This window comes from Jaculus jaculus, chromosome 1 (genome assembly GCF_020740685.1).
Source record: "Jaculus jaculus isolate mJacJac1 chromosome 1, mJacJac1.mat.Y.cur, whole genome shotgun sequence".
NCBI lineage: Eukaryota > Metazoa > Chordata > Mammalia > Rodentia > Dipodidae > Jaculus > Jaculus jaculus.
The window spans coordinates 136,770,826-136,915,004 of NC_059102.1; the positions used below are offsets into that span (position 1 = coordinate 136,770,826).

General features: G+C 37.2%; 1 pseudogene; it reads left to right on the forward strand.

Annotated features, from left to right (window-relative positions):
- The first annotated feature begins 47,947 nt into the window (after positions 1-47,947).
- LOC101603807 lies at positions 47,948-110,126 on the forward strand (annotated as a pseudogene).
- Positions 110,127-144,179: the final 34,053 nt, after the last annotated feature.

Genomic DNA, 144,179 nt, shown 5'->3' on the forward strand with positions numbered 1-144,179 from the left:
ACAATTGTCATGAATGATGGAAGCAAAGATGGCAAGAAAGTGAGTTAAAGAAAAAAATAATAAGAGAGGCATCTAAGACAACAAATCAAAACCATTTTAAGGTTGATTTTTTTTGTGTGTGCGTTTGTGTGTCTTGCATACTCCAATATGTGGGCACATGTGTGTGTAGATGTGAGTTCATGTATTTACATGTGCCTGTGGAGGCCAGAAGACAACCTTGAGTGTAATTCTCCACCCTTTTGGGATCATGGTTTTTATTGTTTTTTTTTCTTTTAATTAATTAATGTATTCATTTGATCAAAACAGAGAAAGAGGCAGAGAGGGGGAGAGAGAGAAAAAAATAGGCATGACAGGGCCTCCAGCTGCTACAAACAAACTTCAGATGCATGTACTTTGTGCATCTGGCACAAGAGGATCCTGAGAAATTAAACTTGCGTCCTTTGGATTTGCAGGCAAGTGCTATAACTGCTGAGCCATCTTTCCAGCCCAGGGTCCTGGCTTTTCATTAGCTGGAGGTAATATGATTAGACTAGGCTGGGTAGACTCCAGCACTAAGACTAAACAACCACACATGGCAATTATGTGAGCACTTGGTATCAAACTCAAGGTCTTCATGTTTGTGAGGTGGGAGGTTTTTTGACTGAGCTACTTCCTCAGCCCAAGGACAATGCCTTCTAAGAGAATAAACAGTGCATTAAATGGATTTTCTTCATCTTCAGTTTTTATGTGTGACTTTTACTAGGCAGATATAGACAAATATTTTTGTGTAGTCACTCCAGATAGATAGGGTGGAAACCAGGCAAAGATAAACTGCATCCACGTCAAGCTGGGTGAACCAATGGGCTTATTGGGGTTACTTACAGGAGGAGCATAGGTGACTTGTAGGCAGCTGTATCACCAAGAAATCCTCTAGGTAAACCTAGGGAGCTACATCACTGAAGAGTCCCAATACAACATAGACAATTCATGAAAACTTTACCACTGAAGAGTGCCCATTGGCAAATAGAGGCAGCAACTCTATCAAAGAGTACCACTCCCAGCTCCAGTCAATTACTGCTTATGGAACCACAGGGAGGAGAGTGGCCACATAGGAAATCCTGCAGGCTCTGAAACCTCTCGAGCTTCCCCAGTTTCACCACTCAGGGATGTTAATAGTCTTGATCTCCAGAGGGTCTCCTGAGGGTGATCACAGTTGCCCTGATTCAATACAGAGACAATCATGTCCAGTCCAAAGGAAACTGCTACATATCAGTACCAGAAGTTTCATAGTGACTAAAACAATGTGTTAAAACCACCTTTTTTTGAATGAAGAAAGAAAGGAAATTAAGAATATGTCACATTTTATACATTTACCTCAATTTTTTTTTTTTCCCTCAACACTCACACTCATTCAGGTGAGCTATGTTGTGAACTGTCTTTTTTATATGAATTAAAGTCACTATATCACATGCATAAAAACTGCATAACAGTGGTGCACCATGTGGTGTTTTGAAACACTGTATAATATTTACATCTTTGACATAGCTTGCTTCATTCTGATGTGCCTCATTTCAGACCTCAGTGAATCTCAGGTGCCTTGCAATTTCCTTGCACAATTACCACCTAACACAGCTCCTGTACTTCTCCCACTCCTTCAAGTCAACTTCCTTGTTGAATATCCCTCCATCAGATCCTACTTCACTTGTTTGTCTTCCCTATTTTTTTTGACAAGTATATTTTTATATATCTTGCCTTCATTTAAGGCTCTATATTGAGTAGAGAAGGTTGTAATTATTTTCCATCATCACATTATTTTAAACCCCCTTTACCTTGTGTACTCTTTTTGTATGTAGTGTAAAGTCAAATTGTCTTGAAAAAATAATGACTAAAGAATTTATGCTGTGCATGGTGGTGCATGCCTTTAATCCCAGAACTTAAGAGGCAGAGGTAGAAGGATCACTGTGATTTTGAGGCTACTCTGAGGCTACATAGTTAATTTCAGGTCAGCCTCGACTAGAGTAAGACCATAACTCAAAAAAACCCTCATAGTGAATTTCCTCCTAGAGCCTCTTCTCATCCCAGTTTCAAAATCCCAGAACTCCCATAGAATTTTTCTTCTGAACACCATTGTTACTTTGCAGCATGGCCATCATTATGTATGTATTTCAAACATTCAAATGAAAACATAATGGAATGATCCCACGTGCATGCTTTGATGCTTCTGTGTGTGTGATGCCCCTGTGCGTGCTCCTGCGTGTGAGCACAGGGACCTGCATCACAGCTCACATGCGGGGCTCCAAGGGTCACCTCTGCTGTCGCTCTTCGCCTTCCTCCACCTTTGTTCTCTGCTAACATAGCTAGCCCTTGAGCTTCAAGGTAGTATCAATACCCGGCCTTTCTTGTCTGAGGGTGGAAGGATTGGTACATGGGAGAAGTTTTACTGCTATGTTTGATACTGAGGGAGGCCAGGAGAATGATAGCACTTTTATGGGCCGTCAGCCAGGGACAAAGGCCCAGGCTAAACACAGATGACACCTTGCTGACCCTGGCAGGACTAGAACTATATCTAATATAGTTTTACCCCAAATGCCAGCAAGTAATACCTCATTTTTCCTCAGTTTAGTGCATCTGGGTACACTGGACCTTCCTGACTCAGCATCTTGTGAATACCAACCAATCAGGTCCCTCTGTTACCCACCTACATCTGATGAAGAGGCTCATCCTAATTGGTTGTTTAATCCATTTAGGCCTAGCAGGTGTGGGCAGTTCTCTTGACCTTTCATTCACCTGGGACCCGAATCCCTGAGTCCTCACTTTAGTGATCTCCCACTTCCTGGCCTGGCTGGGCAGGAGGCGGAATTTCCTTTCTGTTGGGTCATTTTCCTATTTGCTTTCTTCATGTATTTTATTTCTGGATATTTTCCTCTTTTACTACATTCCTGATCTTCCTGTAAGATCTGACCCCTTTACCAGCTAATCCTTTAGTTTGTTATCACCACCCATGTGAATGTGAAGTTGAAAGGATTTTGTGGCTGTCATGCTTTCCAACTCCCCCCCCCTCCCGGTGTGTGTGTGTGTGTGTGTGTGTGTGTGTGTTTGTGTGTGTGTGTGGGCATGTGTGCTTGTGTGTGCGTGTGCCTTCTCCAGAGGCTTTTCCCCAGGAGACTCTCCCCATTTCCCCCTATTCTTTTCCATCCAGGCAAGAGAGAGAATTTCCTTCTGGCTGAGTCGTTCAGCTAGCATTCCCTCTGGGCCCAATTCTCTCTAAAACAAACTTCATAATACATAATTTACCCTTCTTGGAGTATGTGTTTGCTAATTCTTTGATATTTCAGATTAAAATCCAAAAGTTGTCATCCACAAGATTGAGATTGCCTGCATCTTTATAGAATTTATTCCTTCCCTGGACCCAAAATCCTATGTCAGTACATAAAATTTCAAATGTCTTCTCTATGTTTCTCGACCTATTCCTTGCAGTCCTTTGGCATAATATGTCTACATTTATAGCTACTAATGAATATATACTTAATTAAACATAGCCAATTTTAGCAGCAATGGGTTAATATTTTTCCCTTTTCAAAATCAAATAGATTGTGCATACCAGCTTTTAGGGAAAAGTTGGCTATTTGGGGGTTTCTACACTAAAATACAAGTTATAAATGCAGAAAAAAGATTAAACACTGACTCTAGTAGATGACACAAAATTGATATGCTGCCTTAATTTTAAGCAGCTGACTTTCAAAATCAAAGATGTGGCCTAAAACCCTCCTGCAATGTCAGTGGCATCAAATATTAACAGTTTTCTGAGGTTCCAAGTCTGAATGTTTGGTCCTTAAGTCATATTCACACATTAGCTGCCTTTAGCAGCTGTTTCATATTATAAGTTATATGAAAGTGTGTTGATGGTTGAGAGCTGAAGAAAATTATCATGTGAAAAAATGAATTGGATAGTTGATTTGGGGTTCTTTGTAACTTTTAATGACAATGTCTCTTTTAAAACATTTTTATTTGCTCACAAACAAACTAATATTTATAATAAGAACAGAAATGTTTTCTGTTCTGGAAAAATAATTATTGGCTTACTGAAAATATGTATGATCATATGCATCTTTTAACATCATAGTGTAGTTAAAAAAAAAAAAAACACCTTTGCAGTATAGGATTAAAAACTTAGTATGGCACTAAATTATTTGAATCAGAATTTTGAATTTTGGGTCAAAATAGACCTGAATGTGAATGGTAGATCTTGGGACAGAAGTCAAGAATATAAATTTGGGGATGGAGAGATGGCTTCGAAGTTGAGGTCTTTGCCTGTGAAGCCAAAGGAGTCAGATTTGATACCCCAGTACTTTTATAAGCCAGATGTACAAGATGACACATGCGTCTGGATTTTGCTGTGGCTAGAAGTCCTGTCACACCCATTCTCCCTCCCTCTCTCTCTCTCTCTCTCTCTCTCTCTCTCTCTCTCTCTCTCTCTCTCTCTCTCTCTCCACACACACACACACACACACACACACACACACACCCCTTTCTCAAATAAATAAATAAAAATAAAACATTAAAAAAGGTAGTGGTCTTACCCAGCAAACCCAAGGGCCTGGTTTCCATCTCAGTGTTGGATCAATCCTGAGTACTGAAACCAAATAAAACAAAGTCTTCCTGTAAACCAGATGTCGGGGTGACATATTCTCCCAGCGCTGCAGAAGTAAATGCAGTAGGATCAGAATTTGAAGATCATTCTCAGCTACATAGCTAATTCCCTAACAGTGTGAGATACATGAAACCCTGTCTAAAACATAATAAAAGAAAATAAAATTTAAAATACAAATTGATGGCTGCGCACATGGCTCAACAGTTAAATGGGCTTTCATTAAAAGGCCTGGAGTCCAGGTTCATTATCTCCAATCATCCACTTGAAGCAAGAACCAAAAAGTGGTGCAAGCATCTGCCATTTTATTTGCAATGGCAAGGTCCTGGTGTACCTATACCAATCCCCCCGACACATACAGAGATAATAAATAACATTTTTAAGTTGAGTAAATAAAAGATAAGTAAGTAATTTCTTAGCAAAATTACCCAAGAAAACAGACTTTTACATTAGGCAGCATGTGCTCTTAACTATTAAGCTATCTCGATAGCCCTGAATATTTACATTAAGAATCCAGATTAGGGGTGGATAGGCTTAGCAGTTAAGACACTTACCTGCAAAGCCTAAGGACCAAGGTTTGATTCCCCATTACCTATGTAAGCCAGATGCATAAGGGAACACATATGTCTGAAGTTCTTTTGCAGTGGCTGGAGGCCCTAGGTGCACCCATTCTCTCTTTCCCTTTCCTAAATAAATAAATAATTTTTTTTTAAAGAACATTAGTTCTGACTTCTCAGAACATTACTGGTAAGTAACCTGCATTCAACAGAATTGCTGAAGAGCTAGTTGAGTTGTTCTAAGAATATAGATTCTCCTGCCATTTTTTTTTCAAGTGTATTATTTTATTTTAGCCTTTAGAGGTAGGGTCTCACTTTAGCCTAGGCTGACCTGGAAATCACTATGTAGTCTTAGGCTTCCCTAATTCACAGTGATCCTCCTACCTTTGCTTCCTGAGTGTGGATTAAAAGTGTGAACCACCAGGCCTTTTCAAATGCTTTACTTATTTCCACTTAAAATATATATATATATATATATATATATATATATATATATATATATATATATATATATATATATTTGTTTTTTCTATTTATACTTGAGAGAAAGAAAGAGGGAGAGACAGAGAGAGAGAGAGAGAGAGAGAGAATTGGCACTGCAGGGCCTCCAGCCACTGCAAACGAACTCCATACATATGGGACCCCTGTGCATCTGGCTTATCTGGGTCCTGGAGAATCAAACTGGGATCCTTTGGCTTTGCCGGCAAGCACCTTAGTGCTAAGCCATAGCTCCAGCCCCTTTTCCACTTTTTAATGTTTATTATTATTATTACTATTATTATTACTAAACAAGATATTTCGTATGGATACATCATGTCTTGGGACCCCATATTCCCTCCTCCCTGCCCCCATTCCATTGGGTATGCTCCTCAGTAGGGTTTCAGGTATTCCCCACTGGATTGTAGATTGTGCATTGTTGGAGCAGTAGTCAATTATTCTTGGGGAAAAGGAATGACTATCTCAACCTGTGCCTTTTACAATCTTTTTGCCCCCTCTTCTGCAAAATCCCCTAAGCTGAGGTGGATGTTTTAAATATACTTTAGTATGAGCTCTTAGGATCCTCTGGATATTTACTTTGGTAGGTATTGAGTATCCTCAGGGTCTGTCTCCCACATGCTGGTGCTGATTATCAGGAACAGAATGGAAACTGGAAGCAGTACTCTTGCTTCTCTCCCCATTCCTCTGTGAATTCAGTTGTGGCCTGGATGACGTGTGAGGGGTAGTTTACCTCCTCAGGTCTTACTACATTCTGAGAAAGAAGAACAGATTCGCCATCAGAGAGTGAAGGCTCCAGCCATTTTAACACCATCCTCGCCACCCTCTCCCAAAGAAAAGACTGGGAAAAATGTCCTGTGTCATTATTCATGTGTGCCATGGCCACAGAACTGGACAGCAATAGGTATATCATTGGAATATGTCAGATCCATAGAGGAGTCAAAGAAATTTGTGGCTATAAATTGGCCTTTTTTAAAAAAATGGCTCTTGTTATCATAGTTTTAATTTTGTAGATAAAATCCTAGGAAATCTGAAAAGACATTTGCATTGCTAAAAGTCATGCAGAAATTAAGTTTCCAAGTGATTTCTCGAAATCACATCAGTAGTCTTGCCTAAGCAGCATGCTTTCTGGTTAGGTCTACTTCTTTCCATTAGGAAGCTAAAGAAGAAGACACAGGTACTGACAGGTATAATTCATAGACTGGTTTACTATTGAGAGAAAAATGTATATAATTACATTCTGTGAAATATTGTCATTTGCATTTAAAAGGGTTATAGGGAAAAGAAAGTTTGTTTGGAAAGGGAAACTGTCAGCATAAAGCTATAGGATGACTCATCTAAAACCGATAAGTTTAACTAAGTGTAAATGTTTTGTACTTTGGATATCAAAATAAAATAAATTTAAGGTAGAATGATGAAAAATAGTAAACTTGATGAATGAGATCTGGTATTCTTAAGTAGAAGAAAGCTTCATTGTATAAGAAAAAAAATGTAATAACATTTTCAAGAACCTGAATATAACAAACCCAAATGGCACAATCCAAGGAAATGCTCTCAGTCTCAAAATAAAATAAAGCAATGCAATTTAAGTAAGAGATGTTACTATTTCCCCTTCAGAGGTTCAAAATATTCAATCATTGTCATACTCAACATTACCCTAGCTGTGGGAAAAGTGGAGTTATTAAAATGCTAGTATTGTATTGCATTGTGTTATTTGTTTTACATACTTGCTACCTCTATCTACCACCTACAACTCAACAGGGCTCTGGTTATGCTTTTCAAGGATGGAGATTTTTCTTTCCTGCATCTGTAGCCCCCATGTGACTTACTTCAGCCATTTGGATGTGCTCACAGTGACAGGTGCCTCAACAAAGCAACAGCATAAAAAGTTATCATAAACCTGTGCCTCTTCCCTTTCTCTTCCACAGAAGAATAGTACATCATTGCTGGCACTACTGTTTCATCCTGTATCCCCAGATGAAGGAAGCACGCAGACAGGATTCATAAATGACACAACATTGAAAAGAAAAAAAAAAGCGAAATTAAGAAATCAGCAACAGGACTGGAGAGATGGCTTAGCAGTTAAGTTGTTTGCACATGAAGCCTTAGGATACAGGTTCAATTCTCCAGTATCCACATAAGCCAAATGCCCAAGGTGGTGCATGTGTTTGGAGTTCATTTGCAGTGGTAGGATTACCTGGCGTACCCATTCTCTCTCTCAAATAAGTAAATAAAATAAATTTTAAAAAAGAAATAAGCAATGGTTATTGACCCATGGAGATATTGATCCTGTAGTTTTACTGGGACATAGCCCAGTGAATGTGGATGCAAAAACTAGGAGTATAATTTATACAATATTTCTTAAGAACTACTTGAGTCAATACATACCAAATGCCTTAAAAATTAGTTGAGGTTATTGACTAACAATTATTTTCTATGATTAGATGTTCCAAGAGGTTCACTGATATGTATCTCTTAATAGTGAAAATTGGAAGCATGCCAATGGTTCAAATTCAGAGTATGAATAAATAAATTACACTGAATCCATAGTATGTACTATTATGGAGCCATTAAAACGGTGTTTATAAGTTGTATAGCAAATTCCTGCAAACTAAAATATTCCTTCTTGAAGACAGGAGGGAGGTTCAGGAGATTCAGGAGGCCAAGTCTGGGAAAACTAACTTAAAAGGTCATACAACCACTCCCCAAGGTTATAGAAGCAAGAAATTACTGTTGAGGGGCAGACTTGGATCAATGTGGTAAAGCAATTGAAACATTCCCTCCTGCAGGGAGTAAAGAAGCTCAGGAGACTCAGGAAGTCCACATGACTAGGGTAAAGATTGCAAGACCTTTCCCTCAATACTAAAGAATACTCAGTGGCACATGAAAGTACTTACTATATAATGTGAGGAAAGCAATAGGCAAGTCTGAAAACGAGAAACATAGGTTTGCTTTTAAATGCATAAAATGGTAGAAGTCAGGCAGAAACTTACATTTTGTAAGTGAGAATGAAATTTTTTATCGATATGGTCCTGGAAAATTCATACTTTGTTTTATAATCATGGAAAATGTTAATAAAAATTAAAAAAAAAAGAAAATTCATACTTTGAATCTGGTTCTAGTTATAGTTTATTTATTTATTTAGGGTGGAAGAGAGAAGAGTGGAGGGGGATCTGTGCAACAGGGCCTCTTGTCATTGGAAACAAATCCTAGACACATGTGCCACCATATGCATCTGAATTTTGTGGGTTCTGAAGATGTGAACCTGGGTCCTTAGGCTTCACAGGCAAGTGCTTTAACTGCTAAGTCATCTCTCCAGCCTTGTAGCTATAGTTTTAATCAGTACACACATAGTGTTTTACTATTAGACCATTGTGAGTATTATATGTTGTAATAGTCAGTGTTGAGATACCTTTACCATTAAGATTAAATTTTAATAGCTAGTAATTTCCTTATCATCCTTCTACAAAATTAAATCAAATCCCAAAATGAAATGTAAGCCATCTTATTTCATAATTATGATATTTTTAAATGATTTATTTTATTTATTTTAGAGAGAGGGAGGCAGAGAGAGAATGGGTGTGCCAGGTCCTCCAGACACTGCAAATGAACCTCAGGCACAGGCATCACGTTGTACATCTGGCTTACATGAGCACTGGGCAATTAAACCTGGGCCCTAAGGCTTTGCAGGCAACCATGTTAACTGCTAAACCATCACTCCAGCCCCATAATTCTAATATTTTAAAATACTGTATTTATTTATGAAATTGATAAAAATAGGCAGATAGAGATAGAAATGAGAGAAAGAGTGAGAGAATAGGCACACTAAGGCCTCTAGTCACTGAAAACACCTCCAGATGCCTGTGCTACTTTATGCATCTGGCTTTATATGAGTACTTGGGAATCAAACTGGGGTCCTTAGGCTTTGAATGCAAGTGTCTTAACCACTGAGCCATCTCTCCAGCCCCATACTTGTGTTTTTTTTTAATTAATTCATACAAAAATACTTATTTACCATCTGCTTGATTCTAAGAAGTGTAATAGGCAACTTAGAATAAGTAAAGAATGAAGATCTTTCTCTTCCCTTCTTCCTCAGCTTCCTGCCAAGTATAGTTAAGCATTCTTCTCTATACTCCACCTTATTTCATCTGCAAAGCAGCACTCCAGTTATCAGAGTAATTTTTATATATTTGTATGCATGTTTATTTTGTTGATGTCTTTACTTGTTTTATTTATTTACTTTTATAAGTCAACTCTTAGGTGTCCTAGGCTGACCTTGAATTTCCTATGCTGTTAAGGGTGGCCAGGACCTTCCGACCCTCTTAACTCTACCACTGGAGTGAAATGATTACAGGTGTTATGTCCCTACACCTATCCTATGAAGAGCTGGGCAATCAAACCCAAGCTTTCATGCAAGCTACTAGCAGAAGAACATCACCAGGCTCTGTGGCAGACATTAAACAGTCATCTTCACCTGTGGCTTTTCTCTGGCATTGGACTCCATTCTTTGAAGATGAAACAGGAGCTAGCTGCACTGGACTTTTTCCTCATAATTATCGATGAATTCATCAATTTTCTAACTCTTCACAGTGATTGACTTATATTACCTGTCAGTTTTCCTTTGGAAGTAACATTGCAGGGATGGAAAAATGTCACAACATTTTTAATATTTATTTATTTAGAGAGAGAGAGAAAGAGAGAGACAATAGGCATGCCAGGGCATCCAGCCACTGCAAATGAGCTCCAGATGCATGTTCCCCCTGTGCATCTGGCTTATGTGGGTCCTGGAGAATCGAACCTGGATCCTTTGGACAGCAAACACCTTAACCACTAAACCGTCTTTCCAGCCCAACTTTTAAGAGCACTTTCTATTCAAGCATGAGTACCTGATGAGGCCTAAGAGAGGGCTGGAGTTCAATCAATCCCCAGGACCTATATAAACAATGTGTGTCATCATGTAATCCTAATCCAGTAAGGAAGCAGAGATCTCAGACTCACTGAAACACACACACGCACTCCACTCTAGGATTAGTAAGAGACTTTGGCTCAAATAAGAAACTGGTAACACACTAACACATCTGCAGAGGCCCAAGGACTGTTACTGAAGCGGGACTTAGAATATTATAAGAGTCACAAGGAGAGTAGAACCAACCTGAAGCACAGCTTCCCCCATACACAGAGGCCCTAATTAACCCACAGTTAGGCCAATAACCTTACTGAGGAGGGTCCTCCAGACAAGAGGAATGGGGGGGGGACTATTAAAACCTATATTAAAAATTAATAAATAAAAATAGTAATTATCTTATTAGAAAAGAAAGGACAGAACACGAATAGAGTGGGACACCAGAATTCCACTTTAGTCTTAACAAAATACCACAGGCTAAGTGGCTTAGAAAGCAGAAATTCATTTTCCCACATTTCTAGAAGCTACATGAATGTAGGACAAATAGGTGTCTGCTTGGTCTGTAGACCTGTAGACTACTATCTTCTCCCTGTGCTTCCTCACTTCCTTTCCATGCGTGGCTTTACTTTCATGTTTGTAGCCTAATCACCATCTCTGTAAGGACACCTTTAAACATGTTATCATAAGGAAGCAATTCTGGCTTGGGGCAGAGGTAGGGCAAGATGGAAGTCTCATTGAGTTGTTTGAAAACATGAAGAGAACAGCTTTTGCTGGAATCTCACCCAAGTACAAGGGTAAGTAGAATGAATATCACTATGGTGGCCCTGCAGAAAGGTCATCCCCTGCACTTAGAAACAGGTTCCTCATAGTTCACACTTAAATTTAAACTCAAAAACAATGGAACTCTATTTTATCTGATTACAGATTAAACAATTAACCCACAATCTGATTTCATCTGCAAATTTGCTCAGCAAATCCTTTCTCCATAAAGTGTAGAAAAGAAAATTTCTAACCAGCATCCATTTGAATGAGGACTTTGAAAGCTTACACTTAAATGACTCCTGAAATCCTAGCCCTGGATAATTTCAATTTGCTTTGTGACCTTGAGAACTCATTTCTCTTCAATGAATGCCAGCTTGTGCACCTGTGAAACATCAGGATTGGACAGTCCCTGTGGTTCCCTGATGTCCCTGGAACAAAGAACAGGGTCAGCCTCAGCAGGGAGCCTACAGGAGCCGCGGTCTTAGCCCCTCCTCTGGGCCTCTGCAGACTTGCTGCACCACAACATGCACTCTGGTGACATATGCAGCAAGCCCGGCTTTCACAAATCCTCCACTGGCCCTGTTGTTAAGGTTGAAGCATCACTGGACTGGAGGAGATGAAAAGCTTCTCATGCTCTGCCGTCTGTGAAGTGTTGACATCTTCTGGTCTTTCAATTAGAAAAAAAAAAAAAAACAGCAGAAAGCCATCCTGCATTATCGGTGACAAGAAAACATGGCTTGGATGAATTACTTGGAAATGAATTTGCTTTTGGGAGGAGAGTCACCTGGTATAAGTAATGACTACCTATCCCCTGGGGAGAAAATCCTAGGGAGTGTTTCCTTTACCACCTGCAAAGGATACTGTGACAATATGGGAGAATTCTCTAGGTGCTAAGGGTTGAGAAAAGGCAGACTGGCAATGTCTTCATTAGGGACAGCTTGGTATGCATCATGCATCAAGCATACAAACAGAAGTGGTGTGTGATTTGGCCTCAGGAACAGAGTTCCCAATGATGTGAGAACTCCCATAAGTCACTATCCCTATATATGTTATATTTTCCTTTTAAAGATTTCCCTAAGAAGATTGTTTTTCAGAAAGTGGTGAATCAAAGTAGGCCCAAAGAAAGAAAAACTTCACTAAACTCAGGAGGTATTGTCTGTTCCATACGGTCCAGAGGGACCTACAGTTCCCCAGCAAACACATTCCTTCCAACTGGGGTGTGGGGAGAGGTGGGAGTCTGGGCACAGGCAGAAGCAAATAAGGGTGGGAGCTGGAGAACTGTTAGGGAGGAGGTAGAGGCAGGAAGGAACGCTTGCGCCATCTAGTGTCTCAGAAGGAAAGGCTCTTGTCTCCAACTGTACAGCTGAGAATGGCTGGCAAAAAAAGCTGCTTTTTTTTTTTTTTTGCTCCCTAAGAAAGCCTTTAATACGGTTTAATTGCTATTCCACAAGGATTTAAACAAACCCCAAGCTCCCCACCATGCATGAACACAAAGTGACAGTCTCGTAGAAATGACAGAGATTAGTGGACAGGAGGCTGCTCTTGGACCAAAGAACCTTCAAAGTACTAATTCTTTTTCATTCAAATGAGCTCTACTATTTACACATCGAATAATTCATTTCACCCCTTGAATTAACTTATATCCCAGAATTGGAGAATCATTCTATAGATTATAAAATATGGCCAGAAAAATAAGATCCAAGGTCACCTAGAACAAAAGACAAGTGTCTCAAAGTTGCCCTGGGCTTAACACCAAACCTGTGTTCTCTACAAGTTTTAAATCACTTTCTGAGAAGTTCCTCCTATGAAAACCACGAGTTCTTTTCTTCACATAGGAGAGCACGAACTACCCTGATACTTTACTGCTTCCAAATGCCAGAAGTTACCCCTTCCTTGCTTTTCACTGTGAGTCGTAAAGAAGAATGTGTTCTTTCACTTGAAGAGTTAGCAAATTAATTGAGCCATCAGTTTACAAGCTTAGGGACCCATGAGGAAATACATGATATGAAATTCCCTACCAAGTTGATTGGTATATGAATTACTTTCCTTGTGACAAAATATGTGACAGGAAGCAACTTCAGAGAAAAATAGTCTATTTGTGCTTACAGTTCAAGGGCTTATGGCCCATCTTAGTGAAGGCATGTGACAGGAGCATGAAGCAGCTGGTCAAATTAAGTTGACAGTAAATGCTGGTGCTCAGCTTGTTTTTTCCCTTTTATTTAGCCCAAGAATCCAGCCCATGGACTGACTGGTCTTTACACCTCCATTCACCTCATCTAGAGATTCCCTCACAAGAACACCCGGAGGCTTGTTTAGTAGTTGATTCTAAATCTTATCAAGTTGACAATCAGCATTTGTTAAGGTTATAACACATGGAAATGACCAAATTAAATTTCTCACAGACAAGAAAAAAGCAAGGTTCTCCACTAGAAAGAAAACAAATCTCTCAGTTGGGAAGTGCAGGTGCTCAAGTCAGCTCAGCCTCTCCAAGTGTGGCCCAGCCAGCACGCCAGGAAGCACTGTTGCAGAACGCCCAGGGCTCTCACTTTGTTGGGCATCTTCACACGCAATCTGTTTTCAATACAATCATGTAAAGCAGATTGCAGACTGTTTTCTCTTGAAACTTTTCAATGACTTTCCATTGCACTCTCACTAGATAAAAGATCCTTAACAAGACCCTTGGAAAAAGTTAACCAAGGCAATCCTAGCCATGACTCTTGCCATATTTAGCATCATTACCACTGCCCGCCTACCTACTTTTCTGACATTCTCCAAGTGAGCCAAGACAAATGATGACTTTGTGAATGCTTGCTTATTTTTCTCATAACAGAAGAAACATGTCCTTGAAGTGGGAGAGTTTCCATCAGATATGTTTGAATGTTATCCTCTTACCTACTAATACAGATATCTTCCTGTTCCTCTTCCAATGATCTGTCACATTATTCTTTCCCTTGATTTTCTCCTTTTTAATTTATATTAAAAATATGCTAAAGCCTTCCCATTTGACAATTCACTTGTGTATTTCTTTATATCACAACTATAATGTGGCCTAAAATATGTAGAGAGAGCTCATGTCATAGTTCCATATAAAACTTAAAATAGAGTATATAACAAATATTTTTTTTTAATTTTATAACCATGACTCAGTACAGGAATAGATTAGAATAAGTGTTCAGTTCTTCAGTGGATAATGGATGAGTACATGTTTTCATTTTCAGTAAGAAAAATGTGGAACAGCCAGGTGTGGTATCACACCCATTCAATCCCAGCACTTGGAAAGTAGATGGAGGAGGATTGCTGAGAGTTGGAAACCACACTGAGATTACATAGTGAATTCCAGGTCAGCCTGGGCTAGAGTGAGACCCTACCTTGAAATTTAATTAAAATGCATTTCACATCCAATCATTGGAAGAATATTATATAACATTTTAAATCCATTATAAGAGAATGCATTTATGTTATCATGCAATAAAGTTCTTTATATAGGACACAATGTCCTCCAAAACTAAAGAAAATGAGTACATTTATGTTAAAATTAAGACTGCTGCTTAATCAAAAGACATTATTGAAAAAGGGTGAGTTAAATAAAATATTTTTTTAAATTTTTTTGTTACTTTTCTTTATTTATTTGAGAGCAACAGACAGAGAGAGAAAGAGGGAGAGAGAGAGAGAGAGAAAGAGAGAGAGAGAGTGAGGGGGAAAGAATGGGCTCGCCAGGGCCTCCAGCCACTGCAAACAAAACTCCAAACACATGCACCCCCTTGTGCATCTAGCTAATGTGGGTCCTGGGGAAGTGAGCCTTGAACTGGGATCCTTAGGCTTCACAGGCAAACAACAACTAAGCCATCTCTCCAGCCCTAAAGAAAATATTTTTAACAAGCAACATTTTAAATAATATTTATGTAATTATGTATATACTTATTTTAAAGCAAGTGAGAAAGAAGATGGAGAGATGGAGGAAGAGGAGTGGGGAGAGAGAGAATGGTACGCCAGGGTCACTAGCCACTGCAACAAACTCCATATGCATGCATCACCTTGTGTATCTAGCTTAAATGGGTCCTGAGGAATTGAATCTGGGTCCTTTGGCTTTGTGGGCAAACACCTCAACTGGTAAGCCCTCAAGGAAATAATTTTAATGGTATATCTAATATTAAATTTTAGGATATAGAAAGAATAAATTGGTACCAGAACAAGGGTGAAGGATATAGGTACAGAGAACACTCAACTCCTACTAAAGCAGATATCCAGAGATACAAATGGTCCCAAGACCTCAGCACTGAAGTAGACCTAAAACGAACCTAGCATGGCTCTGGGAACTTTGTGGAAGAGTGGGCAGAAAGACTGTTAAAGCCACATGTTGAGACATTATGCACGGAGACATTGCCTCCTCCCCATAACTGATGGTTAACTCCACAAAGTACAATTCATATTCCCCAACGAGGAGGGTCCTTTTTGGGGGGCAGACAGGGAGAAGGCTAATGATGATACCAATATGTCTGTATATAACTGTGCTCATAACTAATAAAAAGTAATAAATTTTGATTATCTATGTGTGGTTCTCATCAATATATACATACATATTCATAACTGTGTGGGTTATTATGCATGTCTGGCTATATGTGCATGTATGTGGAGGCCAAAGAACAGAATTGGATGTTACCCTTAGATATTCTATCCAAGTATTTGTGAGACAAGGTCTGCCATGGGCTTTAAGCTCACCAATTTGGCTAGATGCCTTGACATATGTCTGCCTTTACCTTCCCTGCACTGGGATTATAGATACACAAAACCATGCAAAGCATTGTTATATATTTGGGCATTAGGAATTAAACTAAGGTCCTCAGACATGCAACACAAATACTTCATTGGCTCCCAAAAGTTTCTTATAGGACTGTTTTAAAACTTGAAATGAAATAGAAAACTAGGCAAGAGAAGATTCAGAAGCATTTTGAAAAACTCATTTTTAAGCACACATATGAATGAAACCATCTCAACTTCATAAGTAAGTAAATAAAAGTAAAACTGTGACTTATGGATATATACGTGTATAAATGTGGAGAAAAAGTGGACAATAACTAAGTTAATTGATTCAATTGATAGTTGATAGATAAAAATATATTTTATAAATTATTTATTTGACAAATTATTAACAATATTACTTTAAAAAGCATTAATTTATGCATTTATTTACCATATATTACATTTCATTATGTAGATCCATTTTATTTTATTAAATATTTATATATAAATTAATTACACATAGTTTGTAATCATTTACCATTTTATTATATGTGTATTTAATTTTGTTAGTCAACATATGTAACAAGCCTTTTTTTATGCAAGAGTGAGAGAGAGACAGAGAGAGACAAAGAGAGAGAGAGAGAGAGAATTGGTTTACTAGAGCCTCAGCCACTGCAATCAAACTCCAGATACATGTGCCCTTTGTGTTCATGTGCAGCCTTGCACTTGCTTCACCTTTGTGCATCTGCCTTATGTGGGACCTGGAGAGTTGGACATGGGCCATTAGGCTTCACAAGCAAATGCCTTACTCTCTAAGCCATCTTTTGAGCTCATCTGCTACATGTTGCTACATGCACAACATAGGGTAATATTTCAGAAAGAAAAAGAGCTACTGGAACATCCAACACTCTATCATGTAGGACTCTCTTCCTTTATGTATTATTTTAAACTAGCTCATTTCTCATCATATATATAGAATCCATGACTAGAAAAGCATGCGTTTTCACCTTTAAGTAGTCCAAATAAACTGCCAAAATGTTAGCGGTGACATATATATATATATTCCAAGTCACCCAAGGAATTGTTCAAATTGGGGAAAAAAATTACTCTGTAAAGAAGAACCAAGTATATATATACTGGAAAGCCTGATCATTTAGTGTCTCTTTCTCTTCTACCACTAAATGACCTATCTCAGGAAATTTGTACAGCTCAGGTCTTCAGAAAATAAAATTGTATGCAGTGGATTATACAAGAATGCTCTGAATTCTCATTAGATTAGGCTATGATATCCCAAATTACTGGGTCCCAAATCTTACCGTTATCAGAATTGCCTAGGGAGCTTGTTAAAAATATGCTCTCCAAAGTTACTCCTAGGTATACTGATTCTGAGCCCCCAGGGAACTGATAATAATTAGCAAGTTTCCTAAGTCATGCAAGAAGCAGAACATGGGGCTAAAAGAACACTTTCTGAATTATAAGATTTTTGTTGAGTTTTAACACACCTTTGTTGTGCAGAATTATTTAACTTTTTAAGCCCCTCCTTTGTCATTAGTAACTTAGAAATTTATCTTTCTTTTTGTATGTGGATGCATGTATGTGTGTGATGAGCGCGCACTTCTGTACATGTTAATATAGAGGCCACACTTTGACAAAGGTTGTCTTACTTATAACTATCTGCCAGATTTTCTTTCTCTTTTCAAATATATATTTATCTGAGAGAGAGAGAAAGGGAGAGAGGGAGACAGAAAGAGAGAGAGAGAGAGAGAGAGAGAACAGGTGAGCCAGGGCCCCTAGAATGAACTCCAGATCATGTGCCACCTTGTGCATCTGGCTTTACTTCTTAGGTACTGGGGAATCAAACCTGGATACTTAGGCTTTTCACACAAGCATCTAAACCCCTAAACCATCTCTCCAGACCTCACCTTATTTTCATGAAAAAGGGTCTCTGTTTCACTGAACCAGAGCATTTCAATTTGCCTAGATAATGTCTCCAGCAAATTTCAAGGGTTCTTTGATCTATGCCTCACCAGCAATAGGATTGTAGGTGTATATAACCATGCCCAGTGGGCGACGGGCATCTAACTCAAGCCCTCACACTTGAATGGCAAGAAGCTTACTTTGGAACCATCTTCTCAACCCCCAAGGGTTATCTGTTTTGTTTGTTTTTTGTTTGCTTTGAGTTTTAAATAAAATACTGATCCTACCTTTGTGTTTGACATGAAGTATTTTGTAATGTGTTCAGCACAAACACAGATGAACAAACATACTCTTAGAAACTATTTTTTGAAAGCACTTCAGTTCCCTCATTTATATAGGGGATATTAGCACAAAGAATAACAACAGTCATATCATAGCATGTGTTTTAGACACATGTCACTACCACTTGGGAGTATTTTATAATAGAGTGATGAATATATTTTGTTGAAGATAAATTAGGGAAATGTTAAAAACTGATTATATTACTATGATTTCAGACATAGTTAGGCTTAGATCTAGCATGGTGCCTTGTACACAAGAAGTATGCAAAAAGTAATGTTGAATAATGAGCACATGCATGATAATTGGAGCATATTTAGTCATATAATACCAACTCTTACATTTATCTGAAGATATTTAAGAAACAACATGCGTTGGTTAGTTTTGTATATAAAACCTAGGGGATGTTCATTTAAATTTGGATTTCAAGTAAACAAAAAATACTTTTTAGTATATGCCCATAATATCTGAGATATAAAAAACCTATCATTTATAAATTCAATTAAAAAGATTGATCTTTTCTGTTTTCTGTAGTAACCATAAAGAACAAAATAGTCTAACTGTAGATTAGGAAACCATTTAATGTGTCAGGGGTTATTATTTAAGCAGTAAAATCAGTGTTGTGTTAAGAAGAGATTGACTGCTGTATTATGTGAAAGAAAGAGGGAGTAGGAATTTACAGGAGGAAAGGAGAGAAAGAGAAACATGCAGAGACAGACACAAAGAAGACTATCATTAAGAATTTGTATTCCAGGGCTGGAGAGATGGCTTAGCGGTTAAGCGCTTGCTTGTGAAGCCTAAGGACCCCAGTTTGAGGCTTGATTCCCCAGGATCCACGTTAGCCAGATGCACAAAGGGGGACACATGTCTGGAGTTGTTTTGCAGTGGCTGGAGGCCCTGGCACGCCCATTCTCCCTTTCTCTCTCTCTCTTTCTCTATCTGCCTCTTTCTCTTTCTGTCGCTCTCAAATAAATAAACAAAAAGTAACAAACAATTTTAAAAAAAGAATTTTGTATTCCAATTTTATGTGGTAATGTAACACTGTTGAATTTTAGCCATTCTGATAGTCTTGGGACTTTTCATATCACAGAGCTTTCCCAGTTCTCATCCAATGCTTTGCTTTGCTGGTGACACTAACTGAAAGAGGCCTGTGTTTTAGCTAACAAGTGATTAGCCTTCATAAGAGATGTGTAAACAAACCACAGACTCATGAACTTTCTAATTGTTCTCACCTATTATTTGATCTAGGCTCATAATACTGCATAAATGACTCAAATGGTGCCTGGGAGATTAAAGGGATTATTTTAAGGTCTTTCTAGCGAACATGCATTTGTGTAAAATCACATATGTTCAAACATATTCTTGAGGAATATAAATAACAGATTAATAAGTTATTACTATGGAAGTAGAGATCCCTTACATAAGAGACAATGTTTAGGTTCTAATAAACTACAATGACTTTATTTGACATTACTTTGCAATTTTCCCACTTCCTGCCTTCCTAACCCCTATTTGCCCAGCTCTATTTTCTTTGTTTTACAAGGATTATATACATATACATATGCATATACATATATATGTGTGTGCGTGTTATAATATATGTTATAATATATAATAATATATGAGAAATGCATATATATTTTTGTATATGCATATATATGTACTTTTCATATATTTTAAAATTTACTAATTTATCAAAAGATTTTTAATTATTTCCCCTAAGGAGACAAGTTGTTCTGAGTAGATAGCCAATTTAGGCATAAATGTTGTCTTGAATGGAGAGTAAAATAGTTCAGGGTAATTAAGAATATTTTATGAGTCCCATAACATACTGAATATTGTCTCTCTCACCTGTGTCAGAAGTAGATAAATTAACCTGGTCCTATAATCCTCTTAATGAAATACCCACCACTGTATTTCTGTTGCTTGATTCTCATGAATAACACAGTAGAGATTAGATAAAATGTGGTGAAAAGGTGAGTTTCAGAGTCTTATGCTTCAACTCTAGTTCTCACACTCAAGAGCTCTGCAATCTCCAGACACTCACCGCATGGGGCTCCTCTCTTCTTCTGTACAAGGAAGGGATTGTGCTAGTTGAACATGAAGATATCCTTTACCATGAAAACCACTCTGATTTATAGTTCCTTAGATTTACACCAATGTTACAGCTTCTGGGGAGAAAATGCTAAGTTAAAATTCTGAAAAGAGGACAAGCAATTGAAGTGATGATGTAACTGGGGACTACAGAAGGTGGGAACTATTCAAGATTGTATTGATTTTCCCTTTGAGGTATACCTATTCTTTGAATAGCTAGATCTTTAAGGAAAAATAGAATACTATTGTCCTTACCATTAGAAGAAGTAGGTATTGATTGAAATTTTCATACTTAACACACAATTTTCCAAGTCAATTATTCCATATTTTATAATCTAATGGCACCTTGTCTATAATAATGACCAAAGAAATTTTAGCTTTTAATGAAAACCAACTGCGTGCCACATACTAAACTAATCATTTTATAAGAGGCATCTAATTGGAAGCTCATAATAATCCCTTTGACATATGGAAGTTGATCCCCATTTCACAGTTGTAGAAACTGAGGATTTGGTGGTTAAATACAGTATCAGTGAGCACCTAGCTGGTAGAGCAGAGTGGAAGTTGAAGCCAGGCAGGTGTTGTCAGGGTCTAGTTACATAACCCATCATGAACTTCTCTCATTACACACTAGCAGTACTGATTCAATGCATAGATAACTTTATTGTATTCCCCTCCAAGGTCAGTATTGTCATAGCCTTGAGTACAAGCAAAGATCCCAACTTTCACACTTTCCCAAACTTAATCTTTGATACTATCTTCATATAGTCATACTAAATTAAGAATGTGTCTTTTGTAGTAATGATATTTATTTTTCTCTTTATTCCTGCTCCTTGATAGGCAGCAAGCAGAGTGAGGGAAACAAAATCATATTTTTTGGTGTCAAACATTAATTAAACTACAAATAAAAATCCAGTAAAGTGCATTAACTTATTTAAGTGATAAAGTTTCAGAGGAGGATCTGTAGTAATAAAACTTTAAATATTGACTTTGGTAATAAGTGCATAGAAAGGATTGAGATAATACTGAGAATATTTGATTAAGGCTACAATTTATTTTTAAAGCCATTAAGAGTAACTCTCTCTCTCTCTCTCTCTCTCTCTCTCTCTATTTTTGTGTGTCTGTGTGTGTGTATGTGTGTTTCAAGGTAGGGTCTCACTCTAGCCCAGGTGACCTGGAATTAGCTAGGTAATCTCAGGCTGGCCTTGAACTCATAGTGATACTCCTACCTCTGTCTCCTAAGTGCTAGGATTAAAGGGGTGCACCACCATGCCTAATAGACCCACCGATTTAATTTTTTTGTTCATTTATTTAGTTGGTTGAAAGTGACAGAGGGAGAAAGAGGCAGAGAGAGAGAGAGAAATGGTTTAGCCAGGGCCTCCAGCCACTGCAAAGGAACTCCAGATGTGTGCATCCCCTTGTGCATCTGGCTCACATGGGTCCTGGGAAATCGAGCCTTGAACTGGGGTCCTTATGCTTCATAGGCAAGTGCTTAATCATTAAGCCATCTCTCCAGCACCAGCCCCTCAGATTTTAATGGTCCATTCCTTCATAGGTGTACTCATCCATTCTAGAGATTGGCATTAAATGTTGGGGATTTTAACAGAAAGAGTCAAATTTTTCTAGATGTTGCCATACTTTATGTTGAATTTTATTATGTCAATTGGGAGGAGGTAGGGGAATCATACAAAGACTATCATTTATGAAGTGACATTAAGCCACTATTCTAAGAAAATGTCAAGGCCTATAGTCCCCAGAAGAAATGTGATTTGTGGCAGTGAGGAAAGACATCAAATGTAGCATATGTTAGCTATGACCACCACTCTTTGGTATTTGTCCAAAAGATAACAAGCCAACATATCACTGAGATAACTTGCATATCAATGTTCATTCTAGCCTATTCACAATATTCAAGTCATGGAACCGACTGAGGTGACCATCAACAGAGGAATGGATGAAAAAAAAATGTGTTCTATATACACATGATGTTTAAATTTTATAAATATATATATTTGTGTATATATATATATATATATGTAATGGAATGTTTTTAGCAATACAGAAGAATAAAATCTTGTCACTTTTTAGGAAAATAGATGAAACTGATGTTAGTTTTATTAAGCAAATTAAGTCAGTATCAGAAATGTAAATGTTGCATATTTTTTCTCATTTGCAAGTTCTTTCCTGTTTTTAGATAAATAAAATTATACAGGGGCAGATGACATGAGTAAGAAATAAAGCTGTCTTAGAGAATAAAGGCAATTAATATGAGGAAAAGGATGAGAAAAGAGGAAGGAGTATGGGAGAAATAACCCCAAATTACATTTTATATCTGCATGTCTAGTGCCATATATAACTCTATATAAAGATATTTTTAATAAAAGTAACTTTGAAGGACTTGAATGTAGAAAGAGATAAAGACAATGGGTCTAACAATTATAATTTGCCTATAAAATCCCACCTCCTTTATTGTTTTAATTCAAAGATTTTTTGTATTTCTGTTGAAGGGATCATATGGGTAGATTTACAAGAAGGGAATATGGAATCCTGCAAAAAGTCCTTTGATAAATACAAGAAAACTGTATTTCCTAAATATTATGAATACACTTTGTTGATTACACTGACTGTAGCTGTTTTGTAACCAAGGAGTACATCCTGACAGAATCAATATTCAAAAATGTTCTGAGCCTTTATGTTTCTCTTTTACTGAATCATAGCTTTTAAACAATTGTTTTCAAATGTATCTTTAAATGACAAATCTCTATTGGACCAATTTTTTTTTTTTTTTTTTTTTTTTTTTTTTTTTTTTACTTGTTGCTGAAAATATTCTTACACAAAAGTGGAGTTGGGTCCTACAGAATTGTGTGGGTAAAGGCTATAGGATAAAGAGTGTAGAATATTTTAGAATACAAAAGAAGTTTCCAAGTAGGGCAATTACCATAAGAAATGGAGAATAAATGACAAATAAAGAGATGTGCTATAAATTTGTCTTTGTTTCCACATACAATAACTAGGCAACTATTTAATGACTAGTTGTTCTGTGTTTAAGTACTGTTCTAGAAACTGGGGTTAAGGCCCTTGTAAAAATGACAACAACTCCTGTCTGGAATTTTGTAGCCTAAGGGTTTTGAAACTTCTGCACTTGGTTCATAAATTAAAATGTCAAGAAAGGCCTTACAGAAAAAATACTTTACACAAATAACTAAAGGTAGTAAGAGGACAAGATAGGTGAATACCCCAGTGAAAACATTATAGGCAGATGGAGCAGCAACAATGAAACACTCAGAAAAAGACCGGGCCTCATACAGTTTATGACAAATGATGCCTGTGCAACTGCAGAGGGATAAATATGGGAAGGATTCCTAGGAGATAAACTCAGAAAGGAAGTGGGCATGGACAGCATGCTGTGCAGGGTCCTACAAGTAAGCAAAAGGTTTGGCTTCTACTTTAAATGATCTATGCAAATGATCTATAGATATGTCGGGTGACACACACACACACACACACACACACACACACACACACACATCACATCACATTATTATGTCTGTTAAGTTGAAAGTAGACATTCGAGAACAAAGGCAGATATTGGCATCATTTAGGGACCTATGAAAGAAGGCAGACAAATGATAGTTGTAGTTTCACAAGGTTGTACATGGGAAATGTAATAAGAAGTGTTTAAATTGTCTCTACTTGAAGGTTGAATGCTCAGAGTTTATGTGATGGATTAAAAGTAAAATACAGGCGAGAGGACTCCTAGAACACTGAACAAATGTACTTCTGAATTATAAAGATAGAGACTACGGAGGGAAAAGAGTTTTGTATTATATTTCTCAATCTTTTGTTTAACTTATTGATGTATAATTTGCACATGACATTATGATCATTTAATGTACATATTAGAAATATTTGGAGATATGCCCTGAGAAAATCTTGAAATGCCATTAAAAAAAATACTCCATGTAGATATATCTATCTAAATGGGTCTCTGGATCTGACATTCAGAAGAAATTCTTCAGCTGATAGACTTTTTTCCCCCACAATTTTGCTGGAAGAATCACTAGAGGAGTGAGGAGAGAGAGAGAGAGAGAGAGAGAGAGAGAGAGAGAGAGATGACAATTGATAGCTCAGTCCATTCAGAACTGTGCTTCAGGAATGAAGAGCAATGAGCAAAAGAAACTGAGACAGAGAAAGTTTCTGGAAAGAGACAAGGATAACAGCAGACTTAAATGGGAAAGAATTGTACAAGGAAGTTAGCAGTGAGGTGATGTCACACTTTGATTTTGTTGAGATTGATAACAAATCTCAAACCTATTTATTCTAATTTCAACATGGGGGTGACATTTGAGAAAGGTCATCAACATTGGATTCCTTCAGTGAATTTGACAGGATGAAGAAAGGGGCAAAATTAGGGTCCACATTCTGAAAATGAGACATACACCATAGAACTGTCAGGGTTAATAGTAGCTCATGCCCTGGTGATTTTTCTTAAACACACACACACACACATACACACACACACACACACACACAACCTAATACAGCTGTTCTGCAATGTCAGAGGCTGTTTTTCCAAGCAGCTGACGAGTGAAGAATGCTCAAGAAGCATAACAGCAGAGTTAAAGCCCTAGTGAGTCTTTATCGCATAGCTTGTGTGTCAAATAAAGTGAGAAATTCCTAAGAAACAGAAGAAGGAAAAAAAATCCATAAAGATAGAGAGCAAAAAGTATAAGCTTCATGAATCATTAATGAACAAGAAGGAAAAGAGAAAACCATCTTTCCCCTGCATGGAGAAAGGATGAGTAAGAAAAGCTCCCTGTGCTTCATAAAATATGGGTAAATCTTGGCAACCAGTCAAAGGAAAATATGCACACCATCCCACACACACACATCTTAAGCATATAAAGGGTGAGATAGGATAAGCGAGAGCTTCAAGGCTGATTTGCAGAGGATGAGAAGGTAAGCAATTCCACATGCAGACATACATATAAAGTTCAGATGTCGGCAGCAAATGTCAAACACATTTTCCACACTGACTAGTTCGTTTTTTGCCTCATAGACTACTTTCTATTCCTCAGGAATGAAATTACTTTTATCAACTGCTTTTGTATCCAACATCCATGAATTTTAGGAGTAAGGCAACTTAAAAAGAATATTTACTAAACTTTCCTGAATTAAGAAAGTAGTTATAATTCTACAAAAATGCAGTAAATGCTACAAATATTTCAAAATTTCAAATAACTTCCTATTTGAAATATTTCAGGCAATATTATTAAAATAATCCAAGAACACAGGTGTTTGAAAAAATAATTTTGGGGGCATACCTTATATCATTGAAGAAGATCCCTTAAGGACTTCTATCCTAACATACCTTCTTAGATTTACTTAAATAAAAACCTATAAAAATTCAGATTGAGAAGGGCATATGCTCCTAACTTTTGTTTTTAAACATGAAAAATATAAAATCATTATACCTGTTAAAAGGAATTTTGTCTATACAATTTCCTACCTCTGTTATCATGTGAAAATTTCCTACCATGTCACTATCAAGGAAAAATATATATGATGGAATTTTCCAAAATTCTGGACAGTTTAAAGATGTTTGGTTCAAGTTGTAACTTATAGTATTATAATGTTGAAAGGATGTGTCTCATCTGTGACCTGCAATTCAACTAGCAATCAAAACTAATTTTAAAAATTTTCAACCTTTTTTACTGGGATAAAAACTTTAGAGAGCATATAATCCAACTGCTTTCTTGACTCAGTAGAAACACTGTATTTATACATCATGTGTTGGTACAATTTCACTTCCCCCTGTCTGCATTCCACTGAGGACCCTCCTCATTGGACTAGCTGGTATTCTCTATAGGATTGTAGGGTATGAGTTATGTGTGCAGAAGTCATTCATTGTCAGGGAGGGCCTATGCCTCCGGATATTTCCTCCTACCCTGTGGCTCTTACGCTTGCCCCTCCTCCTCTGTAAAATTCCCTGAGCCTTAGTGGGTATGGTTTAAGTCTACTTTTGTGTTGCGCTCTCAACGCCTTCTGGATTTCTGCTTTGGGACACTTCAGTATTCTCGGTGCCTGTCTCTAGCACTCTGATGTAGGTCTCAGGCTCACTATAGAAACAGCACTCTGGCTGATCTTGCCAACTCCTCTGTGGTTTCTCCTGGGCCTTAGCTGATGAATGAGAGGTGGTATATCTCCTGATGGGGACTCAGCTCTCTTTCTTGTCTTGTTGTTAGAGTTTGGTTGTGTAAAATGAAAACAGATTCTCCAATGGAAGGTGAGATCACCATAAGTTAGTGAATAAACACCGTTAATTAAGAGAGAATTTGATGGATGTAGCCTCTCTTTTGGCCAAAGACTAGTGGGAACTTCTTATTAGAGTCTATGATCCTGATCTCCATAGGCTTCTGACTGGGTTCCAAGTATCAGCTGTGGATTCTTTCCCACTGAATAGGTCTCTCAGCCTATCAGAAAGCCATTGGTTATCCACCTAGGCTGTGTGCCACTATTACAAAAGTCAGGCTGGATGCTTTCATATACCAGTGTCAGTTGTTTGGTCACAGTGTTGTTGGCCATTTTCCCCCAGCAGCTCATGTAGTGCTTTTTAGCACTATACAGGCTAAGCATCTGGTACCTGGCTTCCTTCCAGATTCTAGCTGGTTCTTTCTATGTTCTGTGTTAGCAGCATGAGGTGTCTTCAGGAATTGGGCCTTACTTTTTTCCTCAGGAAGATAATCAAGTGCTTTGACAGAGCCTGTCTTTTTTGGGGGAGTTTATAGCTCTCTTCAGCTGATATTTCAATATGGATTATAACCAATTTCTGGACTGGGAGTCACAAGCCAGATGAAGATGAAAATAAACGATGCAACTAAAGGCAAAAATTAAATTAGAATTGTCTCATGGAATTTTGACAGCTGAGATTGAGGGCTATGTCCTTAGGAAGCCGTGCTCTGTGTGTGACAATCTGAATGGGCATAACCTGCTTTTGTGTGGTATGGAAAAAAGTGAAGCTGGTGTCTTTGATGGTTCAACTCACTTGCATTGATGATAGCCACTCAAGTTCATACATAATGTTAGTTTTCATGTACAAAACTTTCTCATATCTATTTCTATCATGACTCCATACAGGACTATGAACAGATGGATCTCCTGAGTATAGGTAGTCAAATTGATACATCTGTTTCTAGTCTAGAGCCAGCTGTTGATGGGGAGGTAGCATGGTCAGTAAGAACAAGGTCCTGAGTTTGCATCCCTGGAACTTGCATTAAAAGGTGGGCATAGCAGATAATGCCTGTCATCTCAAAGATGGGGAGCCAGGGACAGGACAACTCCACAGAGCTTGATGGCCAATAAGTCTAGCCAAATCTGTGAGCTTCAGGTTCAGTGAAGAACCATGTCCAAATATAGAAAGTGAAGAGGTGGAAAGATGCCTTAGCAGTTAACAGTTAACCAACTGGCATGAAAACAGGATCTAGGTTCAATTTCCCAGTACCCAAATAAAGCTAGATGTACAAGGTGGCATATGCATCTGGAGTGTGTTTTCAGTGTCTACAGGCCCTGGCATGCCCTCTGTCTCTCTCTATTTCTCTCTCTCTCTCTCTTATCTGACACTTTTTCTCTCTCTTTCAAATAAATGAATAAACATTAAACAAAAGGATGGGGAAGAGTGAATGAAAAACACACCTGATGTCAACCTCTGGCTGCCTTATCCATGGGTGTCCATGTCCATAGACATATGTGCAAAGAAATGTGCTACAGCCAAAGTCTGAATTCAGGCTGACTGTGCTTAGAGAACTCAGGAGCAGTTGGTCTGAAATGAATTTCAAATCCAAGGTCGGTGATGCACAGACAAGCTAGACACGCTCTGCAAGCCCTGTAGTTTAAGGTTTTCCTAACCATGCATCCGTTCCCTAAGCATCCCAGACTGAAGGAAGTAGATGAAAAAGCATTTTCATTGTTCATATGTTTATAACACCCGGGCTTCATCCACGTTATGCAAGGAAAAGTTTATTTACCTTCCCCACACACAAAGCTTCCCTTCTTCAAAAGAGCTACTAAATTAGATGGTTTATTTTCCATGATTGATTGCTTGGACCCTGATGATATATCTAAGAGATGACATTTAAAATCTCATCTTCTTTTCCATTGAAGGGAATGAACTGATTATCATATCTTGATGTGATTGATTATTTGGAAGCAGAAGCCAAAAATCTATAAGAGTTCAACTTATAGCTCCTACCAGCTGATAGCATATTATCTAACCATACTAAAAATCATGCAAGACTTGAAACTGCCACTCTCTGTCTAATGGAAAGTAAATATAATGGCCTTCTGCCTTCACATTGCACTTTTGTATTAATGTGGTAGTTGATATATCTATTTAAAAATGGGTTATAGGAGGTGTAAATTTTAGCTGTACAAATAAATGGTGTTTCCTTTGTATTCAATCTCCATAAGAGATTGAAGAAATCTAAAATAATGATGAGGTGGAAAGTTTATCAGAGGTGGATCTATAAAGAGTCACTAATCGCAAGCTACTGGTCCCAGGATAATGCCTTTTCCTGATTTTGTAAGAGATGCCTCCTTTAATACAAGTGCTGAGCAATATCTCAGCTATAAAGATGAGTCATCAGGGGCTGAAATTTACACACCCTTGTGTAACTTGACTTATTGAAGAAGATTTCATTCATTTAAAGTTACACAGCAGGATATGGAACATAGAGACAAGCCACTGTTCTGAGGGTTGGCACCTTTATGGGAAAATCAATGCTTAAGTTATCATTTCCCTTGCTTTAATTATAATTCCAATTTTCTTTTTGGATGGTGAAGATCAAATAAAAATGGACCATGTCCCTTCATTGTAAGTACTGCCTCATAAATCTGGGAGCTGTCACTACTATACTCAACCACAGGAATTTTACCCAGCTCCCTTGTACCTAGAGTTAATTTTGGTTATAGGGTTTGCAATGTCAAGCAGCACATCTAGAGAACTAATGGGCACAAAAATCCATCCATTAGAAGGACACTCAGCCTACTCTAAAGGAAGCCAATAATTCAAAGAAAAAAAAATTAAGATTTAAATAAATATTTCTTTACTTTCCCATCCATGAGGAAGAAACTATGTTTTTTTTGCATTTTTTAGAGATTGACCATGGATTCTTACCTTGCAAAGATAATTCTAAGTGGCAGAGATGATGGTATGCAGGAGTGGTGTTTATGGTGTATCTGTAGCCATAATTCTAAGTGGCAGCAATGATGGTACACAGGAATGGTATATATGGTGCATCTGCACCTGAAAAGTTTTCTGTTGAAATGATAAAGACTAACAAAAACTGGAATAAACTTAATAAATAGGATAATACAGGACAGAAAATTTAGGATAAGAGTACAAGGCAGTGTCCCTTTAAAGACTCCCCAATGGAGGCCAGCCACATGTGCTGGTAGATAAGGAAAGGGCATGCAAGGGAATAGGCATTGGTGAAAAGTTAGTATGATGAGCTGGCACCAGAGAGCAACTGATTTTATATGCATGGCTCAGATCAGGAATGGTCCTACAAGTCATATTTTTTAAATCATCACTTTATGCTTAGGTTAATGGGAACCAATTAAGGTGCTTTAAACATAAAAGTTACATGACTGTTTTGTGTTTTAGAATGTGACAAATGTGGAGTACATGATATTGGAATAAGCCAATGAAATCATTATTACCTTTGTGGTCAGGAAGATGAATAATTTTGGTTGCTTCTAATTTTCCTTACTTTACCCTATCCAAATTTCTCTTGCCCTCCAAATGAAAATGACTTGGCTATTTTGCACATTTCAAAGATGAGGGAGGGAAAATGGAGGGTAAACCTGATACCATTACATGCAGTGAAGCTGATATCAGTCTGCCCCTGGAGTGCATTGAGCTACCCAGGGACAAATGAGGGAACTTACTTGTGTGTAACCTCATGCTAACCACTAGGAAACAAAGCTGCCTCAGTCAGTTCCAACCCCAAACCATTCAGTCTGATCAAACAGCAAGCAGTACAAAAGAATGATAGGAGTGAATAACCTACAGCCTTTGCTGTTTCTAATGGCTCAAGAAAGCACATGTTCTGTAGACAAGGATGCATTTTACATGCACTCAGACCACATCCACCCCAGTGGAGATAATACTTTATTTGTTAATCATATTTTAAAATATTTTATCTTTATTTATTTATTATTAGATAGAGGAAGATAGAGTGAAAGCAAGTGAGTGAGAGAGAGAGAGAGAGAGAGAGAAAATGGACATGCCAGGGCTTCTAGCCACTGCTAAGCACTCCAGATGCACTATCCAACATGTGCATCTGGCTTATGTGGGTACTGGGGAATTGAACCTACGTTCTTAGGATTTTCTGGCAAACACCTTAACCACTAAGATATCTCTCCAGCTCAACTTTTATTTTTTATTAAATATACAGTTTACTATATGAGCATATAGTGTGTTGCTTCTATCCCCTCATGTTAACCTCTCATATGCCCTCTTTCATGTCCCCATTTCCCTGAGAGTCCTCTTCAGTGAAGTTGTGAGTGTTCCCCATAAAATTATGAATACAACAACCAGCCAGTCTTTATGGGAGTGGGACAATGCTTCTGGATATTCCACTCCACTCTGTGGCTCTTATACTCCCTCTTCCAAAATGTTCCCTGAGCCTTGATTGGTGGATTATAAATCTACTAGTTGTTGCAACTCCACTATATACTACAGAGAGACTTGCTCAGCCATGTTTGTTGCTGCTCTATTCACAACAGCTAAAAACTGGACTAGGACTAGAGGACTAGTTGTCTATTAAGAGATGATTGGCAATGAAGATGTGATACACACACACACACACACACACACACACACACACACACACACGAAATTTGCAGTAAAATAGACTTGGAAAAACTCATAGTACATGAATTCATACAAGGAAGCTACATGATTTCCCTCTTATGTGGCTCCTAACTTGGAACAGCTAGGTTTGTATGTAAGTGGCAGTGAGCATCAGGAGTCCTGATAGGGAACTAGAATGAAGCTATGGAATAGAGATGGAAGAGAAGAGAGTAGAGGTTACTTGATAGACAAGTCAGGGACAGAATCAGAGTGAAGGAAAAGGATCATGGGGGGAGGGAGAGATAAAGGATGGGGAAAGATTTACACAAAACTAATCACAACCTCAACCAGTACCATATGAACCTTGCCCCTGTATAGCAAACTAAAAGTTATAACCCATAATAAAAGAAGGATCGTCAAGACAGATGGACCCCAGAGAGGGTGAAGGAAGACTAATTCTAAAACCCTGTGCTCCAGTCTTTAATTCCCAATGTATTGGATTACACTGGGTTATACTTCACACTGAGCTGTTGGTCAGAAAGACCTATGAGGTTTCACAAACAATGCAGGCCATTGATAAACAACTTGGTTACCTGTCATTGCCAAATCACGTGGTTACCTCCCAGAGAAAAATGGTAAGACCCTATTGCTGAAAACACTATAGTCTACAGACCTAGCACACTGAGAGACCACTCTGGAATTTAGAAAGAAAGGAGTTGCCTGCTGACTAGTGCTCATAGTGCTGGAAAGTACTATGAGAGCTGATAGGGACTAAAACCTACCAAACCTACCAAACTAGGTGAGCAGGCAGGGGACCTTGCAATTTATGAAAATAGCCTTTAAATATATTTTAATTTTTTTATCAGAGAGAGAAAAAGAGCAAAAGATAGACAGAGAGAAAGATAAAGAAAGAGAGAGAGAGAGAATTGGTGTGCCAGGTCCTGTAGCCACAGAAATCAAACTCCAAGCCCATGTGCCACCTTGTGTGCTTGTGTTGCTTTGCGTATCCAGCTTACATGGGACCTGGAGAGTTGGACATGAGTCCATAGGCTTCACAGGCAAGCACCTTAATCACTAAGCCTTCCCTTCAGGCTTTAAATATTTTTTTTTTTTAACATTTCTAGTATATCTGCCTGCATAACTCTTTGTTGGTGCTGTTATTAGTGTTGTGAATATTGCACTTTTTCTTGATTCATACTTCAGTTCTGTATATGGCTCACTGTTATTTGTTTTCATTACTACTACCTCTTAAATACTTTCTACACGGTTACAAGTTTGAGCTGGACATATTCAGTGCATTCTGTGAATACCTTACTGCTAACTACATTCTGATTATTTCTCCACACTTACTTCCACGCAAGTTTCAGCAATACATAACCTAAATTAAAAATAAAGAAATAAACTACACAGTCATCAAACATTTGCTAAGTAAACACAACTGTGGGTCATGAAGACCTCTTTGATACCCATGCTTAGAGCAGCAACAGAGAAAGAACTATAAAGAAAACATATGGTTAATGTATCTATTAAAAGTTGAAGTATATGTCAATTCCATACACATTAAGCCATGCATTGTTGACAAAATTATAGGAGTAATCAGAGATTTTGCACTTCTCAACACTGCAGTTTCCACCACATCTTCCTGATCTACTAGAATTTTCTGACCCTGTGAAACTACAGAGAAGCCAAGAAGCGTAGACCCTCACAGATTATGCTCTATCACAAAACACACTGCTCTCCATGAAAGATATATATAACAAGGAGACTGTACTAAAAATCCAGTTGGAAATACATCCAGCATTTTAGGAAAATCTAATGCCTCATGCCACTTTATAGAGAGAAGGTAGTTCACTAAAAATATCCTCATACAAAAATAGAAAAAGTATCAATTACAGCCAATTCACAAACTTCAGCAAAATAGTACAAGAAATCTGAAAAAGTAACATGGAAATGGCACTCCTTCAAAAGTTAAGAATTCTCTAGAAACTAAGTCCAAACATAAAAAAAAAAAGTTGATGAAAAAGCACATGATGCACTCAAAGAATATTTTCAAAAATATCCATGAAAAGACAGAAGAAAACAGATTAACAAAACAAAAGAAAAAGCTGGGCTAAGGCTGCACCTCAATAATAAGCAACTTACTTAACATGTATAAGGCCCTATACTGAGTTGCCAGCAGTGCAAAAATAAGTAAATGAAAAATGCTTAGTAAATAAAAATGTTGAGTTAAGCTACACTGTACAAATGGACTTAACAACCACCACAAAATATTGTATCTATCAAATGCAGACTATTATTTTCATGAGCTTATTGAACTTTTTCCAAAATAGACTAGTTTGTGCCAAAAAGGAAGTCTTAATTCATGCAAGAAATAAAACAATTCCATTCATATTATTCAATAATAACAGAAATTAATAGCAGGGAAAACCACAGAAATTATACAAACACATGGGGACTGAGAAATACATTTTGAATAATGATTTATTGAATAAGTCCAGGGGAACACATTGGAATCAAATTAAAAAAAAGAAACAAGACATGTCACAATAAGTGAGAAGAAGAGGCAGTTGTAAGCAAGAAGGTTAGGGACATCAGCAACTGTATTGAGTAGTCAGATCATTCTCAGATGAATACCACAGGATGTTTCCCAAGGTTATAGACAAACAGCAAACCAAACTCAAAGTCAGTAGGGGAGGGGGATAAACAAATATCAGAGAATAAATTAATTAGCCAGAGTCTAAAAGAACACTACAAAGGATCAATGAAACAAAACAGCTTTTTTTTTTAAAGATTAACTAGCTCTTAGGCAAACTAACCAAGACAAAATGAGAAAAGACTCAAATTAGTAGAGTTAAAGATAAAAAGGAGCCCTTAAAGCAGATTCTACTCAAAGAAAATGGTTCAGCAGAGATCATTTTGAAAAAAAAAAAAATCTTTGGATAAATTTAAACATATAGGAGAAATGAATAAATGTCTAAAAATGTAGGAACTCTCAAAACATACATATATGTGTGTATACCCTAGACATATCAATAACAAATGAAAACAGCAGTAAGAAAACTGTACCAATAAAGACATGCATAAGATAGATTCACTACTAATTTCATTTTTATTGAGCTTGTTTGAGTGTGTGTGTCAACATGTATGAGTGGGTTTATCTGTGTGGAAGTGCATGTGTGTGCACATCTGTACACAAACATATGTGCTCATATGTGAGGACAAGCTTGGGTTTCCATTTTACTTTTTTGAGAAAAAGACTCTCTTTGGCCTGAAATTTGATAAGTGAGTTAGACTGACTGGCCAGTGAGCCCTAGGGATCTTCTTATTTTCTGTCACCAGTTTTGGGACCATAGTCACATAATACCAATGTTTGAAATCATATGTGGCCACTAGGGGAAAACTCTGGACCCCACACTTGCAAGGGAAGCACTTTTGTGATTGAGTTTCCTCCCAAAGCCTCACTGATGAATTTTAGCAGATCATTAGAGAATCAGAAACAGAAGTTTTCTCAAACCATTCTATAACTTTGAAAGGGAAAGAGTAATAGGCTACTTGCAAATTCATTATATGAAGATGAAATTGCCCTGATAACATTATACCAAAATGGTAAGTACAAGACAAAAACTAATAAACAATAAAACAACCATAAAATTTAGACCAATATCTTCAAATGATATAGCCCAACCTCAAGAAAATATTTTCAAAATGAAGACAAAATCACATTGAAAGGGGCTGGAGTGATTCCTAAGCATTTAAGGTGCTTGTTAGCAAAGTCAAAGGATCTATGTTTGATTCCCCAGTACCAAGTTAAAGCCAGGGTCACAAGATGTCCGCACATCTGAAGTTCACTTGCAGTGGCTGAAGGTCTGGCACACCTATTCTCTTATATTCTCTGCCTCTATTTCCACCTCTGTCTCGAATAAATAAATAAATATTTTAAAAAATCAGGTAGAAAAGTTTATATACAATACTTAAATTAGTATCATTTCAGAGATAGATGAAGTTTCAACATATACAAATTAATAAACATAACACAACCCATAAGATAAAGAGAAAAATAATCATATGATCCTCTCAATGGAATCATAAAACATATTTGACAAAATTCTATGACTTAATGATAAAAGTCATAAGGAAACTAAGAATAAAATGGTCATAGGTGAACATAATAAAAACTATGCTGGAGATAAGGTAGTCTGTTTACAATGTTCCTGGAAGAATAGAATATATATATATATATATATATTCCATGGAAACTAGAATCTTCTGCCTCTGTATAAAACAAATTTCAAAATGGATCAAAGATCTCAATGTAAGATGTAAAATTGTGAAACTAATAAAAAAAAAGCATAGGGAAACACTTCAAGATGTAGGCCCAGGCAATGACTTCCTGAATAGGCGTCCAGTAGCTCAGGAAATAATAGCAAGAATCGACAAATGAAATTGTATAGAACTTAAAAGCTTCAGCACAGCAAAGGAAATAATCAGCCAAGTCCAATATCGACCTACAGAATGGGAGAAAATCCCTGATGGCTATTCATCTGTCAAAGAATTAACATCCCCAAATATAAAAATAGTTCAACAAAACAAATACCAAAAGAACAAGCAGCCCCATCAATTAGTGGATAATAGGACTGAAAAAATTTTCAAAGGAAACACAAATGATGAAATATTATATGAAGAAGTGGTCAAAGTATTTAACCATTAAGGAAATGTAAATCAAAACTACACTGCTAAGGTTGGGACAATGGTTCAGTGGATAAAGCCAATTGTGTGCAAAGCCTGCCAAACCTAGTTCAATTCCCAAGTCAACAGCATAAACTAGACACAAAAAGTGGAGCCAGCTTCTAGAATTCACTGGTACATGCTTGCACATACAAACACATATATGCAAATAAGTAAATATTTTTTTTCATAATGAAACTTTCATTTAGTTTAATTTCACCCTTATCAAAATGGCTATCATCAAGAAAACATGTTTGTAGTGGCTCAATTCGTAATAGCTAAGAGTTGGAATCAACTCAGATGTCCATCACTAGAAGAATGGATAAGTAAGATGTAGAATAGCTACACAATGGAATTCTATACAGCAGTAAGAAAAAAATGACACAAAGAAATTTGAGGAAAAATGGTTGAACCTGGAACAGATCATTCTCAGTGAACTTACCCAATCACAGAAAAAAAAAAAAAAAAAAGAAATCACCACATAGTCTCACTCATCTACAGCACTTACCCTGAATCTACCCAAGATAACTTACATACCCAGCAAGCATTTCATGGACTAGACACTAGGAGGGATGGGGAAGGAGTGGGGGGGGAGGGAATTGAAGGGGTGGGAAACACTAATCTAGACCCAAACAGCAAGGGTACCATAAAATTCTACTTCCTAAAAGGCAGACCAAATGGCTGAACCTTCATCAGGCCCTTACAGGAAACATCTGAACCAAAAGACACTGGAGGGTAGGATCAAGTCTAACCTAAATCCTCTACATCTTCCCTCCCTCCCTCTCCCTCTCCCTCTCTCTCACCTCTGTAACTCCTATATATTAGTTACCTTTTACCCTCATTTTCTTAGGGGGTACTGACCTGTAACTCCCAGTACCAGCATGGGGCTATGAGCTTTTGATCAGAGAAACCTACAAGTTTTTCTAAAAGAATGACAGATTTCTGTCAGAGTACTTGATGACCCATCAAAGGCCAGTGGTAAGACCCTATTGCTGAAGACTCCATGTGCAGCTGACACATAAGATGGAATGGCATGGCTGGAAGCCAGGAGAGAGTCAGTCCCCAGACAGTCAGTGTGTCTAGTGCCAGAAGGTGCTACATGGGACATGGGTGACTGGGGGAAATGACCAATATCTGTCCAAGCAACTCATGGTCTAACCTACTTAGCAGCAAATAACCTGGTGTGATGCCCACACAAGTGCAATAGTGGCACACAGCCATGGTGGGGAACCAACTGCTCTTGATTCAGCTAACTGATCCCCTCAGTGGTACAAGACCCATAGCTGGAGCTGGGAAACAAGTCAGAACCCTATCCAAACATAAGCCCACTCTCCAATATCAAATTACCATCAATCATGGGGTAAAAGTGGGCCTACACCTACTAAACTCTCTATTAAATAAGTAAGGGTTATCTCATTTGAACTGATGCTAACTTACTCTCCGTTGTAGAATCTGCTTCTCTTTTTCAGATAGATACAGATCCTAAGGAGAGAGCCACCCCATCATACCTCAAAAGGGCCCCAGCTGAAACTAAGGAAAATTGGCGAAACAAGCAAGGGTGCTGTTTTCCTGATGAACCAGATATCAGCACATGGGGTAAGGAGACCAACACAGAGAAAAATCAACACCTACCAAATCAGAGAGCAAGAGCTCCAGAGGCCCCCAACACCTCATCACTGAAGCAGACCAAAAATGGATCCAACATGGCTCAGGGAAATTTTGCCGAAGAGGGGGCAGAAAGAATGTCAGAGCCACATGTTGGGTCATGATATACAGAGACATGTATCATACCAATAACTGTGGACTAACCCCACAATGCATGACCCATATACCTCAACTAGGAAGGGCCAATGGGGAGTGGGTAATTCATGGATGAGCCTAACAATGGTACCAAACTGCCTGTACTTGCACAATAGAAAACTAATTAAAAAAAAAAATAGGTCACTCAAAAAAAAAAAGGAAAACAATGAAAGCAAATGCTGGTGAACATACAGTGGAGAGAAACCCTTGACACATTCCTTACCTGCTACCAGTGGGAATATAAAGTAGGACAGCCATATGGATATAAGCATGGAGGTGCCTCAAAATTATGGCACTATAATATGATCTGGCTATACCATTCTTGGGTATATGTCCACAGAAGTTTAAGTCACCATACCACATGCATAACTTCATGTTCATGTTTAGTGTAGCATTAATCACAATATCCAAGACTTAGAATCAGCCTAGATGCCCATGCACAGATGAAAGGGAGAAAATGTGTAACATATAAACCACATAGTATTATTCAGGCACATCAAAAAAAACAAAATCATGCATTTTACAGGATGGTGAATGAATCAGGAATTATCCATCATTTCATGTTAAGTTCAAAACTTTAAAATAGATACTTGCTTTAAATGGTAACCGATTTCCTAAGTGACTTTAGAAATCAATAGTCAAAGTCAACACATGAAACCATAATGAAGGCCAGGTATGGTGGTGCATGCCTTTAATCCCTGTACTCAGGAGGAAGAGGTAGGATGGTTTCTGTGAGTTTGAGACCAGTCTGGGACTACAGAGTGAGTTCCAGGTAAATCTAGGCTAAAGTGACACCCTACAAAATAGACCAAAAACAATCAAACAAAAAAATCATAAATGAGTCAGGCAAAAATAAATATCAAATAGAAATATAAGTTGGAAAGAAGGAATTTCATTAGAAGGTAGAAGGGAGAGATGGCAATGGGTTATGATTATATTGCATTTTGTTCAAGTATGAAAAATAGTAATGAATAAAAAAGAAATTTAAAAATTAAGTTAAGAATGCCATAATGCTATAGCAGGAGAAATGAATGCCACTGGAGATCTGTGAAATTGGCTGCACTTAAAAAGATAAGCACAACATGCTCTCTCTCACATGTGGAATCTAGAAAGACCTGAAACAGAAGAGTACTATCAGGGAAGGAGGGATCAGAGAGCAGGGCACGAAGGAAGAAGCCAATGAGGAGGAGGATATATTATATCGAAGTATTCCAAAGTGTCTACAAAACTGCCACTATTGAACTTACAATTTTATTTATAATCTTAAATAATCTGATGAAATATCAAACTCTGAGAAACAAGATTAAATGCTAAATGTTAGAAAAGCTTTAGGTGTTCATTATTTTTTGACTACATAAATAATTTCTTTATTTCTTAAAACAATTAAAAATAAGTTAATATTTTAGTGATAGGACTACTAAAATCTTGGTCTTGCCATTGGCATTTCACTTATTTTTTGTCTTATTTTGTTTGTTAAGAAGTAAATGGTCAAAATCTGAGTGTGGTGGCACACCTCTCATCCCAACACTCAGGCGGCAGAGGTAGGAGGATCATCGTGAGTTCAAGACCATCCTGAGACTACATAGTGAATTCTGAGTCATCCTTGACTAGAACAAAACCCTACCATGAAAAACCACAAAAGAGATGAAGTAATTGGTTGGTGGCATCCATAAAAATTCAAGATTTAAAGTCTCAAATAACAAAAGTATCTAGAGGAAGCAGCTCATGTAGAAATGCACACACCTCATGTGAGAGATTATATCCTTGAGGAATGACATGGAACTTGGAGTTATAAATTTCTGCAGAAAAAAAAAATGGAGGGAATTAGTCAGAGTTCTCTAGGGGAAATAACTGGTAAAATGAGTAATCATATACAATATATATATATATATGTTTAAAGGAGGGTCTTATCAGACACAGGCTGGGCAGTCCAACAGTTGCTATCTGGAGAGTCAGAGGATATGGTAGATGCTCAGGCCACGAGGCCAGATGTCACTATAGTCTCAATTTCATGCTAAAGGCCTTAAGGATTCCTGAAAAACACTGACCTTCAGTTCCATGCAAAAAGGCTGAACAAGCTGCATTTTGATGTCCAAGAAGGTGTTAGAAACTAGGAGCATTCATCACCAAATAACCAGGGAAGCCAGGCAAAAGAGCCTGCCTTTTACAAACATAAACTGACTTCCAAATGATACCCAATCTATGAGAAAGTTTCCCTAAGTAGTTCATCCTTCCTGGAGAAACTCTCACTGACTCAGCCAAATGGCACATATATTATTTGAATTCTGATCTGATCATTTTGATTATAGAAGTTAACTATTGAAGGGGGTTAACACAATTCAGGCCTTGAAATGCATAACACATAGTGGATTTTTATCATAATTTGACCAGAAGAAATGAAACTGAAAGAAAGTATAATTTGTGCCCATATTCCCTAGTGTCTTCTCTATAATTCAAGGCTGAACAGAGACCATCCATAGTGTTGACTTACACGTTTATGATACAGGCACAAACCATACTGTAGAGCACTGGATTTGTGTCTCTAAGTGTCTGTTATTTATTTCAGTCTGTGTTTCTTCGACTGTCTTATCCTATAGTAATAAATTTCACTCCTTAATTCTTCCCACATACAAATTTGTCTTTACAGCTTATAGCTAATGTTAGGATCAACATTTTTCCCTCCACTGGACTCATTATCATCACTTACCTCTATACCTTACAAGCTAACACAACCCATAACTTAAGGTATCTGTAAATCAGTTTATTCATATTAGTAACTGGATTTCCATTAAGTGCTACCTCTTAGGCTGCCTTCATACATCACACCAGTGTTGACAGGATTGGTGCAAAAACTAATGGGTTTTCTCACATTGTTTCAGAAGTACATCAAAGGCAGTTCTCTTTATATTCTTACTAAAATATCCTCATATTCAAAACTTCTGTCAGTGAGCTTTCATGGTAATATTAGTAATAACTGAATGGAAATAACTCAAATATTTCTTTCAGTGGAATAATTGTTGAATAAACTGTCCACACAATGGAACAACTAATCTAAGTCTATGGATCTATGGGGCTTTGTGTGAAGTAAAAATAAAACAATCCAACCTCAAATGTCACATATTATATTATTTTACTGATTGTTAAACACTGTCAACATTACAGAATTAAACTGAGGGAGAAGAGATGGATGGCAGAGGACCTGGGAACTATGAGGAAGTCAGACTAGGGACTATCTTTGCAATGATGGAAGAACTGTGGATCTTGATTCTGTTGGTGATTATACCAATCCATGCAACTGGCAAAATTTCTATTAATATATACCAGAAAGATCTAGTGAACGTTCAGCCATTTTGTCTGTCTTTTAGGAAGTAGAATTTTACAGGAAACACCTGTAACCCTCACTTCCAGCTTGGGGCTACCATCAACAATGAGCTTTTGATCAGAGAATCCTACAAGGTTTCCCAAAACAATGACAGACTTCTGTCAGAGTACTTGATGACCCACCAAAGGCCAGTGGTAAGACCCTATTGCTGAAGACTCCATAGGCAGGTGACACATAAAATGGAATGGTGTGGCTGGAAGCCAGGAGAGAGTCAGTCCCCAGACAGTCAGCGTGTCTAGTGCCAGAAGGTGCTACATGGGTGACTGGGGGAAATGACCAATATCTGTCCAAGCAACTCATTGTCTAACCTAATTAGCAACAAATAACCTGATGGGATGCCCACACAAGTGCAATAGTGGTACACAGCCATGGTGTGGAATCAATTGCTCTTGATTTGGCTAACTGATCCACTCAGTGGTACTAGACACATAGCTGGAGCTGGGAAACAAGTCAGAACCACACCCAAACACAAGCCCGCTCTACAATATCAATCTACCATCAATCATGGGGTATAAGAGGGCCTAAACCTATCATACTGTCTATCAAAAAAGTAAGTGTTATCTCAATTTTCCGGGTGCTAACTTAATCTCCATTGGAGAATCTGCTTCTCTTTTCCAGACAGATGCATATCCTAAGAAGAGAGCTGCCCCAACATACCTCAAAAGGGGCCCAACTGAAAACTGAAACTAAGGACAACTGGCGAAATAAGCAAGGGTGATGTTTTCCTGTGAACCGGATACCAGCACAAAGGGGAAGGAGGTCAACACAGAGAAAAATCAACTCCTACCAAATCAGAGAGCCAGAGCCTCAGAGGCCCCCAACACCTCAGCACTGAAGCAGACCAAAAATGAACCCAACATGGCTCAGAAAATTTTGCAGAAGAGGGGGCAGAAAGAATGTCAGAGTCACATGTTGGGTGATGACATTTATCTTACCAATAATTGTGGGCTAATTCCACAATGCACAACCTATTTACATCAACAAGGAGGGTCCAATGGGAGGGGGTAGATCATGGATGAGCCTAAACAATGGTACCAAACTGCCTGTATTTGCTGAAAAGAAAACTAATAAATTAAATTAAGAAATAAAAATTTAAAAATGCAATTTTGATCCTTCAAACACACACACACACACACACACACACACACACACACACATCAGAAAGAAAAAGAAGAAAAAAGAGAGAAGAAAGAAAGAAAAAAGAAGGAAGAAAGGAGTGAAGGAAGGGAGGAAGGAAGAAAGAAAGAAAGGAGGAGGACATTAGAAAAGAAAGAAAAAGATAGAAATACAAATAAAAATCAAAATTCACTTGTACCTGAATAAGGGCTCCACCTCTTTTAACAGTATTATACCAATTCTGGTTTCCTGATTGTTTTATATTATACTATAGTCATGTAACATGTAAGGATTTACAGATATTGCATGATATGCGTTGAAATTTTATAATACCCCTGTAGCTTTGCATCAAGTTTTAAAACAAAAGTTTGAACTTGATTGAGTTCCTCTACTGTTTGTAACTTTTTTCTATTGACCTTCCTTTGACTTCAGAATAAAATCCAAAGGGTGGGAGTGAACAATGAGACAAGTTTCTTCCAGTAGCCTTTGTTTCCTTATAACTGCCTTACATCATTCTTTATATTCAAACTTCATTCCTTCAATATATATCATGCACTTCTCCTCTGTGAATTTTCACCCATGTCATCCTTAATTTGATGCCTGCATTTGATTATAGCATCTCCACAAAAACTCTTTAATTAGCACTCTTCATTTTCATATCTTGAAACTCAAAAACAAAACCAAGTTCTGTCATACAACTAGCAAAATAAATATCCAGACCAAGCCCGCTTGACTCCTCTACACTGTAGTTAATTATCTATTCTTATTTTTAGATTACTGTTATGCAATACTAGTATGGCCTATACCTTTTGCTTGTTATTTCTTGCATAGCTGCGTGACAAAATGTAGCTATTCAGTAAATGGCTGTGGAATTAAAGTGACCTGAACCCTATGCTGTACTATTTCAGATATATTTAGATTATCAATTTTAAAATTGAGTTGAAAAGGTACTGTAACTGTAAATACAGATTTAAATATAAAATGATAACCTCAAGGAAACAAGTTAGATATTTGAAATCAGCTTGTGAAGGCCTGAGCACATGTAGAAGCTGCGATAGGCAGTGGGGGCGCTCTGTCACCTGCTGGGTTATGAATCACGCTGGAAATGATGGACTTGGCACTGAAAACATGAACTTTCTTGTTTATTGCCTCCTGTGAAGAAACTTCAATTTAACAGTTCATAGCAAACCACAGGAGCATTGTGTCTGCAAGGAGTTATCAAACCTTTTAAGTGACTTTAGAAAGCTTCAAGATATCTTACACTGTACTCTGAATTAATCTTAATGAAGCAACATAATCTCTGTCTATAGGAACCAGATGAGTCAATAACATCCCAATATCAAAATGTCCATCTAAGCCAGGTGTGGTGGCACACACCTTTAATACAAGCCCTTGGGAGGCAGAGGTAGGAGGATCGCCATGATTTCACAAGGCTACCCAAAGACTACATAGTGAATTCTAGGTCAGCTTGGGCTAGAGTGAAACCCTATTTCAAAAATCTCGAAATAAGTAAATAAATAAATAAAACATATGAAAAGACCATCTACCTAATAATGATTTTAAATGATGAAGGGTAATGAATCTGTACCATCCAGTAAGAGACAGTTACCACAAACACAAGCATCCACATACAAAGACATAACTGACATAGCTTCAGAAGTTTTCATAGCACATCTTGAATTCTTCATAAAACATTAACTACTGAGATTATGTACAGAGGAAAATGTCTGAGGATAAAATCATGGTACAAAAACAACCTTAAGCCAATTATTTCCTTACTCATTTCTTTTAGATTAACCAACAAAAACAATTGCTAATCCTAATTTATCATGACAAAAATCATGGACTAGGGACATATGGGTGTTCCATGGGGATAGCATGCACATATAAAGGCCTGGAATTACAGCACTTGAGAGGTGAAGGTAGGAGAATCAAAAGTTCAGTGTCATCCTTGGCTACATAATGAGCTGTTGTAGACGAGCCTGGGGTACCTAAAAACTAGTCATATGAAAACAAAGTAACATTCTTTGACAAGTATTGAATAATGGAAAAAATGTGAAATTCAAAATTAATAGTTCCTTTTCTCTAAATTAAATATATTTCCAAGGTATAAGAATTCAGACAGTATAGTGTGGAAGAATTAGAGCTACTTAAAAACATTGTACTCTCCCTACTTACATCTGCAAGACCATATGATTTTCTTGGCAGAATGGCACTAAATTTTTGTCACTCTTATGTTGGGGCCATAAGATCATGATGTCATACACTGTTTCTATTGCTGTACAGATACTGAAAACACACCAAGTATCCAGTCTTAGAGGATTGAATTCCTTTGGTCTTAGTCTTTGGGGAACTATAATAAAAGCTCCACTAGAGCCAGTTTTGTATTTACAATATCAACAAAAGTATTAAGATTATTTGATCTAGGGCTTAGTTTTATGTATAAGCTGAACTATCTTCATCTAATCACAGGATATCAAACATCACGTTCTCTCTTCCCAGTTTCAATACCTTAAAAGAAATTTTTATGACGTAAATGAAAGCTATATGGACTAAGTATTATAAGTTCACCCCACCAAAATTAATTGCACACTATAAATCCCATGTAATATGTAATAATCCAAAGATGGTAACCACTTATTCCTTTACTTCTTATGTAAGCATAGTGTGCATTTTAATTAAGACTATTGTTTACTTCTCTCTTGAACCTGACTGAGCTGATATTAGCTTCCTGTTTTACTAACAGAATGTGGTAGATAGAACATTATTGGTCTTCCAAGAGTAAGTCAAAATAAGAACTAAAGTTTCTCCACTTGTCTTATGAAATCCTCCCTCAAGCAAACCATCTTCCATGCTATAAAATCCTGCTCAAAGGTTCAAGCCACACCACACAGAAGTAACAGATTAAAACCCTGCTGACAATCTAGCTCAAAACTGCATCAATATACAGCCATGTAAATTAGCCACTTGGGATCCCTGGCTATGTCAACACTTCAGTATCTGTAGTCCTATCCAACAACTACCTATAGCACGCATCTCTGTTGTGGACCACCTAGATGATACCCAGCCAAATATATAACCTTCAGTGACAGATAGTGTTTTTAATTCACTAGGTTCAGGGTTATGATATATGGAAAAAACTTTGAACAAAAAATTGAAAATATATATTTATATATGTATATATTTGCTTTTATTAAATTGTGCCAAATATATAATATAACTTATATAGTGTGTTCACTATAACAGGTATCAATCAAGAAAGTTGGCATATGAAGTAACGGGCTTTTAACGAATAGTTTGTTGTTATTCATCACCCTCACCCACTGTCCTTCCCATCTCCCTCCTTCTCCTGCTTCCACTCTCCATGACCCCTATTCTGGTTTGTAAATGGTAACTCTTAAAAACCTAGAGGTTTTAAATATCAGTGGGCTAAAAGAATAAGTTGCATTTGTCCTCTTTCTACCTGCCCATTAATATTGACGCTGAATATTCAGATATGTAGGATGACTAGGTAGGGGTCACCATCTTTATTCCTACTTGTTTCTGTGCAAAGTGTAGGCATGAGCTTTGCAGGCTCAAAATCTAACTCTTGAATGTGTAAGCCTGGAGGCTATACTCATTATAGCAGCCAGCATCACAGGGGACTGTAAGTAAAATATTTCTGTTCTATTCCTGTATTAGTTACTTTCTCCTTGGTGTGTCCAAATCCGTGAAAAGAAGAAATTTAAGAGAAATGGTTTATTTTGGCATATGACTGGGGAAAATACAGTTCATTGTAGAATGGAAAGTAGGACAGTAGAGCATGGAGCATCTGGTCTCATTCAGGATTCACACATGTAGTAGGGAAAGCTGGTGCCCAACTAAGCTCTCTCATTTCCAGGCATCTCATAAATGGTTCCACCCACATTTGGCGTTTGTCTTCTGATCTCAGTTCACCTAGTTTAGAAATCTTCTCACAGGCATACACCCAGATTTCTCTTTGATAATCCTATATTGAATAAAGTTTACAATCAACATTAAATATCACAGTTTGCATAGATTGAAGCAAAAGTATTTGGGTAGCATCATGATAAAATACAGGTATGCTATCTAACCCTAATATATATATCTTTTATATCTCCCTCAAGTTGAATGTGAGTTACATACAGAAAGACATTTCTGCTTGTTATATTTACCTTGGTTTCCCAAATACATAGATAAAACAGAGCTTGTACCATATCAGCAAATTAGAAAGTATATGGTGAGAATGTTTGTCTTCATCATCATTCTCATTACTATCATCATTTCATCTCCATAATGGTGGCACAATAAGCTACATTTCAAAGATACAAAGCAAATCATATGAAAGATGTATCCCAGATATTATTATGAGGAAAATTAAAATTAACTATAAATATCTAAGAGGCTTTCATTATGGAAAAATCCAATTTCAAATCATTAATGTCAAAGCATAAATAACACTAAGCTGGCTAGATTCCATAGTGCTGGGAGTTCTATGCAAGCTGATTGTGGGGAAAAGTCATCAACAATTTTCACCAGCAGAAGACAGAGCAGCCAGGCACTTTGTGCCCACAAATGCAATAGTGGAGTAATTATGATGGGAGTAACTAATTGATCTCTGATTGGATTTGAGATCCACTCCATGGTTATAAGTTATGTCTTATGCTAAAAATATGGTCAAAAAGCCTTTGTGGAGCTCATATGCCCTAAGATAGAGGCTACTGTAATAGTTTGGCTAAATGGACATTTTATGTGTCCATTACATTTCTATCTCAATATGACCATTGACTAGTAGATTATTGTTATTTTCACTTTTGGTTGAACTTACTTCTCTTTGCAGATGGTTTGGACTAATAAGGAGATACATAATCCATCAAAGTGCTTAGAATAAGTTATTCTGGAGAGTACAACACTAAAAAAAAACATCTATATTATCCCCTCCAGAGCTCAGGACACAATTTGGCAGAGGTGGTAGGAAGAATTTAAGAACCTGAGAATGGGGAGAGGGAGTGCTATGTAATGCTGTCACCCAGGTATGATGTGGATGTTGCATTAATGCCACACAGTGATTGTCATAACCTGCACAACACCACACACTGGAGCCACTAACTTTGCATCATGGGTGGCTGAGGGGAACATAAGATTTGAGGAATGGGTCACATTTTCTGCCCCTGATAGGACCCACATGCTCTAGTAATTAAATCCACAACATATGCATGCACAAGCAACCCTAATTAAACTCAGTGGGTCACATCCACTGTAGCAATTTCAATTTACAATATCCCCTATAGCCTTATATGGAGCCTTACTGGAGGAACTGTATCTCTGAGGTTGGGCCTTGGTATTTGATAATCTCACCTCTCTGACAGTGCTAGCTAATCCTTTCTCCCAGCTAATGTGACATGTGACATTTTCCAAGCTTTCTCCACCACCATGAGTCTTTCACTCTTAACTATAAACTGAAATAAAACCTTTGCTCCCATATGTTTTTTTTTTTTTTTTTCTGTTTGGGTGTTTTGTCCAGACAATAAGAAATTAATTGCTACGCCCATGCATGAGATTAAAAAGAATGATCAGAGCAAACAGGAACTAACTGGTGAGAAAAAGGGTTGAGTGCAAGAGGGATGAAAAGGGAGTCATGACAAGGTCAGGTAAGTATGATCAGAATACATTATATGGATGTTTAAAATAGGCAACAAATAAAAATAAAATGAAATTGTACACAATCCCCCAAAACAAAATAAAATAGACATATGTGGTGGTGGCAGATGAACCCAAATTTGAATCTTTGCTTCTGCTCACTTTATTACTCATTAGTTTGGACATTTAGTAAAACAGAAGAGCCAACTACACTTTTGACTTGTCTCTCATGTTTATTTACTCATGGTGACTTGAAAGGGTGAATTGAAATGCACTGTGGATATTCATGTTTTATTTTATTTATTTTTTTTTTCTCTCTCATTGCTGATATTCTCTGCTATCTCTCCAGGCATCCTGCCCTGTGCTTGTATAGAGAGGTAATGCACATCTGCATTTCTGTGCTCCAGACCAACTCAAGTACATAATACCAGCTAGATGGGGAGATCCGACTCCCTGTATTTAGGATACCATGCTTTTTATATCACATTCCTCACTTCTTGCCAACACTTGAAGATGAGATAAGGGGGCTGAGGAAGTCTGTTTGCTGAAGGCAGGTAGATGTCAGAGGAAGTGTTCTCTGGGGAAGTGTGCTCACTGGGAGAAGGTAGAAGCTTGTGATGTGCTTACAGGGGGCAAGTAGACTCCAGGGAAGCATGCTCCTGGGATCAGGTAGATTCCAGGGAAGCGTGCTCACTCGGGGCAGGGAGTCTCAGGTGAATCCTACCCCAGTGGCTTCTGCTTACTGGAGCCAAGCCATGTCACCAACTACCTCCACATTCCTGTATTCTTGCCCCAGTCACTTCCACAGACCCATTCTCCCCTGGGCACCCTCAGTCAGGCTTTGTCCGTGAACTGCAGATCCACCTTTCCCTCCTCACCCCCACCGCTGCCTATATCCGACCACAGGCGCTTCTGCTGCGGTTTTGTCTTGGTGCCTCCCTCCTGCCCCAGACAGGGAGCACAGAAGTAATATGGCCAGTGCTTCTAGCAGGTAACAGTTTACCTCCACATCCCGCTGAGTTGAGATACTGTGGAGAATAGGAAAAAGCGTTACTTCTCTTGAGCCCCAATGACTAAGCATAACTTTGACTGCAGGTAGAAGGTACACAGAACTTCAAAATATCTGCTCAGTATCTTCAGTTCCTATCTGCAGTACCCTGGCCCAAGAGTAGATTGCTGACTCCCTGACAGGAGATGAACCACCACTTACACAGCAGCCAGGGCCCAGGTGAAACCACAAAGGCATTTTTAATATAGTGTCTTACATGATTTCATCCTCATAGGAAAGGATGAACTGGACTTGTAATAATGGTGGGTCAGAAAACTCAGATGATGTAAGTTCTAAATGCCCCCTGGATTCGAGGCATTTCTGATTCTTCCCCATCTTCTAGCTTTATGCCTTCAGCCAAGCCCTATTACTTCCAATTACCCCAATTACTTATTTCTGAAATTAGTATGACACACACAATTGCCAAGGCATTAAATAAAATATAAAAGAGAAAAAAGAGAATTGTATTTTGCAGTAATAACCATACATAATAAATAACTTCCAATTTCAGTGACTTACAACAAGCTAATTTCTTAACTCGGTGGGTTGGCTGTGGTTCTGCTCTGATTGAAAGAGCTTGGCTCTTGGTTCTATGCATGTTCATATCTGCTCAGGGTGGTTGCTTATTCTGTGACCAACAACTTCTCAGGGTACGGTTACATGGCACCTGGTAGGAGCTTAAGAGGAGAAGGAAAATCAAAGAAACACACTTAATGGTTCTGCTGCATTGTGTCTGTTGTCATTCCATAGGCCACATCAGGTCACATGATAAAGATTTTCACTGAAACAGAAAAAAAAAAAAATCTTTCCTATCCTGGTGCAAGGAATGGGGAAATTGCATAGCCCGATTAATTAGCAAACCATATAGTTGGCACTACAATTATTAGGTTTTGGTTTTTGTTTGTTGTTTTGCTTTTTGAGGTAGGATAGATCTCTAGCCCATGCTGTCCTGGAATTAACTATGTAGTCCCAGGCTGGCCTCAAACTTAATAGCGAGGATAACTTCTGAAGTCCAGTACAGTGTTGTCACACAGGATGGTCAGTGGCCATCACTGACTCAGCAAATGCATAAGGGGTCTATGGTGAAGACCTCCTCAGAATACCCTGTCATTGTTCCATAGTATAATAAATAGTCCATGGAGAGAAAGCAAACTAAAATAAAACTACATTTTATAAACCATGTGGGTAAGGATAACCAAAGAAATGTGTGTGTATAGTATTATGACAAATATTATAAAATATTACTAAAGGTGTTCTAGCTCCTTTTATTGTTTTCATCTTCTTGGAATACACATATAATGGATAAAGTTCTATCAGTAATTTTTTAAAGTTATGAGCCCATATTAAAAATAGCAAATCAAGGGCTGGAGAGATTGATTAGTGGTTATGGCCTTTCTGCAAGGATTGATTCTCCAGATACAACATAAGCCATAAATGAATGAATGAATGAATAAATAAATAAATAATATTTAAAATACAGAAAAGTAAAAAGCCAGGAAACACCTAGATGCCAATGGCCTGAGGAACTAGGGACTAGTTATGTCTGGTCTGCTGTTGTGCATGACAAAAATAACTTTAATTTGCATAATTTACTATTTCTGAGGAAAAAATTCCACTACTCACAGGTCAGCACAATAGCATTGTAGATTCCATGTCCTATTAGTTACTTTGCTCACTGTGACCAAATACCTGTCAGGACATAACTTGTGGAAGGAAAGGATTTACTGTGGTTCACAGTTTCAAGAGGATATATCCTATTATGGCAGGGAAGGCATCCCAGCAGGAGCAAGATGCTGCTTGGTCATAGTACAGTCACAGTTAGGAAACAGGAAATCACAGGATGAAGGACTAGGCTATAAAAGTTCAAGTACATTTCCTGCAGTAGAGCTCCAGCTTCTAAAGTTTTCACAACCTTCTCGAACAACTCTACTACCTGGAAACCAAGGGTTCAAGTACAGCAACTGTGGATGTTAATAGGACTTTGTTTGAAAGTATTGCAATAACTAGATTCTCACTGTAAAGATGAAGGAGACAGTTAAAGACTTAAATTGAAGATGGTGACCTTGCATATAAATGAACAGGAAGCACTGATACCTAAAACCTCATCAATAGTTTCCATTAGCACTTTCTTTGTATTTTTGTGCTATGATTCAATGTGTGCAACCCGTACACAAGGTGCTGAACTTTAAACAACATAGAGACATATAATATATGATCTCACATGAATCTCAAAACAGCCTTCAGACACTCAGCATAGTATTACATGGATAATTAAATACATTTTCCAAAGCTATTCAACCAGATCAAAATATCATTGTTTGACTACTAAATTCTATTGATACTTTAATTCAATATACAATTTTATATTTTATTTTTTTGTTTTTAAATGTTTTAAATTTATATTCATGTATTTATCTATTGGAGAGAGAGAATGGGCATGCCAGAGTCTTTAGCCATTACAAACAAACTCAATACATGTGCCACTTTGTGCATCTATCTTATGTGGATCCTGGGGAATTGAACCTGATTCCTTTGGCTTTTCAGCCAAGTGCCTTAACCACTAAGTCATCCCTCCAGGCCCCAATTTTATACTTTAAAATAAAACAAAAACAAAAATATACTAATGGAAATGTATTCTTATCAGCACTGAGATATGCTTTTCTTTATTTATATTTATTTGTCATTTATTTCCAAGGATATTAGAGAGAGTAAGAGAGAAAGAGAGAGCATATGAGTGCCCCAGGGCCTCCTAGACACTGCAAACGAGCTCCAGATACATGTGTCACTTTGTAAATCTCTCTTTACATGGTGTTGCAGTCAGGTTTGCATTGCTGGCAGAAAACACCCAACCAGGAGCAGCTTGTGAGTAAAAGAGGTTAATTTTGGCTTACAGTCTTGAGGGGAAGCTCCATGATGGCAGGGGTAAACAACAGCAAGACCAGAAAGTGGACATCACCCCCTGGCCCACATAAAGTGGACAACAGGAACAGGAGAGTGTGCCAAACACTGGCATGGGGAACCTGGCTATAACACCCATAAGCCTGCTCTCAACAATACACCAATTCCAAGAAGCTTCGATTTCCAACTGCCATCAGCTGGAGAACCCAGCATCCAGAACACCTAAGTTTATGGGGGACACCTGAATCAAACCACCACACATGGGTACTGGCGAATTGAACTTGGGTAGTTAGGCTTTGCCAGCAATTATCTGAACCACGGAGTCATCTTTCCAGCCCGAGATGTACTTTTTATTGATATTTGAATGAGAGAGATTAGGCACCATGGAAGATGGTTATAGTCATTTTTCCCAGATACATGAGGAGTCCTTATACAAAAACATCAATTGATCATATTTTTTTGTGATGCATGTTTGAGTGTGTGCATATGTGTGATGTCAGTGTGCGTTTATATGTGTCAGTGCAAGTGAGCATATGTGCATGTGGCGATCAGAGGACACCTTCAAGTGTCAGCTGTCACCTTCCACCTCCCTGACTCCATCTTGTTGTTTTCATTTCTGTTCACCAGACCAGCTGCCCATTGAGCTTATGAGTGATTATTCCTCTCTGCCTCTATAGGCATACTGGGATTATAGATATTTACCATAGAATTCAGCTTTCACATGGGTTTTTAGGATCCAAATTCAGGCACTCATGTTTGTATACAAAGCACATTATCCATTGAGCTAACTCCCAAGTTGCTGAGGTTGGTTTTTTTTTTTTTTTTTTTTTTTTTTTATAAAAAGAATTAAATAAATTGAATTCTTAACTTTTTAGGATGGGTTAAGTTATTATATATTTTATATTAAGTCAAAAGTAATTATTCTATGATTTGAGTCCATTTACTTAGATATAAAGATTCTACTTATGCCTTGGGAGAGAGTGAGCAGAGGAGAGGAAGAGAAAAGGGAGGATGGCAGCCAAGGAGAGTTATAGATTCTTCATCTCCAAAGTTGGATGCACGATATATTTGAAGCACTTCAGGTGATTGCTGTGGGTCCTGAGTCAGGCAGCATATCTGAATGCTTAATGTACAATGCCAAACACATTGTGACAAAGTTCTAAGGGTCACAAATACTCAACAAAAAACAGAAATGCATTATGTGATTAATCAATACATATTTATTAATTTTCAATCATGTGTAAAATGATATTCTCAGCAGAAAAAGGCAAGGAAATTGAAGATGTTTAAAATATGACTTACTCAAAGCTACCCAATCTGGTAAGGTGCAAAATACATGTAAACAATCAATGTCACTACTATTGTGACTCTCTGTGGTAATTATTTCAATTAAAACATATGGGGCTGGAGCCAGTCATGGTGGCACATGCCTTTACTCCCAGCACTTGGGAGGCAGAGGTAGGAGGATCACGCAAGTTTGAGACTACCTGGAGACTACATAATTAATTCTAGTTCAGCCTGAGCTAGAATGAGATTTTACCTTGAAAAACAACAAAAACAACAAAAGTATGGGGCTAGAGACATGACTTAGCAGTTAAGATGTTTGCCTGCAAAGCCATAAAACCTCAGTTTGACTCCCTAGGACCCACGTAAGCCAGATGAACAAGGTGGTACACGCATCTGGAGTTTGCTTGCAGTGGCTGGAGGCCCTGGCATACCTGTTCTCTCTCTCTTCTTTCTCTCTCTCTCTCCCTCTCTCTCTCTCTCTCCCCCTTTATCTCTCTCTCTTTCAAGTAAATAAATAAATAAGTTTTATAAAAGTGTGCATCCAGTGTTGAATACGCACCAGGCACTGTTGAAAATGTTTAAGATGTATCAGTACAGTACAGGTACATTCTAGAGAGAGATTCCGGGAAAAGTCGATATTAATTCGTATATATTGAATTATAAAGAATACCCAAACATCACTAGAGAGATGTCTCAACAACAAATGTGTTTGTATGCAAAGCCTAATGACTTGGGTTCAATTCTCCAGTACCTACATAAAACAAAATGGACAAAGCAATACATTCATCTGGAGTTTGTTTGCAGAGGCTAGAGACCCTGGCATGCCTATTTCTGTCTTTCCTCTCTATCTCTCTGCTTGTAAATAAAAATGCTAAAAAAAAAAAAAATAACAAAACAAAATTTGTGTCATGTTAAGACACTGAGAATTTCAGGAGCATTTGCTTCTATGGTGTAACACAGACTCTTCTGACAACTAAAAGGCACCATTCCAATTATCTCTGTAGTTACAGCAAGAAAGTGACTTGTCAACACAAACCGTTCAAACAATTACCTCAATCATATCATTGCCCAAGACAAAGTTTTACTTGAGACTAAGGAACATAAAAATGACTTTCTATTTGTAGAATAAGAAGGCTTTGGGAAGGATGCTATCATAGTAAGCTTCAACATTGCTGAGATGAACTTCCAAACATGACACAGTTTATAGGAGGAATAGGATTTATTGAACCTTACTTATCTGGAGGAAGTTCCATAATGGCGAAAGAAGCGGGTCCCCTTTCACAGGCCCACACAGAGAAAAATACCACCCCTAGCCCTTTAGGCAAGCACACCCCAGGAAAACCTGACTGAGCTCAAGCACAATGCATATATTTAAAAAAGTGTTTTATTTTTATATATTTATTTGAAGAGGGAAAGAGGCAGGGCAGGAGAGAGGAGGGGATGTTCCAGGGCTTCCAGCTGCTGCAAACTCCAGACACATGTACCACCTTGTCCATCTGGCTTACGTGGATCCTGGGGAATCAACATGAGGTCCTTTGGCTCTGCAGGCAAATATCTTAACTGCTAAGCCATCTCTCCAGCCTGAGCAAATTGCATTCTTTAGACAAGAATTCCTAAACACAAATTAGAGCTGGACCCTTGGAATCTGCCTGCGGTACAACCTCTTTCAGCCAGGCAGCAGGACATCCAAGAAACTTTAATAAAACTCCCAAACCTATTGGGGTACATCCATTCAAACTACCACAAATGCTATCTGAGCAGAAAAATAAGTAAGTCATTATGAGGACTATATAGAATTTAGCCTTAAATAAAGCCAGGCTTGCTGGTGCCAGCCTTTAATCCCAGCACTCAGGAGGCAGAGGTAGAAGGATCGGTATGAGTTTGAGGCCACCCTGAAACTACATAGTGAATTCCAAGTCAGCCTGGGCTAGAGCAAGACCCTACCTCAAAAAAAAAATAAAAATAAAAAAGAACTTATCTTTAAATAGAACTGGTATTGCTATCCACAACTACCATTAATTTGAAAAAAAAAATACTGCATTTCTCTGAGCTGTAATTATTTATTTTTATTTATGTACTTTTCATGTGTGTGGACATGTTTGTATGTGTGTGTGTGGACATCAATGCGGATGTCAGAGGAAAACTTCAAGGAGATTCTGCTCCACCTTCTGACATGTGGGGATCTTTTGCTACTGCAACTGCAAGTTTTCCTTACATGTGGCTTTTTGTGGAGCTAGGGAATCAAACCTGGTCCAGCAGGTGGCTTTGCAAGCAAGAGCCATTAACTGCTGAGCTATCTCCTTATCCTCTCAATTATTTCATCTATATGATAATTCTAATGCTATTATTTTATAACACATGGTGGGGATGAATGAGAAACCAGCAGTTCATTCACTTAAGTCACAGAAAAATCAATTAGAAATAATATTTTATGTGTGTAGACTATAATTGTACAATATTTATATTTGAGAATGGAAAGGTGTGGTCCTGTATTGGAGTCAAATATAAGCTTCTTTAGTATAGCTTATAATATAAAATTGAATACTAAGTACTTATGTATCACTTTGTAGTCCCAATCATGTGAAGATATATTTCCCCATGAATTCTTCAGACACACACACACACACACACACACACACACACACATATACATACACACACACACACACACACACACATATATATATATATATATATATATATATATATATGTATATATATATCTTTGTTTCTTCTTGGTGAACTTTCCTCCTCTAGGTTGCCTTGTAAGAAAGTCCAAGTGTGAGTTATTCTACCCATTGGGGCATTTTCCTAATTACACATTCCCTTAGCTCCAGTCTGTACCAGGCTTTCACTTTCAGTAACTTTACATCCAGCCCTGACTTCTTCTCTTCAATCCTCTTCCTGAGAAAGAACCATTGTTTTCATCTTCCTTGAGGAGGAGGTTAAAACAGCATGACCAAGCCTAGACTTGATCCCCATGTTTTACATTCTAAATCTTTTAAGGACTGCAGATTGTTTTGCTCTTATTGCTGGCTCTTTGGTTTGTGTGTCTGTTTATTTTGTTTGTGTTTATTTTACATAAAAAGAAACTAACACCAGAGAATGTTTAGAAATCTTCTCAGTCATGGAAGTGGCAAAAGGTGAAACATAGTATCAGAAGGAAACAGACATACCGGGGCCTATTTCTCAAAGTGCTATGGTAATTTAATCAGGTATCAGCTAAAATACATTTCAAAATTCCACACGTCTATGAAGACAGACAGAAGGTATGAATGCAGGATATAATCACACTTTTTATATTACATTCTGTCATGGGTATGTCATTTCACTGCTTAAAATTGCAACACATTTACCTTACTGATATCATCAACCTTTATAGTTTGGCTCAGAATAAACTTTTTAGCCTTATCTCCAATCAACTTCACTTTTCTTCCCTGTATATTGATACCATGTAAATATTGGCTTTTGTGACTTGTCTCTTTCACTTTTCAAGCAAGTAGTCTCCTTTTCATTGGATAACAGCTTAGACACTTGTGAATTCAGGCTACTTCTCATGGTTACTCCAAAACATGGATTATATGGGCATGTGCATGAGAATAGTTTTCAAACTTAAATTTCAAAAATGAACTCAGAATGAGCTCTCTGAAACTTAACCTTAAACCTCAGCCTCACACATTCCTTCTTCAGATTTTCTAAGTTTGCTAATGGTTTCCATTCTTTGCTTTACCTCAGTAAATAAAATTCCATTCAGAATATAGTGGCCTATATCAAACTCAAATATTTTTTAAAACTTTTTTTGGGGGGGACAAAGGGAAGTATTTTTTTTTCCTTTGTTGTTGTTGTTGTTCTTATTGGGAAATTTAATATATGAACATATTGCACATTGATCATTCCCATCAATGTGCTCCTCTTATGTTGCATTTCCTCAGCCACCATTTCACTGAGGGCCCTCCTCAAAGGGTTTATCTGTAATCATTGTGGAGTCATGATTGCACCAGTCTGTCTGGGATAACAAGAACTCCAGAGTATACTTTGCCACCCCATGTCTCTTATCTTCTGTTTGTCCCATCTTCTGCAATGTACCCTGAGCCTTGGAGTGTCTGTTATAAGTCTCCTTTAGTACTGAACTCTATATTTTTCCTTTGATAGATTTGAGTCTTCAGTGTCTTCTGCCATCTCTTTGGAGGACACTCTCAGGGTAGTCATAAGAGCAGCAGTTTGCTCACAATGGTTGATACCCCTACCCACTTTGATGAACATCCATCTTCTTTTCACTTTTTGGTTCTTAGAGGTAAGCTCTTGTTCTAGCCCAGGCTGACCTGGAATTCACTCTGTAGTCTTTGGGCAGTCTCAAACTCATGACAATCCATCTACCTCTACCTCTGCCTCCTGAGTGCTGGGATTAAAAAGTGTGTGCCACCACCATGCCAGGCTTCTTCTTTTTTTTTTTTTTTTTCTTTTTAACTTGACTTGGTTTTTGGTAGCAGGGGTCTTAGGTTTTGTGTTAGAATGCCAGAAAACTAACAATCATTAAAAATCCTCAACCTAATGTCTCTTGAATTATTTGTCTACTGACCATGTGGAAGTGCCAATAAGGACCAAGGTAGAGATGCAAAGAAAGCAGGATGAACAAGCGATATTTACTGTAAAGAGAGACAACAAAGCTCCCTATAAATGGGTGGGCAGAAACAGTGGGTGAACACAGGTGGTCAGCTGTTGTCTTGAGGAGTCAGTGTTGGTCCAGGCAGATCAACATTCCTCCATCCTTGAAGGCCTGTGACCCTAACTATGACTCCTCTATCATATTTGTAAACTTACATTTTAAAATATCCATGGTGTTCACTATTAAGAGGAAGAAAATAGGAGGCAAATTTTTGAGATACCAGAATATTGCGATAATGACAAAAAAAGGAAAAACAGAAGGAAAAGGAGAGGAAGAGAAAGAAAAGTAGAAGAATTAGAATTACAGAACAAAATATACAAGAAGGAGAACAATATTTAATTGATTGTTACTATACATGTTTCACATATATTCATATCCTTAATTCCTGCAATTACAGTGGGAAGTAGATATTTTTACTTCTTTTTTGCATAAGGGGAAATTGCATTTTGAAAATGTTGAGACATTTCCTTGAGTTGTTAAAGATGAGGTTGAGCTTGTCTATCCAGCTCTGTGGTAACATCTACATTGATGCCCCTCTACGTACCTACGCCTGCTTCTGAGTTGCAATGAACCCCGTATGCTTCATTTTCTCCATGAAACTCACAGGTATTTGTAGGATGCAGTCATATTTCTCCAGAGTTATTTCTTCCTCTATGCAATATCTCTATTTTTGTCAATTTTTTAAATGTCTACTGAACTTTTAGGTCAAACTCCTCAGTAAATTTCTTTCTGCCTACAGTTTTTATTATAATGATTGAGACTCCTTTGTTTTCTCTTGTCCACTGTCCACTGGGTTTCCTTATCTCAGAAAAGAGAGAATATGGTGAACTATTTCTCCCTGTTTACTTACTGGAACACAAATATAGAAGAGGCAATTACAGACACTCTATTCACAGAGACAAGGTAGTATAGGTTACAGTAGAATCTGGACTCTAACCTCACTCATGCCCTTTCCTCTTTTTGTGATTTTTGGTTAAGCTATTTAGCATATCTGAAATGTAATTTCCTCTCTTTAAAATCTGAAATTAACAGCTATATTTAAGGTATTGAGAATATTTATTAGGGTAGTATGTTCCAAGCACAAACCCCATCATAAGCTAAAGAATTGTCTTCATTATTTTCACTAACCCAGTGTCTTCTCATAATTACATAAATAACTCAATCTATGGTTAAAAGAAAAGTGTAGTTATCTACTTTCATTCTAGTAATAGTATCAGTATGATGCCTATATTTTTATGAGTCATGCCATGTATATACTAAGTAGAATTAAATGATCTCACTTTGTACCTGAAGAAATAGCATCTAAAAATAAGTAGGTCATTCTCCAAGAATAACAGGAGGATAAGTCAGACTCCATGACTTATTTTTATTTACTTATTTTTGGCAGGGCTGAAGATCTAACACAGACTGTAACCATGCTACTCAAGGGCAATATTACACAGCTGTATCACAAGTCAGCAGTGTGAGGAGCAGACTAAAGTGCTTATACACAGGTCACACTGACTCTCAGAATTCAAACTTAGTAGAATTATGTTGACTAGTGAGTTAACAATCTAAGTCTTTTATCTAGGTTACTTATTTCATTAAGTCCTATGAACTAGCATAAGAGGGGTAAACAAAGCAGTAAATTTGATAGGATAGAAATTTGAAGAACTTCTGCTAACTTAGCTAATATCACCTTGTCATTAATGTCAGCCAAACCTATGGTTATGGCAGCCACTGGGGAAAGAATCCAAACATTTATGTTCCAGATGTGACTCTGCTATTTTTTAAAATAACTGTATTTATTTGTTTATTTTTGTATTTTTTAAATTTGTGAATATACACAGAGAGAGACAGACAGACAGACATACTGACAAGACAGAGAGCATGAGCTTGTCAAGGATTTTTTTTTTTTTTTGAGATATATATATACATTAATTCCAAGTTTATTTTATGGAACATTAATACATCTGCACTTACAGTTCTTAATAACATTGGAAACAGCAATGACCCAACATAGGTGTCACCAGAGTACTCTTCAAATTCATTTGTTGCAAAAGATGTGCTAGCAAGACTCGCTCTAAAGCCAAATGAAAGACATCTTTCATACATCTTACAATTTGATGAATTATTCCCAGTCTTTATTTGACAAAAAGAGGCAGACAGAGAAAACTGGCATACCAGAGCCTCTAGTCACTGATAATGAACTCCACATATATGTGCCAGCTTATGCATCTGGCTTTATGTGGGTACTGGGTAACTGAACTTGGGTCCTTTTTTTTTTTTAATTTAATTTATTAGTTTTCTTTTCAGTAAATACAGGCAGTTTGGTACCATTATTTAGGCTCATCTGTGATCTACCCCCCACATTAGACCCTCCTTGTTAATGAAAATGGGTCGTGCATTGTGGAGTTAGCCCCCAGTTATTGGTATGATAAATGTCTCTGCAAATCATGACCCAACATGTGACTCTGACATTCTTTCCGCCCCCTCTTCCGCAAAATTTCCCTGAGCAATGTTGGGTTCATTTTTGGTCTGCTTCAGTGCTGAGGTGTTGGGGGCCTCTGAGGCTCTGGCTCTCTGATTTGGTAGGAGTTGATTTTTCTCTGCGTTGATCTCCTTCCCCTATGTGCTGGTATCTGGTTCACAGGAAAACATCACCCTTGCTTATTTCGCCAGTTGTGCTTAGCATCAGTTGGGCCCCTTTTGAGGTATGTTGGGGCAGCTCTCTTCTTAGGATCTGCATCTATCTGGAAAAGAGAAGCAGATTCTCCAACGGAGAGTAAGTTAGCACTTGGAAAGTTGAGATAACACTTACTTTTTTGACTGACAGTATGATAGGTTTAGGCCCTCTTATATCCCGTGATTGATGGTAGCTTGATATTGTAGAGCAGGCTTGTGTTTGGGTATGGTTCTGACTTGTTTCCCAGCTCCAGCTATGGGTCTAGTACCACTGAGTGGATCAGTTAGCCAAATCAAGAGCAATTGACTCCACACCATGGCTGTGTACCACTATTGCACTTGTGTGGGCATCACATCTGGTTATTTGTTGCTAATTAGGTTAAACAATGTGTTGCTTGGACAGATCTTGGTCATTTCCCCCAGTCGCCTATGTAGTGTCTTCTGTCACTAGACATGCTGACTGTCTGAGGACTGACTCTCTCCTGGCTTCCAGCCATGTCATTCCATTTTACACGTCAGCTGAGTATGGAGTCTTCAGCAATAGGGTCTTACCACTGGCCTTTGGTGGGTCATCAAGTACTCTGACAGAAGTCTATCATTGTTTTGGGAAACCTTGTAGGATTCTCTGATTAAAAGCTCATTGTGGATGGTAGGCCCAAGCTGGAAGTGGGGGTTACAGGTCAGTGTCCACTAAGAAATTGAGGAAACAGATAACTAATATACATGAGTTAGAAGGAGAGAGATTGAGGGGAGGGGGGGAGAGGGAGGGTGGGAAGATGTAGGAGATTTAGGTCAGTCTTGATCCTACCCTCTCCAGTGTCTTGTGGTTCTGGTGTTTCCTGTAAGGGTCTAGTGAAGGTTCAGCCATTTGGTCTGTCTTTTAGGAAGTAGAGTTTTATGGTACCATTGCCATTTGGGTCCGGATTACTGTTTTCCACCCTTTGATTCTCTCCCCGCCCTCCCATCCATCTTATTGTCTAGTCCATAAGGTGCTTGCTGGGTATGTAAGGCATCTTGGGAAGATTCAGGTTAGGTGTTGAAGATGAGTGAGACTATGTGTCGATTTTTTTTTCTGTGATTGGGTAAGTTCGCTGAGAATGATCTGTTCCAGGTTCAACCATTTTTCCTCAAATTTCTTTATGTTGTTTTTTCTTACTTCTGTATAGAATTCCATTGTGTAGATATACCACATCTTTGTTATCCATTCTTCTAATGATGGACATCTGGGTTGATTCCAGCTTTTAGCTATTACGAATTGAGCTGCTACAAACATGGTTGAGCAAATCTCTCTGGCTTTTGGTTTGAAGGTTTTAGGGTAGATGCCCAGTAATTGTATAACTGGGTCTGTTGGTATTTCTATAGTCAGCTTTTTCAGGAGTCTCCATATTGCTTTCCAAAGTGGTTGTACCATCCTGCATTCCCACCAACAGTGAATGAGTGCCCCTGCTTCTCCACATCCTCACCAGAATTTATTTTCATTTGACCTTTTGATGTTGGCTATCCTTATTGGGGTAAGGTGGAATCTCATAGATGTTTTAATTTGCATTTCTCAAATGATTAGGGATGATGAACATTTTTTTTTTAGGTGTGTGTTTGCCATTTGTATCTCTTCCTCTGTGAATTGCCTGTTTAACTCTGTGCCCCATTTGGTGAGTGGGGTATTTGTCTTCTTATTGTTTAGACTTTTGAGTTCTTTGTAAATTCTAGAGATAAGGCCTCTATGAGTTGGATAACCTGCAAATATTTTCTCCCATTCTGTGGGTATTTTATTGGCTTTGCTTATTATATGCTTGTCTGTAAAGAAACTCTTCAGCGTCATATGATCCCAATGGTTGGGTGACTGTTTAAGAACTTGAGCCACTGGGGTTTTATTCAGGAAGTCTTTTTCCATTCCTATATCATGGAAGGTACTTCCTAAATTTTCTTCCAGTAGTTTTCGAGTTTCTGGTCTTATGTTGAGGTCTTTGATCCATTTGGATTTGAGTGTTGTGCATGGTGAAATGTGTGGATCAAGTTTTAGTTTCCTGTATGTGGTTATCCAGTTTGTCCAGCACCATTTGTTGAAGATGCTATCTTTTTTCCAGTCTATATTGTTTGGGCCTTTGTCGAATACCAAGTAGCTATAGTTGCTTGGCCCAAAATCTGGGTCCTCAAGTCTATTCCATTGGTCTATAATCCTGTTTTTATGCCAGTACCATGCTGTTTTTATTACTATGGCTTTGTAATATAGTTTTATATCGGGTATGGTGCTGCCACCAGAGGTATTTCTTTTGCTGAGGATATGTTTGGATATGTGAGGCCTTCTGCCTTTCCACATGAAATTTGAGATCATTTTTTCTATCTCTGTGAAGAACACTGTAGGGATTTTAATTGGAATTGCATTAAATCTATATATTGCCTTTTGTAGGATTGTCATCTTCACAATGTTAATTCTGCCTATCCGGGAGCATGGGAGGCCTTTCCATCTTTTCAAGTCCTCCTCAACTTCTTTTTGAGAGTTTTTATATTTTCGTTGTATAGATCTTTTACTTCCTTGGTTAACGTTATTCCAAGGTATTTTTTTTTGTTGTTGTTGCTATTGAAAATGGGACTATGTCCTTTATTTCTTTTTCTGTGCCTTTGTCATTTGCATACAGAAATGCTACCGATTTTTGTGCATTGATTTTGTATCCTGCTACTTTGCTATAGGAGTTAATCACCTTCAGGAGTTTTGGGATGGAGTCTCTCGGGTCTCTTACATATACAATCATGTCATCAGCGAATAGAGCTAACTTAACTTCTTCCTTTCCAAATTGTATCCCTTTTATTTCCTTCTCCTGCCTTATTGCTTGGGCTAGGACTTCCAGAACTATATTGAAAAGCAGAGGTGAGAGAGGACATCCCTTTCTTGTTCCTGATCTCAGTGGGTATTCCTCCAGTCTCTCTCCTTTAAGTATTATTTGGGCCTTTGGAGCTTTGTATATTGCCTTTATTATGGTAAGATGTGAACTGGCCATGCCGATTCGCTCCAATGTTTTGGTCATGAAGTGATGTTGTATCTTGTCAAAGGCCTTTTCTGCATCTATTGAAATGATCATGTGATTTTTATGTTTAAGCTTGTTTATGTGGGGTATTACATTGACAGATGTTCGTATGTTGAACCACCCTTGTGTTCCTGGGATAAATCCCACTTGGTCAAGGTGGATAATGCTTTTGATGTGTTATTGGATTCGGTTTGCGAGTATTTTGTTGAGGATCTTTGCGTCGGGTCCTTTGGTTTTGCAGACAAGTACTAAGCCATGTCTCCAGCTCCGATAAATATTTACCCTTGGGCACAGAACAAGATACTGGATTTAAAAATAACCATTTCACAACATTGAGGCTGCATAAATTATTTAAGACATAAGCTAAAATGGGAGTTGATTTATAAACAGAAATATTCATGCCTAAACCTACCAGGTACCTGAGAAAATCCAAAACTGTACATATAGCACCATTTATTAACATCAGTAACACTTGTCATCAGGGAACATCACGTAGGTTTTGCATTCCAGAGAATGAAAAATGTATCATGTTGTGTCATGAAAATTAGTTTTGACCTCGAAGACCTCCTTGCACTTAGGCAGCCAGTTTACAACCATGAACAAGCAAGCACTGTCCTGCCCTCAAGGAGCAACCTAGCTAAGGCTCTCTCTTGTCAAGGACTTTTGCCACTTCAAACTCCAGATACATGTGCCACTATGTGCTTCCAGTTTTATGTAGGTGGTGGGGAATTGAGCCCAGGTCAGTGAGGTTTAAAACATGCATCTTACATTCCTGAGCAAGCTCCCTAGCACCAGCCTATCTATTTGTGATGAGACATTTACAGAGTCAAATTATTAATTCTTAGATTTATTTACAGATTCTGTGGCCCTCTGATATATTCCTTATAATGAACAAAAAATTGAGTAGCCCTGAGCAGACCGAAAATGTTCATAGATACAAAGAAAATAAAAGTAATTATCCACATTGAGCTGTTGATCAGAGAGACCTACAATGTTTCCCCAAAACAGGCAGATTTCTGTCAGAGTACTTGATGGCCCACCAAAGATTAGTGATAATACCCTACTGCTGATAACAGGATATGCTGTTGGTATGTAACATGGAGTGACCGGGCTGGAATCTGGAAGAAAGTCAGTCCCCAGTCCCCAAACAGTTAGCTTCTCTAATGCCAGAAGTTGCTACATGAGCAAGCAGGGGAAAATGACCAACATCTGTCTAAGCAACTCATGGTCTAAGCTAATCAGCAGCAAGGAACCTGACATGGTACTCACACAAGAGCAACAGTGGCGCACACCCATGGTGGGAAATCAACTGCTCTTGATTTGGCTAACTGATCTGCTCAGTGGAATGGAACTCATAGCTGGAGCTGGGAATCAGGTCAGAACCATATCCAAATATGAGCCCACTCTCCATTATCAAGCTCCCACCAATCGTGGGCTATAAGAGGGCCTACACCTATTAAATTTCCTCTAAACAACAACAACAAAAAAATGTTAACCCATTTATTTGGCACTAACTTCACTTTCCAATGGAGAATTTGCTTTTCTTTTTTCAGAAGGATACAGAGTCTAAGGAGAGAACTATCCCATCTTTCCTCAAAAGGGCCCTAGCTGAAACTAAGAGTATTTGAGGGAAATGATCAAGAGTGCTGCTTTCTTGGTGAACCTGGTACCAGCACAAGGATGAAGTAGATAGACACAGAGATCACTCAAGTCCTACCAAACCAGATATCCAGAGACCTAAAATGAACCCAAAGTGGCTCAGGGAAATTTGAGGAAGAGAGGGCGGAAAGGTTAGAGCCACACATTGGGTCATTATTCACAGAGACTGCCTCTTACCCATAACTGATGGCTAACTCCACAATGCATGATCCATATTCCCCAATGAGGAGGGTCTGTGCTGAGGCGGGGGGTAGGGAGGAAGCTAACATCGGTGCCAACAACATGATTGTAGACACTGTGTACATAACTTAAAAAAAAAAAAAAAGTAATTATTGGCGTAACCCCAGGCAGTGGCACTGTGGCTGAAGCACAAGGTGCCATATAGACTATAGTTACTGTTGTGGTGCTGGCAGTGCCGTGGGGTACAGAGCTCTGAGTGTAAGCATCTTGCACACTCTGTAGGGGCCAGGTATAATCATCCCCTGACTTGCACTGTTCTGCATCCTGTGGGCTGGAGGCCATTACAGTGCAATCACAGTGATTGTCTGCACTGCACCCCTCTCGTTATTATCTGCACAATGATCAATCAAATCCAAGTATAGTAGATATGGTCAATACAATCCAATTTGGGAAATGTTCTTATTTTAGTTTTATTTGATGTTTTACATTAATATACAATTAAGTGGTCCTTATTGAAGTTTCTGAAGTGCATAAACCACAGATCAATTAAGGCATAAAATATTTATTTATATAATTCCAAAAGGTTTTCCCAATGTTGAAAAACCTGCTAAATAAAACCACAAGATACCCAAATGGAGTTAAGAATTATACAGACAATTGTCTATAAATTGATCCGTGTAATACCAAATGTTACTTTCCTACTTTTCTTTAGTTGTGTATCTATTTCCTCAAAAGTAAAGCATTCCTTCCTACATGAAGGAAAAGTGCTAATTAGTCTCAAGAAGCTCAGTACCATATCACATCTAAAAGGGCTGTCCACCAGGTTATAAAAATAATAAAGGACTGTTTGGGAGAAGACTTTGCTTGTCGATCTGTCTACCAGTGCTACAGCAAACTCTGAGGTAGAGCTTTATGAGATATCACCCATTCTGAGATAGGCTTTCCAGTGATGCAGCTACCTTAGAGTTGTTTTTGTTTCTCTACACAAACCGTCACCCATGCTCTTTGCAAAATCTTGAACTTTATGTAAAATTAATTACGAAAGGTGTATTTTACATTCAGATTCTTTGACTTAACATGATTTTCTTAGTATTCATACATTGGGTCATATGAGTTTGTTTAGGAATATGCCATAGTTTTCAAATGTGTTCCCTTATTGATGAGTCTCTTTTATTAAAGATACTATGACCATGAGAGCACTGGCATTTTTGCACTTCATTTTACTTTTGTTTTTCAAAAATATTTGTACTTCTTGTGGACATTGGTACTAGGAATGGAGTTGTTAGATCATAAATATTTTCAGACTTCAGCACATATTGCTCAAGTAAATAAAATTATGCACATCTCCACTGTTAATGCATGGAAGTTGCAGGGCATCCATATTCTCACCTCTCATGATATTGTCAGTCTTTGCATGTACAGTTACCTGGTGATGGTACATTGGTATCTCATTTAGGTTTCACTTTGCATTTACTAGATTTATAGCAAGGATGAATTATTTGGATGTCCTATTTTGTAAAGTACCCATTCAAAATGCATTACTCTTTTTTATTTGGGTAATTTTCATATTTTTCCACAGAAAATTTTTTGGTGTTTATAATGAAGAGAAAGTCTCATAGCAGCTACTCCATCATGATCAATTTAATTGTTTGCAAACAGATTTATAAATTTTCAAGCACTGTAAAATGCCTCATTATTCATTTCATTATTATTAATAATATTACCTTTAAAATGTTAATAAAATAGTCAAAAAAGCTCTCTGACTAATTCTTGCTATCCTTTCCAAAATGTCACTGTGATTTGCAAACTATATAATGATGTGCACATTTATTTGCATATACTATCATCATTTGAGACAAGAGTTTCTCATTTAACATTTTGACATGGAAGGACAAAAAACTTCTGCATGGAAGAGGGGATAGTTAGAAAGAAGGGGCTCAGTGTTGTGGAGCTGGGGAAGACAGAAGGTAAAGGGGAGGGATTATTATCAAATTATAGTACAGTCATGTATAAAACCTCTGAATTAAATTGATCAAGCACAAAAATATATCTATAGAAATTTTATATCTATTTTTACTGAGGTACTTACTTTCTTATTAAATAATATGAAATTCAAACAATACAGGATAGTAGAAAATAGTACCTTGAAGTTTCAAGTATGACCCTATGTTTTCTCCTCTTCTTCCTCTCTCTTTCTCTCCAGACTGTGGATGGAATATAAACAGCCAACTTTTCCTCAAGCCACCAGGCCTTCCTCACTATAGTGGACTATGTCCCTTCTTTAAGTCTGAATTAAAATTAACTATTCCTTCCTTTCGTTTTTTATTGTTAGGTATTTGGTGTTAGCAATGAGGGAAGTAATAGAGAAAATTAGCACCAGAAGTGGTGCTATTGCTATTCTAAACTTGGTCATGTGATTTTTAAGCATTTGAAACTAGTTTGTAAAATAAATATGGAAGAGGGCTGGAGAGATGTCTTAATGGTTAAGGTGCATGCCTGCAGAGCCTAAGCACCCGGGATTGATTCTCCAGGTCCTATGTAAGCCAGATGCACATGGTGGCACATGTGTCTGGAGTTCGTTTGCCATGGCTAGAGGCTCTGGTGCACCCATTGTCTCCCTCGCTCTCTGTTTTTTTTTTTTTTTCCTCTCTTTCTCATAAATAAATAAAAATGAATCTCAAAAAAAATTTTAAAAGGAAATGGGGACAAGATTGGAACTTTGGGCAAGAATAAGCTCTATAATGCTAAAAGCAGCATTAAAGGGGTCATACTGGTGAAGATTTGCAGAAGAATGTGAACAAGGGAACAGTACTCTACCAGAAACTTGATTGGGTCATTTGAGTTATAGTCCAGCAAGTCAGAGTAAAATTCAGACTATGTAATGGTTACTTCTCATTGATATGCATATTGACGCAGAGTGATAGAACATAAAAATAGGAAATGATGATGTTTGGAAAGGAAAGAGGTATAAGGTAGTTTAATGTAATTGTTAAAGAGCTAAGCACCATTAAAGAGAACCACATTGCTCTGCATTGGGACCATAGGAAAGATGTTCTGAGGACCAGGCCCCACCCTTGGAAGTTGTTATCTTATAAAAATCAAAATTTATTTGAAATGAGAGAGACTGACTGAACTGAGTCATAACAATTGCTCTAGAAAAGGTTTCCTCTTGAAGACAAGTAGAGTTGTGTGTCACCACAGTCCTTGTGGTCCAGGCTCCTTCTCAGGTTAGCAACAGAATTTGAGAGTATTGTCTGCATGGCACTGATTTGGTAGGCATGAAAGTTGCATGATTGAAGTGGTGATGGAATGTTGCTACACAGTTTCAGAGAGCCATTAAAGACAAGAGATGTATGATTGTACATAGTAGGCAAGTGCTGTACCATTGTACCACATTCCCAATTCCAAATGATTTTTAATTGAGTTAAAAATAATGCTATATAATCACAGTATAAGTATTCTTCCAATGCCAGGTATTTTATTAATAAGGATCACTATTTTCTATGTCAAATGGAATTAACTGTTGGGGTGAAATAATACCTGTCATTCTATATGGATAAGCAAATTGAATTAAAGAAAGTAAGTAATTGCCTTCCCTGTAATCATTCAAGCTACAGGCCTATTCAAGAATCACCCACAGTCTTCATGTCCATAATCTGCCATTGGATTCAGCAGAATTTATGATAAGGGTCATCTAGGGAGATAATATTGGTGCTTTCTTTTTACTTATAATTGATCTCGTATATTTTAATTGGTGAATTTAGGTCTTATATACACTATGTGGGAATGCTTGAATTTATCTGGTGAGGGAAATACTACAGTTGAGCTGAAAATAGGTTTTGTTGTAAATATCTTCTGCCTGGTAATGGTATATATAACATAGAAAGACATAATAATGAAATGACAGTAGAGTCTAAGAAATGACATTTTCTGGCTTAGGAAGGATTGTGACTTATCAACAAAGACTGTAAAAGACTAAAGAAACATCATATACTTACTTAACAAAATGTTTAAATTTAAGTATTTCTGAAGTGTAGAAAGTGTCTAAACACATAACATGTCAACCTCTGAAGAAATCCAAGAGGAAGTTTTAATAGATGATGAAGGTATATGTGAGAAGGAGAAAGATTACAAGGCTGACACAGCTAATGAGACCAGAATTCCTGCTGTTTGGGCCCTGTGCCAGTTGATTTCAACTATGAGTTCTCAGGGAGTCCAGAAAATAAGGTATCCTGAATCATAAACATAAGCCATAAAGGCCAGTGAAGGAAAAGGGGCAGGATTCTGCATCCCACCAGAGAATCAGAAAAATAAAAAATCTCTTAATTAAAGGATGGAAGCAAAGGGTAAAATAAGAGTGTTATGTTCCTGTGTAGCACAAATTATAGTGGGAAATGAAGTGATATCTTTCAAAACAGTCTGGATCAGGGATCTCCATGCTATGCTACAGATTCCTTCACTTGATTAATAGATATGCAGTTACAAATATGTCACTCAGTGTTACTGAACACATAGTTCCTCATGTGTAAACTTGGATATATTATCTACCTTGGTAATTTTACAGTCATGCTAAGAATTAAATTATGACTCCAGGAAAAAATACTGTACAAATCATGATTATATCTAAAAACCCAAAGCATTCCTATCAATTCTGATATTACTGCTGTTACAGAAATAAGTGCATTAGTGTACATTATATAAGACACTAGTGAAATTATGGAATGCAGTAACAAAATTTGTTTCTAGTATATTTAGGAGAGAATATAGTATAAAAAACATGATCAATAAATATCTGTTTGACTGAATTTTTGCAGTTAGTTCTTATTTAAACATCTATGTCTACACTTTCATTCTGAATGCAGTATTGTTTTTTCTTATAAACATTTTTAATTGAGAACTTTAATATATAAACATATAGTAATTTTATTATGATCCTTTTTTTTTTTTTTTCCTATCGCCCAACCCCATTTCCGTTCCCTGACCATCCTTCCTTTTCAAGGTAGTCCTTTCTCTGTTTTGTTGTCTGGTTTATTTTATTCCCCTCAATTCTTGTGAAAGTGTTGGTGGACTCATAACTGTGCTGATCTTGTGGGGATATTAGTAGCCACTATGATGGGTCATTGATAACCACTATGCGATTATAAATGCACCTGTTAGTTCATATCAGGAGGATAGGAACACATGTATACCAACACACATTTTGGCTCTTACATTCTTTCCTCCTCTTCTTCCATAAGATCCCCCCTGTGACTTAGAAGATGTGGGAGAGGGCTGGAGAGATGGCTTAGTGGTTAAGCACTTGCCTGTGGAGCCTGAGGGCCCCGGTTCAAGGCACAACTCCCCAGGACCCACATTAGCCAGAGGCACAAGGGGGAGCATGCGTCTGGAGTTCGTTTGCAGTGGCTGGGAGCCCTGGAGCGCCATTCTCTCTCTCTATCTGCCTCTTTCTCTCTCTCTCTTTCTGTCTGTCACTTTCAAATAAATAAATAAAAATAAAATAATTTTTAAAAGAAGGTGTTGGAGAGATCAACTTTTATTGTTGAGCACACCATAAGCTCTTATTTTCAACGTGGAGGTGTTTTGATTCTCCTCAGTATCTACCACCATCTGCACAGAGATGGTTCCCTAGATATCAGTAAAAGCAGCACTTACATTATTTCTGTGACTATCTCTGCAACATTTTCCCAGCCAAGGAAGTTGTGAAAGGGATAACTTTTCTACTGGGAAGCCCTGTGCTTTCTCTTTATTTCTTGTTTTATTTATTTAATTTATTTTTTGATGAGTCTTGTGTTTCTTCAGTATGTATGTCCATCTTTACAGAGACGGTTCTCTTCCCAAAACTAAGAACAGCATTAATCAAAGGGCTTAAACACATACTTAAAAGTTTTTTTTTTTTTTTGTAGTAACTTCTTTTAGCCAAAAAATAATAGAAGCATCCCTCTAGGATCTCTGACTATCCAAGCCATAGGCTGTGACTAAGTTCTCAGTACTGGACATAAATCCCTTCCCCAGTGAAAGAGCCTCCTATTCAATCAAAGAACAGTTGATTACCCCTAAAACTATAGGCCGTTATTGCACCAGTGGGTATATCTTACCTGGCTAGTTGATTTTGCTTACAGAATCTACTACTTGTTCATACTATAGGTGAGTTTATCCTCAGCAACTTACAGATCACATTTAAGCATTATGGAAGGTATCCAGCAGGTAGATGGTTTCCTTCTCAGTTCCAGCTTCATTTCTCAGTGTTCTGCAAAAACAGCCTGTGGTGTCTCCAGCACAGTTCTTACCATAGTATGTTGGTAGGTAACCAAGGCTTTGGCAATAGCCTATTTTATTTGGGGGGGGGGGTTGGCTTATGGGCCTTCCTGAACAACATCTCACTGTAAGTGAATGAAATACTGCCTTATAATTTCACGCCTTGTTTCAGAACCCTGACACTATTTAGAGTGGTGCTTGGTTTGTAGGTTTGCTTTATTTTTGATACAACTTCTTTATAACAAACTTTCTAATTAAGAGTTAATATGTTTTTAATAATTAGTATTTTTAAAAGAAAAAGAAATGGGTTCACTAGTGCCTTCAGCCACTGAAAACAAACTCCAGATGTATGTACCACCTTGTGCATCTGGTTTACATGGGTCCTGGAGAACTGAACTCTTGTACTCCAGCTTTGCAGGCCTTAGCCACTAAGACATCTATCTCTCCAGCCCAGCAAGTAGTATTTTATAACTCAGGATATTTATTCCTTTTTAGTTGTCTTAAACCCCATAATTTTTAAAGCCTCAACTTCTCTCCTTTACTATGTGAAAAGATGCGATATGAAATACAAAGGATCTTTCTTTCAGAGACAATGACATGGGAATCATAAATCCCTTGGCATGAGTTAAATGGAACTATTTTGGTCCTTTGGGATAAAATAGGAAAGAGCCTCTCACAAATGTACCCAGTAGTCTAATTCTCCCACTTAAATGACCCTTTGAATATGTGAATTTGGAGCTTCTGTCTTGGGAGTTATACAAGCTGTGGCTACTGACCATAATAACTTCATTGTAAGGAAAAAAAATCTAACACCATATCTTCTGTAGACAAAAGATCAGGTGCAAAGCCCTGACTATATCCTCCTCATCCCATAGTCCACCAAATGAAGTATCGGTGGTAGTTTTCTGAAATTATTAATATTAGTTGCAGTATCAGATATGGCCGACCTAGGATAATGGCATCAAGAGAATTTATTTGACTCAAATTAGACTTTAATTTACCAAGGTAGATAAGAAAACTGTAAAATTCCTTGTTAACAGCAGATTGTTTTCAGAGCATTAGTCATTCAATGCACATAAGAATGCCCATAGGAAAATGCCACAGGTCTCTCAGAATCTAATATGGAAAACAGCGAGCATATGAGTATAATCAAATCCATAAAACTAGAGACAGAATTAACATCACTATAGCCATTTAATCTATTTGTGAGTGCCAGTGGTTTAGACTGAATTAAATTGATGAGTCAATTTCACCATAACTTAAGCTTCTAAAAACATAGAATGCAGTATTTCCATAGTACTCTTCATGAAGGATGAATAAAATACTCTAACAAGAAGAAGCATGAGGGGATGGAGCTCAGCAAGTCAGAGCATTTGCTGCTCAAACATGAGGACCTGAGTTTGATTCCTAGCAAGCAAATAAAATTCCTGTAACTCCTGCTGTGTTGGAGGGTAGGGCACATACAAGAAGATCACTAGTCAGCCAGTATAACGGAAAAACTGCAAGCTTCATGTTCAGAAAGAGACTTTATCTCAGGCGAATAAAGTATAATGATATAGGAGAACATCTAATATCCTTCTCTAGCTTTAATATGTACACACATGAGGTACATATATCTGCAACATATATGAAAATCAAAGAAAAAGAAAAGGAGAATTTTGTGTGAATGAAGATCAGCATTATCCAGGTATAGATTACCCTAAAAATATTTTTAAAGAGCTAGTGTTTTAAGATCTGATTTAGATATTTAATAATAGATATTTAAATAGTATTGAAAGGGTACATTTCTTCATTGTAGGATGATATTTCAGGAGAGGACATAAATTTACATATGCATACGCCTAAAGCCAAATTTAATTCAGTTATTCATTCATATAGGTGGTATTCTGTGCATATCTTAGATGTAAACTCTTGTCCTGTTGGATATTACAACTGTACTGTTTAGAAGTAAAGACACACAAGGAACAGAAAAGAAAGAAATATGAGGTCCTTAAATTGTAAAAGTATTTTTCTATTTTGTTATTAACAGATGTTACTAGGTAAGAGCTATGGAAACTGTGCTTTGAGGGATAGTTATTAAAGGGATAAAAAAAGGAAGAATTGGGAACAGGGAGATGGGCAGGAAAGAGGGGAGTAAAGAATTAAGTAGATAGATTGAAGTATGATTTGAAGTTAGAGGACTTACAGATGGCCTGGATGTGATATGAGTAGGAGAGTGGACAATTAGAGATTTTTCTAGGATTCATGACTTCAACCATAGATATTGGAGAACTATTAAAGAATAGAATAACTTATCATATTAAGCCAGAGATATGTGTGTCATTAATGCAAGTATGTTAAGTAGAAATTATTCATGAATATGCACTTCAGAAATATGATTGTCTTTTGAGTGTGTGTGTAGCATAGTTTGTGCGTATATGTTTGTGAAATGTGGTGTGTGTGATACTCACACATGTATGCTGCCTTGCAGCTCTCCCTGAACTTGACTGCAGTATAGTGCACTCATCTGTGGCAGCCTGAGCAGGACAGTTTTCTCAGTCAACTGTCCTTTGCCTATTCTAATTTGCAACAGGAATCTCTCAATGATACCAGATTTTATGTTTGTCACAAGACCAGGCAATTTCTTGATTTCTGTTCCCATTTTCAAAATTGGATTAGAAAGAGCTGGTGGCCATGTCCAACTGTTTACATGGGAGGTTTGCACACACACACACACACACACACGCACACACACACACACACACGTATATAGGGTATGTGTATTTCTTCATGCATATTATATATTATATGTATTTCTTCATACATAAATATATTAAGAACATATGAGAAAAATAGGAAATCCAAAATGGACAATCCTACCAAGAGTATTATACCATTTAATGTATTGTATTTATTATTTTATTTTAATACTATGATATTCAGGTAGTAATTCAAATTCAACAAATATCATCCCACAAGATAAAAATTATTAGTCAGAATAAAATAGAAACTGAATAGTGAATTCTGCCAAAGCATTTTGAATATCAGGAGCCAAGTTCCCAAAGATAAACAAAACCCAGGAACTAAGCCAGGCCAAATCTGCTAGAATTTACCCTCCTTTATATGTCATACCCAAAGTGTAAAAAGCCAGAAAGTGAGATCAATAAAGAAGATAGGACAATCCAGCTAAAAAGATGAGAAGAGTGCTGGAGAGATGGCTTAGTGGTTACAGCTTTTGCCTGAAAAGCCCATGGACCCATGCTTGACTCCCCAGATCTCATGTAAGCCAGACACACAAGGTGACACATGTCCAAGGTTATACATGAGCACAAGGTGGCACACACAGCTGGAGTCTGATTGCTGTGGCTAGAGGCCCTGGCATGCAAATTCTCTCTCTCTCTCTCTCTCTCTGTCTTTCTTTCTCTCTGTCATTCTTACATAAAAATAAAGATGAGAAGAAACCTATTTCTAAATATAAAATCTAAAAGCAATGTTGTACACCCTCTTGTTTCAGCTCTGAAGTAAAAAGACATTCAAAATGGACACAACTGTTCTTACAACAGCAAAAATTGAATCAAAATGAACACAAATAACATTTATGGGAGTTGGTAGAGAAATCTCAGAGCAATTCAAACACTGAAATCTATGAAAACAAACACATTGTAAGAGACAATTCCCAGTAATAAAAATGTATCCAATGAATATTAGAATTAATTTTCTTATGGTCCAGTTAATGGAAATAGTCTATGCTGCTTTGATTAATATATGGCCCCTCTATACTTAAATATTTCAATATTTACCTTTAATTTCAGTTCTAACAAGGAAAAACCCCAAACAAATCATTAATTATTTATTTTTAACAATCCTTTGGCCAAATAATTGACAATAGCAAGCTAATAAAGAATGGGTTTACTGTGGCTCACAGGTATTGGATATATCGTCCATCATGGCTAGGAAGTCATGGTTGTTTGTGTGGGAGAGAGTTGGTAACATTTTGTCTACAATCATACATTACTGGTACTCTATGCATGTTCTCTCCTTAAATGTTCTTATTCAAACCATGATAGACATGTGTTTGAAAGAATGTAGGAAGAGAGTAGATGGAAGCTCAGGGTAAGCATCACAGAATACAGTGGCACAAGCGCAAGGCAAGGCACACACAAGTATACCTTGTAGGGCAGAATGAGAGAATGATTATTTTGTTAAGCTGAGAAAATATAAGTGTATGAAAATGTAGATCATAGAGTTGAGAGACTAAGATGTTCAAAGAAGGTGCTAAAAGTGAAAAGATAAAAGGAACATATAGTAAGATTGACAGGGTCTCATGAACTCTTTCCAGACAGAGGGCAGTCTATGAACAGTCTTAGTGATATGACCAAGTTTTGTTTTCAGAGGACCAATCTGGATTCAGTTGAGAAATAATTGGGGCGGAGGAACTGGATAGTGGAAATATGAATTGGGAATCTCTTATAAGTAATCCAGAGAGAATAAATGTGGGTCCTTTGACCAGGAAATAGACTCCAGATTCACAGTGCTTAGTTGGACAGGCCTGGATGGAAAGCACTATTCACAATGCAGCTGTTTATGTTTCCTCCCTCTTGTTTCTCACACACAATGACTGCAATGATGTATCATAAACAAACTCTTCACTTTCAAAAAAAAAAAAATTCTGCACTCTCCTACCTTTTGTCATTCTCCCCTGGAAAACATCTTTTCAAATAATTGTGGAGAAAAATGTTATTCAGGAAGAAGAGGATGAATATATACCCCTCAACAGATGTTATTTCATTAAATAGCAGTGTTATAAAAATCTCTCATTCCTCTTCTTCTGTGACATACATGACCCATCTCCACCCAATTTCAAACAAACAAAAGATATTTCAAGGACTCCTTTGGAAAAATAACCATTCACTCTGATGTGACTAGACTGTTTCCATGGCAATTTAAGCTTTTTTGCATTGCGATAATTTCTGAAAATGGAAATTTCCTTTTGTCTCCTAATGTTGCTTCCCTTTATTGTATATAGTTATTCATACTCATAAAGAGACAGTTTGGGTCAAAAAATTAAAATAAAGTAAAATAAAAGACTTCAAATTCTTGCTTATTTTCCTACTTCTTACAGCTTACTAACTGGGAGATGTTGTTGAACTTTTAAAGGATGCATCAAACTGAATGTCAATGTGGTGCTTGGAAAAAGGATAATCTTAGTATTTAGGCATTTCAAGAAAACAGAAGACTATGCATACTAATAAATAACCTAAATTCTCTGGAGCCCACAACATGCATTCAAGCTGTACTTTCTTACTAACTAAAACTGCTTCACCACCAGGGATGGGCAATTTCAACAGCTACCATGCAGTACAGAGAAAATTGTTGTCTGAACAGCACATATAAGCTCCACCTACATGTAAAAACTACATGTTTGAGAGTCAAGGTAGAAAAATGTCTCAATGCCATTATTTTAAGCTGGCACTGGCCTTGATATGCCTCTCAAACAGAGGAACTAATGACAGACATTGACTTCATGACTGCCTTCAGTTGATACATGGTGTCATGGGATAGGTGGATGGAAGGGAGTATGTACAACTGGCTACCAGTGGACATAGAGTTCATGTACAGCCAAACATTCTACAGGACCCAAGTCTTCTCTTTGAACACAGGAACACCTACCCTAACGTAGTGCTGCCATACTGCTGAATGTGAGACCTTCAACCTTAGGAGTTCGAGACCTACAATCAGAGGGACTCTGGAACAATCATCAGGAAAGAGATTTGCCTGCATGGTTGAAACTGAGAAAATATATTTGAGTGGATTGGTAGAATAGTAATGAAGAATTCCAAGGATTTATTCTAAATTCCAGAAATGTTAAGAGATACTTATACAGGGCTGGAGAGATGGCTTAGTGGTTAAGCGCTTGCCTGTGAAGCCTAATGACCCCGGTTCGAGGCTCGGTTCCCCAGGTCCCACGTTAGCCAGATGCACAAGGGGGCGCACGCGTCTGGAGTTCGTTTGCAGAGGCTGGAAGCCCTGGCGCGCCCATTCTCTCCCTTTATCTGTCTTTCTCTCTGTGTCTGTCACTCTCAAATAAATAAATAAAAAATTTTTAAAAAAGAGATACTTATACAAATAAGAATTTAAGTGTAGACATCCAGAAACCCACAAGCCAGTTGAATCTCTTCATTCCATCATGCACATAGTTATTGAATATTTTTGCATAAATCATGAGACCTAGACTGATTCCAAGAAATATCAATAATAAATCAAATGAGTCTTGCCTTCATAGGTCTCCTAGTCTAGCATGAAATAAATTTAATAAATAAATGAGCAATTAAATATTAATAATTATAGTAGTGGTATGTAGAAATAAGTATATTTATTTATTTGTTTACTGTTTTGTTTGTTTAATAGATTAGGAGACTGAACCTAGGAGGAAAACTTTCCCAAAGAAAAGTGACTAAATTGAGGTCTAGTGGATCAGTTAAAAATTGCTGATTATTCATCCCAAAAGTATGGCTGTATATTAGACTTAGAATGTCAAGAACACAAATGGGAGGCTTATTAGGCACCTATTTATAAAATATCTATATCATTTTTAACTTTGTAAATAATATTTTATTGAATTTTTAGCTAACATACAAAATAATGAGTGTGGTAGGACTTTTCCATGTGAAATATGAACAAATGTCCCTTCAATCTTCTTAGGAGATTGATGGCAGAACAAAGAAATGATTCCACTCATCTAAATTAGTAAACCAGTGAATTTACTGGTGTTACTTATAAGAGCAGGCAAATGGGTGACTCACAAGCAACAGCATCAATGAAAAGCTCACCACAGCACAGTGAACATCTCACTAAAGCTGTCTCCTTGGAGCTCCCCATGTAACTTGCAGGCAGCTTAGCCAATCAGAAATTCTCTCCCAAGAAATTCTTACTATGTGTATAACATTAGTGAGGGTGGAGGGGCCTGGTGAATATTTTAAGTTTCAGAACTTTCATGAGTCTTGTACTGATTACTTCCTAAGCCACTGAAATTTCACTTACTTCCATATTATGAAGGGCTGTCATTTCAGGAGGGAATGTTTAAATTGGAGGAAATAATAGTCATACAAGAAGGGTGTAGCAGACAGCTTCAGGTTCACTGAGATGAACTTCCAGACCAGGCACAGTTATGGAGGAAGGGATATTTATTGAAGTTTACAGATCCAGGGGATGTTCCATAATGGCAGAAGAAGCTGGCCTGCCTTCACAGGCCCAGGCATAGAAAGAGAAGCACAAGCCAAAAGCCACACTTCAGGAACTCCAGCTAGGCACACTTTGCATATATTTAGATTGAAACCTGAAACCCACCACCACACCTAAATATCCACCCAGTGACATTGTCTCCAGCCAGGTGGCTGCAAAATGCAAACTACAAACAATAAAGAACTGAATATATTGGGCCATCTATTCAAACTACCACAAAGGGGCTTCATTATGAGACTTACACACACGCGCTCACACACACACACACACACACACACACACACACACACACACTCTACCTTGCTCTTATTGGCTCATTCCCTGTGCTTTCACTTCACCAACTTTATGCCCCCATCATAATGGTGTTTCTTCTGCTTTCTTGTCTATAGGAATTTCTGACAATAAACACATAAAAACTCTCTTGTTCCATTGCCTTCTCTCCTTAGACTTCTATATTCATCCCATAGATATGTTTATGTAAATAGCAATCTAGATTCTGTATATGTAGAAGTTATTTTCTCATTGCTGGAACAAAACACCTGATCAAAAGCAACTTATAAGAAGAAAAAAAAATATTTCTCCCTCTCCCTCTCCCTCTCCCTCTCCCTCTCCCTCTCCCTCTCCCTCTAAAAAATAAAGAAAACAGGACTCTCTCTCTCTCTCTCTCTCTCTCTCTCTCTCTCCCTCTCTCTCTCTCTCTCTCACACACACACACACACACACACACGCACAAACCGAGGCTATGGGAACATTTCTGCATTCAATCTACCTGTAGTCTACTAGAGACAACGTGTAGCATTTGTCTCTCAGTCTGGCTCATTTTGCTTAGCATGGTCATCTCCAGTTCCACCCATGACTTCATGTATACTGAGCATGCATTCTACCAACTGAGCCAGAGAATTTTTATGGGAGTCCATTAGGAAAATTTGTCTATAATTTTGTGATTTTGGTGTTAACATAGTACTAAATTCATAGGATGAGTGTTGTAGCATTGCTTCTCATTCCATATTATAGAGCACTTTGTGTTAGTTTCTTTTTTATAGGTTTGATAGAAATTGATAGTTAATCACTCCAGTGCAGGGCTTATCTTTGCTCTGTGATTATTAATAATTAACATTTGGTATTTTTGTGAATTTGAATAGGTTGTGGAATTTTCTTGATTTAATCTTGTTAGGCCATTTATGTCTATAAATTTATTTCTTCTAGATTTTCCAGTATTTAGGAAATATAAAGTTTCAAAGTATTCCTTAATCTATAATAGCTACTTGATTTCATTAATTTTTGACTCTATTTTGTTTAATTTGGCAAGGAGTTTCTTGGTCATTTTAAAATGTAGTTCACTTAGTATTCAGTTAGATAATTTATGCCTTGATTTTTATTACATTTTTCAATATGCTACTTTAGGGTTCAGCTTGTTCTTGCTCTTCTAAGACCTTGAGATACATCATTCAGTTATTTACTTGAGATCACTCTGATTTTTAAGTTGAAATTATTCATAACTACTACATTTCCTTTTAGAAATATCTTTGTTATAGCTCAAAGATTCTGACAAGTTGTAATTTCATTTTCATATGATTCTAAAATACTTATAAAATTTCCTCCTTGATTTTTTAATCATGCAGTGTTCATTTAGCAGCTCATTTTTCAGTTGCCACATATTTATACGATTTATAGTGTTTCTCTTGCTGTTGATTTCTACGTTTATTCTCCTATATAATGGTAAGATAAAAAAATGGTGGGGGCTGGAAAGATGGCTCAGCAGTTTAGGAGCTTGCCTTGCAAAGGTTAAGGTCATGGGCTCAGTTTGCCACTAGCCACAAAAAGCTGTATGCACAAAAGTTTATGCATATGTCTGGAATTTGTGTGTAGCAGCTGGAGACCATGGTGTGTCCATTTTCTTTATCTGCTTTTCTCTCCCTATTTCTCTCTCTCGTAAATATATAACTAAATAAATAAATTTAATTGTTATGTATTTAATACATTGCTTCCTAAATTACCCATTTTAGAAAGAGGTTTGTAGGCTGCTAAGAAGAGTGTGTTCTGTGTGTATCTTACAGAATGTTCCATAGATATCTGTTAATTTGATTTAATCTATGGTATATTTAACTACGATTTTTTTCCTTTTTTTTTTTTTTAGTTTGGAAAACATATCTATAGATAAGAATATGGCATTGAAATCACCGTCTTTTGTTGTGTCAGAACAATGTCATTTAATTTTTTTTAATTAAATTTAATTTTTTTTGCAAGAGGAGAGAAAGAGAATGGCACACATGGGCCTAGTGGCTTGCAAATTGACTCCAGACTCTTGCACGACTTTCTGCATCTGGCTTCATGCAAGTACTGGGCAATCAAACCCAGGATCTCTGGCTTTGCAAGAAAATGACTTTAATTGCTGAGTCATGTTTCCAGTCCAACATCTTTTATGTCCCTTAGTTTTTGTTTTATCAAATTGAATAGCCAATGCTTGGTGTTCAATATTCATGCTGTTAATATTCTTTTGATGATATTTTTTTCATTTTAGTAACATGAAGTGTCATTTTCCTCATTTAATTTTTATTTGAAGTACATATTATCTGTTATGAGAATAGCTATTATGGCTTATTTGTCACTTCAATTAATTTTATAAACTGACTTGCATCCTTTGACTCTTAGTCAGTTTTAATCTTTTTGCCAGTAACACGTTTTTGGATGCAGCAGTTACTTAGGTGTTGATTTTTTCGATTTATTTTTTGTTGACAATTTCAAAAATTATAGAAAATAGCCTATGATAATTACCTCCTTTTGCCTTTCCAACTCCACTCTCCACCATACCCCTTTTCCCTCTCTATCAGTCTTTCTCCTATTTTGATGTCATCAGCTTTTCCCTCTATTACGATGGTCTTATGTAGGGAGTGTCAAGCACCATGAGGTCATGAATATCCAGGCCTTTTTGTGTCTGGTGGAGTGCATTGCTAAGGAGTCCTACTCTTCCTTTAGCCTTTTCATTCTTCCCAACACCTCTTCCACAATGGACCCTAAGCCTTGGAAGGTGTGATACAGATATTTCAATGTTGAGCACTTCTCTCCCACTTCTTCTCAGCACCATGGTGCCTTCTGAGTCATCTCAAGGTCACCACCATCTGAAAAGAGAAGCTTCTCTAACCAAAAATTAGTATAGTGATAACATATGGGTATGAACATTAAGTTTGGTGAACATAGTACACACGTTTAACCAGACATGAGCAGACATTACATTCCTAGGGCTCATAACTACCCCTGTCATAAGTTTTCACTATCAGGCATCTATTCCCTCCTATGGAGCAGGCCTCCTGTCTGATTAGAGACTGGTTGGTTTCCCGTGTAACGGATAAGTCACTGTTGCACCAGTTGGTTCATTTGGCCTGTCTGGCCAAATTTAAGGCTTGCACTGTACTTCGGAGAGTATCTCCACTGGTGATTTGTCTCTTCCATTGAAGTGCATAGCTTTCCCAGCTTTCTGTCAACTGGTCTACGTGGAGGAACTTTGAAGCTCAGCTCCAGCAGGATTTCTCAATGACATTGCAACCCAAGTATGTGGAGTCTTCAGCAATAGGGTTTTACCATCTATTCCTGGTGGGAAACAAAGAGCCTTGGCAATGGACTGTAATGTTTGGAGGGCATCAGGGTCCTCCCTGGCCAATACCTCTTTGGAAGAGATCCAATCCCTGGCGCTGAAAATTTTCTGTAACAATCTATGGCTTCTGGGTGTTCCATTTTCCACAAAATGTAGGTTTCCATATATGATTTATTCATACCACCCTAGATTTTGATTAGCTCTCTGCCCATATTTCCTTTACTAAATCTCTTCCCCTAATCTTACTTAGGCATTTCCACCTCATTAACCTGTTCTTCTACTTATATACAATACCATCGTGTTAAGTCCCCCCTCCCTCCCTTTATATCCCCTTTCTAGCTTACTGGCCTCTGCTACTATGACTCAGCCTTTTTATTGGACAGTTGATGCCATTTAAATTATTTTTATATAAACCCATGCTAATTTTTGAATTTGTTGCTTGTTTTTCTGGTTGACTGGATTATTGTTTATTCACTCTTGTCCCACTGTTGGGTTTGAGGGATAAACTGTTTTGACATGATGGATTTTTTCTGCTTCTTTGTTCTGCTTCTGTTTCCTGCCCACTAAAGATCCAGACTTGCTTCCTAGTCTGCATCCAGTATTCTAGAAGTACTGTCTGTGGTGTCATTTAGTGGACATAAACTGTATTTGTGCTCATTTTGAAATGACCTTATCTTCCTAGTATTTGCAAAAGTTATATCGATAACTGTCAGCATCACTTTATGTTTTCATGTCCTGGGATGCTGAGGATAGGTCTAATGTTAATCTGATGTGTTAGTGATTGTGAGTTAGTATGTCCCTTATCACTTTTAACATGGTTTCTTTGTTTTGTAGATTTGTCATCTTTTCTATAATATATATATTTTGGACAGAGTTTTCTCTATCCATATTTATTTGGGTTCTAAGGTAGTTATTGTGTTTGAATTATTATTTCTTTCTTTGGATTTGTGAAAATTTCTATTCTAACTTCATTGGCTATATTTTCTATGCCTTGTTATTTAACTCAGCTTCTGTTTCTCTCTCACTGACACTTAGCTTTGGTTTCTTGATAATATAATAGAGTTATTATCATTTATGGCTATATTCTCTTTTGAATTTCTTCCTTATTTCATTCACCTTTCTTTCTTATTTCTTTTCAAATGTGTGTGTGTGTGCGTGTGTGTGTGTGTGTGTGTGTGTGTGCACGTGTGCATGCCCACATGCACATGTGCACGTCAGGTCTCTTTCTGTAGTCAATGAATGACATATGAATGTACTACTTTGTGCCTAGTTTTATATGGGTGCTATGGAATCAAACACAGGCCACCAGGCTCAACAGCAAGCATCTTAAATCACTCCACAATTGCCACAGTCTTTCCTGACTTCTTAATATAACTACCTAAACCCTGACTTCCATCCTTGGTAGTATTTTACTACTTGCTTGTATCTATATTCTAGATTTTTAAAAAATGGATTCAATTTTCCATTTTCAGTATTTCTATTTAACTCTTTCTCAGAATCTTAATTTCATGAATGACTTTTTCCTTCCATGCTTTGAATTATTCCCCTATATTTCTTGAGTTCTCTTCTACCTTGCTAACTTTCATATTCAAGACACAAATTGAATTCCTTACTTCTTTTATGTAATTCAGTTCTATTTGCTTTCACTGAACCATTTAAAAGCAGACCTTTGCAGTCCTTTTCAGGCATTTCACCTATTTAATTATCTTTTGTTTCAGTTATCAGGAATTTAAGCTTTAAAAAGCCTTACCATGGTTTGTTATGTTATTTTTGTGTTTCTTTTTTTGTTTTGTGCATTTATTGGGATAGATGTCACCTGTAAATCTTACACTTTAAATTTTCCATTCATTTTTCTTCTTTGATTTTCATAAATCTTCTTTGTGCATAGTGTTCAATTCAGCTTCTAACTAGAAAGGAAAAGCAAGTGGCACTCACTGAAACAATGACTTGACAAGAAGACGGGTATTGAAATGCACTTAAACACATAACAAGCTTCATATCAATCCACACTGAAGTTTGGGAAGAGAGAAGGTAAGCCTCTATTAGGAAAAATGTGTTGTGATAATATTGAATGCAAATTAATAATTTAGAGGTAAAAAGAGGAGATAATTAAGAAAAGACAAAACGGTGGTAAAGAAGTAATGTGATGAAAGCATATCAGAATTAACACAGAAAGTTCTGTAGAAAATGTACAGATATTAAAGAGAGGGTGATGGGAGATGGTTGTGATCCTGGTGTATTGTATATATGTGTGAATTTCAATAAAAAGTTGTTTAGAAAAGGAAATGTGCAAATAAAGATGAAAGGTCATAAAAGTCTTTAAGTCAGGATGAAAGCTAAGGTCAAACAATTAAAGTATTAAATTACAAAAGTAAAAACCTGTAGAACACAAAACATGGCAGAGAGAAATGCCGTATTATCAGTTTTGATATTTTATATATTGTGATGGGTCTCTCTTCCCTGGACCCACCCTAAGCTGTTTGGGAAGTTGACTCTGCATGGGGAAGACAGCTGCTAGCCCGCCACACCAACTCCAGTGGAGTCTGCATGACTTGTTCACCAGGCCGAGGCGAAAGCTTCAAGGAAGAAAGCCTCCTGGAAGGACGTGCATTCTCCAGGCTTGTAGTGCCTTTTGCTGCTCTCTAAGAGCTGTTTTCTTCATTACTACTGTTCTGTTCCTGACACATGACAGCAGCATGATGTTCTTTCATAATTTGGTAAAAATTAGATATGGAGCAAGTTTCCATAAAATTGAGTCACCTAATGGTGTGACGCTTCCTCCAGAGACCCCGTTGTTGTTTCAAGCCATAGTCAGAATTCTGAGGACCAGAACCAATCGATGAACCCTTACCTTATACAGGGGTGTATAGGAATGGGGATACGCTAGTAAACAATGGTAGGAAGCATGTTTCTTGCTAATCTTTGACTTTTGTGGACAGACTTGCTAGGTCGAGGCCACCTTGGATCTTGCTTATGAAAGCACAACGAGAAAGCATTAGGAAACAACTGGGATCCAATTATGAGAAGGCAGGCTTTGATACACCTACATTTTTATGGCATGGTTCAAGAAAAAAAAATATATTAGAGTTATGACATCGCCCTATCAGAGCTTTGTTAAAAATACTTGATGCTTGAAGCAGGCTGTTTATAGAAATTGTACTGCATGAATAAACAAAGGTTAAGCTTATGCAGCCAGAATTGTATGTAACCTGATTCAGTAAGATACACTCAGATACATTAACCTTGTGTATGTGTCTGTTTGTCACTTCCCCAACTCCTTGCCCACCTCCCAAGGCCCTGTTTTCCCTCGGACTGGTGGTTCTGGCTTTGCCAGTCAGCAGCACTAGTCTCTGTATAAATAAAAATGAGTTAGTCTAGAATGTCTTATCTGTTGGGTTAGGGCTTCCATAGTGCACAATGGTCAGCTCTCCAGTGGAGTTTCTACTTTTCAGTATGCATTTCCACACTAAGCTCCTTGCCGTGTCCTCTGGAAAATTCTTATTACAACCTTATTTTGGATGGACTAGGTAACCATGCATTCCTTGTACAGTTTTCATTGTCTGTGGCTTCTCGGGTAGAAGACACCTATGCTTGAATCTCTCTTTGTTCCTGGGTGCTACACTCTTACCAGAATCCTGGCTACTTCAGTTGTTTTCACTCTAATGATCCACCATTCCTTCAGGAGTCTATGTGGGTCCATGAGTTAGTATTAGTTTCATCTCATTCCTGGTTACACTGTTGTCATATTCATTACTTGCCTTCTGGATGGAGAGGCTAAACTCCCAAAGGACTGCTTTTCTTGGTAAATCAATTTAGTGATAGGACTTTTTCTCTTGGATTATACCTTTCCTTGTGCCAGCATAAGAGAAAAGGGGGGGGTGGTAGGCAGTAAGCCTCTGTGAAACGTTTACTTCAGGATATCCAGGAAGATATCCTGTCTAAAGTTTTGTTTGTGCAATCAGCTCATGCAGAGCTTCTTTCTCTCTCTTGGCTGTGGCCCAGACAAGTAGGGTGTGATCCCCCTCCCTGCCACTCAATTCACAAGGGGCTGGAGGGGTGGCTTCGTGGTTAAGATGTTTGCCTGCAAAGCCATCTCAGGTTTGATTCCAAAAGACCCAGGTAAGCCAGATGCACAAGGTGGCACATGTATCTGAAATTAGTTTTCAGTAGCAAAAAGCCCTAGTATTCTCATTCTCTCTCTCTCTTTTAAATAAATATATAAATAAATAATTTAAAAGAATTAAAGATGAGCAAACTTTTAAAAGGTAAATTGGTACTTTCTATAATCTAACTAAATAACATAACCTAAGTTTAGGAAGTATTCATATGCCCATTAACTATTAATTGTTTCTATCCTTTGAACCAATGAAATAATTTTACCTTTAAATTTTTATGGGTTGTTTGCCTCTTGGAGGGGTTGAGATAGTGTCTCAGGTCACTCACTCTGGCTTTGAAGTTGTTAAAAGAGTGACTTTTAACCGTGCTCTCCAGCTCTCACTTCCCAAACCCTAAATTACAAATGTCTATCATTATGACCAGCAGCTTAAATTAAAAAAATACATGAAGTAAGACTTATGTGATAAGATTTAATAGGAATCCAGTAATACTATGAGAGCCATATGATCCTAAATCAGTCTTTTCTGCATTATTCATCTATACAGAAAGAAGGGTCAAAGATATGAGTGAGCACACGAAATACTTGTCTTGCTAGTGTCTCTCCTAATGCTTGTATCAATTATGATTTTTGGTTGTCTATAAACATTTTATTTACTATTGCAAAGACAGTTTAAGTGATTTTTCTATTAATTTACATATGTATATAGAATATCATATAAATCACAAATAAATTGCCCAAACAATTGCATAAGTAAACTTAGATAAGTATCAGCCATATGAAGTCAAAGCTTTACCAACATGCCAGAGAAACTTTTGCAGCTTTTTCCAGTCAAAATTGTCCATCCAGATGCTGCTCTCTTGAGTCATATCATAGTAGATCAGTTTGCTTATAATGAATTACTCTTTAGTGCAGTTTTATAATATTTATTTATATTTTATTAATTTATTTGGGTGACAGAAGGGGAGAGAGAGGAGAGAGAGAGTCTGAAAGAGACAGATAGAGAAGGAATGTATGTGCCAGGGCCTCCAGCCACTGCAAATGAACTCCAGATAAGAATAAGCCATATGAAGTCAAAATATTACCAACATGCCAGAGAAGTTTTTGCTTACATGGGTACTGAAGAACTGAACCTGCATCCTTAGAATTCACAGATAAGCACCTTAACTACTAAGCCGTCTCTCCAGAACCCTATATTGTTTTATGTGTAAAATCTTTGTCTTTTCTTATGAAAGTTATACAATGAATTTTACAGAGCCCTTTGGTTCCCAGATTTGTATGTTGAAATCCCAACTCCAATTTGATAGTGGCTAAGAGATAAAGACTTTGGTATGTGATTGGTAATAAAGAAGACTCCTCAGGAATGGGGTAGTATGTTTACAAAGAGGCATGAAAGTGATGCCTCACTAATGGCCCCATTGTCAAAACACAGTAAGAAGACACTGCCTGTGATCCAGCAAAAGAGCCTTCAGAACTGGGAACAATGACCTACATCTAATAAGCCATCTAACTAATGTTTTCTTTTCTTATAGTAGCATCTACCAAAAAAATAATCTCTATTTGCTATTAATCTCCTTAGAATTTTAATGTAACTACAAAAATCTACAAAACAAATAGTTTTTGGTTAATATATTTATTCTTCTAAGGCTAATTTTGCCTATATAAGATGATGATTTGATTTTTCAATGAAATCTAAAAGGCTTTCATTTTTTGACATTATTTTTATTTTTAGTTATGTACACAGTGAATGCAGTTGTGTTGGTACCATCGTTAGCTTCCTCCCCATTCTACCCCCTCCTCATGGACCCTCCTTGTTGGGGAATGTGGGTCATGCATTGTGGGCCTAGCCATCAGTTATGGGTAAGAGGCAATGTCTCTTGTGTAACGACCCAACATGTGGCTCTAACATTCTTTCCACTCCCCTTTTCCGCAAATTTCCCTGAATTTTTGATAGGTTCATGTAAATTAGAGTGTTTTATATTTCCAGAATCAATAGAAAGAAAGTTCTTTAGCCTTTATTTCTTCTGGACCATCTTATATTTTAGAATATACAGAAAAATCTGTATCCTGGAATTTTTCCCAGTAGTGTCAGAGTTACTGGATCCATCGTTGAGAATCTAATTATTAATTGGTGTAGGCCACAACAAAGTTTAGTTTCCATGTAGAACATCATTGCCTAATATACGAAACATATTTGCTTATCCTAAAACAATTAACTGAACCAATGAAGGAAACAAAAGAAAAAAAATGAAAGTAGGTGTTCTGTTTCCTGGAAACTCTAAGCTCCTTAAGAAGAAATAAAGGGGAGGATAAGAGAGGGTTGTAAATATGTGTTTGCTTGAGTAATATTATTTTGTTGTTGTTATTTTTCCTTGTAGAGCCTGGACCTAGTGAAGGCTGACCTGGAGTTCACTATGTAGTCACAGGGTGTCCTTGAACTCACAGTGATCTTCTTACCTTTGCCTCACCAAGTGCTGAGATTAAAGGTGTGCACCATCATACTGAACTGCTTGCATAATCTTATTAACAAGCAAACTTCAAAAGCAAGAATATAAATCAGCAGGTTATATGTTAATCTTCTTTTAAAATACCAGATACTTGTATTTTGAGTTTCATATAATTATTTACATAAGCTATCATATTAAATCTTCACAGTGTTCCTAGATGCTGCTAACAGGTGGAGGGAGTCTAGATTCAATTAAAAAGAGTATACATAAAGCTGGGCCTGGAGCTCAGTACAACCAAAATCATCAAATGATTAGAATGTACAATAAATCTATCAATCAACAATATTCAAAATCTATATTCTCTCTCTTTTCTTAAATTATGCATTTCCTTTTTTACTTGATCATTTACATAACAGTTAAATAACATTGTAAATAGCTATGTCAGTGGAAACATTAATGCCTTCCATGCATACAATAGTAACATGAGCAGTGAAAAAAAAATTAGATCTACCTTAACTACCTTCAGAGTGAAGGCCTTTAAACTCAATTATAAAACTTTCTTTGCTTTATAATTGCTGTTTGAGAAACCCAGCATCCTCCCCAGGGTTCTTCCATTCTCCAAGCCATTGCCATTAATCAGTACAAAATTTTTACTTCATCTCTGCTCATAAATCACTAGGCTCTCCTAGGTTGCTGGGCAATGACTCTGATGAGTTAATTCACATCAAGATGTGAATGAATGATGATGATTGTATATGGTATCCACTTGGGATTCTATGCATTTTAAGAAGGGCCACAAACACTAATAGAATGTGAAATAGTGACATTTCTAAGGTGATTTTGAGCTGGATAAGAGAGAGACATTTGGACAAGATTGGTTTAAGTAACTCAAAATCTGCTTTATATGCAAAAATAATTTGACAGAATAAAGGAAATTTGGATTATGAGTCTATCAAGAGAACAGCAGGAAAAGCTGAGCCTTCATGACAAGTAATGCAGAACCATACTTGATTTAACAGAGGAACTCCTTGTTACCATACACCTGGGGAGAGACTGCTGCACCTGCTTGGATGCCACTCTCAAGCAGATGTTATCATTAGTACAGTAGACAACAGCTCCAGACTCCCTGGATCCAGCCACCATTTCCTTAGGTCTTACAGGTCCCTATAATTTTAATTTAACCTTTCATGGCTGATTTATCTCCTTATGTAAAAGACGGGAATTAAAACCAATTAAAGTTTGCATAAGTCAAGCAAACAAAAAGTTTGGACAAGAGATTTATTATTTAAATGCCATAGCTTGGAAAGTTTAATGGTTGAAGGCCTATGGAAGTTTCTAGTTCTTTTGTAAGCTAGACCACATCTACAGTTTCCAGCTAGGAGCTACCTCAAGGGAAACTTATGATATAAGCTTGAACACTACTGAGAAACTATCTTGGCATAGAAATAATGGAATCATATACCTTCTTAATATTCAATTGTCAAAATATTTAGGGGAAAGCATACTGTCATAATGGGAGGGGTCTTTCTCACTGAGATCCTGAAATATAAGTTATCAAAAAGCAAAGCTACAGACTTGGGATGAAAATGCATCACTTGTTATTGGCTAGGCAAATTTTCTTCACTCATTCCTAATCCATTTTAAGAGTTCTTTAAAAGTACTTTGAGAAAATGCAACCTAAGCTCAAAGCCTAAATGAGAGAGAGAAACTTCTTGTATTCCTAGTGAATTTAAACTTTGCTCCATGAGAATAAATATTTGCCTCACTTTTAAACTAAATTGTGGGCATTGCAGGGATAAGCCCAAAATTGAAGATTTTCTGTGGGTAGAGGAACAATTATAAAAAATAGCATGTGCATATGACCTGGAATAAAATATAAGTCTTCATGGTGAACTTCTGGTCATTAAAATTTTAGAACAACTTAATAAGATTAGTAGCACTTCTTCCTTTTTGTAAAATCTAGGAAACTATATAGAATAAAAGTTCAAAAATTATGTTTCCCTGAATAAAGAAGGTGAGTTAAAACATACTGGTGTACTACATATATGCTTCTCCATTAGAAATTGAAGGAGAGAGCTTGAGAAATGACTCAGAGGTTAAAGCCACTTGCTTGCAGGACCTCACAGCTTTGGTTCAATCTCCCAGCACCCACTTAAAGCCATACACAAAAAGTGGTGCATGCATCTGGAGTTAATTTGCACTGGCAGCCCTGGTGCACCCATACTCATTGTACCTATGTCTGCTGTTTTCTCTTTATCTTGATATCTCTCTTCCAAATAAGTAAAATATTTTAAAAAGAGAACTGAGAGGCAAATAAAGTTTATAAAGGCTAGTATGAAATCTTCACTTTTCAACCAGCTTGATGATTGCCTGGCAAAACTCTAAAACATATTTTCCATTTATACTATATATCTCAAGATACTAATATATTTCTTTCTTGTATTTTTTTTTTTTTTTTTTTTTGGTTTTTTGCGGTAAGGCCTCACTCTAGCCCAGGCTGACCTGGAATTCACTATAGAGTCTCAGGGTGGCCTTGAACTCATGGCAATCCTCCTACCTCTGCCTCCCGAGTACTGGCATTAAAGGTGTGCGCCACCATGCCTGGCTTAAAGATTTTTTTTTTTAATATTTATTTGACAGAAAAAAAAGAGGGGGAGAGAGAATGGTCACATCAGAGCCTATAGCCACTTTAAACGAACTCCACATGTGTGAACCCTTTGTGCATCTAGCTAACATGGGTCCTGGGGAATGAAATCTGGGTCATTTGCCTTTGCAGACAAATGCCTTAACTACTAAGCAATCCCTCCACCCCATGAAGAACTATTATACCTATTTCATGTGGGGATTCAGACTATTAAGACCCATCATATCTATAAAGGATTTAGCACACTGTCTGGCACATAGTTTGTGGATAACTGAGCCATTCTGTAACTATGTACATATGAGATAAGTTTCTGAAATCTACAAATCACATAACAGGTAATTTAATAAAGTGAGTTTTGCACTATCTACTGGAAAGTTTCTTTGAAGAAGTCTTTGGTTTTACCTTATTCTTTCAACATTAGGATTCCCTCTGTTAGCTATAGGTGTTAAGACTTATTTACAATTTCCTTGATCTTTCTAAGAATTATATTTCCTTATTGGGTTTTATGTTCCCCAACTTGTCCTCACATATTTCTTGGATATTCCTGTCTTCACCAGATTCCATCTCATTTTGTTTCTCTTGTCTTCTTCGAAATTCTTCTAAAGGAAATGAATGCAACACAAGTATATCTTTCTCAAGTACCATCCACATTAGTTTATTTAAATCTGTCCTATTTGCTTAAACCATGTAGTCTGCATTCTCATAGAATACATTTGAGTAAACAATTGAATAAATTTCTTATAGGCTTTAAAAAGGGTCTCTTATTGAGATACACATAAAGTCTTGGAATAGAATGGGACTTGTGAACACTTCTCATAAAACCCAGGGTTTATTTTCTGCCCTTTGCCTATTCACTGTTTTATTGTTTGTTTCAGTGCATGTAACAAAGTTCTCACATCACATGCTTCGGCTGCCTCTTGCCTGTAAAAACATGGTGCTTTCTCTCGAGCAACGCGGGAATACATTACGTAAATTTCCCTTTGATACCAAGCGTGCTTCCTACTCTAATAGAATCAGAGCAGAATCACGTCTCCTCTCCCCGAGTGCTCCGGATGTGCTCCGTAACTCTTTCTTCTGTGAATCCAATATCCATCTCTGAGCCATTAGAAAGTGTACTTTTCTTTTTTTTTTTTTAATTTTATTAATTAATTAATTAATTAATTAATTAATTTATTTATTTGAGAGCGACAGACACAGAGAAAGACAGATAGAGGGAGAGAGAGAGAATGGGTGTGCCAGGGCTTCCAGCAAACAAACTCCAGACGCAAAGTGTACTTTTCAATGAAGGGTGGGAGTTGCCCAGTGGGCCAGAGCAAAAGATGAGCTCAGAAGTAGTTGCACGGCAGCATATGAGGACACAGTCTGACGGATCAGGAGGCTGTATAGTCAACCTTTTCCACTACAACTTGCAGGCAGGACTGAGCATCCTGCTTCAGCGAAGAGTGAGTTCTGGAAAAGGTCTTATTTCTAGCTTGGTTGTGAACATTTCTAAATTGTTTCACCTCCTTCCTCTAGAAGGCACCATAGTTTAGTTTGCTTCCCATCCATTCTTAGTCACCATGCCTTCAACCTTTAGTAGAGGCACACACTCCTCATTAGCTTCCTGTTCAACTAGGAAAAGCTAGTTAAGGCAATAAAGCAAAAAAGATGAAAGTACACCTTGTGTTCTTGTGTCTTGGAAAGAGCTTATTATCCAAATACAAAGAAAAAATAAAATACAAGAGCACTGCTACCTTTCCTTTTAATATTTGAATGTTTCTGTAATATCTAAAACTAAAAAAAAAATACCTCATAATGATGAATGACTAACATCATAATGCATACCAACACTAATGACAGAGATATTTTTGCTACAAAATGGAAAATAATTAAATTCAGTTTTTATTAATTCTTTGTTCAATTACATTAAAGGTATCTAGAAGTATGGAGTTAATATTGGTTTGTTTCAGCTGATAACTGGTTTTTCTAAACCAGATGAACAATTTGCTTTTTTGTTTGTTTGTTTTTCAAGGTAGGGTTTCCCTCTAGCCCAGGCTGAGCTGGAATTAACTATGGAGTCTCAGGGTGACCTTGAACTCACGTCAATCCTCCTACCTCTGCCTCCCAAGTGCTTGGATTAAAGGTGTGTGTGTGTGACCAAGCCTGGCAATTTACTATTTTTAATTAACTGGAGTCAGTGAAAAATCTGGGAGTTATAATTATCTTCCCTGTGGTGGTCTGAATGTGGAAAGCTCCCCATATCCCATGTGTTTGAGTAGCCCTCAGTTGACAGCACAGTTCAGGAAGGTTGTGGGAGCTTTACAAAGTGAAGCCTTACTAGAGTAAGTGTATCATGGGGGCAGGAATTGAGGTAGTTCAGCCCATCCCTGCTTCACTTTCTCCCTGATGATGTGAAGATGTGACACCATATGCTTGTCGCTGCCATGCTTTCCCCACCATGGTAGACTGTTCCTAGATTCTGTAATCCAAAAACCAACCCTCCCCTTCCTTAAGCTGCTTATTGTTGGGGATTTAAACAAACAATGAGAAAATAACTGAGAGAGCACCTTTCTACATTATACTAATGAGAAACATTTACTTAAAACCTGCAGGCTACCTGGACTTTGTTACCCTTATTCTAAATAATATATTTTGATATCAGACCTGGAAATAGTCAAGAGGTCATTGGACCCAGTTTCATGACAGGGCACATAGGAGACATGGATTTTGAACAAAGTAGTTTCTTCTGTCCTCAATTTCAGTGTTATTAGAGGTTAAGGTATAAAGTAAAATATAACCTCTTAGTTTTGAAGTTTCACAACTAAATATCAGCATCCAGAGTGTACTGTAAAGTTATAATTCTAAGATGTTCTTCTTGGCAAGGCAGTAAGTGAAGTTTATGCTATTGAACTGCCAGTGGCATTCCTTCAAGGTATTCATTTTCGTTAATATATTTTTTCATAGTATCATACAACCATAAATATGCAAATAAAAATATATTATTTTGTGGTCCCTTAGACAGTGCAGTTTGAAGACATTTTTCTTTTGCAATTACTTCTTTATTTTGTTAGAAAGAGAAATGGGGAGCTGGGCATGGTGGCACACACCTTTAATCCCAGCACTTGGGAAGCAGAGGTAGGAGGATTCCCATGAATTTGAGGCCACCCTGAGACTACACAGTGAATTCTAGGTCAGCCTGGACTAGAGTGAGACCCTACCTTGAAAACAAAACAAAAAAAAACAAAAAAGAAATGGGGGAGGGGGCTGGAAAGATTGCTTAGCAGTAAAGGTGTTTGCCTGTGAAGCCAAAGATCTCAAATTTGATTTCCCAGGATCCACGTAAGCCAGAATCACAAGGATCAAATGTGTATTTAGAGTTTGCAGTGGTTAAAGGCTCTGGCATGTCCATTTTCTCTCTGTCTTTATCTCTCACTGCTTGCAAATATATAAATAAAGTTTTTTTTTTAAAGAAATAGAGTTAGCTTTATCCATATATCTGAGTTCTAATTAATATACTATTAGAATACTTGTTGGCCCTTGGTCAATAGCCTTATATTATGTAGAACAGAGGTTCTGCTTCTTTATTAAGTATAAGACTGTGTCCTCCCCACCCACACTGCTTACCACACCCACTTCATTAACTTAAGTTATATACTTAACAACTAGTTGAATTTTTTAAGCCTTAATAGATATTTATTAAGATCTAAAATTGACTCCAAAAGCAATCTATGCTGTAAAAAGACTATATAAAATCATTTGAGGAGTAGGCTCATAAGCTATAAAAGATGATGTTGTAAGCCCCTGCAAGCCCTAATACTTCAGTATTCTATGACAAACTAAGTTGTTTTAAGACTTTGATGTATTGCTAAACAAATCATTGAGTAAGCAGACCTTGAGCTGGTCTTAGAAGCCACTAAAGGGAGAAACACTTCACTTGTCACCATTGATCATGGATGAAAACACTGATAGGTTTAAATCAGGGGATCAGGTACACCCTTTCCTGCAGCTCTAAATAAACACAATCCGTCTAGCAGTGCTAAGCAAGTGTTTCTTAAGATGTATTTGTAAATGTGTTTATAAAGCAAGAACTTCCAATCCATCAGCCCTCAAAGAGCTAATCAATATATTCCAATCTGATCTCAGAGAAGTTTTGCCTCTGGGAAGTTTAATTTATTTCATCTCATGGCCCTGAAAAAAAAATAATAATAAGCAGCCAAGACATTTTGACAAAGTAGAAAAAGTGGACAATGCTGTATCCAGCACCAGTTCCATTTTAATTTTCTATTTTATCTGAGTAAGTCATCCCACTGAGTGCAATGACCATGAAAACTAATCATACATGGGGTTAGTCTATGAGCCAAGATAGAAATGAGTATATAGATGGTAGCAGTAAGAAGCACTGTTATAGTCTAAATTCTCTGCTGAAATACTTCTTCTACAGAGGGAATAGGAAGCCCAGGAAAGAGTTTTGGTATGTGTTCTACTAGATAAATTTCTTTTAAACAGCATTTGTATCTGTATATAATCACTTCCCATAGCCAGGGTGTTTGCACCTGAAAAATAAATTCCCCTGTTGGACAGCAAGTGTCATTTTCCTTTTAGACTCTCGTGCAGCAATGACATATACATGTCCCAATAGAATATTTCTTATTTTTAAGCACCAAAAATAGAATCCAGGTCTATCATATACTGAAAGAAAGCATAGCTCTCTGGCTTGGCACAAGGGAAATATGCATAGTGGCAGAAATGGAGATGTGTTATCTTGGGAACTCTGCTATATTGCAGGCAGTATCAGTGGCATCTGTTTGCATAAGTGATATATCAGTCTCTGCTCTTCTTATGCAGATTCAATAAAGAACAGTGCCCATTGTCTCCTAATTGCAAGGAGATCTTATCTGAAAAGCAGAAGATAATATAGGCAAGATTAAAGAAGGCTAATGTGAGGGCAGCACTTTAAGCAGATATTTTTTAAGATGCTGTATCCTAAAAACAAAAACCAGAGTTATAGAGCTCCGAAAACATAATTGTACATAAGCACCTGGGAAGGGAGGCCTACTTATAACTGGGGCCAAAGTGGAGAAGGGGTTGAGATGCTCTAATTTCTAAGAGGCCCTTAATAGAACCACTGCTGAGTCAAAGAAAATACATGGAACTGGAGGTAGAGCCTGTGGTGCAAAGCAGTCAGATGACTTTGGAAGCACCCATAGATTCAAAATTAGCATTACATAGGGAGATATCATGGAGAGTACAGAAGCAGTGGAACGCAAGAGGAAACCACTTTTAGAAGTGACCAAAGATGAGTCCAGAATGACTTTGAAAAAAATGCAATAATGGCTTGCCTTACAAAAACATCATTTATGAAAAATAATAATTTATCTCCTTCACTATATGTGAACCCATGAGTTCACTCAGAGTTATGGTAAGTACTTATTCAGAGAGAACAGCATTGATTGTACATTCCATAATTAATAAGTCCACCATTTTCCATAAAGTTAAATCACAAGGAGATTTATAATGAAATTTTCTTTTAATATAAATATCTAAAATGATAAGAAAATTATACAAAGAATATCATTCAAGCATAAGGAAATATCATATGTCATTTGTTCTAAAGTTTTCACATTATAATTACCCTTGGGCATTAGGTGTGTTTTCTTGGAAGTGTAGGGAGAAAGACAAGGAAACAAGAACTCTGGATCTGGGTGATAGTTGATGCCAACCTTAACTACATAGAGCAAATTGTCTCAAATAAATCACAAAACCAAAAGAAAGAATCTACGTGACTTTAACCATGGTAAGGAAACACCTTAAGATTGTTCTAAATATTTTTGTTTATTTTTATTTTTTATTTGAGAGTGACAGAGACAAAGAGGCAGATAGATAGGGAGGGAGGGAGAGAGAGAGAGAGAGAGAGAGAGAGAGAGAGAGAGAGAGAGAGAGAGAGAGAGAGAGGGAGAGAATGGTCACCCCAGGGCCTCCAGCCACTGCAAATGAATTCTAGATGTGTACACCTCCTTGTGCATCTGGCTAATGTGGGTTCTGGGGAGTCGAGCCTCAAACCAGGGTCCTTAGGCTTCATAGGCAAGTGCTTGACCACTAAGCCATCTCTCCATCCCAGCTTAAGATTTTTTAGATGAAAGAACTTGTCCCTATTAGAAGACAGGCTTCTGTCAAAGAACTTGCTTACCCACCAGAGGTAAAAGGTAAGATCCTACAGATGAAGACACTGCATGCCTCTGATGAAGAACATGGGGAGGTCCAGCTGAATTTGAAAGGAAGCAAGTTTCAGATGGTTAGCCCATATAGTGCTGAAAGGTGCTACATGAAAATAACCAACAATGATGTGAGCAAGCAGGAGGTACTACTATATGAAAACAACCAACAAAATAAGATTTCCACACCTGTGCAATAGTGGCACACAGCCTAGGTGGGTAACCAATGGATATTTGGTTATGAGAGCTGCTCAGTGAAAAGGAACCCATAACTGGAACTTGAAGCCAAGTCAGAACCCTATGGAGGCCAAATAATGGACTCCAATGAGAAGATCCCTCCATCCTGTATTCAAAGTGAGGTGGCACACATCAAAATCTCTCTAAATTAATAATGTTTATCCCCTTTAAGCTATTCTGATCTCATTGTCTGTTTGGAGAATCTGTTTTTTTATTTTTTTATTTTTTCCAGAAAACAGCAAATGCTGAGGACAACCATGATCTTCCAAAAGGACATAAATAGATAGCTGATTCCCTGGCAGGAGATGAACCACCCTCGCATAGCTGCCAGAGCCCAGGTGAAATCACAGAGAAACTAGCAAGATGAGTAAGTGTGCTGCTTCCATGGTGAGCCTGATAACCTGGGCTAGGGTAATGTAAACAGACATTGAGAATACTCAAAATGTACCAAAGTAGATGTTTGGAAGCTACTGAGAACTTAACACTAAAGTAGAATTATAGCCTACCCACCAAGGCATAGGGAAGTTTGCGGAATATGGGGAGGAAAGAACATAAAAGCCACAAGGTGAAAGGCATTTCCAGAGGCATAGTTCTCCTCGTAATGATAGACTGCTGCTGTCAAAAGTCATAACCTACAACTATGTGGTGTATACCAGCAATCCCACTAAGGAGGGCCCTCAGTGGAGTGGGGCAGGGAGGAAGGAAATGATAGTACCAACATATGATTTGTCCATACAAAATTTCTACTTAATTAAAAAAAAAAGAAACAGAAAATGAAAAAAAAATTGAAATTTATAACTGCTAGGTATATTCAAGTGGGATTGGTCTTCATCATTCATTTAGGAGGAAATTCAAGTAAGATGGAGTAAATTTCAGCTTTTTTAATAAATAAGGAACATCAAATCAATTAATAGAATCTATACTAACCAAACTATTGAATATTTGTCCTAAGTTTCTTAGAAATGTGGCAAATAAGTACAAGATATAAAACTTCCAGCCACTCATTCTGTGAGCTGAGTTCATATGTGTATAATTTAGAGGAAAAAAAGTTCTAATGAAGGGGTAAGCCTGAGAGATCTTTATAAAGTTATAAATCAATATAAAAATACAAACAATAAAATATGACATGTCCTACATATCAGGTCATGGAATAATATTCACCCTAGGTATAAGACTAGGGACTGTGAAAAAATTTCTGAGAAATGAGTACCTTAGTTTGGGAGATAAATATGGACATAAATTACCACCTTTATGTTATTACATGACAAATCTTTTTGCAATATGGATTACAAACCCATACAGGGTTAAGAGGTTACAAAACTCAGTGTGATGGTCAGAAAATATTAGACTTTAAAAAGCTTATAGATGTGCAATGAGCAAACATTTATTTCACAACTAAGATTGTGATGCCTCTGAGGTCTGCCTGGCTGTGCTCACTGGTGCTGCACCTCCCAACTCCACTGCGGCCTGGGCAGTAAATGCTCCGTGCACACGTTGCACACTGCACATGCTGCTGTGCAACACAATAGCAACGAATGCTGCCAGAAACACCTCAACTCAGAATTTCTTATTTGCTATGAATTACCTGGTTTATACTGTACAAACAATTTTTTTCTGCTCATATAGAAATATAATGGTTGAATTATGGAAAATGTGCACACAATATTTTCCTACTATCATTGCTCAGCATGCAAGTATCAAATACGTATATCTTTAGGTTTTATTGTGTTAGACAAATAAGGCCGTCCCTTCCATTAGCATACAACTTTAATTTTACCTTTTGAGTAAAGTAAATGATCAAACGATGCTTTGTAGAGAATAAAACACATTTCTTTATGATTTATCAGTTAATGTTTTATTTGTATGATTCTTTGATATACTTATGTGTATAAAATTTATATACCTGTATTTGTAAACTTACATGCTTATATGTTTTAAAATTTCTAAAGTGAAAATATAAATGGAAAAGGTATAATAAGTCTTATTTAGCACTAATGACACCTTCAAAGAAAGCCTTATTCTATCAATTTGCCACAGTAGCTGGTAGTGCCACCGTAGGGAACTGCTTCATAGTAAGTTGCTGCAAACATATTTGTCCCTAATGTGCCAAGTGGATAGGCTATATTGATCCCATAGCCAATTAAGTTGTAAGAAGGAAAATAGAGCTGATTTCACCCAGCACAAACTACCCAGGCTTCTTCAATATAACTCAGAGAGAATCACCCAGTTCTATTTTTACACAGTGAAATATTTTACCTTCTATTCTCTACCAGGCCCAGTTCTATCCACTGTCCTCAGGGAAGAACTATTGCTATTTCAGCTTACAATGAGCCCAGGATATACATTGGGCCATGCTTCAGAAGTCAGGTTTATTCCTCCTTAAATGAAAAATCCCACTTTCCTACTACCGCAGTTCTTTTTCAGCATTCAGTATGTTCTGCCCCTAGGGCAGATGGGTCATCTTATATTTTCCCCATTCATAGCAAGAAGCTGTTTATACAATTGGATTGAGAAAATTTTACCTTGTCAAAAATATTAATTTTGTTCTTTCAAGAAAAATACCAGAGTAGGATTATATAACTGTGATTGTTAATGGTGATATTTATGATTCTTTGTTTAAAAAATAACCACTATAGTATTTTGCTCTCATGTCTGTCCTCAGCCAACAAAACAGCTACACAAGAGGAAAAAATAATCAATTTGAAAATGGAACAATAAATAAATTCAAGTGGGACATTTCTGGAAGGTGGTAATTTTGATCATGTAAACTGTTTGTTTATTTCTTTGTCTTCTTTGTCTTGTAAATTAAGCCCTTAAACAATTTTTCTACATTTCTTTATACTGATTTATTTCTATTGCTTTAATATTACATTCCATAATATAAGTTTTAATTTTTTAAGAGAAGTTGTCATGCAGCACAAGATAGCCATAAACTCATTATATATCTGAAACTGACCTTGTATTCCTCATCCTCCTGTCTCCAACTCCTACGTGTGGGGATTATTGTAGTGTGACACAATTGCCACATTAGTTCTAATATTTTTACTTGCTAGAAATATTAAGAATTATTAGGTAGGTAATACTGTAAGATTTTCTCAATTAATACCTATAACAAGTGCAGGATTTGGTATTATTATAATGTAAGTTAGAAGATTGGGAAAATTGTCGATGGTCACACAGACACTATACTGGTTATCTATTGCTGCTATAAAGCCAATAATCTCAATTCAGTGGCCTGCAACAAGAACATTTACCGCTTAGCATTTTATCCCTCTGGCTTTGGCAGTTATTTGGATTCAACTATATAATCTTCCCTTTGGTAGATCATGCAATTTAAGTCAGACATTGGCAAAGGGTATGATCATCTTATACTTACATGTCAGACCCCTGTGCCAGGAAAATTAAATCAGTTAAGAACTAGAATAGTTTTTACCCCTAGGATACCTGTCTACTTTTCTTTGATCTCTCCTTGTGGTATTTCTAGCACAGTATCTTTGGAGCAGTGACAAAATCCCACAAGACCTCATGACTCCAGAGGTATAAGGAGTGGGGAACTTGGAGAGGCATGCACATGCCTCACACCTTCTAATTTAGAATCGGCAGTATGATGCTACTTCCATCATATTCTGTTCCCTGGAAATGTGTCACTAAGGCTAACAAATTCTAAAGTGATACCAACTAGTATGAGTCTTTTTAAATTTTTTTGTTTATTTTTATTTATTTATTTGATAGTGGCAGACAGAGAGAAAAAGAGGTGTGGTGGGAGAGAGAGAGAGAGATTGAGAGAATGGGCTCTCCAGGGATTCCAGCCACTGCAAATGGACTCCAGGTGCATGTGCCCCCTTGTGCATCTGGCTAACATGGGTCCTGGGGAATCAGGTCTTGAACCAGGATCCTTAGGCTTCACAGGCAAATGCTTAAAGGCTATGCCATCTCTCCAGCCCAAACCCACTCTTTTTAGCACATATACACACACACATTGGCTAGAGAAAAAGTTAGTTTCTACACGGTTTTGAAGAGAAAGGACTCCAGTACAGAAGAGCGTAGCTTTTCATTTAAACTGAGGTTTTCCTTACTCAAAATCTGTTCTTAAACAAGTTGGCTACACTTTCATAACATATTAAGGATATGATAAAGAACACTTATCCACTTAATCTGTAGCATTTTGTACTCAGATGAATGTACACATAATCTAAATGTTCTTTGCCTGATTTATTTTATTTATTTTTACTTATTTTATGTATTTATGTTTTTGAGTTAGGTTTTCACTCAAGCCCAGGCTGACCTGGAATTCACTATGTAGTCTTAGGGTGGCCTTGAACTCATGGAGATCCTCCTACCTCTGCCTCCCAAGTGCTGAGTGCTTTTAAATACTAGAATTTTCAGGAATTGCATATTTTGGTAAAAGCAGTAAAATACTTCAGTATCAGAATAAACTATCTTTGATGGAAAAGGCTCATTTCTTAACATATTCCTGAATTTTAATTTTGTTTCTGTACATTTCTCTCTCCTTTTCTGTCCATTCCTCTCACATCACCAAGCACGTATAATTTATAACTTAACTGTATGGTTTCATCTTTTTGATGATACTTGTATTTAACCAATTGAAGTTATTTTTCATGCAAAATTTCACAATGCATATAGTTTCTGAAATATTCAATAAATATTTTCAATTTTATTACTTCTGACAAGGAACTTTTAATTATATCACAAAAGTAATTATTTCTTGCATGATTCAGTCTTTACACAAAAAGCCTGCTTATGGTGCAGGACTCCATCGTCACTGAACCCCTAGAAGCAGCTTGATGTTATGTTTGCCACAGTACTTTGTTGAAGCAGTGGTGACTGGATTTCTTTCTCATTTGAAACATCCCAGATGTCTTAGTGTCCTGTTTTGCATATTGTGATTATTCCTTGCTCTTTTTAAAATATTTTATTTTTTTTCTTTATTTATGAGAGAAAGAAGAGGTAGAGGAAGGGAGGGAGGGAGGGAGGGAGGGAGGGGGAGGGAGAAAATGGGTGGGCCATGGCCTTCTGCCCCTGCACACAAACTCCAGATGCATGAGCCATCTTGTGGGGAACTGAACCTGGGTCCTTTGGCTTTGCATGCAAATGCATTAACTGCTAAGCCATTTCTCTTGCACTATTCCTTTCTCATTTGCATAAGAATTAATATGCTTGACAAACTGCTTTTACTAATTTTATTCCTTCACTAAACTCCACAGATATCCTCATCATTATCTATGCTTTGGAATCTTGTTGAGATATCAATGCCCTCTTGTAATCTGGTCCTACCTAAGTGTGGAACCTCATAGCTTGGTTCAGGATGCCTATATATCAGTGTGGAAACTTTATCTAGGAAAAAGACATTTGGCTCTGAATAAGTGTTTATATATATATATGCTGACTAATCATTTGAACATTAAATGCTTCATCAATGAAATGAAAATATTTTCTCAAAGCTCACCTTACAGGGTTATTTTGAATGAATTCTGAATTCTTAAATTTTTAATTCTTGGTTAAGCCAATTGTCTAATTTGTTGAACATAGGATTTACTTGCTTTTACCAAACGTGATTTCAAGATTTTAAGACATGAAAGATGATTTTGTGCATGTGTGAAAGAGTGAGATAGAGACAGAGAATGGAAGAGAGGTACTCTTCATATAGTCTTTGGTTTGCCAACATTTCTTAAGAAAGCACATAAAAGTTTCAAAAATATTTTATAAAATGATAAATGGCCTATAAGCACAAACTTTAAAATATATTATCTTATATAATCACAAAATACTGTGATTTTTAAACCTTTACTGCCATTTCAATGTTAAAAAAATCCAATATTATAAAGCAGTAGAATTAGTGAGCAACATTTTTTTTCAGAAAATACATATACAAATATAACTATTCCTCATCCAAATATGTTAAATTGTTATATATCCTAACTACATAATATATAAAATCTGAAACCAGAATATGAATTTTTAATTTCTATTTTTTTGTTTTATTAATACTAAGACATCTATCATATATTTTATAATTTCTTATAAGAAAACATATCCCATTTTCATCAATAGTGGTGCTATTTTGATACAGAATAAATAATTATTATGCAACAATCTGTGCTTGTATCCTTTCATGTGTAACATACACATAGTCACACGTCCTATACTCTGCCGTCCCTGAGCTATACATCCTTCGAAATATGTAGATTCTTCTCTGTGTGAAGTCTAATTTTCACAGGACAAGCCAGGTAACTTGTAGCTGTCATTCAAACACTCCTAGACCACACTGATATTTGAACAATAGAACATGTATTTAAGGTCATGCCTATGTAGCTTTAAGCAGGATTGTTTTGGTAAATGATCAACAAGCATTGCTCTGAGTACATCTAGCATGTAGGGAATTCATATGTCTTGATAGCCTTGGAAATAACAAACTAATAAGGAAAAAAAAAAAAGCTTTACAGAAATAATGCAATTGTTAGATTTCAGGGCTTTCATTTCTCTTTGAAAGATAAAAGAACTATTTAGTCAACCATTTTCATAAAATCCACACAGAAAAGCTGATTGTATGCAGTTCATGTGTTCTCATTGCCTTGACAGAGGTAAGAATAAAACAACAATTCTTCAGCCTTTCAGTTCCATCTCAAAAGACTACAAAGGAAAAATTCTCTTTATTGATGAAATGAAGGCTGTTTTCAAATGATCATCGAATTAACTCTGAAGTAAGTACAAAATAATAATAACACCTTTTCACGTAAAACTGTTATTCCTTTTAGAATATTCTTTCAAATTGATTGTTGTCTTTTTTTTCATAGCCAAATAAAACTTGCCAGGTCAACAGAGATCCAAAATGTGGATGAAAAACAAGACAGAAATAAGAAAAAAAATGATTGGCATAATACATAAGTTTAGAAATGAAAGAGTATATGCTTCAGTAATTGATAATAATTAAAGCTTCCTCAGTATATATGCACTGCCAAATACCTAATATAAACTATCTCATTTAAGTCTTATAATTCACGGTCACATTAAATTCCCTCTATCTAATCTGTTCAAGAACGTTGTCAATGGCTAGTATCACTTGTTCTTAATACAAAATTCCCATGAGTATGTACTTTACTAAATTATTCAGTGGCCATTGATTATTAGCAAAATATTGCAAATAGTTGAAAATGGGAGGTTTTCCAAATATAAACAAGAAGTTTATTTTATGAAATGAAAATTGATGATTTTGTAATGTTTCACTTTCATTAAGCAAGTGCCTTTAACCACTGTGCAATCTCTGCAGGTCCTAATGTTTCACATTCATCAAGATGAATTTGCCTCTCTCTGTGTTTTCCATTAGGATTAACTACACTTGATATGGCTACTAGAGACTAGGAAAGCAGAACTGAATTGGAGGTCTTGGGTTTTATATTAAAACCATAGCATAAGAAAGCACTTATTCTTTTTTTTTTTTTTTTTTTTTTTTTTTTAGCTCATACATGTTGTCACACACCTTGTGGTTTTACTTCCTGGTGTGGGACCATAGCCTATTCTATTAGGATCCTCATTCAATATCTCATACATCTAGACCAAGTCTGACTTTAACTGTGCAAAATGAATCCAGTTTCAATGACCGGACATTGCTCCTCACTACGGTAGGCAACAACAGGCCTAGGTTCCATCCCATATTCAAATACTAAAGTTTGTCCTTGCTCTTTTCACTGAATAACTGCTTTTATCTTTCCAGAATAGAAACCTTATGAGACCTGCTGGATCTCTCCCACAAAAGACAAAGCCAAATCCCTATAACAAATATATCGCCATAAGACTGCATTCCTTATGCAACCCTATATCATGCATAATATACTTTTGTTGTTCACATCTTGTCACTCTTCTGTTGGCACTAGGAGAGTTTCTAAGTGAATGCCATCTTCAAGACATGTGTTACCGTATAATATTTATAGGCGAAATAAGCCATATAATAGAGTTGGTTGGTTCATTTTAAGTATACTAGAAGTTAGGCTGAGGAAGTGGGGTTGCTAGGGAGAGGGCTCGGTAGATAAAATATTTTTCATACAACTTAGACTATCAATTCACTACCATATCCCAAGTAAAGGGAAGAAATTAAGTAGGCCTTTAAAATGCCAGTGTGCCTGAAGCAAGAAGGGAGGGAGACACAAGATAAGTTTTCTTTGGAAACTCATGAAAATGTAATGGTGAAGAAACTTTGTTTCATAGAAGGTAGATAGTAAAGACTGAAAACACATGTGCATGCACACCTATGCACACACAAAATACACATTAAGTTTGTAATAAAAGGTAATTGGAGTAGAACAATGATGATCACAGGACTATAACATCCCATCTTAGACCTACATTAAAGACCTGAATTTTCTATGTCTGTCCTAAGGGGAAAAATGGAAAAATTACCTTATATGATATTTGGAAATCAAATCCAGGTTGTAATCAATTAAGATATGTAGTTAAAATGTAAAATGAATCCTCCAAACCAGAGACGTACCTACTAGTAAAGTTTAGGCATTGAAATACGAAGATGTAATGCCAGAGCATTTGCAATGGCTACATGGACATACTTCAGTAATGCTGATAATTGTGAGTCGCTAAATTCTGTAAGATTTCAGAGACAGTAGAAATAATCCTCCCACCTCTTCCTAATTAAAGGTCTTGTCAGGAAAAGGCTGCTGAACTCATTTGAGACATCCCTCACCACCTATCCTGGCTTATAGATCTGAAATATACTAAAATCTTGTCCCTGCCTCTGAGAAGAAGCAGCAGAAGAAGCAGCACATTGAGGCATACAGGCAGGTGGGATGCACATCCAATCATGGACTTGACAATTGCTGTATTCGTGGTCTGGAGAGAAAGAAGACTCCTCGATGCTTCTCATGCCAAGGATTCAACAAAGAATAGGGTAACTGTGACTGTTGTGCTGGATGATCCAACTACCAAGGAGATAATAAGTTTCAGTCAAATAGAATTCATTAGAAATATGCAAGAAATACAGGGAACCTGGAGGAACTTTCAGTATTCCCATATCTGTGAATAAAGTAAACAACAAAGAAAATGTCTCAACCACATTTAGTTGGGACTACAAGTAGCTCAGACCCTTCAAACATGAAAGTTTAGATTATACAGTTATCTAAGGAACAGAGAAAATTCAAATAAAATATGTAAAAGTTAATGGAAGAATGTTGTGACAAATGCCAGAAATTATGATCATATAACCAGTTACTAATATGCTGGATATGGATATTAATTTCTAATTTCAACTATATATGCACACACATACACACATATGCATATATATATATATATATATATATATATATATATATATATTTTTTTTTACAGTTAAGCTATGCTAAAAGAGGTATTTGCCACCAAGATCTGAAGAGAAGAAAGTATTATTGAAAAATGTAAGTATGTAAGTAGACGGGCAGGATACTGGGGGTGAAATGCTCTAAGGGGGCCAGAGGAAGGGCTGGGGGAGAGGAAGGGTAGGAGGATGATTAAGCAAAATTTAAGATGTTATGAAGAAACCATGTAGAAACTTATTTTTTCCTCTAGCCAATGTTTGCATGTATATGTGTTAAAAAGAGTAGGTTTGGGCTGGAAAGATGGCTTAGTGGTTAAGCGCTTGCCTGTGGAGTCTAAGGACCCTGGTTCAAGGCTCAATTCCCCAGGACCCACGTTAGCCAGATGCACAAGGGGGCACATGCGTCTGGAGTTCGTTTGCAATGGCTGGAAGCTCTGGCACACCCATTCCCTCTCTCTTTCTCTCTGCCTCTTTCTCTGTCTGTCACTCTCAAATAAATAAATAAAAAATAAACAAAATAAATAAAAAAGAGTGGGTTTGGGCAGAAATATCCTGTGGAAGTGGATAATGCTGTGCCCAGAGCCATAGATTGTTATTAGAACAATTTCAGTGCCAGGGATGGGATAACTTCCAGTAAGTTGTTGGTTGGAGAGGCTTCCTGTGGCCCCCAAACATTACAGCCTATTCCCAAGTCTCTTCATTGTCCACCACACCTAGATGATACAATCCTGTTCTTGAAGGTTTCACAGGCTTGGGCTGCAGGTTACTAGGAATCAACCTGGGGATGAGCTGTTAGGCTCCTTCCTATTTAACTAGTTTTCATGCTGAGGGAAAGTGCTATGCAACATGCAGCCTTTGGAAGGAGAAAGTCATCAGCAGTCTTAGCCAGCAGTGGACCCTGGAAGCATTACAGTTGTCCAGCCAGGCCAAATGTGCCAAGTGATTCAATGATGGCATGTCTGTTTGGGGTAAACAAATAGCTCTGAGCTTGGTCTTAAGGGCCACTCAGTGGAAGGGGATTCACCTCTGGCACTTAAAGATTAGTTAAAAGCCTATGGCTGAGAGGCCATAAACACTAGTGGGGAAACTGTTGTCTGGTAAAATACATATATTATGCCACCAAATGGACCTCTAAACACTTAGGCTTATGCCCATATATTAATCCTCCACTCACTTTTGGTTAAAGAGACATTTCTTTTCAGATAGTGGTGTCCACTAGGGTGATTCAAAACACAACACAGTGCTGACAAATGACATCGGGGTGTGCAGCATGAAGTGTCACATTTCTATCACAGCCCTCATGGCTCAGAGACCATTATTGCAGAGATTTTAGAAAGAATATAATAGCAAAAGGAAAGTAAGGACTGGTATTCAATACTGTCTTCCAGACACAAAGTGAACTTGATATTCATGACATCACAGTAGCTGACACTACCTACACAGGACCTGCATAATAGGAGGAAGAGAAGTGATGACATTAAAATAAATGAGAGACTACTTGGAAAGAATGGATTCAGTGCAGTTAGGATATGGGAGGGGGAGAAGAGTAGTAGGAGTGAATAATGATTATGGTATATTGTCTATATTTATGGAAGTTGTCAATAAAATATTCAAAATATAAATGTACATATAGGTATGCACAAACAAACATTTTCTTATGATTGAAATGCTAGAGTGTAACCCACACAGCTGACTTACATCAGACTTTCCATAACCTATAGCCACATATCTTTTATGTCTGAGGGTTGTATGGAATAATTTTTTTAAAGAACATTCATTTAAAAAAAATATTACTTTCATTTGAGAGAGAGTCAGATAGAAAGAATGGACACACCAGGGCCTCCAGCCATTGCAAAAGAACTCCAGATGCATATACCCCCTTGTACATCTGGTCTACGTGGGTCCTGAGCAATTGAACCTGGGTCCTTTTACTTTTCAAGCAAGTGCCTTTACCACTAAGGTATTTCGCCAGCCCTTACGGAATGATTCATTAGTAATGACAGTAGCCTATTTTGTTTACATGAACAATAACTAATAAGTGTATAATGTTGCATCGTGGAAGTACTGTTAGCTATTTGAGGAACTCAATATGAAAACAAAAATCATAAAGTCATAAATATACAAGCCTGGATTGATGGCATTTGCTTATATAATTTCAGACCTTGAGAAGCTGAAATGGAAGAATTAGGAGTTCAAGTTTATCAGAGTGTACTTAGTGAGACCCTGTCTAAATAGAAATATAGAAGGAAAATGCTGTACATATTAAGTGCTCAATAGTGTCATCATTATAAATAATATACACTGATATTTTATAAATAATTAAAATCATCTAATTTTTATTATATATTCACGTTTTAACTCTCATTAAAATTGTTAGACAAGGTCCTCGCCGACGTAGAGGATGGGGAGAAACCCTGTACCCTGTCCTAGCATTCCAGGAGCACAGGCTCCAAGTCAAGGGGCAACAGGATGTTCTCGCTCAAGAAGGGGAAGACGGTGGCCTTGTGGAGCTGGGACATGGAGAGCGGGAAACCTGTGCCATCCGCAGGGTGCAGGTGATGGATGCCTGCCTTAGATGTCAAACTGCAAACAAACAAGAGGATTGCCTTGTGGTCTGGGGAGAATGTAATTATTCCTTCCACAACTGCTGCATGTCCTTGTGGGTGAACCAGAACAACCGCTATTCCCTCTGCTAGCAGGATCGGGTGGTCCAAAGAATCAGGAAATGAGAGGCAGTAGAAGGCGGTCCTGGTGTGGTGGATCACAGCCCTCCTTGATGTTGCTGTCAAGTACCCAGCAAATGCTAGAAGACTTTAGGGGACTCCGTTCTTTAAATAGAAAGTAAGGAATCTGTGGTTATTTGGGACTCCTCAGAGGCATGATTTAGCATTTTCTCAGCTTAATTTTCAGAAATTCTCTGTAGTCAAGATCATTTATTAAAGATGGTCTTTCCTACCTCTGTTGTGTGTGCTGTACACACTGATTAGAAAGTGCTATAAAAGAAGAAGAAGGAGGAGGAGGAGGGGGAGGGGGAGAGGGAGAGGGGGAAGAGTCCAACAAATTGGACCACCTTTATCACTTACCTGTTGGTGTGCTAGGGGCTGTGAGAGCAATGGCATTTATAGAGGAACATTTGAGTCCTTTTGCTTGATTAAAAAAATATATATTACAGTGACAAATAAAGAACAGTTTAAAACCCAAGTCTTACCATCAGTTTTTTCCTGATAATATTTATTTTGGGGAAGTAGGGCAACCTATGGCCTCTTCATTTGATTTAAATGGGAGTTTAATTTTGAACTGGTGAATGTGGTAAATAAAACTTTCAGGAAAATGGGATTTTGATTGTTTTGAGAGGTTTTTCTATGTTTGACTCACCAAGGAAACCAAGACTACTGTTACCTCACTGCAAAATCATTGAATAAGAAAGTGTATTTTTGCCGGGTGTGGTGGCTCATGCCTTTAATCCCAGCATTTGGGAGGCAAAGGTAGGAGGATTGCCATCAGTTCAAGGTCACCCTGAGACTACTAGTGAATTCTAGGTTAGCCTGAGCTAGCATGAAGCCCTACCTTGAAAAACAAAAAATAAAATATAGAGGGCTGGGATGTTGTCTATATTTGGTAAGGTTACATTGTAATGTATATTTTAGTCAAATATTAATTAGGGGAAATGCTTATGAACATAACATTGGAGCTTATTATGCAATATTTTAATAACAAATAGATTATATTATTTACTTGGGGTTATTATAAATTTATGTATCAACTTAAGATTAATAAACTAATTTATCATAAAACTGATTTGAAAAATGCATATATGCTTTCATTTGTCAGTAAGACTTAGTTACCTGGAAACGAACATAAGAAAACAACTTTTTCAGGGCATGGTGGTACACACCTTTAATCCCAGCATTTAGGAGGCAGAGGTAGGAGAATAGCCGTGAGTTTGAGGCCACCTGGAGAATACAAAGTGAATTTCAGATTAGTCTGGGCTAAAATGAGACCCTACCTCAAAATACCAAAAACAAACAAACTAACTAACTAACTAACCCAGCTTTTATGAGAATCCTTCAAGAGAGATGATTTTTTTTCTGGAAAATTTGTGTCTATGAACAAACCACTGAAAAAGGGGGCATTTTTAATTTTTATTTAAAAAATTGTTAGACAAAACAAGTATTAGCTTAACATAATTATTGTTGTTATTATCTCAGCATATAGAAACATACAATTTCTACAAAGTTTACATGATATTTATCCAAAGATCTTTGTCTCCCAATGAATGAAGCCTCGTGATACAAATTCATTGAGTTTGAGAACTCAAACTCATGTGGAGTATTCTGCCTGCCTAAATGCTAATTTTCTGTTTACTCTGATGCAAGGAAATGCAAAAAGCAGAAACAAGTGTGTCCATTCTCTTACTCCTCCAACTACCCTGAGTCTAACTGCTCTCTTGTTTGACTCATCCTCCCTGGTCAAATTTAATATAGCTGTGCAACATCTTTTTTCATGTCAAGGCTTTGCTTCAAATACTCCAATGCCAGTGTGACTTGTCAAAAGCTAGAGAAAACACATTTTAAGCATTCAGCAAGCATTTTTTTCTGAAAAGAAAAACCACTATTTCTAATGAGTGTTTGAGAGTGCAGTGGATTGCAGAAACTGTTTTCTAAGATCTGTCACAAATGATTTACTTTTATTGGTTTTAATGGCCCTCAGCTACAGGCATTGAATATAAGTGAAAATTAAGATATTTTTCATGAGATGGAAATAGATACAATCAGAGCACGTTTCCCTCCTCACATCTTCCTCTTTACTTATTTATTTTATTTGCTAATTTATTTATTTATTTAGTTAGTTAGTTAGTTAGTTAGATTTTTGTCAGATGATTCTCGTTGAAAGGAAATCACCGTGAAAGATGAGAATATAGTGATGTTCTTCCACAAGAACAAAGCATTTCTTGTATTGGGAGGGCCTGTGTTAATTGTATATGTATATATACTAGTTGATCTGCCAAGCTCTCAGGCAAGATGGCAGAGAATGCAAACAAGGTGGCAACTTGCTGCTTTACTCTGGGTATGGACTAGGGGCAAATGCTTATATTTGTTACTACAATTTTGTCTGTGGTACAGTGCAGATGCAACTATAAATTGTTTCTACCGCATAATGCCTTTTGATCATATTTTCTGCTTTTTCCTACCTTATAGCTTTTTTTTTTTTTTTTAAGGAATTTCACTTTGCCTAATATTCACAGACGGAAAAGTACTGTGACCTGAGCAGGTCTATATATATTATTATTTGTAAACACTGTCCTTTGTAAAGCAGCTGATAGTTTGACATTCTGCATTAGGGTTTGTGTGAGGAGAGGTATTGGTATGCAGAAGCTAATTAAGAACATGAAATTCCTCTTTGCATGAGCTGGCTCTAGCATTTCATTATTCTCTATGGCAAGACATCTATGTGATATGAAAGATAAGTCATGATGACCTGAAATAGGAAGAGAAGACTTTATGTTACCTCAACTCCTCACTTACTATTGTTATACCATTAGGCAAGCTATTTCAATACCACCTGTCACACGTCCCTCAATCACAGAGTTTTGATTTTAGAATTTTATTTTTAGTTATTTATTATGATTTTTTTCAAGTTAGGGATTTCACTGTAGCTCAGGCTAACCTGAAATTCACTATATAGTCTCAAGGTAGCCTCAAACTCTCGGTTACCCTCCTACCTCTGCCTCCCAAGTGCTAGGATTAAAGGCATGCTCCACCATGCCCAGCTATAATTTTATTTTTATTTTTTTGTATTATGTGCATGTGTCTGTGTGTGCACATGGACATGCATACAGGTGTTCATATGTGTATTTCAGAGGTCAACTTTCAGGTAAGTACTAGTTTCCATATCCTTTGAGGGAAAGTCTCACATTGTTGTTCATTGGTTTCTTTGCAAACCTCTGGGTAAGTTTTCCCATAAGTGAACTGAGATTACAGAAGCCTGGAAGAACTTCTAGGTTTTATGTGGCATCAGTGGGTCTGGACTTGGGCACTTAGAATTCTGTGTCAAGCACTATATCTACCAAGCCATATACTTAGCCCAAGATCTAGAATTTTGAAACAAATAAAATCGTATATCTGAAACAAACACAAGAGAAAAAATCTTGCTGTCATGGAAATTTTAATCAAGTCATAAAAAATCATCAGTGTAGTAATGAACATGATTCAAACTTAAACTGTGATATACTTTAAAAGTTCAAATATGAATCCTAAAAAGAAAGAGCTTAGGAGCCATGCAGCCTTAGTTGAACACTGAGCATATACTGGGAAGAGATGGTGACATTGCTACAAACCATGAAGAAGCAGAAGAAGTGAGCAGAGAATGTATCTAAAAGAGTGCGATCTGCAAGAAGAAAAAGTCAGTGTGAATGTCCTGGAAGAAACAGTTATACACAGAATGTTGGATAAGACTGGCCTTTCCACATGATTATTCAGTTTGTTGCCTTGGGAATCAATAGCAGTCCAGTGTTTTTCAAATTGGTAAACTGATATTTTGAACATGAAAATTCTTTGTTTTAAAATATTGTACTGAAAGCTGGGTGTGGTGAGACACACCTTCAGTCTCAGTACTTAAGAGGCAGAGGTAGGAGTATCGCCATGACTTCCAGGCCAGTCTGAAACTACATAGTGAACTCCAGGTCAGCATGGGCTAGAGAAAGTTCCTATTCAAAATAAATAAATAAATAAATAATGATGTCCTGAGACTTTTGGTCACTTAATATATTTCTCAGTTTTTACACACTGGCTCCTGTGGTTCCTTGTCTGTCAGTTGTAATAACCAAATATATAACTCTCAACACTGCCGAGTTTTATACAGGAAGATAAATAATTCCAACCTGAAATACATTATTATAGGTAAAGCAGAGGAAAAGATAAAAGACAATTGCAGGGCTAGAAAGATGTCTTAGCAGTTAAGCACATTCCTATGAAGCCCAGTGACCCAGGTCAATCCCTAGTACCCATGTAAGATGCACAAGGCGGCACAGGTGTCTGGAGTTTGTTTCCAGTGGCTAAAGGTCTTGGTTTATCCATTTCTCTCTCTCTCTCCAATATACAATATAATAACAAATTATTATATAATAATATAATATGATAATAATAAATTACAATGAATCATAACAATGGTGTCTTGAATGTGTTGAAAGTAAAGCCAGTATTGCAGTTACCTTCTCATTGCTGGAACAAATACCTGGCCAAAGCAGTTTATTGAATGAAAATGTTCATTTCAGACTTATAATTTTCAGGGGACATTTCATCATGGTGGAAGAAACTGGCACATTTCATCATGCATCCACTGCAAAGGCTACTATGGAGTATTTTTGGCTCAGGATGGATGTTTTCCCAAGTTAGTCAGTACAGGCAGAAGGGCAAAATTGGAAATATACAAGTGATTGTCACTGGTTATATATGGCAGATTTAACTGAAGATTTTTGCTGTTTACCAAATTGTTATTGATTTTATAATGGTCTAGTATCTCCATGTTATGTTTTATACCAATGGAAATGTTACTCTGTGCCATTATGTGTTAGAAATATGTAACTTGTTTTTACTTTACAGGACTCACAGTTGAGAAATAGTCTTGAATCTCAGATAAGACTTTGGATTAGGAACAATCTTAAAATTGGTAAAGTTTTTGATGGTCTTTGAATTTGGATGGAATACAAATTGCAGAGTGAGATGGTCATAAGAACATGAGGTCCAGGGGCATAATGAGCTAAGGCCACACAATTGTCTTTGCATTTGGCATTTTTAAACTCTGACAAGAATAGCCCATAAAATCTGGCTTACTGCTCTGTATGGCTTCTGCAGTCCCAAGTATCAAATCTATCAACGTTCCTCCAGCACACAAGTTCTAAAAGACCAAAATCTGTATGGTCATTTTCATCCTTAGCAACATGCTAGCACTCTGGTACCAAATTCTGTTATAGTCAGCTACATGTTGCTAGGATAAATATCCAACCAGACACAGTTTCTTGGAGTAAAGGGTTTGTGACAAGCTTACATATTCCGGGGAATCATCACTGTAAGAAGTAGCTGCTTGGCTTGATACATCGAAACAGAGAAAAACTGCAGCAATCTGAACACCAAAACAGAACAGGTTGGAATCCCACTAGAGCTCAAATCCTTCTGTACCTACCTTTGGGCTGGTATTTCAATCCACCCCCAGTGGTCTGCTTTCCTGTAGCAAGAGTCTGCCTGCTAGGGGCTAAAGCTGCACACAGAATTTTAACAAAACACCTGAGTCTGTGGGTCCACACTTTCAAATTTCCACAACTAAGGATGAAGCTAATAATAAGAAATAACACCTAAAGCTATGGGGACATTAAAGGCAAAACAACAGCCCTCCCCACTGGCTGAATAGAATTATGACCTTACAATGCAAAATCCCATTGAGCCTAACTTCCAAAGTCAGCATAGTCTTTACCATCTTTAACACTGTTCAAAAGTCCAAAATTTCATCTGAGGTTTAAATCTGTCTCTTAACTGTGAGCTTTCTAAAATCAAAACTTAAGTTACATTGCTCTAGTACATAATTACATTGCAGAAAGAAGGCATGACAAGGAAAGATCAGACCAATGCAAAAATCAATAATTAGAAGACAAACAATGAACATCTATACGTATGGGCTAGAGAGGGGGCTGAACAGTCAAGGCACTTGCCTACAAAGCCACAAGACCCAGATTTGATTCCTCATTACCCTCATAAAGACAGATGCACAAGGTCACACATGCATCTGGAGTCTGTTTGCAGTGTCATGCCAATTCTCTCTCTGTCTCCCTCTGTATTAAATAAATATATAATAAATAAGTAGACAATAAATAAATAAATAAATCTTTGGGTATAAATTCAACATCCATAACCAGAAATGAAGTTTCAAGGTTTCCCTTTCCATCCTTCCAGCAGGGTGGCTCACAGACTAGGTAAAATGTTATCCTGGGTTGGCAGCTCTCCTTAGCAGTTATTCCACTGTCCAGTATATCCACATCATTCTTTGTTTTTGGTTTATTTTCACAACTCCATACATATATATCTCCACAAAGGAATCTCAAAACTTCAATGCTTCACATTGCTACATCCCAGCAGCTTCCGAAATTGTACAAACATCATGACCCACATCTTTGCATTTTTAATGTTTACAAAAGTAGCAGGGGGATAGAGAGATGTCTAAACTGTTAATACGCTTCCTGTGAAGCTTAAGGACCCATGTTCAACTCTCCAGATCCCACATAAACCAGATGCACAAAGTTGAGGCAAGTGCAAGATGGTACATGCCAAGTAGGTAGGCCAAACATCTGGAGTTTGACTGTAGTGGCTGAGGGCTTGGTGTGCCAATTCACTCTCTATTTTACTTTCTTTCTCTCTCTCCCTTTCTACAATAAATAAAATAAAATTAAATTAAAAAGTAACAGGAGGTAAATAAAAGTAAAACAAAAAATTTGGGCTGGAAAAATGGCTTAGCAGTTAAACATTTGCCTATGAAGTCTAAGGACCTTGGTTCTAGTCTCAGTTCCCCAATACCCCCGTAAGACAGACACACAGGTTCACAAAGTAGCACATGCACTTGGAGTTCATTTACAGTGGCTGGAGCCGTGATATGTCCATTATCTCTCTCTCTCCCTCTCTTTGCCTCTTTCTCTCTCTGTCTGTCACTCAATATAAGTAAATAAAAATTAAAAAAAAATAGTATCAGGAGGGTGGCATAGACAAATTCTTTTTTTTTTTAATTTTTATTTATTTATTTGACAGAGAAAGAGGAAGAGGAGAGAGAGAAAGAAAGAGAGAGAGAATGGGAGTGTCAGGGCCTCCAGCCACTGCAAACAAACTCCAGATACGTGGGCCCCCTTGTGCATATGGCTAACGTGGGTCCTGGGGAATCAAACCTGGGTCCTTTGGGTTTGCAGGCAAATGCCTTAACCACTATTCCATCCCTCCAGCCCAAAATTTTTAAATTCAGGAGAAATAAAGCTTTATCTTGAAGAGCCTAATACTCCTTTTCTAGTTTTTCTTAAAGCTACCTTCTTTCAAAAGTATTGAATTCAAGGTAGCTTGAATATTTAATGGATAGGTCTCAGTCTTAAATATTTTTTTTTCCATTTTCCTAATCAGAAACAGTTGGCTGTCTACATTTAATGGTGGTAAGCACATTAACATTTGAGCTTAAGTAGCCTAAAACCAATCTCTGTGCTTACAACTTCAAAGTTCTTTAATTTTTCTTGTGATTACTTTTGTAGCATTCATATCTTTCTGTTCTATACCTTCTGCCAAGCAACCAGTCCATTACTTTTAAATTTAGCCTTACTTAAATTCTCATGGCATGGATGGGAGAATGCCTCTAGCTTTTCCACTGGTAGCCTAGTTCCAACAAACTTCTCTCCTTCCAGGTATAAAGTTCACATGCCAAGGCTTCACAGTTCACAGTTCTCTCTGCAGTTAGTAGTTTTTAATTTCTAACCAGAATAGCCCATCACACTCTACTTACAACACTGCAAGACTTCTCCAGTTCAAAGTGCCAAGTCCTTACACATTCTCCTGCAAACACAGTCCAAAATCACATGATCAGGTTCATCACAGTAAAGACCCCACTTCTCAGTCCCAACATTTATAATGCAGTTACCTTTTCATTGCTGGAACAGACATGGGACCAGAAGCAGCTTATTGGAAGAAAGTATTTGTTCCATTCTTATAGACTGCAGAGGAAGCTTCACCATGACAGAAGAAGCTGGCCCACTCCAACATTCCTCCACAGCACATAGAGAATCACCATCACCAGAAAGCTTTGAACATTTAAGATCTTCCCCCAGCTAAACACCACCTCCAGCAGGACTCTGCTAAAAATTAAGTAGGTAGCTTAATTTTTAAAAAATATTTTATTTACTTATTTATTTATAGGGAAGAGATAAAGAGGCATAGTGAGAGAGAGATAATGGGCACACCAAGACCTCTAGCCTCTGCAAACAAATTTTAGACACAAGTGCCACCTTTTGCATCTGTCTTAATTAGGCGCTGGGGAATTGAAAGTGGGTTCTTAGGCTTCAAAGGCAAGCAACTTAACCACTTATCTCTCCAGCCAAGGAAGATTACTTTTAATTAAAAATACCTAGGGCAATGGGAACATTATATTCAAACCACCACAGCAAGTTAGCTTTGAAGGCTGACAATGAACAAAATGTGGGCTTCTAAGGTAGATTCAAACTAGATCAGCATATTTTGTGTGAACAGAAAAAGGATTCATTTACTCCTACTCAAACACTGAAGCCTATAGATAGAGTTGTCATAGATGGGAATGGACTTGATAGCATGTAGCACGAAGGAAATTTGTTTACATGAATAACACTATTGGTACCTGTATAAAATTTGTGTTTTTATGAGATCTACTTTGTGGTGATAGAAGAAGCAAGATTATTCCTAAAATGAGGCAAGGGGTAATGGAGGCTTTGCGAGGGGTCAGATTAGACAAATAGCCTTTCTTTAGGTAGCCAGACATGGACCAACCCCTGATCTCACATGCCTATACCCAGCCTATTTCAGATGTGGGACTCAACATCTGCCAATATCACTGAATCAGATCTCTGACTGCAAGCATGGAAAGGGGGATTTTTATTTATTACTTTTTAATTTTACTTTTTAATTTATTTGGAAATGCACACTTATTTTAAACCCTTTTCCACATTTTTGAATACAAGGTCCATGTTCATTTAAATAGGCTCAGAGACCATATGGTGTAGTTTCCCTCTCCACACTTTACCTTCCCTTTATTGGCCCTTTTCTCTTCCTCACACCCCTGTTATGCTTGAATAAAAGGGGGTGGTTTAATACTCATTCTCCTTAGTCTGGATTCCTAAATCTCTGCTTAATTAACAGACATGAAGCTGGGGCTTGGGGTTCTAGGATCATCCCTAAGCACCTCAAGAACCCATTTCAGATAAACAGCTTTCAATGTCAGTTTCAGAATAAAGACAAGGTTTCACTTGATATTATCATTGTTAAGCTATAGTTGAAAGTTGACTAACTTTGTTATTAACTAGAAGTATTCCATTGTTCATGGAAATGTGAGAATTAGTGATTTGCGAGAAAATAACCACAATTTAATAAACATTTTACATATGATTTTTTTATATAAGTTATGTCCTGTTGTCTGTATGTTTGCAATGGAAATATAACCATGCCAAGTTTACAAGTAAGGAAAATGACTTTCAGAGAGTTTACATATTTTGGGTGAATTTTCCTAGGGAGACAAACGACTGTTCTTCCTAGATACAGCACAAATCACAAATGACATAAACAATTTGACAAACAAATAGAACCCAATGAAACCAAGTAAGTGTATTGTGACAAACTTTAGGAACAAGGATGCAAAGTTACCTACAGGAGTGTAAGTGACACAGGGACAGCTGCATCTCTGCAAGATCCTACCAGCATGGGTGGTGACACCTCAAGCAACACACCTGGCCCAGCCTGGACATCCCTGTCAAACCGACAGGCAGCTCCACTGGAGTCGCTTTTCATTGGCAATTGTGTACTGTTTTATAAGATTGGGGAAACTTGCAACTTTTTGAGGTTTCAGAGCCTTGTAACTTTCTTTCGTTCCATGAATCTCATAAGCCTATCCCTACTTCTAGGAGGGAATATCTTGTGTCTGAGTAAATAGTTATAGAATGATATAGTATGTCTTTATTTCACGCAGGGATCAGACGTCAGAGTGGGGCTCATGGCCAATGCTGGACACAAAGCTAGTGTTCAAACTGGACATAATTCATTGACCAATATGTTTACATTCTAATTTCCTGGTTTACGTTGCAGCTTTTATTTCATTATCTTTGTTTGTGTGCTGTAAGTATTATTTTTGTCTTTTGTTGAATTATCTTCAATGAAAATATAATTTTTTCCAAAGAAGCATTCATGAATCATATGTGCTAAAGTAGTGTAATCTACTGCCTTATCCAAGTGTGGAAAAAGTCTATTCATGTAATGTCCTTTATCTAGAGATTCATATAACTGAAATCACATGCAAGGTATTAGTTTATGACTATAATCTGTCACTTTTGACATGAAAAGGCTCTTTCATGTTGATGCATATATTAATAATGAGATTTTTTTTAAATGGTGGATTCTAATAATTATGTGAACATGCTACAGTTTGTCCTGTTAAGAGTCATTTAGATCACTCATAGTAATTGGTTCTTAGGAATAAAACCATTATGTATACTTCTGTTTAAGTCTGTGGATTGATATTTTCCTTCTTCTTTACTATTTCTTTTCCTCTTTCATTTATTTGACAAAGAGAATGAGGGATGGAGAGAGAGAGAGAGAGAATGGGTGAGCCAGGGCCTCTTGCTACTCCAAATAAACTCCAGACGCATGTGCCACCTTGTGTGTCTGGCTAACAAGGGTCCTGGGGAATAGAACCTGGGTCCTTTGGATTTGCAGGCAAAAGCCTTACTGCTAAACCATCCCTCCAGCCCCTATTTCTTTTTTTTTTTAATATAGAAATTTATTCTCTTAGTTATTGATGGCCAGAAGTGACCTGGTTTCTACAAAGCCCTGCTCTTTCAGAAGGAAGAATCTTTTCCCTCCATAGCAAGTTGCAGAAATTCTTGACATTTCTTGGTTCCTTCTTAAATTATTCCAGCCTCTGCCTATACATTCACATGAAAGTACATTTTGTTGTAGTTTTAGTATTTTAAATTTGTGGTTTGTCTTTTCATTTTTCTAGTATTGACCTGAGGAGGTTAACTTTACATTTATTTCATTCCTATAGATTTATTATTTTAATGTCCTATGTTATCAATAATTAACATTATTAGCTATAAATCATATCTTTGTTCTGTGTAAGTAATACAGCATGTTATTTGAGTATTTTTTACCCTCTTTTATAGTTTTTGTGTAATGTGCCTTCTCTAACATTACTTATTGTAAATTTAGCTGTTGGTCACTGTGACTACGTAAAACCTAACATCTTGAGAGAACAAATATATATTATATCATAGTTGATATGAACACAGCTCAGAAAACAAGGCAGACCTCATGGCTTGCAGTTCTTTCAGGGCTCATTCAACAGAAGGGTCTTCACTTCCAAATTCACTAAGTCTAGCAGGACTTGCTCCTAATTGAAACGTTGGTCTGTGTTTGAACCAGAGTGACTCCATCTTTAGGCTTGGATTGCCATCTCATTGTAATAATCTGTTTCCAGTGTAAGTCCTCCACCACTCCCAATTATCACATTACTGGAATTATCCAGACCACCCATGTAGGTTATCACTTTGCATTTTGTAGGGACTCAAGCCCTGAGGCAAACTGAACTGTTCTGCAACAAAGAGTTCCATGACTCTTCTAGCACCATAAGTATCTCCTAGTCTGTAAAGGAAGGGGAGTCTGACCTTGCCTTCTGACCTGGCTTTGTTAGAGCCTTCCTCAGGCATTCTGGAATAAAGCCTTTCTCTGCTATTGAGCTGCCTGTATTCTTATGTTTCTTTTGTGCTTTTCGTAAGAGTCTGAGGATCTAAGTTCCTTCCCACATGATGCTGTGCTATCGCATACCAAAATACAGCAGCATGTTTTGACAGAGTTAGCTAGAAAAGCCAAACATTTTTCCTCTTAGAAATCTGCTGGAAATGACCATCTATTTTTAGGGAATCTATTGATTTGACCCATCCTTTAAGGAGTGGATAGCATAGCATAGTGTCCATTGGAAGATGGGATTATTTATTTAGAAGGTGACTTCTGGATAAATGTTTTAAAGCTGTCCTCCTACATTTTAATGTTGTGTTCTGTGTATTCTATTTTATTTCACATTTTGGTGATTTAAGTGTAATGTTCCCCATAGAATCATGTGTTTGAATACTTGGTTATCAGCTACTTGAAGTGATTGGGGAAGGTAGTGGAACCTATAAGAGTGGAGCATTGCTGGAAGAAATGTGTCCCTGTGGGTGGACCTGGAGGTGTTGCAGACTGGCTATCACACTGAGTTCTCATAGTTTGTATGTGTGTTTTACTGTACAACTCCAGCATGAAGGCAGCACGGGATTTTAAACAGCATACAAATACTGTGCATCTGGAAAACTGGTTCTTTTCAAATTCATCTCAGATCTTATAGATATTTTCACTTTCATAATACATTTTAAAGAGAATTGTTAAATTTTGACAAAAAAATCTAATGGCATTTTGACAAAACAATGATCAGAAACCTATAGAACTTTTGTAAAAATTGCCTTATATTTGAAACATTGAGTCCCTGAAATAGAATGCCTGATAAATCCCTGTATATATGTGTGATTTTCTTTCAGCATGGTGTTTAAGATTTCTTTGTAAAGAAGTTTATTAGTTATATTTATCAAAGTAGTTATTGGTTTGAATGTTATTTCACATAATATTTTCAATATTTTATAATTGATAACATTTCTCAAATGTTTCATTGGCTGTTCTAAAGATGACAATATGTTTCATTAAGTTATTCTAGTATATTTAAAGTCAGTCTCAGATTATTTTAGAAATAAACAATCTTCTTGAAGCAGTATAAATCCATTATGATGCTTAATACTATTCTTTTATATGTTAAAGTCAAAAACTTTATTGAAAATGTTATGTTTTGCCATGGATATTCATACATTTTTCTTACCTTAACTTATAAATGCTCTCTCTCTCTCATATATTTATGTTAATATTTACTATACCCATTGCATTCCTTAAAAAAAAAAAAGTCTTTCAAATGGGGTAATGTTCCCCAAAGAATCATGTGTTTGAATACTTGGTTATCACCTATTTGAAGTGATTGGGGAAGGTAGTGGAACCTATAAGAGTGGAGCATTACTGGAAGAAATGTGTCCCTGTGGGTGGACCTGGAGGTGTTGCAGACTGGCTATCACATTTGGTCTCAAATTCCTATGCTCAAGGAATCCTCTACTTTCTGAGTAGCTAGGAATAGGTGTGTGTGCCACTAATAAAGCCTCATTCTTTCCTGGAGAACTGTGATCATCTCCATTCAAATATAACATCTTCTTTATTAATACTCTGCTGACAACCATGTCAGTTTGATCCCCTGGAAAATATTTCATTTTGCCTTCCTTTTTGAAAGACATGTGCATGAATGTAAAATTTTTCATGTTTCAGTTATTTCGTTAGATCTGTTGTTATGATGTACTCTGTTATCAATTATTAATATTACCTATAAATCATCTTTGTTCTTTATGAATAATGCAACATTTTCCTTCAGAGTATCTAGGATTTTCCTATTATGTTTGGTTTTCAATTTGACTTTGCATTTGTTCATTTTTTAGGTTTGATTTTGATCTTGGCTACATAGTATTCATTTGGTTTGAGTTAGTCCTGTGTGGAATCTGTGGGACTTCTTGAGCCTGTGAGCTAGTGTTTCCCTAACAATAATATTTTCTATGTTTCTGCTAACAATTTTTCTCACATTATTTTCCTTCTTTTTATAATAGAAGTGCAGTTATTCACATTTTGGATAATTTAATATTATCTGAGGCTTTTTAAAAATAATTTTTCATTATGCAATTAGTTCATTGATTTTTCCTCAAATATAGTAATAATAATTCTCTCTCTCCATGTATGTGTGTATATATATATACATATATGACTCCTTAGTTTTCTATCCAACAAATACAAGCAGTTTGGTACCATTATTAGGCTCATTGTGGCCCAGGAAGAGAAGGAAGAAAAAGATAAGTGATATAAAAGAGAGAGAGAGAGAGAGAGAGAGAGAGAGAGATGAAAGAGAAGATCAGGGGGAGAAACAGAAACAGGAGGAGACAAAGGTCAGATTTTATCATACCCTCTCTAGGACCTTATGAATCAGGTGTTCCTTCTAAGGCCCGGTGAAGGTTCAACCACTTGATCTGTCTTTAGGATGTAGAGTTTTCTGGTTCCATTGCTGTTTGGTTCCAGTTTTGTGTCTCCCCCACCCTCTCCCTTTCCCTCATTTTTAAATAATAAAAATTATTGCATCAAATTCAACTCTGAGGAAGTCAGATCCCTGCTGGGTAGCTCTCATAGTACTGGGAAGAGCTATGTTAACTGCTGAGGGATAATGGTTACCAACAGTGTGAACAAGCAATGGATCGTATAATCTACAAAATCAATTACTCAGGCAAGATGTACATACCAGTACAACAGTGACACACAGGCTATGGTTGTAATCAACTGTTATCTGATTGGATACAAGGCCCACTCAGTGGAAGACAATTCATACTCTGTCTTGAGATCCAAAGCAGAAGCCTATGGCTAAAAAATGAGGCTCTGCTTGTCCAGGATTCTTCTAAATGTCTATGTATGTCCCCTTTGATCCATGCTGCTCTCAATCTTAGTTGAAGAATCAGCGTTTTTACAGATGGCAGAAATTACTGAAGAGACCCAAGACCCATCATACTCTGTAGGAACATAGGAGCAGAAATGACTTCTGTCTTTGACTTGGGTATAGCACAAAGTTGCTTTTATAGATATATTCCAATATTTCAAATTCTGCAAAAACTATAATTAGAATACTTCTTGTCTGAAGTGATTTGGTTAAGTAAACTTAATCTATATAAGATTACTTTAGAGAGCTTTCTATTATTCAAATCATTTCAGTAATCCTGAGACTGACTTGTCTTGGATGCTGTATAATTTATCCACTATGGATTAATTTTTTGATATTTTATTTATAAGAGAGACATAATGAATGAATGGACACACCAGAGCTTTAGGCCACTACAAATGAATTCCATATGCATATACCAATTTGTTCATCTGGCTTTATGTGGGATTTGAACCAGGGCCTGGAGGTATTGAAATCAAGCACCTTTAACCACTGAGAAAATTTCTCAGTCTGATTTTTTTTAATAGGATGATAAATAATATTTAGATGCCCTTGGTCTTTCATACATGTTTTTAAATTTAGTTATCAGGTCTAGGATAGTCTTTATCACAATACTTAAAAGTTATGTTTGCAGGTATTTTATGGAATGTTCATAAAACTTGTTAGTCTAATAAAAGTGTTCTTTCTTGTGTGATCAGAACTTGAATGTCTTCCCAATACCTCATAAGTCCTACAATGCCCCTGTCACAGGTAATCATTCTACCATGAATAACTTTTCCCTATTTTCTAGGGTCTAATGAGACATACATAGAGCTTGAAATTTAGTCATGGGTTTAAAGGATCCAGTATAAATGTTAGGAATGTCCATTTTAATTATCTGCCCCACAACTAATTTCTCACTCAGCTTCTCCAAATTCACCACCATTGTTTCTTCTCAATGAAATTCTCCACTGTCCCTTGATTTGCCCTTTCTATATTATATTTGGGTAAATTACTTGTGATAGAAAATGAGCTTTACTTGTCTAATGTGTGAAAAATATTCTTTCATACATTTTGTTCAATGCTTGCTATTTTGGCATTGGAGTTTAGTACTGTTCATTCTGTCCTAAATCAAATCAGAAGCACCACTATGTTTTTATATACCATTATGTCTGCTTTGTATATTTTTTTTTGTATTTCTGTAGGGGTGAAACAATTGGACAAGGACGAAATTACTTTTTATTTTAATAATTTGTTATAATCAAGATTCCATGGCAAAAGGGAAAATGATCATCTATTGAAATAATTCACCTCTCACTTTTTTCTTCAGAACACCAGCTATGAAAATATAATTGGTTAGTTTTCTCATAGTAAGTAGTCAACTTGTCATTACTGTATTGAGAAAATTAGAAGAAAACACTTACGCTAACATTTTACTTTGTAACTTAAGTCTTCATTCATTTAACCAATGTCTATAGCTTTTCAGCTTATTTGTTTTAACATACTCATAAAATATTTAAACAACTAAGTATTTTGCTTTCAAATGCAATTTCTAGAGTGGTATTTTACACATCCATTATATTAGACAGAATGATTTTATATAAAATGGCTTCTATTTTCCCCATTTTTGGCCTGAGAAGGGAGACATCATTTATTTTACCATTAATGCATCTATTTTTCTCTCATTTGATGCCCTTTCAAATAGATACTTTGTGTGATTAACAAAGAAAACACATTGTGAAACTTTTTTGACAAGTTTTACATCTGCACAGAATGTATTCTGACCATAGTCCTCTCTCATTCACCTCTCCTGCACCTACTCCCACATACTCCTTCCACTGAGCACCTTCCTCTCTTCACTCTTTTGATGTGCTTATTTTATTTTTGTCTTCCTTCATCATCCATGATGAAATATTTGTGGGTTCAATATTACAACAGTTACTCTGTGGTCATGAATGAAACAGCACCAAATGTCTGGAATATGATGCTCCAATGAAATCTTGCCCATCCTCTGTCTCTTTCATTCTTTCTTCAATGTTTCCTGAACCTTGGCAGGCAAGACTAAATGTTTTCTTTAATGCTGAGCTTTGAACCACTGTTTCTTGCCAGGGCTAGGGCTTGGATGGTTTGAATCTCCCCAGTACACGTCACCATTTATGGAAAGAAGCTTATCTTATTAAAAGTGAAAGGGGTTGCGGGGTGTGGTAGTGCATATCTTTCATCCCAGCACCCAGGAGGGAGAGGTAAGAGGATCACCATGAACTCAATGCCACCTGAGACTACACAGTGAATTCTAGGTGGGTGTGAGCTAGAGTGAGACCCTACATTAAAAAAAAAAAAAGTGAAAGTGGCATTACTATATGAACATGAGCACTAGTATTTAGAAGGTCCTTTGATGAGCTCAACATATTGATTTTTCCAAAAAAAAAAAAAAAAGCAGTCATAGCTTCCAATCTAGTACCTATGACCTTCTAAGTCAGAGGCTTTTCACTAGGTTTCAGTACAAGACATGATTTCTTTCCTGGGGAGCTGGCCAGAACTCTAATCAAAGAGCATTTGATGATCCCCGTAACAGTCATGCCACGATTTTAACAGTGGGTTCATCATCCCTAGCTTGTTAGTTGTATAGTTACAGGGTTCACTTCTGGTGAAGACTGTTGATGAGTTTTCTACCCCAGCAACCTGCATAGCACTAGGGTACCTATCCAGCAGGAAAAAGGCTACCAGCTTTTTGTCAGCTTGAGTACTTAGTGTCTAGCACATAATCCATGTGGTGAGTCATACAATTTCTTTAAAAACTTTTCACCCAGTTATATGTCCCAAAATATTTCAAAGAAGCAAAATAAATTTATACATCAAAAAATTATTGTTTTGCCTTATGTCTCCATGGTGTGTGCCAATAAGCTAGTATTCACTACCTCAAGCAAGGAGAACTCTCTTAACGCTCTTAAAAATCTTACTGTTCCATAGAAATATATATTTGAAAGGACATCATTCCATAAAATCATTTCTAACATTATAAAGAAGCAAGCTTCAGTTTTGACTTTGTGTTTGAGTTATGCTATTATTTCAAATTAATTACTCCACACCTAAATATTCATTCTTCTTCCATTTGGAAGTGAAAACCCCATAAGCTGAACTGAAGATAAAGTCATATAATAAGGATAACCATAAAGTCTTATGTAATAGCAAGCACTGGCATGTGTCATAATACAACTTTCCCAGAAGATTCTGAGGTACTTATCTCCTCTTAATGAGTGATATTATAAGGAAATGCTACCAGGAAAACTCAGAGTTTGCAAAGTGAGACACAGATGACTCTTTAAGGAAAACGCTACATAGAAGCCTGGAGAAAGGAATGTGGGACATCTTGAAAAGGTGATGACATTCATATTTTCAATAGCTTTGTTACATCTAAGCTTTTAGTCTTCCTCCAGTCTTATTTTGCACATTGATCATTGGAATAAGATTTGCTGTGTTAGTTGAAGATCTTAGCTGTATGGTAGTCAGAAAGCTAAATGTTTACATTGAAAGAAACAGAAGTTTATGGAGAGGTCACCAGTCAAATATGCCTTAAAGAACTCAACCCATGAGACTCTCTTCCCTTCCCCACTTAACTTGCATATAAATCAGACCAGTCATTTTTGTCTATGTTGTTCCCTTCAGGAAAGAATATTTCAGTTTGGATTAATCTGCTATAGAACACTCCACCCCTTATTATGGCTCCTATATTATTTGTGTTCCTTCTTCCAAGATGTTCACTGAGCCTTGGAGGTGTTGAGGTACTGAGGTAGATATGTGGACATTGGGTTTCTGTGCCACAGCAACACAATCTGAGGAGCTTGATGAGTTATGTCATTCCATCAGCAACTACCATCAAGTACAAGAATTTCTCCTCTAACCAAAGCAGAAAGCAATAGCAATGCCATACTGTATGGGCACAAGCACAAGTGTTTACCTGGAAGTTTGATAAACAAGCACATTCAGCTAATAAAACAATGGCAATGCCTTCCCCACTGCTGCCTATGAGTACCCCAGCCACCGATTTTTTAAATTAATTATTTTTATTAATTAGTTTGGTATTCAGAAAATAGTCAAGTTGGTACCATTGTTAGGCTCGTCCATGTCCTACCCCCACCCTCTAGCCCCTCCTTGTTGAGGTATATGGTTCCTTCATTGTGGATTTAACCCACAGTAAGAGAACAGCCACCAATTTTTGACCAGGTTTATAGAACCAAACATGAACTCCTTTCTGTGGAGCAAGCTTGAAATACAATCAAAAAGTTGTTGGATGTACCAACAGTTGTGCCAGTATCACACAGGATTATCATGCCTGGGCAGTTGATATAGTATCGCACAGCATCCATGGATGTGTAGGACTGTTGATGACCATTCTGTCCCAGCGCCTTCATACACATTTAGCACTATTACAGCTAATCAGAAGAAAGGGCCCTTTTACTTCAATCCAAATGCACTTTCTACACATCCTGTAACTAAAATATTCTATGTCTTTACCAATAAGGTCTTGCCACTTAGTTCTGGCACACAGTCACCATCATTGGCAATAACCGTTATTGTTGGGGTCACCTGGAACCTCTCTGAACAACTCATAGGTAGGAAACCCACCCTTGGCACTGAGATTTATATTTAACAGCCATGAGGCTTCTAGGTATACCAATTTTCATTCATGTAGGGTTCTAGACTCTTTAACTATGGTCTTTACTGTCTTCTTAGTTATCTTTGTCAACTTGTAAAATCCCAGAGTTTTAGCAGTATAACATTTATAAAACATCACTTAAATATTATAGAACCTTTTCACAGAGGATAGGTAGAATCTCTGAATGCCCATAGGTATCCATTCCAAGTAGGCATCAGTTGGTCTCAGGAGTCAAAAGCAAGGTCCAAAACAGTATTAAAAGGGCCCATACTTGCTTTAACTCAAAAGGGCACTATTGGGAATTGGACCATGGATTGGGGGGGGGGCACTTCCAATCAAGTCTTGTATAATCTTAATATATTTTCTATGAGCCACATCTCTTCTAACCCTGTAGTATTTACATGAGGCTGTCTTGTATCTCCCCACTCATGATGGAGTCAGCTCAGCACACTCAAGCTGTCTGCAAACAACATAGGGCCAAAGTGGAGTAAAGGTGCTTTCTAGCCTGCCATTTGGATAATAATTCTTCCATCCCCTTTGCCTGGAACTGAGACTTTAGTATAGCTATTGTTTCTACCTCAGCTCCAGCTGACTGTTGTGATGGTGTCAGGATACGTAAGCAATTTCCAGCCCAGTATACCTTTGACCTGGACAGAAATATTCATGTCTTATTCCTGGAGCATAATTGGGCAACTGAGTTCTATTTACCTGAGCACCCAATCTTCATCCTTTCTGAAACTGTCCTGCAGGTCTTATAGACTTCAGGAGCACTGCATTTGACTTTCTGTCAATTTTTAGGCTTAGTGACACCAACTCGACACAAGTCTTGCTACCTTTGCCTTTGAGTGACACACACAGACCCCTTTGTCTGTTTGGCCTGCCTCTCGTTTCTTTTGGATTGCTTTAGAACTGTAGGAACCTGAGTTATCACCCTTACCTCATTCTTTCCATGCTCAGTGACTCATCCCATAGGTTTCATGTGTTTGGATCCCACGAACTGCTCTTCAGCCTCAGTCTAGGTTCTGATTTCTTCAACTTTTGGCCTGCAAGCCCTATGTGACAGTAAGCTATCACCTCTATATCGTCTTCTCTTTTTTGCAATTTATCTTCCAAATCAGTGGCTAGCACAGGAGATGTTAGTCACACGACCTTTCCCCTTTTTACCTCATCTTTCACATAATCAAGTTCTCTCTGGGCATCCATATCAGCCTCAGCTGTATAACTTATAACCCTTAACATTGGCCAGGATATCTTTACTGCAGATAGCCTATGCTCTAGTCCCTTGTGTGCCACACTCAGATACTTCAGCATTTTCTCTAAAATTTTAACCATTTTCAGGGCATTTCCATGTTCCAGTGGTGGACACCACTTATCATGCTCACATTGCTACTCTATACAAGAAGACAGCCTCTAGGGGATGCCTCCCACAGACACTCTTCCTCCTGATGGTGAAGCTTTTGTTACACATCTATGTGTAGGAAGATTCATGCAACCACCACTGCCATGTGAATACACATCACCACACATCCCGTAGTGAGGGATGGCCATGTCAGGTTGGATGATCCACCCTCAGCCTTGGTTGTATGCCTTACTACCCATGGTCAGGACAATACACTTACTCCACCCAAATTCATCATTATTTATTCCTTGACCCACATTGGGGTGCCAAGTGTAGCATAAAGTAGGACATAGGAGCACATTTATTCACCCAAAATAACTTACAGATGACAATTATTCCAAAACCAGTTTTTGAGTTTATTGGGATTACTTACAGAGCAGGGTGAGGGGTTGCCTACAGGAGCAAATAGATGACTCAAAGATAGCTGTATCATTGAGAATCCCACTGCAGCAGAGATGACATCTCACAGGAGCTGCATGCCTGGGGCTCACTGCACCACCTGCAGACAGCTTGCTGGTCACAGCAGATTGAGGGCAGTTCATGACTTACAGGCAATGTCATCAGGCTCTCATGCCAAACAACGGACTCCCCTTTTTATAGCTTTAGAAGAGAGGCTCACAACCCTTTCCAAGAATTTCCTACATCTACCCCCAGGAAGGAATGCTTCAGTTTCTAATTAATACAACTTTGGGGAGTGGGTGTGTCACTTTCAAGTTGAAGGACTAACATACTTACCTTCATGAGCCTGAGCCTCCTCCTTACTCTTTTCAGGACAGAATATTTCAGTTCCAAACAAAACAAAAAAGAGAGACTGAAGAAGAGAGAGAGAGATTCCAGAGGGAGAAAACTGTTATATTTCTAAAATAGTTGAGAACTAAACAAAGTAAAAAAAGAAAAAAAAAAAACCCTCAAGAGACAATTTATTCTAGTAGGAATTAATGTCAAAGTTAACACTGAAACCTCAGAGTAAGGTTTCTACAAACTTCTGACTCAGAAACTCACACAAATCACTCAAATAAGTGTTACATCAACCATTTAGTGATCACTTAATTTAAAGAACAAAACTGGGACAAATCTTAACAATTTTAAAATGCTATAATGTATTTATAGAAATCAAAACAAGGAGCTAATTTGTGTTTTATTGAATCAAGTGTTAGTAAAACATCACTGGAGTAGGATGCATAAGATATTTTAAAAGACAAAATTATATTATTTGTCAGCTTTAGATGTCCAACACTTGTTTGATAGTTTAGATAACCATTAACTATAAATTATTTTCTAAATTTAACTACCAATACTGTGTCATGTCTAGAACTATCTGTGGTGGTTTGATTCAGGTGCCCCCCACCCCACAAAATTAGGTATTCTGAATTATAGATTAGCAGCTGATGGAGATTTGGGAATTATAGCCTCTTGGAGGTGGTGTATTGTTGGGGGAAGGATTAAGGGTATTATAGCCAGTCACCCCTTGTCAGTGCTCAGTACACTCTCCTGTTGCTATTGTCCACCTGGTGTTGGCTGGGGGTAATGTCTACCCTCTGCTCATGCCATCATTTTCCCCTGCCATCAAGGAGCTTTACCTTGAGTCTGTAAGCCAAAATAAACCTCTTTTTTCCCCACAAGCTGTTCTTGGTTTGGTGAATTCTACCAGCAATGCGAACCTGACTACAACAGTAATGTTGGCTCTGAGGAGTGGCGTCATTAGATATTAGACAACAGACTATGTGGCTTTGGCCTTTTGGGCTTATGTTCAAGAGGAATGTGGATGAATTTGAAACATTGGCCTAACAGACACTTTTCAGTGCTTCAAGTACAGATTAAGCCATTATTCTGGTAAGAGTTGTAAGACCTGAATGCAGTAAGAATTGTGGCCTGTGAGGTTTAGCTTATGCAGGTGAAAATGAGCCCTGACTGGACAGGGTTAGAAGCAGTTTGTGTGAGAGGCTTGCTATTATACCTGTGTCCTGAGAACTTTTTTCTGAGTTGCATTACATAGAAATGGACTGGTATGTGCAGAGAGATATGGCACAGAAGGAAATCTTTAGGCAGAAACTGCTACCTGTTAAATTGCAATTGAGAAACTACAACCATTGAGATTGGTCCAGCTGACCTGCATTGGGACAATAGAAAGAATGCAGTCTTTTGAAGGGCCTGAATGCTGAAGGAGTGTATGCTTTATCTCCCTTAAATTAACAAATCGGCATCTTATCTGATATTATGGAGTATAAGAAATGCAGGAAAAAGAGGGTCATTAAATTTGCAACAGTCTTGTGTTTTAGAAATGGCCACAGGCAGTGTGAAGCAGGATTACCTGCATGGAGGCCTGATGGAGCTATGAGGATGATCCATAGGTTTCAGGACACACCCAGAGGACATTCCAGGATCACGAGATGGCTACTAAGGAAAGCTGCCAGTCCCCGAAAAAGTTTTGCAGGACTGTGAGTAGCTTAGCTGGAGGGGCATAACTTAAAATAATGAAACTGTGGGTTAATATGCCTATTGATAGTCTAGGAATCTATATAGTGAAATGTTCTGGTAAATAAAACTTTAATATAGTCCTTTGAGATACTAGCAATGCAATCCTCTTACCCAAAATAAATAAAAAGCTATATGAGCTATATGAAGTGGTATTTACAGATATTTTATTGTAATGTATAAGCTTATGATCCATGAGCTAAGGATCCTTATGAAAACTGTTTCATCATGGAAGGATAGGTCTAAATTTTTCTACAAAATGACAGATTATTATTATTGTTTTTATTAATTAGTTTTGTACTCAGTGAACAGAGTCAATTTGGTACCATTGTTAGGCTCATCCATGATCTACCCCCTCCCACTGACCCCTTCTTTTTTTTTATTTTTTAAATATTTTTATTCATTTACTTGTAAGCAGAAAGAGACAGAAGAGAGACAAAGAATAGGCATGACAGAGCCTCCAGCCACTACAAATGGACACATGCACCACTTTGTGCATATAACTAAGTTTTAACAAACAAGATTGACTTCTGATCTCCACATCACGTGCATATACTTTCATGTGTACACTGACACATATACACACAAACACACAAGAAAGTATGTGATGGGAAATTGTATGCATAGCAATTTATTCTAACTTAAGGAGGACTCCTATGTATAGAGACTTCTGAAATTTTAGCACATGCAGACAGTCATGTTACTGCCTTCCCATTGATCTTTACAGCATACTGGATAAAATGGTTTTCTTTATATTGTGGTCTTAATGATGGATCTTTTCACTGCCCTAACAAATTCAAATTTCTGTCCCAAGTTTACCTTGTATTTTAAGATAACCCATCATCAAAGAAGTGCCCACTGTAATGATGCCATTTCAACTTTACTTTGGACAAGGCCATATTTTCAAATAATAGCACATCACACTTACCAAAAGTGCCACATGACTTTTGAGAGGTCCTAATCCATTCCAAAACAGTGCTAGAATGTGTATTATAATTCTCTGCATGGTGGAATAATGTTTGATATATTTCTTTGAGTATTTTACCTTAAAATTTTATGAAATTATTTAGGATGAATTTCATCTTGTCAAAGCCCATTATAGAGATCTAATAAGAGGGACAAGAATAGTATGTAAATTTGGCTCTATATCTGAGAGAGTAATATTCTAAGTTCATTCCCCAGCATGAATCCACTGACCCCTTCTTGATGAGGTATATGGGTCAGGCATTCTGGAGTTAGCCTACAGTTATGGGTAGGATAAATGTCTCTGCATATCATGACCCAACATGTGGCTCTAATCTTCTTTCCATCACCTCTTCTGCAAAATTTCCCTGAGCCATGTTAGCTTCATTTTTGGTCTGCTTTGGTGATGAGGTGTTGGGGGCCTCTGGGTCTCTGGAAATCTGATTTGGTAGGAGTTGATATTTCTCTGTGTTAATCTCCTTCACCCTTGTGCTGGTACCTGGTTCACCAAGGAAACAGCATCCTTGCTTGTTTCACCAATTTTTCTTAGTTTCATCTGGGGTCCTTTTGAGGTATGATGGGGTGACTCTCTCCTTAGGATCTACATCTATCTGAAAAAGAGAAGCATATTCTCCAACAGATAGTAAGTTATCACCAGATTAATGAGATAACCCTTATTTTTTATAGAGAATTTAATAGGTGTAGGTCCTCTTGTAGTCCACGATTGGTGGTAGCTTGATAATGGAGAGTGGGCTTATGTTTGGATATGGTCTGACTTGTTTCCCAGCTCGAGCTATGGGTCCCGTACCACTGACGGATCAGTTAGCCAAATCAACAGCAGTGGGTTTTCCACCATAGCTGTGTACCACTATTGCACTTGTGTGAGCATCACCACAGGTCACTTGCTGCTAAGTACGTTAGACCATGTGTTTCTTGGACAGATATTGGTCATTTTCCCCCGGTTGCCCATGTAGCACCTTCTGGTACTAGACGCTCTGACTGTCTAAGGACTGACTCTCCCAGCTTCCAGCCATGCCATTCCATTTTATGTGTCAACCACATAAGATGTCTTCAACAGTAGGGTCTTACCACTAACCTTTGGTGGGTCATCAGCTACTCTGACAGAAATCTATCTTTCTTTTAGGAAACCCTGTAGGTCTCTCTGATCAAAAGCTCATTGTGGATGATAGCCACATGCTGGTACTTGGAGTTAAAGGTCAGTGCCCACTAAGAAAAAGAAGAAAAATATAACTAATATAAAAGAGTTATAGAGAAGAGAGAGAGAGAGAGAGAGAGAGAGAGAGAGAGAGAGAGAGAGAAAGAGAAAGATAGGGAGAAGCTGTAGAGGATGACAGATTAAAAGCAAATTGTTGCAGAATCACTGATGTAAGAGAAAGAGAACAGCAGATGCACCACAAATATGCAGGACACCATAAACAGAAAACTGTTACTGCAGAGAACCAGATCTTGTGTATCATTGATTAAATTCAGAGAAACTGAGAAATTACTGGAGGTCAGCAGTCACACAATATTAGAAAACAGGCATTCTGATTATTTACAGGAATAAATTACATTGAATAGACTAGAGTTTTCTATTAATACACCAAAATATGCAATTTAGGAATGAGGACAATGAAATCCTGTATTAAGAACTATCCTAAACCCACATTCTGAATTAAAATACTAACCTCAATGATAATGCTCAGACATAATTAATTTTCCATCAGAAGAAGATTTAATACATTTTAAAATAAAACAAATCCAGAATATTAAATCTGTTGTCTTCTCTGATGTCCTTCCTATTCTCTAAAATATGATTTATAAAGAAGCAAGAAGAAATGACCTAAAATGATAAAATATTTTCATGAGAGAAACAAATTCATAAAGTGTAGAGGCGTTGAACCTGGAGAAAACTTTAAAATACCTAGTACTCATAAGTAAGATGCAGATAATAAAGATGTAAAAGAGGGCTGGAGAGATGGCTTAGTGGTTAAGCACTTGCCTGTGAAGCCTAAGGACCCTGGTTCCAGGCTGGGTTCCCCAGGTCCCACGATAGCCAGATGCACAAGGGGGCGCACACGTCTGGAGTTTGTTTGCAGTGACTGGAAGCCCTGGCGCGCCCATTCTCTCTTTCTTCCTCTATCTGTCTTTCTCTCTGTGTCTGTCGCTCTCAAATAAATAAATAAATAATAGACAAAAAAATTAAAGATGTAAAAGAAGGGAAGATATGATGAGTGAAGTGAAAAGACTATTGGTAGATATATAAGCATTAAGGAAAACTGGCTGGGAATTCTGAGATGAGCAGATGCCTGGGCAGCATATCTAGTCTTGTAAAAGAGAAAAGAAAGTTTAGTATAATGCCTCTTTATGGCCATTGCAGCTCTCAGAACATAGAAAGTCAGAAGTTCAACACAAGCTTTAGCTGTATAGTATATTTGATACAAGCCTGGTCTACATGATACCCCACAAGCAAAAAAAATAAAAGCAGAATATAGAAAGAGAAGAAATAAAATGAATAAAAATAAAATATGAGAAACAAAATGAATATGCTTATGTATTGGTATCTTAGAATATTTTAAATTAAAAAATAAACTGAAGGGAAATAAAATGTTGGGTAAAAGGTAATCATCTAAAAGGGAAAATATGACTGAAAATATGAGAACAAGACCCTGGGCATAATTTCATATTGGTGTGGTAAAATCACTGTTTATAATACTGTCACTTTATTTGATATATGGTATGAGATAAATATCAATATTACATAATTTTAGTTAAAATGATAGATGGAATAGATTTTCATGAACTAATAAAAAATCCATGAAATATTTTCTTATTTGAAGAAATATATAGACATAAAGTTGTGCATGTATCTAAACAAGACCAAACACACACACACACACACACACAGAGAGAGAGAGAGAGAGAGAGAGAGAGAGAGAGAGAGAGAGAGAGAGAAACATAAGCACTGAATGTGCATACAGAAGCTATATAGTAGGGCTGGGGAAAGCACTTGTTATACAAGCATGAGTACCTGAGTTCAAAATCTTAGGAGTGTGAAACTGTATATGGTAAAATTTATCTCTAATTCCTGTGCTCTGATAGAGTGATAGGAAGTGAAGCAGAACATTTCTAGCAACTTGTGGGCCAGGTAGTCTGCTATACACAGTGGTGAGCAACAGTCCTTCCCTCAAAGAAGGTGGAAGGTGAGTGATGATACCCTAACTTGCCTCTTACGTACACAGAGATGCTGTGGACCTTACAAACCCACTCTCACACATGTACACAACATTTTTTAAAATGCTATAATAATCAATTTATGAAGTAAATATTGGATGGATCTTCTTCAATTATTTCCAAGAATAAAGGTACATTATCAACACGAAAAAGATAAGCCCAATGGCTAAAATCTCCTTAGAAAGAAGTATGTCTATACCAAATAAGTAATTCAATATACATATAGAGAGAAGCATAGATTAAAAGAAAGTAACAAATGAATATGGCAAAATGAATCTCTCAGTGAATATAAATAAGACATTTTCATTATTTCAAAACATACTCAGGTAGAACATAAGTTAATTTTAAGGTAATGTATGATTTGTCACATTCAAAATCTAAATGTGTAAAAATGATAGCAAAAATCACATAAAGGAAGAAATAGAAGTATATTCATTGAAAAATCACATACATTTATTGCTACACCATTATCTTAAGGTAGACCATGAAAAACAAATTAATTTTGAAAATCTTAGAATAAGATTTATATGAAACTATATATTGACTTATTTTTGTCACATAATCTACACAATAAGTACAGAAACTAAATGGAACTCTTGAAACAAAAGAAAACAAGAAACAGAGACAGAATATAACAAAGTAGGAAAAGTAGGAAAGCTTGAAAAAACTAGCATGACTACAGACATAAACCCAATAATAGAAGTTATTATATCAGGTAAATGTATAACAAACACTGTTTTGGTAGATGGTAGTACACATAATACAACTAAATGTTCTCTATAAGGAAATATTAAAGCATGAATTGATAGGCAATATAAAGGTAAATTTATGTTGTTTAAAGTCTAATGTAAACACTAAATGTAAAGTAGCTGGAATAGATATGCTAAATCTAAAAATTATTTTTTTTAAATATTTTATTTATTTTCAAGCAGAGATAAACAGACAGAGCACAAGAGAGAGGGAAAGGAGGTAGTGTGTCTGGGTATACCTGGAATTTTAGCCACTGCAAACAAACTCCAGATGAATGCTCCATTTTGTGCATCTGGCTTTATGTGAGTGCTGGAAATAGAAAATGGATCATTATGCTTTGAAGGCAAGCACATTAACCACTAACCCATTTTGCTACCCTTCTACCCAGAAAAAAAAAAAAAATTGTTTATGTCAAGTGATATAATAGATAAAAAGGTTATTTCCTGCTAAAAGAGTCAATTCATCAAGGCAACATATGGACTTTCCTAACAAACATTCTTATATAAATAATTTTGAAAAGTAGACAAAATTGAAAAGAGAACCAAAATTTTGGTCATATTTTCAGGCTTCAGGGTGAAGGAGAAGTCTCAGCAGGATACACATTTATTGCTGTATAAGAATGGAATACTTAAATAAGTCAGATGTTGAGTAATGAATCAAATAGCATTGATTTCATACACAGTATGTGCTGTAGTATTAATTTATTTGGTTAGAAGCCAATAACAATCAATATAGGCAAAGTTGTACCATAATATGGAAAGACTGGTCCAGTATTCTTCATAGACATGCACTCATTACCCAAATGACCATCTGTAAGATACCACCTCCTAAAGGCCAATATAACATCCCAGAAACATAATTTGGTGGATCAATTTATGATGTGAGATGCTTAAAACATCACTTATCCAAAGCAGGGTGGGATACAAGAGTGTAAACTGGGGAAACACAGAACAGAATGAAATATAAATTCATATAATTAATTATGCATTAATATAAACTAAGACAATGTTTAAGTTCAAGAATGGAAAGAAGTAGAGACATAATATTTTTTCATTAAAAGGCCAAGAAAAGAAACAAAAGAACACTACTTTCACTGACCAAAAATAAAGCACAGGAGACCTGCAAAAAAAGAAAAAGAAAAAATGCAAATGAGGCATGGCAGTCTGGAATGATTGGGCCAGACCCCTGTTTCTGGGCTCCTCCCACCTCCCTGACCTGGCTTCCCTGCACTGGTCTGTGTGCTGGAGGGTGCAGCACAAAGTAGGACAGATGGTCCCTTGATCCACCTAGTCCCACTGTGCCTTGCTTGGGAGGCCTGGTCCCTGAGCTAGTTGTGGAATCAGATCTTTTCTTTTGGTATCCTGAATGGCCACTAGGTACCAACATCCCTGTTCACCTGAGTCAGAGGGTGCATGGGCCAAACACAAAAACTTGGTTCCTCCTCAATAAAATAAAAAGTCTTCCTAAAATGGGTAGACAACAGTGCAAAAAATGCCAACAAAATGAGAAAACTGAGAGATCTCCACCAAGGATGCCCAGTCCTACAATGGAAGCCTCCAATGAATTCATAGAGAAATCAATAGAAATTTATTCCCAAAATGAAAACATAACAACCAATGAGACCCTGATCAAAAAAAAAAAAAATCATTGAACTTGAAACAACAAAGAACCAACAATTATATCAATGAATATGAACAGAATCATCTCCTAGAGCATTCATTGACAGTAGGCTTAACTTGATTGAAGAGAACATTAGAACCCTCCCATGAGTCATGAATTAATTGAAGGCAAGTCAAGACATGAAAGATCTCAACAACCAGCAGGTTAAGCATAATGAAGTCTTGATCAAATACAAGAATGAGCTCTAGGAAGCATCAAGAAAATCAGAACTCAAATTCAAATACCCCAAAAAAGAGATGGACATGATATAAAGATAAGAAAAATGAAAACACCAATCAAATAGAAATTATAAAACCTCTCTAGAACCACTCACCAACACAGTTACTCATGTGAAAGACAGAAACTATGACCTGGAAGACAAGACAGAAAAAATTGATCAGGGGGCCAAAAACTTTGTTAACTTCAAAAAAAAAAAAAAAAAAAAAAAAACACAAGTAAACAGACTATGAGGGAACTCTGGGACAACCTAAAACAACAAAACATAAGGATCATAGGTATACCAGAAGGAAAGGAAATCCAGGACCAAGGCATAGTGACCATATTCAAAAAAGTATTGAAGAAAATTTTCAAAACAGAGGCCCATCCAGGTAAAAGAATCTCAAAGAACACCAAACCTATAGGACCAAAGAAGAAACTCTCCAAGACACATCATAGTTAAAACACTTAACAATGAAAATAAAGAGAGAGTGTGTGTTAAAAGCAGCAAGATGAAAAGAATTTGCAGCATACATAGGCAATCCAATCAGAATTATATCCAACTTCCCAATGAAACCATGAAAGCTAGAAGGTCCTGGAATGCAACACTTCAAAGTCTGAAAAACCGTGGCTTCAAACACAAGCTTCTCTACCCAGCAAAATTATCCCTCATAATAGATAATGGGAAAAAAAAAAAAAAAAAAACTTCCATGAAAAAGTCAACTCTATGATTTTATAAAAACAAAGCCAAACCTACAGAGAATACTCCACACAGCATAGTCAAACAACCAATCTCAAAAGCCAACAAGAATTAGATCACAATAACAAAAGTTGACTAAACTCAAAATAGTACAAAACACAAGAAAGCACCAAACACCTTAAAGCTCCTTATCTTAGCAGGGAATAATTCAAACCTCAGACCAATAAACTAAAATATTAATGGTCTTAACTCACTCATCAAAAGACACAGACTATCAGGATGGATAGTAAAAAACTGGACCTTTATATCTCCTTTCTTCAAGAAACCCATCTCAATAGTGAAGATATACACTCCCTCAGGGTGAAAAATTGGGAAATTATATTTAAAGCAAATGTAAACAAAAAACAAGCAGGTATTACTATATTGATAGCTGATAAAATAGACTTCAAACCAAAAGGAATCAAAACAGACAAAGAAGGCCACTTTTACTCATCAAGGGAATTATTCAGCATGAGCACATCACAATCATATATATATATACACACAAGTGGACCACAGTTTATAAAACAAAATCTACTCAACAAGAAAATAGAAATAAACACCAACACCATCATAATCAGAGATTTCAATACTCCATGATCATCAATAGACAGATCATCCAAGCAGTAACTCAACAGGGAAATAATAGAGCTCAACAACATCCCAACTCTACAGAATGCACATACTGCTTAGAAGCCCAAGGAACATACTCCAAAATTGACCATATAATGGGCCATAAATTATGCCTTCATAAAGTAAAGAAAATCGAAGTAACTTCTTGCATCACACCAGATCACAATGCTTTAAAGCTAGAAACTAACAACAGAGACATAACAAGAACTCCACCAACTCATGGATACTAAACAACACACTTTTAAACAATAAAGGTTCATGGAGGGAATAAAAAATAAATTGTACAATTGCAGAAATCAAAAATAAATTGTACAATTGATAGAAATGAGTGATAATGAAACAAGATTGACAAACCCCTAGCCAAATTAATCAAGGGAAAAATAAGACAAGTCTCAAATTAACAAAATAAGAAATGAAAAAGGAGAGATCACAACAGGCATCAATGAAAATGGAAGAATCATCAAGGGCATATTTCTGAAACCTCTACTCCACAAAATTAATTAATCTGGAAGAAATGGATTAATTCCTAGACACATACCACCTACCAAAACTAAATTCAGAGCAGATTAATCTCCTAAACAATGTAATAAAATACCTCCACAAAAAGAAAAGTTTAGGACCAGATGGCTTCTAAACTGAATTCTATAAAAACTTCATAGAAGAACTGAAACAATTTTTTTCTCAAACTATTCTGCATAATTGGAGAGACCAGGGAATCCTCCCTGACTCTTTAATGAAGTTGCATCACCCTAATACCAAAACCAGACAGAGATGCAAGAAGGAAAGAAAACTATAGGCCTATATCCATAATGAACTTAGATGCAAAGATCCTAAACAAAATCCTTGCAAAGCATTATCAAAAGCATTATCCACCTTAATCAAGTAGGCTTCATCCCAGGGATGCAGGGATGGTTTAATATGTGGAAATTGGTCAACATAGTATACATAAATAAACTGAACCATAAGAACCACATGATGATTACAATTGATGCAGAGAAGGCATTTGACAAAATACAACACTACTTCATGATCAAAACACTGGAAAGGATAGGCATGGAGAGTTGATATCTCAACACAGTACAGGCTATATATAAAGATTGTAAAGCCCAATTAAAGCTTTATGGGGAAAACCTCAAGGAGTTCCCACTGAAATCAGGAACAAGACACAGGTGTCCACTCTTACCACTGCCCTTCAACATAGTAGCAGAAGTATAAGCCCAAGCAAGACAGGAGAAAGAAATAAAAGGGATTCAAACTGGAGCAGAGGTAAGGCAATCACTGTGAGTTTGAGCCTAGCCTGAGACTATATAGTGAATTCCAGGTCAGCCTGGGCTAAAGCAAGACCTTACCTCAGGAAAAAAAAAAAAAAAAAAAAAAAAAAAAAACTTGTTTCTTGTTTTGGCATGATGGTGCACACCTTTAATCCCAGCACTTGGGAGACAGAGGTAGAATTGCCATGAGTTTGAGGTCACCCTGAGAATACACAGTGAATTCTGGGCCAGCCTGAGTTAGAGTGAGACCCTAGTTCAGGAAAAACCAAACAGAAAGAAAGAGAGAGAGAGAGAGAGAGAGAGAGAGAGAGAGAGAGAGAGAGAGAGAGAGAGAGAGAGAGAAAGAAAGAAAGAAAGAAAGAAAGAAAGAAAGAAAGAAAGAAAGAAAGAAAGAAAGAAAGAGGAGAGAAATAAAGAAAGAGGAAGGAAGGAAGGAAGGAAGGAAGGAAGGAAGGAAAGAAGGAAGGAAGGAAGGAAGGAAGGAAGGAAGGAAGGAAGGAAGGAAGGAAGGAAGGAAGGAAAGAAAAGAAAAGAATTCAAATTAGAAAGGAAGAAGTCAAGTTATCCATGTGTGCAGATGACATGATCCTACATATAAGTGACCTGAAAGTCTCCATCTCAAAATTTCTAAAGTTGATGAAGTTGATAAATACCAGTGTTATTATTCACAGAGGTTAAAAAGATGATTTCGAAATTCATATGGAATGTCAGAAGCCTTGGATATATGAACATATCCTCAGTGGAAAAAAAGAAAAGAAAAAAAAATTTAAAAACACACCTGTGTAGTAACAAAAACATTGTGGTACTGGACTAAAAAGAGAAACATAGACCAATGGAACAGAATTGAAGACCCAAACCCTAGGTCAAGTAACTACAGCTGCTTGATCTTTGACAAATATTGCCACAGACTGACAAAGCCAGGACCACCAGTCCAAGGGAAAACAGGGCCTTGGGAGGTGGGCAAGGAGTTGGCAAAGTGACAAACAGACACACACACAGGTTGATGTATCTCAGTGTATTTTACTGAAGTAGAGCATCAGGTTATATACAATTATGGCTGCATAAGCTTAGCCTTTGTTTATTTAAGCAATACAATTTCTATGAATAGCCTGTTCCAGGACAGGCACAAATACATTGAGCAAAGATTACAATCACAAATTTAATAGTTAATATCTCACCAAAATCAGTGTTAGACAGTCAGTGGTTACCAATGATGTTTGGTTTTTTAACCTGCTTCAAGCATCAAGTATATTTAACAAAAGTTCTAACAGGGCGACTTCATAACTCTAGAATATTTTTTTCCTTGAACCACGCCATAAAAAAATTAGGTGTCAAAGTCTGCCTTCTCATAATTGGACCCCAGTTGTTTCCTAATGCTTTCTCTTTGTGCTTTTGTAAGCAAGCACCAAGGTGGCTTCGACCTAGCAAGTCAGTCCATAAAAGTTAAAGAAT